The sequence below is a fragment of the Musca vetustissima genome, unplaced genomic scaffold (genome assembly GCF_032173495.1).
Source record: "Musca vetustissima isolate MV318-11 ecotype Yass unplaced genomic scaffold, APGP_CSIRO_Mvet_v1 utg36638, whole genome shotgun sequence".
Lineage (NCBI taxonomy): Eukaryota > Metazoa > Arthropoda > Insecta > Diptera > Muscidae > Musca > Musca vetustissima.
Genome location: NW_026879653.1, coordinates 57,119 through 201,297, shown reverse-complemented (window position 1 = coordinate 201,297; position 144,179 = coordinate 57,119). Strand labels below are relative to the sequence as shown.

At 32.8% G+C, this 144,179-nt stretch overlaps 11 protein-coding genes across 12 annotated transcripts in view; 6 read left to right on the top strand and 5 right to left on the bottom strand.

Moving 5' to 3' along the window:
* LOC133324696 (uncharacterized) overlaps positions 1–959 on the bottom strand; it is a 6,477-nt gene extending 5,518 nt beyond the window's left edge. The window contains exon 1 of the mRNA XM_061533537.1: positions 822–959. Coding sequence (XP_061389521.1) covers positions 822–910 — 89 coding nt within the window. The 5' untranslated portion in view covers positions 911–959. The remainder of the gene's footprint in view (positions 1–821) is intronic.
* A 45,699-nt stretch (positions 960–46,658) lies between these two features.
* LOC133324690 (uncharacterized) lies at positions 46,659–47,296 on the bottom strand. The gene is made up of 3 exons (XM_061533530.1): positions 47,211–47,296; positions 46,914–47,016; positions 46,659–46,829 (listed from the first exon to the last, which is right to left on the bottom strand). The coding sequence occupies exons 1-3, from the start codon at positions 47,282–47,284 to the stop codon at positions 46,659–46,661; spliced, it is 348 nt and encodes a 115-aa protein (XP_061389514.1). The 5' UTR covers positions 47,285–47,296.
* A 2,799-nt stretch (positions 47,297–50,095) lies between these two features.
* Positions 50,096–51,604, top strand: LOC133324689 (metallophosphoesterase 1 homolog). Its single transcript, XM_061533529.1, has 5 exons — positions 50,096–50,490; positions 50,555–50,721; positions 50,856–51,062; positions 51,237–51,373; positions 51,428–51,604. The coding sequence occupies exons 1-5, from the start codon at positions 50,096–50,098 to the stop codon at positions 51,602–51,604; spliced, it is 1,083 nt and encodes a 360-aa protein (XP_061389513.1).
* Positions 51,605–53,767: 2,163 nt separating this feature from the next.
* Positions 53,768–63,761, bottom strand: LOC133324693 (sodium-coupled monocarboxylate transporter 2). Its single transcript, XM_061533534.1, has 9 exons — positions 63,648–63,761; positions 63,424–63,576; positions 63,187–63,346; positions 56,948–57,013; positions 56,820–56,871; positions 56,636–56,703; positions 56,410–56,564; positions 56,078–56,336; positions 53,768–54,463 (listed from the first exon to the last, which is right to left on the bottom strand). The coding sequence occupies exons 1-9, from the start codon at positions 63,758–63,760 to the stop codon at positions 53,768–53,770; spliced, it is 1,722 nt and encodes a 573-aa protein (XP_061389518.1). The 5' UTR covers position 63,761.
* A 13,525-nt stretch (positions 63,762–77,286) lies between these two features.
* Positions 77,287–77,664, top strand: LOC133324700 (enhancer of split m4 protein-like). Its single transcript, XM_061533541.1, has one exon. It carries the CDS (start codon positions 77,302–77,304, stop codon positions 77,659–77,661), a length of 360 nt encoding a protein of 119 aa, XP_061389525.1. The 5' UTR covers positions 77,287–77,301; the 3' UTR covers positions 77,662–77,664.
* A 3,783-nt stretch (positions 77,665–81,447) lies between these two features.
* LOC133324699 (enhancer of split m4 protein-like) lies at positions 81,448–81,940 on the top strand. Its single transcript, XM_061533540.1, has one exon. The coding sequence runs from the start codon at positions 81,518–81,520 to the stop codon at positions 81,917–81,919; it is 402 nt and encodes a 133-aa protein (XP_061389524.1). The 5' UTR covers positions 81,448–81,517; the 3' UTR covers positions 81,920–81,940.
* An 8,413-nt stretch (positions 81,941–90,353) lies between these two features.
* Positions 90,354–90,792, top strand: LOC133324701 (enhancer of split m4 protein-like). The gene has a single exon (XM_061533542.1). The coding sequence runs from the start codon at positions 90,394–90,396 to the stop codon at positions 90,790–90,792; it is 399 nt and encodes a 132-aa protein (XP_061389526.1). The 5' UTR covers positions 90,354–90,393.
* A 2,487-nt stretch (positions 90,793–93,279) lies between these two features.
* Positions 93,280–131,782, top strand: LOC133324697 (enhancer of split m4 protein-like). 2 transcript variants are annotated; one of them, XM_061533539.1, is made up of 2 exons: positions 93,280–93,601; positions 131,674–131,782. In XM_061533539.1, exons 1-2 carry the CDS (start codon positions 93,315–93,317, stop codon positions 131,780–131,782), a joined length of 396 nt encoding a protein of 131 aa, XP_061389523.1. In that variant the 5' UTR covers positions 93,280–93,314. The 2 variants fall into 2 exon arrangements, with proteins under 2 accessions (XP_061389523.1, XP_061389522.1); XM_061533538.1 differs by lacking the exon at positions 131,674–131,782 and having other exon boundaries at positions 93,280–93,714.
* A 1,798-nt stretch (positions 131,783–133,580) lies between these two features.
* LOC133324687 (enhancer of split m4 protein-like) lies at positions 133,581–133,979 on the bottom strand. Its single transcript, XM_061533528.1, has one exon. The coding sequence runs from the start codon at positions 133,977–133,979 to the stop codon at positions 133,581–133,583; it is 399 nt and encodes a 132-aa protein (XP_061389512.1).
* A 3,166-nt stretch (positions 133,980–137,145) lies between these two features.
* Positions 137,146–137,532, top strand: LOC133324686 (enhancer of split m4 protein-like). Its single transcript, XM_061533527.1, has one exon. The coding sequence runs from the start codon at positions 137,146–137,148 to the stop codon at positions 137,530–137,532; it is 387 nt and encodes a 128-aa protein (XP_061389511.1).
* A 2,948-nt stretch (positions 137,533–140,480) lies between these two features.
* On the bottom strand, positions 140,481–140,858 carry LOC133324685 (enhancer of split m4 protein-like). Its single transcript, XM_061533526.1, has one exon. The coding sequence runs from the start codon at positions 140,856–140,858 to the stop codon at positions 140,481–140,483; it is 378 nt and encodes a 125-aa protein (XP_061389510.1).
* Between the last annotated feature and the right edge of the window lie 3,321 nt (positions 140,859–144,179).

Sequence of the window (144,179 nt, the reverse complement as noted above, 5' to 3'; positions counted from 1 at the left end):
TTTTATAACATTTCATACGCACCAACCTAATATTTTCATCCGATTTTAAGTGAATGATGTACCAAACTCCCCATGTTTGTCAAATTGGCATGAAATATTGCACAATGTGCCCCGTCCTAATACTTTCTTTACAGGATTTTATTTAACGATAGCAGATAAATTTTTAAGGGTTAAGTTGTCCTCACTTTTGGGAATATACAAATTTCGAACCGGAACATAAAACCGTTCAAATTTTTTATACAGTAAAAACTCGCTAATCCGGATAATTGATTGCAGACCCCAATGCGGATTACCGAGATTTCCGGATTATCGAGTTTTATTAATTGGTTTAAATTTATATTAATTTGGTGATAATTTAATTATTTTTATGTTTTTATTAAAAATGAAAATTAATCATTTCAAAAATATGAACATTGAATATAATAGGTACCATTTTCAATTAAATTTGCAACGATTTTTTTATTAAAATAAAAAGTAACGTATCTTTACAATCCGGATTTTTGAGTCAAATAGGGCTGTGAAATGCAGTCCGGATTACCGATTAATACGGATTGTCGAGGTCCGGATTATCAAGTTTATACTGTATTTCAGATTTTTATAGCTGTAAAATATATACAATATATTTTCTTCATTGGTTGTTTAACCTCAGTGTTGAAATCGGTTGCCGTAATCTATCAGCTGTATTTTAAATTAATATTTTATCCAGTGGACGCTAATGCATTCAAAATAATATAAAAATTAATTAAATTATAACTAATTTTCAAAGTTAATTTGTTATTTAATTAATTGCGTTTATATCCGATATATATAGCGATCCGTACTTATTTGGGTTCGGTTTCACAATTCCACTAAAGACCAGAACATGCCCGAACGGTACATCTGTTAACACTTTTCCTTTCCAAATGTTCATATCGCTGCGTCCGTTTAAATGCAACCGATTTTTGCCGCTGATAACCGACTACTGTTCAAATTATGTCTGATTATAATTTTGTTTGATTTTTGCTTTATGTACACGATTAGAGGAGTCGTTTTGTGGATGTTCGAATATCCTTGTTAATGTTTATGTCAAATCATTTGATGGTTATGCAAAAAATAAATAAATAATAAAAAAGGAACAACAACAACTATTAAATGTTCACCACTTAATTTGTGAGACTATGGGGTAAGAACTTGCGATAGTTATACAGTGGGCTTTTTTACAATTATAATTTTATATGTCGGAAACTAAATGAATTGGAGATCCAAATAATGTTATTGTGGAATTTTATAAAGAATATAGAATTGGTCATTTGATTTCTCTGAAATTCAATTTTCTAAAATATCCCTTAGGGGAGAACTCATGAAAAAATATTAACAATTATTATCAATTGGGATTTCCAGCGAATTTCCACATTTGATATGCAGAACAAAAATAAACATATCCCGTACATATTTTTTACCCTCTACCATAAAGTGAAGTTTATATTGAATTTGTATATCCGTTTGCGGAATCCCCACAATACAATTGATCAAAGTACCATTCTATGTCGATTAAGCCATGTCTAGTTTTCCAACCTCTTGGTGCGTACTTTGATATTTCATTTTCTTCGAGCATACAAAAACTTACTAGCAAACAATTTTGAGTAGTATAGTATCCATGTAAGGGGTATAAAATATTCGACACGTTGAACTTAACTCCATTTTTAATTGTTTAAGAAGCAAATCATGTACATAATTTATTTCCAATCGTATAAACCGTCTAACAAGGAAAACTTTTTCCTGCATGGGCCCACAGTTCCACCAAACAATTTCCCATTTCTTTTTATGCGAATTCAATCCTTTCTTATAGTTTTCCTTGAGTTTGATATCCATAAATGTCGTAATTCTGTTGTTTCATGGGCAAACGACAAAATAACTTCAAAAAACTTGTTGTTATTTTCTGTTGACTAACCAACCAACCAACCAGCCAACCAAACAACAAACCAATCAGCCAAACAAGCAACCAAACAGCCAACCCCATCCAGACATGGCTCACAAGTCATTTCAATTTCACAAGACTGTTGCGTGTTTTCTGTGGCCCTACCAGTGTCAAGAAACCTAAACACAAAACTTGGCTTGGAAAAAGGCCACCAACATGAAACAAAAAAGAAACTATTTGTATTTTCTATAAAAATAATATAATTGAATACTGCTCATGATATATACGAGGGCAAGAGATGAGATTTACAAATGTTGAACAATATTCATTAGTTTTGAATAATAGAATTTAGAGAATTTAAATATAGAATTTGCAGATACATTTTCGTCCTTTTCCAGTAAAATTGTGTAGCTTATTTTCTTTGAAGTCTTCCATTTTTCAGTCACACTGCATTTCCAAAACTTCTCATAAATCCCTCGACATATACAATTTTTTTCAGCCGGGAAATCCCTTCCAACACCATAAAAATGAACAGGTGGAATAGCACGTGCATGGAACAAACTTCGATTGCATGTCCTGTCTTAACTTTTGCCTTCCACAAAAAAAATATTTTCTTTTTTTAAGATTTCAAATTCCAACTCACATTCGTCCTCTATTGTTGTTTATTTTTTTATTTTTGTTCATGCCAAATGGAGGACACTTATATCTTTAGTCAGTTGGTGTCTGGAGAAATTTTCTTAAGACTAAATATTTCAATGAAGATGTTGCCTAAAAATTTTTTATTAGGGTGGCCTTGTTCACTAATAAGTTCATCTGTTGTAATGAACCCATCATCCGAAAGACAAAACTCCATCACCTTCTCATCTTAGTTAATGTTCCAACTTCGCTAGGTTAGTTTTTTAATCCCCCTAGCATTACTATCAAAAATGTGCCTCTCGAACAAATTCTGTACCAATTTCATTTTTGGACAATTTGGAGTGGGCACATTGTAATATTTTTCTAAACCTAAATCAAGATCGAAGTGTTCATTTCACTGAGCTTAGAAGACAAAACCTCAATATGAATTCTTTTAACTTTCTAGCCTTTCTAGAACGCACAAGAGGCTTCCACTCATTCTGGTACCCAACAGTTAAAATTTTGATGAACTATAAACTTCTAATACCATACGAATGTGGGGACACACGGATCATTGCTTGTGGTACCACTTATATTGGTTCACTTTTAAGGCAAAACTTATCCATCTCATAGGGCATAGGGCATATTTCTACCAAACCTACATTATTTCGGATTATGATATTGCTTGTATTACCACAACTAGAGCGGAAATGTCGCGCTGAGGGCTATGGAATTTTTCATAAAGTTCCGATTATTTTATAGTTTTCGGTGGTGATCGGATGATATTTTGGACTGGTTACTGGTCGATTAATTATATAATTGTCCAAGACGTTCACATCTGAATTGACAAAATTATCATCATATTGCGTAAATGTTCACTCCGGAAAGACATGATCCTGAAGAGTTGTGAGTTCATGAATCAGAAGCTATTGGCCCTTAATCTGTTAACTAATTCTATTAATTAAAAGGTCGATTTTTTAAATTATCTGAGAAATTTGCAGAACAAAAATTCTGATATAAAAAAAACACACACACACACATTTGATGTTACTGTTAGATGATTGCTTTTGGTTGATCTAAAACTCTTAACCCTACGGCCAATAACCGGGTACTTTTTTACCTTTTTTTGAATAAAAATGCTGTAAAATTTTTAATAATGGATGGCGTTGTTCTAATAAAGATATTTGTGATATGGAGTATCTTATAATGTTGTCTTTGAAATAATTGTTTGGTTATAACTGAGTGGTAAGTTGCTCAAAAGCGAAAAATCAGCAGGACTAACAAAAATCAGCAGAAGGACAAACAATAGATGTATTCATTAACATAGGAAGATTTATAATTAGAGAGAAAGAAGCGTGTAAAATGTCATCTAACAAATAAACTACAATAGCCGCAAAGATATAGAGATTTTTCTTTACGAACTTTAGAGTTACAGTCGAATTCGAATAAGCGAACGCCGGTTTATCGAAAAAAAAATCGGTTAATTGAAAGTAAAAATGTTAAACTAATGTTTCGGATGAATTTTCAAACACTTTGCTTCGCTTAAAAGAAAACCCGGTTAATTGAAAATCTGTATAAGAGAAAGACTTTTTTGTTGAAAAAAAAAACACAAATATATGGGCAATATTGCCAATTTTTTAATATTCCATTTTCAAAAAAACAGCTTTTTTGTTATTGTGGCACATCAATGATTTTTGGTACACATATAGAGAAAAATGTTCTGACTCCGAAATCGTTCGCGATCACATTTTTGGTTGATGCGCGCAAAAGTTATCGAGGTTTTAATTCTGGGCATAAGAAAAAAATCTTAAAATTACGTCGTTTATTATATTGACCAAAAACGTTGATATATATCTTCCTCCGTAAAATAAGAATATGAATATATTATAATAATCACGATAAAGTAGCACATATTCGCGAAATATGAGAAAAATAAAAAAATATATAGCAGATTACATCAATATTTTCAATTTATTAATGACATACACACACCTAAAAATTAATTTAAAAATATCTACATAATCTAAACACCATGATGAATCAAATGATATCAAAATCATACAAGTCCGTGTAGCGGTTTCTAAATCACAGCGACAACAAAACAAGATATTGAGGAAAAATATTTGTTTTTGGTTCGAAAAAAAATGTCATCATATTTATTTTTTTAATTGTATACATACAATAAATTTCAGAAAAATATGTTGGAGTTATTCTTCTATTTTACCCGAATTTCGCAGAAAAATTGACATATATAATAATAATCACTTTTTGTGTATAAGTATACGCCTTGCGGATTATATAAAGACCCTTCCGATAAATCTTAGAATTCTATAAATAGGAATAAATCTTAAAATAAAATAATATTATGAAATATACATTTTAAATTGCGTGTAAATCGCGTAATTCTCAAAATCATTTGATGCGCATGCGGTTTCCAGGAAGCACTGAAGTTTATCTTCCAATCCATATATATTTTGCGAAATTTCATTTGACGGCTAAGATGTGCCACACGTTTCATTGAAGTACCCAAAAAATCGTAAAACGCGAATAATTTCCGAAAACTCCATATGCCATTAACGCGCATCCGATTTCGGTGTGCACCCTAAAAAAATACATCGATCTATACCGATTTCAATGTGGTCCATTAAAAACCATGGATGTGCCAGCTCACACTATTTTTGAGATAAATTGCGTCTAAATCGCGTAATTCTCAAAATCATTTGATGCGCATGCGGTTTCCAGGAAGTACTGAAGTTTATCTTCCAATCCATATATATTTTGCGAAATTTCATTTGACGGCTAAGATGTGCCACACGTTCCATTGAAGTACCCAAAAAATCGTAAAACTCGAATAATTTCCATGCCATTTCAATGTGATACATTAAGAACCATGGATGTGCCAGCAAAATCTATGTTTGAGATAAATTGTGTACATCTCTCTTTCGGCTGAAGTTTTTAAACTTCTTTTTTCAAAAAAGATCAAAATCCGTATGAGGTCATTTATTGAAGCGGAAATGATACACAGAAAACGCAAATAAATCCGCGATATTTTCAAAAACATTTTTTGCCAAATTTCGTGTTTTTGGAAGGTCAGTTCTCGCCGTTCTAGTAGATGGATTTTCACGAAAAAGATTTTATATCATCCGAAACGTAAAAAACCTTATTGATCGCGGGTACCCATATCATTCAGTTGACAGATCTAAAAATTTGGCCCGAAAAATAGGTTTTTTAGAAATTTGATCGCACAAAATTCGCACCTTCGGATGAGTATTACTCTGAAGCTGTGCATACTACATACACAAAATACATATCAAATTACGAAGATTCATGACTACAATAATCTTATAATCGATTTTTATAAATTCATGTTGGCGTATTAAAGCTAGAAGTAAAATTAAAAAAACACTCAAAATCGAGCTTCAAAATGTCAGCATCGTTTAAAGGTAGATGCAGTTAAAATTTTGAAAAATGATACAAAGGGGGTGTAGTCCCCATTTTGTTGGCTTCTAGTTTTAGTTTGACACGAAGGCCGTGCAATGAGTGGTTTAGTCACAAATCGATAGAGAACATAAAAAACTGGTTTGCCTCAACCTGTTTTTACACATTTTTTTACATTAAAGTAGACACAGCTTCCACCAAAATAAAGTTTGGAGGTCAATATCATGAACAGTTTGCAACGACAGATCAATTAACCCAAAACTATTCACTTTTTTCATATACTTAAGTAGTTCCCGAGTTATAAAGGGGTGAACCTCCGCTTCAGATATGTTAAAAAATTGGCAATATTGCCCATATATGAAACGAGCACCGTTTAAGAGAAAAAATATAATTTTTGTAAGGGCGACGAAATTCATTAACATTTTTATGTGAAGCCCTAAAATTATATTGCACATTTTCCACCCACCCAAGCTAATTTCTACGAAAAAATAATTTTGTATTCAATTCATTTTGTAATATGATTTATAAATTTAACGATTTTTCAGATATTAATTGAAAATAATCCTGCTTAAGAGAAAACATTTTTCTGAAATTAGCCGTTTTCGCTTAACCGAATTCGACTGTACCAGCAAACAGTTCATCACCCAATAACTCAAATGACCCTTGTCGAATGTGTTTCTCTTCCGATTAGACTTAGTTCGGAGTGAGACCACACACTAAAGAATACAAATTTGGGACTAGCACAAGGGTTGATTTTTTAAAATATTTGTTTTCAGGGACTAACTTAAGGGTGGATTAAAAAGATAGTTTCCAATAACTGCCCCATTTTTTTCCCAAAAACTACAAAAACTTAAAATTGTATTCATCTTCCGCAAATATGAACTCAATCGTGGATTTATTAAAATGACACCAAGTACAATTTATTTTAAGAATATTTTCCCAAGGCTATATGTAAGGACTAAAAAAAGAAGTAAAAAAAGTGTCAGTCAGTGTTGCCGACAGATATATACCCCCAGCCTACGGTTTGCGGAGTTCTTCGGAATTACACACAGAATTTTTATTGCCTTTATATAAGAAATATGTTTTTATCAAAGCGGTTTCAGATATAATGTTGATAAAAATTTGTGAGGGAGATACCGGAAGGAGTGGACTTCTGGGTCCCATCTTCGGAATTGATATAGGATTGGTAAAGATAATAGGTTGTGCAAGGTTTGGTTAAAATATGAAATTCCATTCGCCTGATATTACATTTCTAAATATTGAGAATTTTGACCATTCGTGTGGGAGGTACCAGAAAGAGTGAACCAATGGATCCCATCTTTGGACTTAATTTAGAATTCGTAAAGATAATAGCTTGCGCAAGGTTTGGTTGAAATATGACCTTCCATTCACCTGACATTGGATTTATTAATATTGAAAATTTTTACCATTTTTGGGGAGAGAGAGAGAGAGAGGGGACCAATGGGTACCATATTCGGACTTATTCTAGGCTTCATAAAGATTGTGCAAGGTTTGGTTCAAATATTACAAATTTTGACCATTTGTGGGGGAGCTACTAGAAGGAGTGGTCCAATGGGTCCCATCTTCCTACTTAATCTAGGCTTGGTAAAGATAATAGGTTGTACAGAGTTTCATTAAAATCGGATAGTCCGTTTGCATGTTATTATAAAATTAAATGTTAGCACAATTTTGACCATTTTGTGGTGTAGGGTTTTAAATAATAATCTTAAAGGAATAAAAGTTAAAGCAAAATATATTTTTTGAATGTGTAAAGATTAAAGATCACAAACGTGGATTTAATAGCTTCAAGGACCAAGACAAGTGCCGATTGTTTGAGTTAATATTTTTAAAATAACTAACTCAATTGTGTATTTTTCAATGACTAGAATAATAATATTTTTTCTGTCAAAATATACGAAATACAAAGCCACTGCACTTTGGGTAGCAAAAGCGATTAGCATCAAATGACCATCAAAATTCCTTAAATTGGATGAGAGCTTTATATGACCTGCATTGAAGAGGAATAACTAGTAATACCTATTTAGATCCCAAATACCGAAAAAGTGAAATTTTTTGGGCATATTGAATGACTTGTATCAAGTTTACTTTATATCGGTCCAGGTTTATGAATGGTACACAAAATGGTATAGTTTGTCTAGAAAACTTCAAATGACCAGCATCAATTTTCGAATGTATACAAATCATATGTGTAAACTATTATCCGAAGGCCGGAGCTAACTCATAATTGCTCATAAAACATTTTAAATACAAACATTTAGTTAAATAGGAAACATGAAAAAATATTTAGTCTATGACCGTAATTACCACACAATGAAAATAGTAAAGGGGTTAATAAGTTAAGGGTTTTCTAAAAAGGTTTAAGGGGACCCCCATTCTCGGTTTCAAATTTAATTTAATTCGAAACTACACTAATTCAAGAATGTCCCTATGAAATTTCAAGTGAAAATCTGAAGAACTCATGAAGATATAGCCGACTTATTGTGTCAGGCAGAGTGATTCTCAAACTTTAAACACATTTTTCTCGAAGCAGTGTTTTTACGAATGGAGGGCACAATAACACAAAAATTAATAATCCAATCGGTTCCAAATTTTGACACGATTCTCTGGGAGTGTCGTATAAACTACGACAAAGCCAATCGTAGAAGAATTTCCTTATTTTTTAACTTAGTTTTGGTCAAAAATATACGAATTTTCAAAAATCCTAATTCATACGAGAGCCAGACATGTACTTTTTCTTACACCTCTCGAATTTCCGGATTCGGATGTTCCAGTGAGGAGTTAACATGCCAGCCATCAAAAATAAGGATTTTTCTTTAATCACCAAAAATTACAACAACAAAATTTTGCAAATTATTTTTCTTCTCGTTTATATCTTCAATTATATTTGTGCAAAGTTACAAACCTTAACAAACATTGGTATTCATTTACCAGCCCATTGAAAATGTTTAATATTTAAAATCGAGAATGGAGGAGGTCCCTTTAACAGGCGTACAGGATTATTCATACCATAATATATAAATCAATATATTATGGTATCATACCAACTACAATATAAATCAATTGAATATTCCTAATATTACAATATTTTGAAGGACTCCCCTAATATAAGCTTGCATGCTACACGTTTTCAAAATAAAGAAACAATGAACAACTAGTAGCCTGCCTTAAAATGACAAATCAAGAATGTTTGTTTTGATGTCCCCAAATAATAGCGACAATGTCTTTATAAAAGAACAATCATAAAATCGGTTATTTCGTGTAAGAATGCCAATTTGTACAAAGTGACATTTAAAGGTATATTTTATAGGTCTATATAAATATAACAATGAAACGGATATATCGCTCATTTGCTGCAGGCCGGCATAAATAAAAAATCGATTTTACAGAACATGCGTTTTAAGTTTTCAATTTATTCACACATTACAAGAACAGAGGAACTTCTACAGCTTCTCAATAAGTGTGTGAAGGAGATTTCATGGGGTTTCTGAATTTCTACTAATAGGAAATTTAGCTAACTTTCCAAGTATAAGAACACATATTGAATAAAATAGCAAAGGACCCCCTATTACTACACTTTTTATACCCTCAGCCTTATGGCTAATGAGGGTATATACACTTTGATACTGTGAAATTGTGCCTCGTCGAAATATTGGGTTTAGACCCTCATGTTTCTTTGGACCAAATCCATTTCAGAAAATTTGCAGTCGATTTACACAGTACGTGCGTCCATCTGTATGGCTGGTGCGGATGATAACGCTCGAAGGGAGTAATGGATTTCCTCTAAACTTTGCACATCTTAATATTTCTTCCAAACTTAGTTTAAGTTCGAAGATGGGGAATATCGGAATAACAAAGCTTTCCACAACATATTATCTTTACCAAGTCTAGATCACAACCTATTATATTTAGCAAGCCTAGATCAAGTCCCAAGATGAGATCCATTGGACCTCTCCTTCTGGTACCTCCCACACAAATGGTGTAAATTTTCATATTTATGAATTCAATATTAGGCGAATGGAATGTCCGATTTGAATCAAGCTTTTCACGGCCTATTATCTTTACCAAGTCTAGATCAAGTCCGAAGATGGGACCCAGTGGTCCACTCCTTCTGGTACATCCTACAAAAAGGGTCAATTTATATATTGATCAACATTAAATCCGAAACATATTTAATTAAACATATACCTTATATAAAACGAATAATGAAATCTGTTTATAACTCCGAAGACCTCATTCACAAACCCTAGGGTGAGGGTATCTGTCGGCATCACCGACTGACACTTTTTACTTGTTATATATTGCGAAAGGTCCCATTGCCTACAGTAAGAAATGCACTCCAAATACGGGGAATAAAACAAATATTGAAGTCAGGGCTATTCAGTTGTGATATATAATCTAACCAACAACATTTCTGGTTATTTGCCATTCTTCTTTTATTAAGCTTCTACCATAATTATCTCACACCAGTTTTAATTAAGTATGAACGCATCGTACCAAGTACTTGTTCTTTTAACCCTACGGTCAATAACCAAAAAAGTATACGTAGATCAATAACCGTGGTACATTTGTACCCATCCAAATATAGCTCTATAACTCATTAAAACATTGGACTATCGTGAGGTTTTTTGTTTGAAATTAGTCTACACGGATCTGATCTAGATGTAGGAACTCAAAATTATATATACATTAAAATATTATATATTTAAATCCAAGCTTAAATGATAATCTATCTAAAACAATCATAGTAAATTCGTTATAGCTTTCGAATTCGTTAAGCTTTTTTAGTTATTGGGATCTTATTTAGGTGTTCATCAACCCCTCTGCAAATTTCTGTGGCCCTAGACAACATGGGGCCATCAGGGCGACTCGTGGAAGTCAGAAACTACCTTGGTTTTCCTTTAGTATACATGGACTAAAACAATTATTATTGCCAATTATTCCCATTTTATGAGTTTAGAGATTGCGATTGGCGCATTTTTAACTTTATTTAATACTTTAAAACGTTATTTAATGATAGTTAATATATGTACGCCAATTTAGAATTGTAATAATTCAGACTAAATCGATTACAGAAAATGTTTCAGGCCCAATATGAAGAATAATTGAAAAATTACGGACATTAATCATTGTTTTTGTGCCTGTATACCAAGGGAAAACCAGGGTAGTTTCTGAATTCCTCGAGTCGTCCTGATGGCCCCATGTTGTCTAGGGCCACAAAAATTTCCAGAGGGGTTGATGAACACCTAAATAAGATCCCAATAAAAAATAACTAAAAAAACTTAACCCATTCGAAAGCTATGACGAATTTACTATGATTGGTTGAGATAGATTATCATTTAAGCATGGATTTAAGTACATATATATTATTTTAATGTATATATAATTTTGAGTTCCTACATCTAGATTAGATCCGTATAGACTAATTTCAAACAGAAAACCTCGCGATAGTCCAATTTTTTAATGAGTTTCAGAGCTATCTTTGGATGGGTACAAATGTACCACGGTTATTGATCTACGTAGGTAATAACTTTAAAAAATTGTAAAAATTATATATATGGAAAATATTTATAATTTTTTTCTTCGATTATGTGTGAAAATACCTCAAGAATGATTCCTCAAAATTTGATCCAAATATCTCTATTATTGAAAATTTTACAGCATTTTTATTCAAAAAAAGGTACAAATGTACCCGGTTATTGACCGTAGGGTTAATAATACCCTGCCAATTTTTTCGATGATTGCATTTCCCTGCCAATTGATTAATTTCAATCAATATAGAAATGACTGTACAAATTTTTTGCACAATCGTTAATAATGGAAATACAACTTCGAAAAAAACATTAACCTGAGTATTAAGTATTCGTGTACATACATAAATGTCATAAATTTACATTTTTTTCTACATGACCTGACATAAATACTTATGTATTGTGTAAACTTGGAAAACACACTATTAAAGTATTTTTTTTCAGTACAGTGAATGGTTTGTTGGAATTTTAGACTAGTTAATAACTAATTGAAAATAGTGGCTGTGAATATATACCAAGATCCATATTATATACAGGAAAGGGGAAAGAATATAAGCCTTGGTTGGTAGGAACTCCGAAGGATTTACCATTTTAAATAACAATATTATCACCATTTCATGTAGTCAGAACGTTCAGTTCCTGCTTCATATTTAAATAAAATTCTCACAAAATCAAAAATAAATCCTTCCTGTCAAGAACTTCAAAAGCTGTAGAAATAAACAAGGAGTTGCCCAATGTGAGTAGATATCTCCAGAAATGCCTAATCTCAAACATTCCAATTTGTTCACTCCCTAAATAAGGGATAGAAGGTCCTGTAGTTGGGGACGGATATATGTGAAAAGTTGAATATTTATTGTTGTATTAAATATAAGCTCCCATCATTTTTCAAAAAAAAAAAAAAAAAAGAGTTGATTTTTTTGTTCTTTTTTCGGGAATCCAAAGACTTTTAGGCACAGTTCATTCTTCAATTGATAAGAATTTGTATATAACGAAGAGGCATTGGCAAACTTTTTACTTATTCATTTGAATACCAACGTTAGTTCCATGCCCACATTGCAACTTAATATCACTTACAATTTTATATTGAATTATGAGGGTTATAATTGTTAATTTATGTGCAATAAATTACTAAAAAAAATAGGCTTCTGTTATTCATCCTTCCGCGTCAACAATTTGCGAAAATGAATGCTTTGGAATAATAAGTTGGCGGCTGTTTATTTATTTTTCTGCATTTTTATAATTTCCGTACGTCATTCAAATGTTGTTAAGTTTTTGCTTCTAAATGAAGACGAAATGGGACATACATCCACCCATTTCCAGTGCCATTTTTTCTTTGCCACTCAGTCATATCTATAATTTGCAATTAGTTTTTCTTGTTTTTTTTTTTTTTTTTTGAGATTGTTATGGTTTGAACCGATTTCGTCAACGACGCCACCACCATTATTAAACTACCACTAATGGCAATTATCAGTTACAAGCACGAACTAGTTTCCAAATGAACCAACAACAACAATCAAAATATGAAGATACAAAAACTTAATAATAAACGTTCTCAAAAATTACCCATAAAACAAACTATTGCGAAATTGTAATATTTTTTCAGTCATTCAGCACAACACGCTTCGGGTAGGTTTTTTTATTTCATGAAGGCTTTTTTTCATTTTTGCTTTCTGAGAAAAGATATCATCCATATTTATTAGATTATAATAACTAAATAAATTCCGTTTTAAACACTTCACAAAAAATATAAGTTCTGATAAAATTAGGTATTAAGTTCTTTGTGAAGGGTATAAGACGAAATGCCGTTTTTATTTGTTGGTAATTAAAAATATGGGTTAGAAAGGTTATTTTTTTTATAATATTCTACCATGTGTTTGATATTTTGATGTATATATTTGACAGGTTTAGACTTGTCTCCATGAGTTCAATCATTGACGATTGCTGGTAAGATGCCACTGGTTTCCCTTACCAACTTTGAACTTTTTATTCTAATCATTACCTAAAACTAAATATATACTATTTTATATACAAGTCGTTGTTTTAATTATCAATAACTATAACATCAACAATGCACTTATACATATTAGGTTTTTTCCAATCCTGAAATTTTATCTCCTTAATCTTAGCAAAAAGCTTTCCTTCCATCGGTGTCTTCAGTTTCAGTTCAGAAGGGGATCAAGTGATAACGATTTAATTTTTGACGGAAAACTCACTTGAAATCTATATATGAACCTATTTCCACCAATTTCTTCCTTGTGCTAAAAAAATGAGGTGTACCAATTTCATCCAATTCGAATCAAATTATACCCTATACCACAGGATGGCGAGGGGTATACAATTACGAAAATCGAACATACGTAACTCAAGAAACAATGAAAATAACGGTTGTTTAGTTGGCCTCGTATACCGATTATTTAGATAACATGTACTCTAAGAACCCGAGGGTGTTCATCAGTTTCCTAACGGGCGCGCCCTCTGGTGTCGGATAGGGGGATGTTTGATGATCATATTTTCTTATTACAAAAAGTTAAAACTGGAGGTAATGAGATAGTCTGATTGCCGACCTTTAGGACTATGGTATCGCGGACCAAAACTTACTATGGGGGTGTTTCCCTAAAACAAAAAACAACAATAGAAGTTACAAAAGCAAATAACTTTACGTTTTCTGTGCAAAAATTAATTTTGAATTGTCACATAATGTTTTTTTTACATTTTTAATTATACCCTACACAACTATGTTGGTAGGGTATTGTAGCTTTGTGCAGCCCCAAGTGTTTGTAACGCCGCGAAATATTGGTCCTAGACCCACCTTTAAGTATACCCATGGTCATATCTCGACTAGCTGAGTCGATGTAGACATGTCTATCCGCCCGTCCGTCTGTCCATTATAATTTGTAAACATGATACAGGCCACAGTTATGCATGTAGGATGGTTCTGGCCTCTTGACCTTTAAATGGACACCAATTACATTGACGTATGTATCTACCTGGATTTGTGAATTATACGTAAACATTTAGAGGTGGCTATGTGTTATAATATTGTTTAGTATTACTATTACCTCACCAGAGGGGGTAAATGTCGCGCTGATCGCATTGAAATTGTACTTGAAGTTCTGGTTGTGGTCAAGTCTGCGCCAATAATATTCGGTGATGTTGAGATGATATTTGGGGGTCTAATGAACTGAAAACTTTATTTTTGTAACATTATTATATGCGGAACATCACATATTTTACACGGTGAAGGGGATCTCACAAAATACTTAGGACTGCTGTTTGTATGATGATCGGTCAATATTCCGAGAGTCAAATCAATTAAAACCTAAAGTGACAAAATGTTTATTTGGAAAATATGCCAGGGTTAGAAAATGGAGCTGTTGACTTATATAATGGGCAAGAGGGTGCAAATTTTGCGAAATATTGCTCAGGCTCAGAATATAAAACCGCAGAAAGTTAGAATTTTCCAAAAAAATTATTTTTTTTTAATGTTTTATTCAGAGGCTAAAGTATGCCGACTAATGCATTTCACTATGCAAAAATCCTTAAAATGGATAATTATTTAGCAACGTGCATAAGATTTTTATGCGCATCCGATTTCAGTAATCTCCTATGAAAGTACACAAAAGTATATCTACTTTAAAAGGATTTTTTTAGAACCAAAGATGTGCCGCCACAATCAATTTTGGATAAAATACGCATATTATTCGTGTATCGATGTATTTTTGACCTATTTTCATACAGATTTGTGAATATGATGTAATGTATGTAAAATCATATACGCGAATTTGCCAAAATAAGTTTTTGCAGCTTTTTCCTACATTCGAGGTATGTACTTATATCCGATGTTTTATTGGTAAGAAACTAAAATTACGCACCAAATTTTCGTATTTGTAATCCAATTGCAAAGAAGCTACGGTGAGCACATGAAATATACACTAAACGAAGCAAAATCACGAGTTCTACAATTCCATAATCAATTTAACTCCTTATCTGGTTGTACGTCCTGATTATAAGAAAAATTCCGTTTTGGGTGGATACAGTGATTATATCAAAAAATTATACATTAGAACCATATTGTCCATGGGGTATTCTTCAACTAAGTCACTGAACTCATGTGCGTGCGTTGTGTAGTTTATCCTCAAAAAACAGTACAAAAAACTTGCTGGCTTCAACACATTTTCACCCATGTTTTACATTACCACCATCACAGCTTCCACGCAACATTATATTATTTATTTCCGATATTTTAAGATTTTAACAAGAACACTTTATTTAATAGAAATGCATTCAAATTATATACAATATGTTTAAATTTAAAACATTCTTAAATATTCCCATATGTACATTCAATCTGAATGTAGGGTCAACCGGTCCACTTCTTCTAGTACAAGTATTTATAAATAAATTACAAATATAAAAATTAAGCTCTGGTCGCTCGGCCTTATCTAAGAGGTTTTTTATTTACATATCGCAGATCAAATATTCATGTATATTAAACATATGTATGCATACAAGTACATGTGGAAAACGTTTCAAAAGTACGCATATATAAACATTTTCCCACTATTTGAACGTGCTATTAAACCTTTTGATATTGCGGTCCTTGGCGTCTGTCAAATAATGCTTAGTACCCGAACAATAGTATATCTATAGTAAAACAAGGTTAATTTTGGAAATCATTATCTACACAAAAAAAGCTATTATGTGCGTCGACAACGCGTCTACAGAAAATACCCATCCTCCTGTGTTGGAGTAATAAAATGCGAATTTTCTTTCCATCAATTCGTTTTGTCTTATGTTTAGTGATAATGGAGAATATGTGGTGAATGAGTTGATAATGGAGAATATCTAGTGAGTTGATAAGAAACATAAAATACTAAGGTGATAATATGGTTGTTAACCGAATGTACGTTCGTGCAGTAACACCATACGTGTGCCACCTCACAATTTATGTTCAACGCCTTATCCATTTCCATAAATAAAATGCCAACTAGAATTAAATTAATTCTGCTGATACGAAATTTCCTTGTCGTCGAAATATTTACATTCATTCTATGATTTTTTATTAATAGTTTTAGTTTAACATATATATATATATATATTAACCCAACTAAATGAAATCGATCTTTGACTTCACCTGCCTCCACCTGAATACAATTCAAAATAAAGTGTTTGAAATCAATGCCTTATCTCAGCTTATTTGACCACGATTGAAGTTTTTATGATTTTGTTGTCGATAAACAAAAAAAAAAAAAAAATACAGAAGCCAGTTACCTTTATGGCACAGAATAAAAAAACAACAACAATAAAAATGACCGAGAAAGTGTTGACGTGGTTTTGTTAGTGTGTGACCATTAAGATATCTGGCCATATTTATTTTTGTCCCCTTTGTGAAAACTGATAAGTGATTCTTTATAAATTTAAGTATTATTCTTTGCAACTAGGCACAGTGGTAAGAACGTGCAGAACTTTTTATACTCTCTACCATGCTGTGGAAATTCAAATACCTACAAGTACAAAAGTGTCAGTCGGTGTTACCGACTATATATATATATGTCAGCTGATCTATCAAAAGAAAATAGTTTTTGATGGGAACTTTAAACGAAATAATAGTAGTTTACATTGTACCGGATTTCGTTAACCCAGTGGGTTTCAATTGCCAATTCCCTTGTATACATGTCGAATGAATTCCCATAGAGTAGGTTAACCCAATAAAAAGTTCAAATGTAAATGCCGTTTAACTGATAATTATAAATATTAGATATTACAAAATATCGTACCACTATTTGTACGGCACAATGTAATGTCCCATGGGCTTTGAGAATCGAGTATTATGGCAGTTCATAAATTTCCCTTACTCGAGAAGAATTGTTATATTGTTTTAATTTTTTTCTTCAACATACAATAATTTTTTTCCAGTGTACTCCGTTTACCAATCATAATAGTGTCAAAATCACTTTAAAGCAAGATTATGATTTCCGATAACAAACACCAAAAGAACTCAAGGCGAAGATAGTACAAAAAAAAGGTATATCTTACTTAAAAACGGTGGAGAATTTTGATTTATTAACAATCTTATCGTTTCAATTGAAATGTATTGGGATTTTCGGAAATCAGTTTCGAATGAAAATAAAATACAGACACATGGATCCACAGAAGAGCTACAAACATGCACATACATTAGTTAACACAGTTATTATATCTATTGTCATATCAGAGAAGATGAAAAAAAAACGGAAATAGCATTGTATTTTTGTATAAATGAAACTTTTATATCAGATTAACTGGTTCTAGAAAAAATTGGACTATGAGTGGATTTTCAAAATAGAACCTGATATGATTATCGTGGCATGCCATTTAATTTCCATTCATTAGTTTATTTATTATTTATAAACGTTAAATTAGAAATTTTCCTAACACGATAAAAACGCGCTCTTGGTTGTGATTTAGTGGACCCGATTCCACTTGACCTATGTTTTCATTACTAAAATATTTTTATTCATGGGAAACCACAATATTACAGGCAAGAAATTAATATACCAATTTATGGTGATATAATGGAATCTATATATATAAAAGAGCTTAGTGTTAAGTGAGTGAGTGAGTGAGTGACTGACAGATCATCGCCCAGACGAAACGGCTAAAGCTAGAAGCTTGAAATTTTGTGTGTGGGTTGGTGTTGGTGTGTAGGCGTGAGATAAGGCTGGGTTTTTGGAAATTCGAACTAGAAGGGTACGAAAAGTACTAAAATATACCAAATATGGTACCCTTTGTATTAGGCGAACGGGAAGAGCTAGAATTCTGAAATTTGGAATGTGGGTCACTGATGTAAAGTTAGGAAGATGTACAAAAGGGTTTTTGGAAATTCGACTTATAAGTGTACTAAAAGTACTAAATTTAGTTCTAATTTTATATATATTGAACATATATAGCTAAAATCTTGAAATTTTATTTGGAATAGAGGTTGGGAAGTGGTGTTGATGTATGGAAATGATTTAAGATTTTCGTACTTATGTTTTTTAAAAAGTACTAAATGGTACTAAATTTGGTACTATTTGCTTTTAGTTGAGTGTATATAGATAGAATCCTGAAAATATCAATTAGGACTACTATTGGAGTACACGAATGAGGTAGCTTTAAAAAATTGTACTTATGTGTACGAAAAGTACCAAATGGTACTAAATTTGGTGCAAATTGGATTTACGTGAACATAGACTCTTCAAATTGACTGTTGGAGTGTAGGATTGAGGTGTTTAAGAAATGGGTAATTATTGGTACAAAAAGTACTAAATGGTACTAAATTTAGTACTATTTGCATTTGGCTTGAACGAAAAGATGTGAAAACATGAAATTTGGAATTAATATTTATGTTAATGATTGAGCTATGCCGAGAGACATATTTGGAAATTCGTATTTATGTGTACGAAAAGTACTAAACGGTACTAGATTTGGTACAATTTGGATTTGGGTGAACGGGGAGAGCTGGACACCTTAAATTTGAAACAATGGTTGCTGTTAAAATATATAATTGAGATATGGAAGCATAGTACTTATGTGTACTTAATGGTACTATATTTGGTACAACTTGATTATTTATGAACGGATAGAGCTGGACTCCAGAATTTTTGTATTAAAGTTACTGTTGGAGTGTAGGATTGAGGTAGTTTAGGAAAGTACTTATTATCTATATATAAAAGAGCTTAGTGTTAAGTGAGTGACTGACAGATCATCGCCCAGACGAAACGGCTGAAGCTAGAAGCTTGAAATTTTGTGTGTGGGTTGTTGTTGGTGTGTAGGCGTGAGATAAGGCTGGGTTTTTGGAAATTCGAACTAGAAGGGTACGAAAAGTACTAAAATGTACCAAATATGGTACCCTTTGTATTAGGCGAACGGGAAGAGCTAGAATTCTGAAATTTGGAGTGTGGGTCACTGATGGAAAGTTAGAAAGCTGTACAAAAGGGTTTTTGGAAATTCGACCTAGAAGTGTACTAAAAGTACTAAATTTAGTACTAGTGGTATATACATTGAACATATATAGCTAGAATCATGCAATTTTATGTGGAATTCAGGTTGGGAAGTGGTGTTGATGTATAGAAATGGTTTAAGAAATTCGTATTCGAATTTTTATACATATAAAAAGTACAAAATGGTACTAAATTTGGTACTATGTGCATTTAGTTGAGTGTAAAATGATGGAATCATGAAAATATGAATTAGGACTACTATTGGAGTACAGGAATGAGGTAGCTTTAAAAAATCGTACTTTTGTGTACGAAAAGTACTAAATTTGGTGCATGTTGGATTTAGGTGAACAGATAGAGCTGTAGTCTTCAAATTGTGAATTAAAATGACACTTGGAGTGTCGGATTGAGATAGTTTCGGAAATTCGTACTTATTAGAAAAGTACTATATGGTACTAACTTTAATACAATTTGGATTTTGCTTGAATGGATAGAGCTGAAAACCTCAAATTTGAAATTAAGGTTACTGTTGAAGATTGAGCTATAGAGACATATTTGGAAGTTCGTATTTATGTGTACCAAAAGTACTAAACGACACTAGATTTGGTACAATTTGGATTCGGGTGAACGGAGAGATCTGGAAACCTTAAATTTGGAATAATGGTTGCTGTTGGAATATAGAATTGAGATATGGAAGCATTGTAGTTATGTGTACTAAATGGTACTATATTTAGTACAACTTGATTAAGTGTGAACGGATAGAGCTGGACTCCAGAATTTTGGAATTAAAATTACTGTTGGAAGATTGAGGTAGTTTAGAAAATTCTTAATTATAGAAACAAAAAGTACTAAATGGTACCTGGTGGTTTACAAATTGTTTTTGTGTGAACGGATAGGGCTGAGAATTGCAATTTTGAATTTAAATTACAGTTGGAGAGCAAGATTGAGATATGCCGGTAGTATTGAAAATTCGTAAATATGTGTACTAATAGATCTAAATTTGGCACAATTTAGATTTGGGTGAACGGATAGAGATGAAAATTTTGAATAAAAATTACTGTTATGGTACAGGATTTAGACAGTGTTGGAAATTAAAACTCATAAATACGAAAAGTACTAAATGGTACTAAATATGGTACAAATTTGGATCTATTTGAACGGATAGGGCTGGGATCCTGAAATTTATGATTAAAATTACTGTTGCAGTGTGGAATTGAGGATGTTGTAGAAACTTGTACTTATGTCTAAGGAAAGTAGTAAATGGTACCAAATTTGGTACAATTTGGATGTTGGTGAACGGATAGAGCTGGAATCTTTAAATGTGATCTTAAGGGTATTATAGGAGTGCATGGCTGAGATAGTTATGGAAATTCGTACTTATGGGTACAAAAAGCACAAAATTTGGTACAATTTGGACTTTGGTGAACGGGTAGAACTTGAATCCCGAAAGTTGCAACATAGGTTGGGAGTGTAGGAAAAGTACAGAATGGTACCAAATCTGGTACAATTTTGTGAACAGACAGAACTAAAATTCTTAAATTTGGACTTATTGATTACTATTTGAAAGCAGGTTTGGAATATTGACGTAGGTTTAAAATATGGGTACGAAAAGTACAGAATGGTACACTTTGGACTTTGGTGGAATTAAGATTACTGTTAGAGTATAGGATTAATATAGTTTTAGAAATTTTTACATATGGGTATGAAAAGTACTAAATGGTACTAATTTGGAACAATTTGGATTTGATTGATCCTTAGATTTGGGATTTAGATTACTTTGAAGTGTGGTATTAAGCTATGGAGACAACTTTGGAAACTCGAATTTATGTGTACGAATAGTAAATAGAAATAAATATAAAATGCATTACATTTTGATTGGGCTAACGGAGAGAGCTGTAAATTTAGAATTTAGAATATGGTTCACAGACGGAGAGTAGAAAGAAGTTTTGGTACTAATTTGTACTAAATTTAGTGGTGGTGATGTTATGTGTCCGAAAAGTGATAAATGGAACTTGACGTAGAACCTGTACGTATTTGCTAAAATATATAATAGGAGTTCTGATCTATTTTTAATATGTGTAATGGAAATAGGAAAGAGATTTCGAAAAATAGTGATTATGTGTATGAAGAGTACTGAATAGTAATAGCATGATTAGATGTAGGAATAGAAGTGGAACTATATAGAACTATAGTACCACAAATTATACCGTATTCACGATTTCCATATAAAATGTTATTATTATTTTTGTATTCCCTTTCCGCATACGAAGTAGCGGGCACTTTGCTAGTTAAGTATAAAGAGATTACTTGTCAATTCATTGAGGGTTTCAAGATTGAAAATTGGTCAGCAGTAACTGTCAGGATCGGAAATTACGTAAAAATACAATTGCCAGTATTAGAATTATAATAGAAATAGTAATAGAAAACCCAGTGAGCCGAACAGTATAGTCGGACGGGGCCGACCATACGATAACCTACACAACTACTACGAAACACTTACTTTTTGCGGATTTTTATTCCGAGTTTGGGCAATATTTCGTGATAGTTGCACCCTCTTGCCCGATTAGAGATCAACAGCACCTCTTATTTACATTGACATACATTCCGAATATTACTAATGTTCAGTACAGCCATTCTAATTACTTGTCCATATTCCATTCACCGTGGGCTGTGTTGAGATGTTCGGCTTCTAATTGTGGCATATAGATCGACAAAAAAAAACACACACACACAAATTAAGTTTTCGGTCCACTTCATCCCAATATTTTTATCTGATCGTCACCAAAGGAACAGTTCAAAGCGATCAGAGCCATATTTCCGCCCTCTAGTGTGGTAACGGGTTACTAACTAATATATGAATACGTATGAACCTGTAAATATGTAAGTGTAACCCCCACATTCGAGTACATACGACAATATTATTGATTTAAAGGTCAACCAATCCTCTTGGATATACTATCAACTTCTCGAGTATATATCCTTCAGGGGTAAATATATACGCTATAGAATACAAAATTTGTAATTTTTCACGGGAAAGTCAGGGTCCATTTGACACGCTGAATATTGATCGATCTTTATCAAAAGAGGCCGATCGCCTTCTCCATGTAAAAATTCGCGATGTTTGGGCCAGAAAACACGGCAAAAATTAAGTTTCCGCTAAATATTAACCGATCTTTACCGAAATATTAATCGATCTTTACATTCTACATGCAAAATTTCGTGAAGATTGGCCCATAACTATGGCCTGTATCCTGTTTACAAATTAAAATGGACGGAGGGACACACATGTCTAGATCTACTCAGCTAGTCGAGATATGACTAGGGTACGTTTGTAATTCGTATTACATTATTTCGTATTGTACAAAAGTTCGGTCCAGATAAGCTTAACGGCATTTTTATTTGTTATTACTAAAATTTTTAAATTGTTAAACACAACGATGCATGAACATCGTTTTGGAGTAACGAGGATCTCGATTAAAAAATGGCTATTCCACTGAAACCAAAGCCCTATCCCAATGGAAACGTCCAAAGGAGTCAAATAACGAGTTTTTATGAGTATATCGAACAGTACTATATATTGATGCAATGTCTAAAAGTGGATCTTTATTATTTGAAGATCTCTTTGGACTTTCACTAAACGCAAAATTTAGTGGCATTATTACTACAGGACTGTGCCAAAAGCGAATCTTTATTCATACTTTGTTTATGTTTTAGATATGTCATAATACAAATATTTCAGTTGGGAAATGTGGGCAGTCCTTTTAACCAATGAGCATCCGTGATGGTATCACGGACTAATTTTGTACAACCTATTATCTTATCTTTCCACTCCTTCTTGTACCTCGCCCACAAAGGGTAAAAATTGTCAATATATAAAAATCCAATATTTGGCAATTGGAATGTCGGATTTGAACACAATTTCGTACAACCCATTATCTTTACCAATTCCAGATTAAGTTTGAAGATATGATCCATTGGTCCACAACTTCTGGTGCCTCCCCCACAAATGATCGAAACTTTCAATATTTATAAATACAATATCAGACGATGGGAATGTCTGATTTGAACCAAACTTTGCACAACCTATTATCTTTGACAAGGATAGATCAATTTTGAAGATGGGACCCATTGGTTCACTCTTTCTGGTACTTCCCCCCACGAAGGGTCAACATTTTCAATATTTTTAAATCCAATATCAGGAGAATGGAATGTCTGATTTGAACCAAAATTTTGCACAACCTGTTATCTTTACCAAATCTAGATCAAGTCCGAAGTTGGCATCCATTGGTCCACTCCTTCTGGCACCTCCCAGGCAAATGGTCAACATTTTCGGGCATTCTATACGCCTTTATAAATATTCAATATTAGGCGAATGAAATGGCCGATTTGAAATAAATGTTGGCAATCTATTATCTTTACCAAACTGGGACCCGTCTGCCCTCTCCTCTGCTACATCCTACAAAAAGGGTCAATTTTATATATTTGATCGACATAAAATCCCAAACATTTTTAATAAACATATAACTTATACAAAAACAATAATAAAAACAGTTTATAACAGACCTCCTCCGCAAACCATAGGGTGACTGTCGGTAACACCGACTGGCACTTTTTTACTTCTTTTAAATTAATATGTCCACCGATTGATGGTGGAGGCTATAAATATATAGAGCTACTAGATGAAGGTTCTCGATTAATCGACAGAACTGAAACATATTACTGAAAAAACCGCTTATAACCTGGCTCATATATGAGACCCGAACTAGAGGTTGAAGTAGCTCTGTACGCACTCGAGCTGCATACAGTCCTCTTCTCTATATCGCCTTCTGGCAACCTTCAAATATTTTGTAAAGTCCGGTTAGTTCATTCAGGATTTCCCGTCTTTACAGAAGATTCCAATGCAGCGCTTCTGTCAGGATATTAGATGGATTCTCATCGGGGTTACGGTTGTGCGGCTATTGTCGCAATTTGCGACTTTTTGATGTCCTGTAAATCAGTTTGCAACTTTTTAAGCGTTGTGCGACTTTTCGACCCTGTTTTTGTTAAGATGTATTTTCTTTCTTTTTTTTGTGTGAATTCAGTTTTGAGTTCCAAGGGTATCTGACATATTCTTGCAACAGTTTTATTGACAATTTTTCTTTTCCTTTTTTTCAAGGGAACGACTTTTTGTGCAACCTTTTTAAAACTCCCAGCGGTAACACTGATTCTCATGGCAGTCTCCTTCAACTTTGGGTTGGCTCCGCTTCGCTTTCTCTCTAAATCAGACGACGGAAAGCTATTTCTTTATTTCTCCTAGCTCCGAATCATCTTTGTCGCTTCAGAGGAAGTTGTGAAATGGTTAGACTTATTCTTTTGAGAATCGGTTTGCTGTTTCGCCTTTGTGCTTCAGATGTCTGATTTATATCCTTGCCGTGAGCTTAGAAATGTCTTTGCACTATAACGGTCATAGTGGTCTAACTCTCGTGCTTTGACTTGGAGTTCCCTTCTGTCTCGAAAGTTGGGTCGATATTGCTCTTCCCCTGTAATTTTTTTTTTTTTAACTTGCATCTGTTTTTGCTTGTTGACTGCGTGCTTGTAGCGATACTTCTCACTATAGATGCCTTGAGACCCAAATCTGTAGGAAATGTTTGTCCACGATCGCAGGATAAGGTCGAGGGGGCATGACTCGTATTTAGATCAACGACATCCACCAGTACTGAGTTATTTATGCTCTGCATTGTGTAGTAAAAATATGTTACTTGATTCAACCAATATAAAATTTTTCGCATAGCTGCAATGTTTACATAAGCGAAAAATGCAGGTATCGTTAATAACATAACTTAAATACAAAATTGGCTCTAACGACGGACAGGCGAACGTTCTTACATAAATTCCTATTTCTTCAAAGAAGGATGTGTCTTTTGAAGAAAAAGAAACTGAATTGTACTCATTGTGGTTTTATAATAAACAAATTCTAACTATTGAAAAATCTATTTTCTATATACGGATCTTGAAATAAGTATTGAACATTCAAAAATATTCTTTTGTCAAAATTTTTAAGTTTTAACGAATGAAATGATTTAGCAAAATATATAACATTGCTAAATTTTGATAAGTGTTGCCTTGAAACGATAATTTAAACAATATCACGAAAAGTCCTTGTTTTAAGGCAGAAAATTCATATGGCACGTGGCAATATAAAAATTATCGAAATGCAACCAGTAGATTCAAAGGACTTTAAATTAACGACAGTAGAATTTCAAATCGATTATTCTAGAATTTTAAAATTGCACAATTTTCTTATAGCGTTGCCAGATTGTCTTGTGGTTGTACTTTGAAATCGAGTCCATGTGAAGAATTCCATTTAACAAAAAAAAAAAAATGCACTGTTAAATCAATTGACAGATGTTTTATGCCTTTGCTACCTCGATCGCATATTTGACGTCATAAACTTCCAAATGTGTTCACATTCACAGACGTTGTTTTTTGCTGTTACTTTAAGCTCGTAAATAACTTAAGCCAAACGAACAAACTTATTGTAATGCAATTTTTTATGTTTGTATTCACTTGGCTCAAGTAATCTGCTGCTTATTATCGCCGAAACATAATCCTCGTCACGATTAAACGCACACACACACTTTATGACACTACAACAATACTGTTATATACATCGTTGATGGAACGCCACCTCACAACGCGTCCCCCTTTTTTAAACCACAAACTCATTGTGTGGGGGATGGTTGGGCGGATCGATCGACTTTGGTATTGGTATAACAACACACTTCACACAATAATGACTCCGTGGCACTTTTACTCTATATGGACTTGAAATCGACGACTTCGTTTCTAATCGAATAGTTTAAAATACGTCTAACGAATGCGAGCAGTTCTTCGAGGTGAACTAACACCCACGATCGGTGAACGACAACTGTCTCCCATGATATGGTCGTAACTCTGGTCGATTGACAATATTCCATTCCATGACATCCAGACACCTGTCGCGTTTCGAAGTGTTTTCGTAACTAACTGCTTTCGTTTTCGGTGAAGTTTAAACTGCTTCAAGACCAATATCAGTAGTAGGGCGGCACATGGATGCCGGTGTGTGCGTGTGTGTGTGTAAAATGTTCTCACTCGCTCATACATACATGTGTTCTGCCACAGTATCGCTTCGCACAACAATCAACAATTTTCCTACATGTTCGTATGTATGATTGTCGCTCGCATATATTTACCTGCATATCAATCAATATATGAGTGCGTGTGTATGTGTGCGGCTAAGGAAACCTCGATATAGTTCAGTTAGCTATTGAGCTGTTACTTGGCGGCGTTAGGTGTTCTATATTGAAAAAATATCAGAAAAAATAAAAACAACAACAACGAAATATCAACAATAGACATACAAAACAAATAAATGACAACGAATTCAAACAAAGTGCGAGCAGTTAAAGAAGATCGTATACAAAATAAAAACAACAACCACAAAAAAGTGACAAAACGATTGACATAGTAACATACATATACACATACACATCAATACCCTTAAGTTATGTCAAGGGAATATCATTCCCAGTGTCGCAAAATGGATCATAGATGTAGTCGAGGCAATATTGGTTATACCCTACACCACGATGAATGATGTCCCACCATATCTCAAATTGCAGTCTATATAGTATGATAGTACAGATCAAATATTTTACCAGATGGAGGTAAATATATATATATATACTAGCAAAGTGCCCGCTACTTCGTATGCGGAAAGGGAATACAAAAATAATAATAACATTTTATATGGAAATCGTGAATACGGTATAATTTGTGGTACTATAGTTCTATATAGTTCCACTTCTATTCCTACATCTAATCATGCTATTACTATTCAGTACTCTTCATACACATAATCACTATTTTTCGAAATCTCTTTCCTATTTCCATTACACATATTAAAAATAGATCAGAACTCCTATTATATATTTTAGCAAATACGTACAGGTTCTACGTCAAGTTCCATTTATCACTTTTCGGACACATAACATCACCACCACTAAATTTAGTACAAATTAGTACCAAAACTTCTTTCTACTCTCCGTCTGTGAACCATATTCTAAATTCTAAATTTACAGCTCTCTCCGTTAGCCCAATCAAAATGTAATGCATTTTATATTTATTTCTATTTACTATTCGTACACATAAATTCGAGTTTCCAAAGTTGTCTCCATAGCTTAATACCACACTTCAAAGTAATCTAAATCCCAAATCTAAGGATCAATCAAATCCAAATTGTTCCAAATTAGTACCATTTAGTACTTTTCATACCCATATGTAAAAATTTCTAAAACTATATTAATCCTATACTCTAACAGTAATCTTAATTCCACCAAAGTCCAAAGTGTACCATTCTGTACTTTTCGTACCCATATTTTAAACCTACGTCAATATTCCAAACCTGCTTTCAAATAGTAATCAATAAGTCCAAATTTAAGAATTTTAGTTCTGTCTGTTCACAAAATTGTACCAGATTTGGTACCATTCTGTACTTTTCCTACACTCCCAACCTATGTTGCAACTTTCGGGATTCAAGTTCTACCCGTTCACCAAAGTCCAAATTGTACCAAATTTTGTGCTTTTTGTACCCATAAGTACGAATTTCCATAACTATCTCAGCCATGCACTCCTATAATACCCTTAAGATCACATTTAAAGATTCCAGCTCTATCCGTTCACCAACATCCAAATTGTACCAAATTTGGTACCATTTACTACTTTCCTTAGACATAAGTACAAGTTTCTACAACATCCTCAATTCCACACTGCAACAGTAATTTTAATCATAAATTTCAGGATCCCAGCCCTATCCGTTCAAATAGATCCAAATTTGTACCATATTTAGTACCATTTAGTACTTTTCGTATTTATGAGTTTTAATTTCCAACACTGTCTAAATCCTGTACCATAACAGTAATTTTTATTCAAAATTTTCATCTCTATCCGTTCACCCAAATCTAAATTGTGCCAAATTTAGATCTATTAGTACACATATTTACGAATTTTCAATACTACCGGCATATCTCAATCTTGCTCTCCAACTGTAATTTAAATTCAAAATTGCAATTCTCAGCCCTATCCGTTCACACAAAAACAATTTGTAAACCACCAGGTACCATTTAGTACTTTTTGTTTCTATAATTAAGAATTTTCTAAACTACCTCAATCTTCCAACAGTAATTTTAATTCCAAAATTCTGGAGTCCAGCTCTATCCGTTCACACTTAATCAAGTTGTACTAAATATAGTACCATTTAGTACACATAACTACAATGCTTCCATATCTCAATTCTATATTCCAACAGCAACCATTATTCCAAATTTAAGGTTTCCAGATCTCTCCGTTCACCCGAATCCAAATTGTACCAAATCTAGTGTCGTTTAGTACTTTTGGTACACATAAATACGAACTTCCAAATATGTCTCTATAGCTCAATCTTCAACAGTAACCTTAATTTCAAATTTGAGGTTTTCAGCTCTATCCATTCAAGCAAAATCCAAATTGTATTAAAGTTAGTACCATATAGTACTTTTCTAATAAGTACGAATTTCCGAAACTATCTCAATCCGACACTCCAAGTGTCATTTTAATTCACAATTTGAAGACTACAGCTCTATCTGTTCACCTAAATCCAACATGCACCAAATTTAGTACTTTTCGTACACAAAAGTACGATTTTTTAAAGCTACCTCATTCCTGTACTCCAATAGTAGTCCTAATTCATATTTTCATGATTCCATCATTTTACACTCAACTAAATGCACATAGTACCAAATTTAGTACCATTTTGTACTTTTTATATGTATAAAAATTCGAATACGAATTTCTTAAACCATTTCTATACATCAACACCACTTCCCAACCTGAATTCCACATAAAATTGCATGATTCTAGCTATATATGTTCAATGTATATACCACTAGTACTAAATTTAGTACTTTTAGTACACTTCTAGGTCGAATTTCCAAAAACCCTTTTGTACAGCTTTCTAACTTTCCATCAGTGACCCACACTCCAAATTTCAGAATTCTAGCTCTTCCCGTTCGCCTAATACAAAGGGTACCATATTTGGTACATTTTAGTACTTTTCGTACCCTTCTAGTTCGAATTTCCAAAAACCCAGCCTTATCTCACGCCTACACACCAACAACAACCCACACACAAAATTTCAAGCTTCTAGCTTCAGCCGTTTCGTCTGGGCGATGATCTGTCAGTCACTCACTCCCTCACTCACTTAACACTAAGCTCTTTTATATATAGATAATAAGTACTTTCCTAAACTACCTCAATCCTACACTCCAACAGTAACTTTAATACAAAAATTCTGGAGTCCAGCTCTATCCGTTCATAAATAATCAAGTTGTACCAAATATAGTACCATTAAGTACACATAAGTACTATGCTTCCATATCTCAATTATATATTTTAACAGCAACCATTGTTTCAAATTTAAGGTGTCCAGCTCTCCCCGTTCACCCAAATCCAAATTGTACCAAATCTAGTACCGTTTAGTACTTTTCGTACACATAAATACGAATTTCCAAATATGTCTCTCGGCATAGCTCAATCATTAACATAAATATTAATTCCAAATTTCATGTTTTCACATCTTTTCGTTCAAGCCAAATGCAAATAGTACTAAATTTAGTACCATTTAGTACTTTTTGTACCAATAATTACCCATTTCTTAAACACCTCAATCCTACACTCCAACAGTCAATTTGAAGAGTCTATGTTCACGTAAATCCAATTTGCACCAAATTTAGTACCATTTGGTACTTTTCGTACACATAAGTACAATTTTTTAAAGCTACCTCATTCGTGTACTCCAATAGTAGTCCTAATTGATATTTTCAGGATTCTATCTATATACACTCAACTAAAAGCAAATAGTACCAAATTTAGTACCATTTAGTACTTTTTAAAAAACATAAGTACGAAAATCTTAAATCATTTCCATACATCAACACCACTTCCCAACCTCTATTCCAAATAAAATTTCAAGATTTTAGCTATATATGTTCAATATATATAAAATTAGAACTAAATTTAGTACTTTTAGTACACTTATAAGTCGAATTTCCAAAAACCCTTTTGTACATCTTCCTAACTTTACATCAGTGACCCACATTCCAAATTTCAGAATTCTAGCTCTTCCCGTTCGCCTAATACAAAGGGTACCATATTTGGTATATTTTAGTACTTTTCGTACCCTTCTAGTTCGAATTTCCAAAAACCCAGCCTTATCTCACGCCTACACACCAACACCAACCCACACACAAAATTTCAAGCTTCTAGCTTTAGCCGTTTCGTCTGGGCGATGATCTGTCAGTCACTCACTCACTCACTCACTTAACACTAAGCTCTTTTATATATATAGATATATACACTAAGCCTCAGGTTGGCGGAGGACTTCGGAGTTACACACAGGTGTTATTATTCGTTTTGTATAAGATATATGGGAAATTACAAAAATCTTTTAAATTCCTTGAAGCTGAGGTTTGCAAGGTTATAACTCGCGAAATATGAACATATTGCATATAATTTAAATTCAATTCTATAAAATGAAGTGTTCTTATCAAAATCTTGAAATTTTGGTAATAAATAATAAGTTGCGTGGAAGCTGTGGAGGTGGTAATGTAAAAAAATGGGTAAAAATGTGTTGAAGCCAACGAGTTTTTTTGTGTTCGTTCCCGATTTGTGGCTAAACTACACAATGCACGCACATGTGATCAGTGACTAAGTTGCAGAATACCCCATGGACAATATGGTTCTAATGTATGATTTTTCGATATAATCACTGCATCCACCCAAAATGGATGCTGACATTTTGAAGCCGGATTTTCGGTGTTTTTTGAATTTTTCTTATAATTAGGATGCGCATCCAGATAATAGAATAAACTAATTATAGGATCGTAGAACTTGTGATTCTGCTTCGTTTAGTGTATATCTCATGAATGTGCTCACTGTAGCTTCTTTGCAATTGGGTTCCAAAGACGAAAATTTGGTGCGTAAATTTTTATAAAAAACATATTTTTTGAGTCTTAAATTAAGAAAGTCCATTCAAATTCCGTGGAACCCCGCGTGATTTTAGTTTTTTTACGTGGCGGATCTAATGAGCCCATCCATGTTGAATTCCGTCCAATAAAACGGCGGATATAGGTACCTTGAATGTGGGAAAAACTGCAAAAACTTATTTTGACAAATTCGCGTAAATAATCGCGGTTTTCTTCGAATTAATTTTACATTCATTTATGCTTGTATTGTCAAATTCGCGAATCTGTGTGGAAATAGGTCAAAAATACATCGATACGCGAATAATATGCATATTTTATCCAAAATTGATTGTGGAGGCACATCCGCGGTTCTTAACCGATCCTTTTAAAATAGGTGTCCTTTTGCGTATTTTCATAGGAGATTACTAAAATCGGATGCGCATAAAAATCGTATGCACGTTGCGTGATTTTTAGCCATTTTTAGGGTTTTTGCATAGTAAAGTGCATCGAGTGGCACACTTTGACCGCTAAATTAAACATCGAAAAATTAATAATTATTGAAAGACATTGATTCGGTTTATACGAAAATCGCATGCGCATCAACTGATTTCAACTAATTCGCGAATTGCAAGCTTTTCAATATTGATAATTTTTATGTATTGTAAGTGCAATATATTTAGCCATTAATGACGTCGAAACTCTTATCAGATGAATCTGCCGATATTTAACAATCATCTAAAAGAATTTGCAAAAGAAAGCGTCGTATATTTTAGAAGATTAAGGCAAAACCGTGTCCTCTTAAACATACTAAAAAATCGAAAATTCCAAAAAACATTTGTTTTAATTCAAAAATTAATTTATTTTATTTTCCGATATCTTCATGTTTCTATTTGTTTTTCGCGACTATTAAACCGTATTTCAGTGTGATTTGACTAGTATGCAAAGATAACAATGGTGTTTAAGCATTTGTGAAGAAATTCGCGAATTACAACGAATAGGAATTCATTTAATTTATATTTGAAATACAAGATTTAAAACCGCTATAACTTTTGTGCGCAGCATCCGAATTTGTGAACGCGAACATATTTCGAATCAGCATATTTTTCTTAACCTATGTACCAAAAATCAGGAATGTGCTCGCAAAAAAATTTTTCAAATTTTTTTTAATGGAATTTTAAAAGAATTTTGTAATTTCCCATATGTTTTATATCAAAGAGATTTCGGATTTAATGTTGATCAAATCGGCTATTCAATTCTCTCTGCTACCTTCCGACCTTTTTTGGGGAAAGTAGCAGAGAACGGGCAGACGGGTCTCACCTTCGTACTTGATATAAGCTTGTTAAAGGTAATATGTTGTGCAAAGGTTCAAATCGGACACCCCATTAGTCTGATATTGGATTTATAAATATTGAAAACATTCGTGGAGGAGGTATCAGAAGGAGTGGACCAATTGGTCCCATCTTGTACTAACAATTTTTTGGGGGTGGTACCAGAAGGAGTGGACAGATATTCCCTATCTACGAACTTAAACTAAGTTTGGTAGAAATATTACGACATACACAATTTTTAAATCGATTACTCCCTTCGAGAGTTATCGTGCGCATTAGGCGACCAGACGGATATTTGTAAATCGACTCCAATTTGTCTGAAACAGGTTTCCAAAGAAACATGGGGTCTAAAATTAATATTTCGATGAGGCACATTTTTGCCGTATCAAAGTGTATATACCCTCATTAGCCATAAGGCTAATACTTATTCGAAAGTTCAAAAGTCGAACGTTACCGATTATATAATACCTTTCACCACCTAACAAATGTTCTTCTCGTATCCTACTAGCGAAGTAGTATGCGGAAAGGGAATACAAAACACATAATTAATATTTTATACGGAAATAGTGAATTCGAATTCGAATTCCACCTCTATTCCTACATCGAAGATCAAGTTTATTACCATTTAGTACTCTTCTTACATATAAGCAGAAATTTCCGAAATCTCTTTCGTATTTCCATTATGCAGATTCAAAAATTATCAAAATTCAAAGTATATAGTTTAGTATATATCTACAGGTTCCACATTTTGTTCCATTCAGCACTTTTCGAACCCATATGTACGAATTTCCAAAACTACCTCTATTCTACACTTAATTTTTTAGGTAAGCCTGTTTAATCCCTTTTTTGTTGTTTTTTTTTTAAAAAATTTATAAAAACAGCAAGATTTTTATTTTTAAAGTGTGTTATGGTCACATTGATTACTTTCGGGAAAGGCAGAGAATACTATAGTTTCGGATTTCGCCACAAATCCTTAGAGGAGGTGATGCAAATGTGGTATAGGTTGGTAATGTGGTATAGTTAGTTTTTTTGTGAACTGAAAATTTTAGAATAACTGAAACATGTTCTATAGTTTGCTGTTCTCAAAAATATAAGATAGCAATGATATGTTTAATTTATTTAAATCACGTTGAAAATCAGTACCAAAAATTAAATTTTTCATGAAATTGACTTTTTTCCGGCTAAAGTTTAAAAATGTTTTTTTGTTTTATGGGTGTAATTTAATCTTTATTACAAAAGCATTAAAATAATTAGTATGAACTAAAAATCAAATAATATGCGCTATTGCACCACATAATCACCAATTTAGGAAAATAACTGGACATTTCTTCAGTAAACACAAGTGCAGGTAATGTGGTATACCTTGAGTCTGCATGAAAAAAGCCAGCACTAGACAAAATCTCATTAATATTTGAAACATTTTTACTCTACGAGAGTCTATCATGAATCACAAGGATGAGTTTTAACACCTTCTTCATACAAAAATTAAATATTGCCATGTGTAGACATTATTATATAATAAAAATTAAAGTTCCACTCAACGTATCCGTTAAAAATCTTAACAGACATAAATCTCGAGCTAATTCGCATTCATTAAAAACAATAAATTATATTAGATATCAATTGGAAGTGAAAATTATACTGTACCACATTAACTTCATGTGGTATACCACATTACCTGCACTTTTTTTAAAATCACTTTTAATGGAATTTCAAATATTTTCTCAAATATCTCTTAAATTGTTAGAATAATATTATTTTCAAATTGATACATGGAAAGACAACACATGTACCATGTTAAGTGTAACATTTCAATTTAATCGGATAAAAAATAAAAATTTGGCAATATAAAAACAAATGGGTATACCACATTTGCATCACTTCCTATATCAGTTCTCTTAGTTTTTTGCATGGGATATTGTCCCAGGGTGTCATATATCACTCTACTTACAAAAAAAAACCCTTATGTCCAAATTTGTTATGTCCACAACGTCAAGCCTAAGTACTTCTAGAGAACGCTCTGTTTGAGAATTCTCTAAAAGTGTCAGAAAATGTTGTGGCCGAACATGTAACCAAACATAATTTAATTACAAAATTCTGGAGTCTAGCTCTAATCCGTTCACACATAATCAAGTTGTACCAAATATAGTACAATTTAGTACACATACGAACTTTACTTCCATATCTCAATTCTAGATTATCAGCTTTCTCGATGTTTTTGATAATCTTTCTTATATGCGATTTTTTCTTATATGAGGTGTGCTTATATCCGATATCTACTGCAGTACTTTTCGTATCCATAAGAACGAATTTCCTAAACAACCTCAATCCCACACTCCAACGGTCCTTTTAATTCCCAATTACAAGACTGCAGCTCTACCTGTTCACTTAAATCCCACTTGTACCAATTTTAGTACTTTTCGTACATATAAGTAAGATTTTTAAAATTACCTCAATCCTATCCTCCAATAGTAATCCTAATTTCAATTTTCAGGATTCCATCTCTATACGCTAAACATAATGCAAATAGTATCATTTAGTACTTTTTGTACGAATAGTATGAATTTCTAAATCCATTTCCATACATCAACTCACTTCCAACATCACTATGCCACGGGAAATATCAAATCAGTTACATGTTGGTTATACACCTACTCGTTGGTCAATACCTATGAACTTATAAACACAACACCTCGCATATATACGATACCAATAATGCGCATCACACAGAAAACAAATATACGAAGATATTTTCTTCGCAGAATTCCATCATTAAGCTCGACAGGAAAGAGAGCAGATATTTCAATATCCCAGCATTTTATTTATTACTAAATCCTCTTTAATTCTACTCCACAACCTAGTGACTTTTCAAAAATAAGTCCTTTTATGTATTTTAATAAAGCGTATTTTAATGTATGTATTTTAATAAACTTGACAGCATATTTGTCAGATTTACCAAAATTGTTGGGAAATGTATGTACACTAAAAAGTCGTTCATTATCGATTAATTGCTAATATTTTAAATATTTATTGAAAAAAAAAATAAATAAATACTGTATTTGTTATCATTGTTGGGGCTTCAGTGTATGTGTTGCATATTTTCTGCTCATTTTTTACTGAAAATATTAAAACATGAAGTAATTTTATTTTTCAAAGTAATAAAACTTCTCAAACAATCAACCAGACATTAGGGGTATTCACGTTCAATTGTTTGTAACTAAAATGCGGATTTTTATTAAAGACATACAAACACTAGATGATTCAATTACATTTAATAATTCTTATAACAAATTATCAAAAAATTAATATCTAATACCTCATTTGTATGAAGTGAATATCCCCAATAAATATGAATATGAAAATGTTCCCGCTTGATGGTGCAATAAAGTTGGTAGTAGGTGTGAAGGTGATACCAACAATAACCAATTTTGTTTTCAATTTCTTATCAGAAAATTTCAGTTTTGTGTTCAATTTTAGTTTCGTTTGTTTGTTTGCTGACACGTCAAAAGTAATAAAGAAGTAGTGGAAGACGAATACGAATCTATTATAGTGTCATTAACAGCAATGACACCGATCGCCAATAGAACATCAGCCGAACGATAGATGTCAAAGACACACGATGACAAATAGTCACCTCTTCAGGTAGGTAAATGATTGTGTGTCTTGATGCGGATCGTCCTCATAGGCGTTTACACACATCCATCATCAAATCAAACCAAAACTCAATTGTGATGTTAGAATGAATGTTTGTCGGTGTACCGACATTTGAATGACATTTTAACTTTATCTATAAAATAGTAAAAACAATAATATAACTAAAATACAAACATTTACACGTACATTCATAAATTGTACGGTTGTGTGTTCAGTTGTGTTATTTTAGGTTTCTAAGAAAGTGTTTTCAAATCAATTGAATGTTTAACAAATTACTTTAGATTTTTTCCGAATCAGTTTTTCTTCTCTTTCGGATTATTTCTTTCATCGCACATCAAAAAACATTCAATTCGTGTTTGACAAATGCACCAACATAACAAATTGCTGGATATTAAAATATACAAACAATATGTTGTTGTAATTTGTATGTCGTTAACAGTATGGTTACCAAGCTGTCTGGCGAAGACGATAGTCCTCGATGTAATTTTATATGGCTCGAAACCGCAAAGGACGGTTGATATACTTTCTTACATAAAAATACATCTGGTTCAGTGAATTAGTGAATATTATGGCATTTAAAAAAAAAAAAGTAGAAAGGGCATTAACTTCAGTCCTGTCGAAGATTGTATGCCGTCCACCATGAGGTGGATATTCAAAATACGTATAATCGATTGGAACTTTTAGTAGAAAAATAATAGGTTGTGTAAAATTTGGTTCAAATCGGTCATTCCATTGCCTAATATTGGATTTATAAATACTGAAAATGTTGGCCCTTTGTGGGGGAGGTACCAGAAGGAGTGGACCACTGGGTCCCATCATTAAAATTGATCTGTTTTTGGTTCACATAATAGGTTGTGCAAAGTTTGGTTCAAATTGGGCATTCCATTCGCATGATATTGCATTCATAAATATTGAAAATTTTGACTCTCTGTTCGAACTTAACTTGAGATGTTCAAAATTTGGATGAAATCGGTTATTTCCTTCGAGAGCTATCATGCGCACCAGCCAGATGGACAAGAACGAACTGACGGACGGACATGTGTAAATCGACTCCAAATTTTTTGAAACGGGTTTTCATAAAATTTTGACAAAAACGGTGGCCAAAACTAAAGCAACTGAATAATTGACCTGTAACTTTTTTGAAAATGAAGTTATAGTGAAAGGTAATTTATTAAAAAAAGCAAAAAATATAAACACAAAATTTATTTTGCAATTAAAAATATTATGTTGAAAACTGAATTGGCCCATTTTTTGCCTGGTCAAACTAAAACACTTAGTTTTTTTCTTATAAATAAGCAAATTTTATCGACAACATAACCATTATTTTTCATTACGGCAGCACAGCTACGGGCATTGAATCAATAAAATGCGTTATTTGATCCTTGGGTATACTATTCCTTGCATCCTGAGGTTATGTCTGTTTGTTTGTAAAACTCTTTTGATTTTGTTATCTATTATACTCCAACGATATTTCTATAGGTTAAATATCTAATGATAGTGTTGGCCATTGTAAAATCCAGATTTTTGACACCCGCAACAAATCTTTGACATGTTTTGGTGTATATTTGGTTTCCTTCAGCGAAGGGAACCATAACGCTTCCCAACACATTTGTATAGTGAATCCGATCCATTACTTTATAAAACATCCCAATACCATTGTTGACCCTTCTTCATGATTACCACTGTGGCATAAGCCTTATGAACTTTCTCACTGTATTCTTTTTCATGTCGAAGTCTTTAATTTTTAACTTTAATTCATCCGAGAGCGTAATATTTCTCCACTGTGTCGGATTTCAATTGGCATTCCGATTCTTTTCAGAAATTAAAGAAATTTCTTGATAGTTCCCGGGCATATCGTCCACGCTCTGCTCTTGAGCTAATATCCAACGATAACCAACCGTCTCACAAATTCCGTTGGACTCTTAAATCGGAACTGATATTCCTTTACACCCTTCATACATGATGAATTGTCACTACTGATATAGAAATCAAAACACAGTAATTATAACGGTAAAAATAACTAAAATTTTAGAGCTCATCTGTTTGTACTGTAAAGTTGCTATAGTTTTGTCCAAGCAAAAATTGAGACAATTCCCTTATCCATACATTATTAGTTATTTTATAATGAATTTTGCATTAATGCTTTTGTTTCTTTTTTAAGCGAATAAAGTATCCGATTTAAAACTGAAAAAACAACACTAAATCTTTATTATTGGAAAAAGTTTTGCGGAATTTATTAATCTTGAAATTTTAGTTGCTTTAGTTTTAGCGACCGGTGTATGTCCTCGATAATCTCACGCTTTGAATAACACTGGGCTATTACAAGATTTCTGTGGTCAACTGTGATAACATCTTCGAGGGTTTACACCTTGCTTGTATGATACGAAATGCCATCTTGCTGAAAGTAAATCAGTGTTGCTGTTTGAAAAATGTCTTCCACCCAAAATGTTCCTCAAAAAGTGTCAAAAATCAAGTTATGTCCAAAAATTGAATAAATATACCCGACGTTACATATTAAAAGTGAAAGATTTTTCAAATGCTGAAAAATGTAATCTTTTGTGCCATGCATATTTTGGAAAAGTGATAAAAAAATAGTTATTTTATATTTTTGTTTTAAGAATTTGTACTAAGTTTTATGTCCTCGACATTACGGCTAATTAAAGGTACATACACTTTACTACGCAAAATGCCACACATCGAAATCCATTTCAGACAATTGAGAGTATATTTACAAATATCCGCCCGTCTGCCTAGTTGGCTGTTGCGCACGATAATTCTCCAACCAATCTCATCCAAGATTTGCTCATCATAATGTTTCTTTCAAATATAAATAAAATTCGGAGATGGAGAATATCGGACCAGTCAGCATTACGTCCCCAAAAAATGGTTAACATTTTATTGGAAATTATTTATGTACTATCATACGAACTGACTGCCCAATTTGAACAACCTTTGTACAATCTAATATTTCAACTAATCCTTTATAAGACGGCATTTACACTAGAACTTTTCGCCGAGTTAACCTACATTATGAGGATTTAGTTGACATATATACAATGGAATTGTATTAATTTAAATCCACTGGGTTAACGAAATCCGGTACAATGTAAACGTACTATAATATTAAGAGAACGGAATATCCAATTTCATCCAAACTTTGCACATGGTAATAGTTTCGTTCCAGAACCTAAAAGAATCTACTAATTTTACAAGTTTTGCAACTTTTTATTCGAAAACAGTCACTGAAACCAAAAATCCGCCAAGTCATAAATTTTACAGGTTTATGCCCACTTTCAGCAACACTGAGATCAATACCATCCAACCCCGACCATCGGAGGCTTTCCACATTTTCTATACCCCCAGTCTTAAAACTTCGATAAACATGAGAGACAATGGTTTCACAAAAGATCCACTCTGGTACAACTGTAGAAGAAAAGTGAAATATCCAAAAGAGGAAAACCAAAACTTGGACATTGTAATATTCGTACAAAAAATAGATTTAATGGAAATATTGATCTATTCTTTCTGCTATTCCCCCACAAATGTTCACAATTTTAAATATTATAACAACTCAATATGTTTTTAACGTTATAACGAAATAAGTAAATATGTCACTCTGCAGAACTGACAATGATCCTCTGTTAAAATCAATTTATTGAATAAAAGAACTTGTATGTATGTTTTGTAGCACCTATGGTGTATTAATTTTATTAACTGAAAATTCTTATAAATAAAAAAATATTAAAATAGTTAAGGGCATCATTTACCAGCCCAATGCAAATCTTGAAAATTTAAAATCGAGAATGGGGGAGGTCCCCTTAAGTCAAAGTTTCGGATGAACTTTAACACATTGACGGACGTGAATGCCATAGCATCCATTTTTATGCTGAAGCTTAATGGTGGGAATGCATTTGCGTCAGTGAACGTGTTAACATAAGGTAGTATTCCGTAATTTCTCTTTCTAGTTAAAATAATACCAAGAAAGTAATGTTTTATAAAAATGCTATTTTAGTTTGACTGCCGGTTATGCCCAAAACTCCAAAAATGTAATCCTTGTTATTTGAATTTCCAATGAAAGTTATCACCGAAACTTCATCAGAAAGTAATGCCAACAACGAACGATATACAAAAATTATTTTCTAATTACTATTTTTTTCATACAACAAAAACACACCTTAATAGTTCTGAAACAATATCAATTATGGATTTCAAAGCTTGTTGAGTGTTGACAAGTTATTGCTGAATCTAGACGTGCCACATAACACCATCCTCTTCTATAAGCCATTGCTGGTTGGTTGGATGGTCGGTCGGTTGATAACGTTGGAGCTCTGTTCGTTTATACCATCTGTTTTTCGCTTTTAACCATGAATGTGGCTGCTGATAACGCTATTGAAAACTTGTAGCATTTTTTATATTTTTTTTATTTCTAATGTTTACTCTTCATCGAAATGAACATAGAAAACATTTTTAAAAGATAGTTCCAACCTATTGCCAATGCCGGTGATGTCAATTCCATTTTTATTTTGTGTGTTCCTTTTATTTTACCGAACCGACCTTTCAATAACATTTGTCGCCACTCAGATGACAACATACAAAGTGGATCAATGATAAGTCAAATTGAGGCAAATGCATTCGTATGTATGTATGTGATTGTACTGAATGTTTTTACCGGAAAATAGGTACATATTTCCCTGCCCATGGCATTTTCCAAGATTTGTCTACTTTACCAGGGATGGTCCGTGTGACGAATTTTTAGGTTTCCGACTGTAAAAAAGGTGTAAACGTCGAAAACGTCATATACCTGTATAAAATGTAATTAATGTAGTAAACGTCATCTATTTGAATATTATTACCATATACCATTATTTTCAAGAATATATATAATTTTTACATATATCTGACTATTCCGTACTAAAACTGATAAAAAATTCTCAACTTTTTGGAGAAGAAAATTTTTAAATTTGGTATGAATTTGAGTAAATCATACGTAATTTCCAAATTGTTTAATGGAAAAATTTATTTCGTAAAAAACCTGATGGTTTTGGAAGGGTTTTTGACGTATGTATTATACGTCGGAAATGTATGTCATTTACGTCACTGTTTCTGACGGGCCATCTCTGTACCTTACTCTCTATATATGCGGCATTCGGGACATTTTTTTGCTGCATGGAACACGTGTATCCGAAGTATGATGCCATAGTTCATCAACGTACAAAACCAATATTATTTGTCCGAAAGAATTCGATATTCATTCGAATGAAGCATTTTTTCTTGTTCTTTTCTATTGATAAATATTTACACATAAATTCGATTCTATTTGTACAAGTTTATTAAAAATATATGGGCAATATTGCCAATTTTTTAATATTCCATTTTCAAAAAATCAGCTTTTTTGTTTTTGTGGCACATCAATGATTTTTGGTACACATATAGGGAAAAATGTTCTGACTCCGAAACCGTTCGCGATCAAATTTTTGGTTGATGCGCGCAAAAGTTATCGAGGTTTTAATTTTGGGCATAAGAAAAAAATCTTAAAATTACGCCGTTTATTATATAGACCAAAAACTTTGATATATATCTTCCTCCGTAAAATAAGAATATGAATATATTATAAAAATCGCGAAAAAGTTGCACATCTTCGCGAAATATGAGAAAAATAATGAAAATATAGGAGATTACGTAAATATTTTCATTATATTAATGACATACACACACCTAAAAATTAATTTAAAAATATCTACATAATCTAAACACCATGGTGAATCAAATGATATTAAAATCACACAAGTCCGTGTAGCTGTTTGTAAATCACAGCGACAACAAAACAAGATATTGAGGAAAATTATTTGTTTTTGGTTCGAAAAAATAATGTCATCACATTTATTTTTTTAATTGTATACAAGAAATTTCAGAAAAAAATGTTGGGGTTATTCTGCTATTTTACCCGAATTTCGCTGAAAAATTGACATATATAATAATAATCACTTTTTGTGTATAAGTATACGCTTTGCGGATTATATCAAGACCCTTCCGATAAATCTTAGGGTTCTATAAATAGGAATAAATCTTAAAATAAAATAATATTATGAAATATACATTTTAAATTGCGTCTAAGTCGCGTAATTCTCAAAATCATTTGATGCGCATGCGGTTTCCAGGAAGTACTGAAGTTTATCTTCCAATCCATATATATTTTGCGAAATTTCATTTGACGGCTAAGATGTGCCGCACGTTACATTGAAGTACCCAAAAAACCGTAAAACGCGAATAATTTCCGAAAACTCCATATGTCATTAACGCGCATCCGATTTCAGTGTGCACCCTATAAAAATACATCGATCTATACCGATTTCAATGTGGTCCATTAAGAACCATGGATGTGCCATCACAATCTATTTTTGAGATAAATTGCGTACATCTCTCTTTCGGCTGAAGTTTTTAAAGTTCTCTTTTCGAAAAAGATCAAAATCCGTATGAGGTCATTTATTGAAGCGGAAATGATACACAGAAAACGCAAATAAATCCGCTATATTTTCAAAAACATTTTTTGCCAAATTTCGTGTTTTTGGAAGGTCAGTTCCCGCCGTTCTAGTAGATGGATTTTCACGAAAAAGATTTTATATCATCCGAAACGTAAAAAACCTTATTGATCGCGGGTACCCATATCATTCAGTTGACAGATCTAAAAATTTGGCCCGAAAAATAGTTTTTTTAGAAATTTGATCGCACAAAATTCGCACCTTCGGATGAGTATTACTCTGAAGCTGTGCATACTACATACACAAAATACATATCAAATTACGCAGATTCGCGACTACAATAATCGTATAATCGATTTTTAGAAATTCCTGTTCGCGTATTAATGCTAGAACTAAAATTCAAAAAACACTCAAAATCGAGCTTCAAAATGTCAGCATCATTTAAAGGTAGATGCAGTTAAAATTTTGAAAAATGATACATAAGGGGCGTAGTCCCCATTTTGTTGGCTTCTAGTTTTATTTTGACACGAAGGCCGTGCAATGAGTGGCTTAGTCACAAATCGATAGAGAATATAAAAAAACTGGTTCGCCTCAACCTGTTTTTACACATTTTTTTACATTAAAGTAGACACAGCTTCCACTAAAATAAAGTTTGGAGGTCAATATCATGAGCAGTTTGCAACGACAGATCAATTAACCCAAAACTATTCACTTTTTTTCATATACTTAAGTAGTTCCCGAGTTATAAAGGTGTGAACCTCCACTTCAGCTATGTTAAAAAATTGGCAATATTGCCCATATGTATGTAGACATATCTGTGTGTGTTCATACCAATGGAATTTATTTTTCACAAAAATACAATTCTACAGTACTGTAGATCCAAGCCCAAATTGCGTACTACTTTAAATTATATAAAATAAGTAAGAAAAGTCGGATGGAGCCGATTATATGATACCATGCACCACAAAGGCGGCTTTAAAAATCATTTCTTAGCAATGCACAATAAATATGTTTTTTTTATTTTGTTTGAAATTTATCTCCACTGAAACAAAATTTGGTACACGCACAATTTCCCTGAAATTAGATGAAAATATATAGGAGATTTATAACTAAATCTGAAACGACTTGAACAAAACATAAGACAACGTCATTCTAAGCCCACTTTGATATGCTAAGACAAATTACGTGTCAGGAAATTAGAAAAACTATATATAGAAACCAGAACAGATTTTTTTTGGAAGGCCCGCTGCATGAAAATTTTCATTGTAGATTTTTTTTTTATATGAAGAAATAATGTCGGTGGAATATATTTTAAAATCCATAATATTCCGCCAAATTCGTAAGGGTATGTCCAATTCGTTTAGATTTGTTTTTATGCCCAAAGAGCTGTTACCTTTAAAGGTTCTTCTCGTGGCAAAAGCGCAAAAACTTCGATCATTAAGCTCGAGTCAAAAGAGAAAAAACTAACATAAAGCTCATTTAAATGATCATCGCCCTTACATGTAAAACTCAAAATAAAAATTATTTTAGCTGAGCACGGCTAGGGTTCAAAACTAAGTCCCCAGAGCAACATAAATGTTGTCCGACCACTTAAAGCTCCGAACCATTAAAACACTACCGACGGTTGCACAAAAAAAAATTGTAAGTGTGTGGATTATCTATCGCTACAACAAAATTTCCCTACTTTTTAACTCATTTTTAAAAGTTTTAGGGTAAATATAATATATTACATATAATATTATTTTTATTACAAATATTTTTTTTTTTCATTTGGTAATCTTTTTTATTTTCAAAATTTGGTCGCCTTATGTAAGGGTACCCCCATTTTCGTTATTTTAAATTGGGGTCTTAGAGGGTCCCAAATTGCTCCACTAAATTTTATAAATATAGGTCCATTATTTTGGTAGTCCCCATATAAAGGTACACCCAATTTTCGTTATTTTGGGGTTTTTGAGTGAGGTTATTCTTATTGGGTACCAAATATCTCCACTTAAAAAAAATTGAGGGTTTAAAGAGCAATTTTCAACCGAATTCGCTTTAATTTTGTATTTTTTACCGTATATGATAAGAAACCTCCCTCCCAAAAATGATCATTATTCGCCCCTTTTAGTTGTAACCCACCATAGTATGGGGTATATTAATTTTGTTTTTCCGTTTTAACTCATCGAAATAAACATTTCTGACACCATAAAGTATATATGGAAAATTAAATTTTTTTTAATTCCATAAAAAATTAATTAATCCACACACCTACAATTGCTTCCTTGGTATACATAAGTTTTGCAGTAAAATTTGCAAATTTTCGTCTTTGAAATCCAATTGCAAAGAAACTACGGTAAGCTTATTCATGAGATATACACTAAACGAAATAAAATCACGAGTTCTACAATCCTATAATTAATTTAGCCCATTATCTGGTTGCGCATCCTGATTATAAGAAAAATTCAAAAAACACCGAAAATCCGGCATCAAAATGTCAGCATCCGTTTTGGGTGGATGCAGTGATTATATCAAAAAATCATACTTTAGAATCATATTGTCCATGGGGTATTCTGTAACTTAGTCACTGATCACATGTGCGTGCGTTGTGTAGTTTAGCCACAAATCAGGAAGGAACACAAAAAAACTCGTTGGCTTCAACACATTTTCACCCATTTTTTACATTACCACCATCACAGCTTGCACCTAACTTATTATTTTTTACCAATATTTTAAGATTTTGGCAAGAAAACTTCATTTTATTGAAATGAATTTAAATTATATGCATTATGTTCATATTTCCCGAGTTAAAAGCTTGCAAACCTCAGTTTCAAGGAATTTAAAAGATTTTTGTAATTTCCCATATATTCTTGATCAACGTTAAATTCTATGACGATTTAGCCATGTCCGCCTGTCTGTTGTAATCACTCTAGCCTCTAAACGGATTGAGATAGATCCCCAAAATTTTGTATAGAGTAAGCAGGCAGCAGGGTCATGTTCGATGATGGGCTATATCGGTCACGTTTAGGCATAGATCTCATATAAAAGTACCCCTAATTTCCGGTATTTTCGTGTTTTTGAACGCGTGTTTCAACTGAATTCGCCGAAATTTGGTACATTGGGTACCAAATATATCCACTAAAAATTATAAATATAGGTCAACTTTTTCTGGTAGCCCCCATATAACGGTACCCCCAATTTTCAGTATTTTGTGGGTGCAATTTAGTACTTTGAGTTCTTATGGGGTAGCAAATTTTTTCCACAATAAATTATAAATTTAGGTTAATTTTTTCGGGTAGCCCCCATATAAAGGTACCCCTCCCATTTTCGACCTTCCTAAAAATTATTAATATTCGCGCCCTTTTTAGGGATTTATATTAAAATAGTTATCTGATTTGTTCAGAGTTTTAGGTTTATCCCGAAAGTATGGAATTCTAAGACGATTTAGCCATTTGCTGTAATCATTCTACCTTACACCATCTTTGTAATCGACACGCATTTAGGCCAAGCCACATATAATAATATTTTTAACATTTAGCATGAAATACAATTGTTGGTATAGTTATACTTTTTGGTATGTTGGTAAAAACTTCGTGATTAATTAATTACCATTTTCATAACACACACGACATACAATGGTAATAAAATAAAGAAAAACATTAAATATGATGGCTTATAAATGTTATTGTTTTATTAGTTTATACATTTTATTGTAAATTAGATAAGTATAAAATAAAATATAGTTTATATTCCAACAGTATCGTATATATTTTCAGCCGCATTACAATTCTGCGTTTTTCTTTGATGCGAACGCAATAAATCCATTTTATAGTTCGATAGAGCTTTCTCTAAAATTTGCTCCACAGGTGAGAATGTGGAACGTGAACGCAAACGAGCCTTTGTCATCTCGAGAGACTATTGAAAAGAAAAAATATAAAATTAATTAGAGCGATTAATAGTTGGATATTTTTATATTAATTTTAATTTCAAATCTCATACCTTAATCAAATTGGCATTTCTCACCATAGCCTCTTCTTCTTGATTTTGTGATTTCCTTTCTAACGATGTGGCATTCTTTTCAAATTTCGCTTCTTCGCGTTTTCTAAATGAACAAAAGTATAGCATAGTTTTAGGGATGAATTATAACATACGAGACACCCTGTATAAATTAGGATAGAAATAATAGCATTCGAAACTTATGTTGTAATGTCACCACACACAGCCGAAAACAATTATAATAATGCAATATTCAATATAATAATATTTTAAGCATAAACAATTTAATATATTACTTACACCGCATCAAGTTTTGAGTCAACCTCAGCTTCCAAAGCCATAAATTTATCATTAATCTCTTTAATTATGTCCATTTTCTACAAATACGAGCACCTCCTCCTTTTTAGTTCCCATATACAAATTTGTTTTATTTCTTTTATTTGGAAATTTGGTTGCCATGGTAACTTGTTATCAATAATTACAAATGGTATTAACGCACTTGATAACACATCATTTGATGCACTAAAAAGTGATAACACTACGGCTAAGGACGACAAAATTGCTCGGAATTTCGAAGTAGAATTTTAGATTTTTCGATTGTTGCCTCTGAAGAAAAAGTCGACATTTCGGTGACTCGGACTAAAAATTTGACTTTTCGATCTTTCGATTTTATCAAACCTGCTCAAAATTGATTTTCGACTTTTACCGACTAATGCAATTTAATTTTGTAATCAATTACGTTCCAAAATCACATTGGCATACTATAGAAAAATCAGGATTCAATTTTGCGTCATTTACCATACAAAAATAAATGACGATTCCAGCTAAAACACCATCCTATGCTATACAATCGTGTTTTTGTGCTATAAAGTACTAAAAGTTAATTCGATTAAAGTAGTTCGATGCATATAGATTAATTAATTAATTCATGTTATTAAAGCAATTTTAAAAGCAACATATATCATGAAAATCCTCTACTTTTACTTGTTTCCTACATTGTATGGAGCTCAATTTGTCACTTTCAGATGATTTTCATTTAAGAGAATTCTTGAGACAGTGTAAATGAACTTAGTTTATTTAATTTTTTTATTTTATTAAATGCGCTACAAACCCCAATTTTTAAATCGTTTAACGTCAGCAACGCCGTCATACATTAACATTTCAGTATGGCTCGGTTCTCTGACTGCAATTCTCTTTTTGTCTCCATCCCACCTCATTCGTAAACAATTCGGTTATCGGTCATTTTGTGTTCTCCCATCCGTTACCAGGCGGAACGTTTTTCATTTTTTTCTATATATTATTATTATTATTAATTAAAATTAATATTAGTTTAATTCAAATCAAATATACATAAAATACAAAGGATTTAACTGATCACAGGAACCACATTTATTTTAAATCATTTGGGAGGTAATTGTCTTTTCGTATATTTTGATTGAATGAATCTGGTCTGGTGTGAATCATCCACGACGTCAACCCCTCCGTACGGTCTCTGCTACCCAATGGATCATGTCAGTGAATGTTGCTGAATGCACAGGACGTGAGATAGAGGCTCCAGACACGGATGATTTCTTCTCATCAAATGGTTCCAGGCACGGATGATTTCTTTCTCATCAAATGGTTCCAGGCAAACAACGACGCCGGCATTGTAATCCCAAACATAAGGAAGGAATTCCCTGAAGACACCAAAAGCCAACATTGGGAGGCAGTAACAGCACATTCTGGAATTGGAATATACGTTCATTCTTTGCATGTAATCGAGGTATGGATTCCAAATGGTTTAACGTATGCCCGTCCGTCGATTTCATCCGAACTTTGCACAATATATATTTCAAACTTTGGTCAAGATAAACCTGTCAGGAAAGCTCAAAAGTCGGACGGAGCGGACTATATGCTAACCTTTATCACTTTAGATACATACAGAGGTGATCAAACGTACAATATCCATTCGATAGAACATACATATAATCTTTAGAGGATCATTGACTTGGAATCGAACTAAATTAAATATGTTATCAACATCTAACAATTTAAATTAACTTTTAAACATGTCATTCTGAAATCTATGCAAACTTTCATGCAGCAAAGCGCCAAGTCCGAGACTGCATCTGAATTGAACAAACTATGGGTATTAGGGGCGCAAATTTATTAAATCGAACGAACATATGTAGGAGCTACAGCTAAACTATATATGGAACCTATATCCTACATCCGAATAGATATCTACAAAACTCACATTAATATGCCATGCTAAATTCCGTCTCAATCCGACAAACCTTCGGAGTTGTGTGCATCATTTGCATAAAATCGGACGAAAATAGCATGGGCCTATCTTGTTTCCTTTTACCTGATACAAACATATCCACAAAACCATAATACCCTGTATAAAAATATCGGTTCTAGTTCTAAGAAGATATAGAATAAACATTTGGTCTAGTTTGAAATAATACTAATAAAAGAATTTAGAAACCTATATTCAGTGAACTCTCGATAATGTGAAATAATTAATGTCGGGGTAGTTTACATTTTCGAATTTGCTCACATTTTCGATTCTCGTTTCCACGACAGAGGGTTCTACAATCCGAAACGAAACGAGTCTTGCTCGGCCAACGTCTGTCACCTCAGCCCATTGTGTAAAAGCAATAGGGCTGCTACAACAACCACTTTAATGTCTGTTTGAGTGTTCACATTATCGAGAGTTCAGTGTATAAGAAAGTGCATCTTATAGCAAGAAATTATGATATAAATTAATTTTTAAATATCGAAGCTTAATTGTACCCATACAAATTCTATCACTGAGATAAGTGCACACGTACTACAAAATTCCATTTTTTTTGTATTTTTTAAAGTTATGTTCTTATTGTTGTAAACGATTTGTCGCTATCGACTTGGAACCTTTATTTAATATCCCTTATATTTTTAGAGGTAAATTGTGGAGACATTCTAAATCTATTGTGGAGGCATTCTAAATCTAAATGGAAATGTTAATTTTGGTCTGTTCCGGTACTGCAAGAATCTACTAGTTTTTACTATTTTGTTCGATATCATAGTTATCGTAGTAAAAAGTACTAGATTCTCACATTAACAGACCATTTGAGATAATTCTATATAAGACATTCGAAAAGGAATAAATAATTCTAACTTTTTTTATGATTTCCCTTTTTATTAGAAAATAAATTGTTAAAATGAATTGGCGCCGCTGTATTTTCATTGTTTTGTCTTCAGTAATTTATTGTGAATTTGTGGGTGATTTTATAAAATTAAATTCATGTTCATGGCCGACATTAGATTCACAAGAGCTTCATGCTATGATAATTGCCGATACCCATTTATTGGGACCATTCCGAGGGCACTGGCTGGATAAATTATATCGTGAATGGCATATGCGTCGGGCATTTCAAGCAGCATTAATGCTACACAAGCCAGATTTCGTATTCGTTCTTGGAGATCTTTTCGATGAAGGTGATATGGTAGATCATAACGATTTTAACGCATATGTTTCGCGATTTATTAGCCATTTCCAAGCCAACGTTCCTGTAATAAGTGCCGTTGGAAATCATGATATTGGATTTCATTATAAGTATAATTTCTGTGCAGACATTGTTGATAGTGTTGGAAATGCTACAAATAATTGTATATTTCAGATTACATCCATATTTTGTAAACCGTTTTGAAAAAAATTTCAACAACACGGGCGTGAAAATGTACACATTTGGCGGTAATCATTTTGTGTTTATCAATTCAATGGCCATGGAAAATGATGGTTGTGAATTTTGTAAAGCTGCTATAGATGATCTACACCATGTGGCAGGTAAACTAAAACAAACACAATATCGTATGGTAATGATTAAGAATGGTCTATGCTAAATGTATTCTAGAATTGAATAACATTATATCCATTTTGTTAATCATACATTTATTTATTATTACATTCCGCTTTTGCAGACAAACTAAATTGCCTTAAAAATCTAAATACGTGTAACGATTTGAGAACAATAGAAGAACATGTTAATTATAGTCGACCCATAATATTACAACATTTCCCAACGTATCGGAAATCGGATCAGTCATGCAGAGAACATGATTCACCCAATATTGAAGAATATCGTGAAAAATGGGAAGTTCTTTCGAAGAATGCAACATATTGGCTTGGTATGTATTGATGACTTCATTGTTTGAGACCTCCTCTATTAAAACATTCGTTGGTGTCAAATAGCTCTGATACAGAGAAGCCAAACTATAATGTTAATTCATGTCAACCCCCTTTTGAGTTCAGTCGATGTTCTGAATGTACACTATTCATTAATACATTGTCCTTTCTAAAAGGTAAACTTCTACGCCCACGTTTAGCATTTGCTGGACATTCACATCATTACTGTTACTCCATTAATAGATGGGGTATCGAAGAGTATACTGTGGCTTCATTTAGTTGGCGAAATAAAGTTAATCCCAGTTTTCTTATGGTAAATAAAATATTTAATTTTTATTGCATCTCTTAATTTTCTATTTTATTATAGGCTTCCATAGATCCAACAAAACATTCTGTCCACAAATGTCCAATGTTGGAGCAACAAACCGTTTACACCTTATACACATTTGCAGCTAGTCTGTGCACAATATTTATTGTAGTAGATATTTTGAAGTGGTTATATTGTATAGTTAGTAAATCAAAACGTGATATAAAAATTCAATAAATTGTTTTAAAAGACTTAATTAACAAAATTGTAATTTAATAACAACTGTAGCTGTTCGAAAATTGTGGACGCGTCCAGTTTGCGAATCCACGATATTATGATTGGAATAACTATCTCGGTGGCATCAAAACAGAAACTGCAACAAATTTATATTGTCACAGACCCACATGTAAAGAATTCTCAAAGCGTTATTGTAATATTTCTGAATATTTTATGGACATATACACACGGCGTAGCTTACCACAGCCCTATCTGTTGTTTAGAAATCAAAACCGTTTTAAGTCACTCCATTAATCCTGGATCTCAGGGCAGCTGGGTGGTTCATAAAATGGTATGGCTGCAAATGCTGTGAAATTATCAGCTGAGGCAATAATGAATTCCCTAAATTTTCTTCTGGCCGATCATTACAAATGTTTGGCAGTTTCCTAAAGCAGTAATTGATGATATCTTTGATTTTTGGTCAATTGGTTTTCCTATGGTTGAGGGGTGGTTGTTGATAAGACGATTTTATCAAAATGAGTAACACTGTTGTTATTCATGTCACTCTACCCTCTCTCTCTCTCTGGTGCGAGACTTCTAATACACCGATGGATTTGATCTGTCAAAGATGTAACTCCCTATTCTCATTTGAGTGTTTGCTATCAAGTGATTCTCGCTAATGACCTTCATGAAAACTGGGAATCAATGGGAGAAATTCTGCACACATGATCTGTAATACACCATCTCTCCGTATCAATAAATCGGCATACGACCTACAAATTTGTGGATATAGTCAAAATAAATGTTATTTTTGATGATACAAAATAATAGAGAACTTTTAAAAATCGTATTCTTTATTTCATATTTTAAAATGAATGCTGCATTAGTTTTTCTTGTACATATATATTTAAATCTATATGTTATGTTCATTTTCTTTATATAAACATAAAAATACCAGTAATTTTATCACAGACATTTTTTCGTGAATAAAAATTTGTCTTCTGCGTTATTATTTTTTAATTATACATATTTACATTGCGAAAATTGATATAATATTATTTTATATGACATGTATATTTGTATAACTATATTTAAATATTTATAATTAATTAGATTAAGTCTGATGCCTGATGAATAAGTAGTGATTTCCATAGATAATATTTAAGTAAATAAATTTAAATAAGTGCATGTAAAAAGTTGCTGAAATATCCGAAAGAAAGGTCAAATTGACCTTAGAACGAAATTTATTCTGAATTAAAAAAAATAATATTTTATGGCCTTTTTGGGGATAAGAAATAATATATATTTATATAGTTCATAATTAAAGATTAGTTGTTTGAAATGCAAAAATGATCGAAAATTTAATTGTTTCATAATAAAGTTTTTTTTTTTTTTTTTGAAATAATTTTGCATGTTTTACAACAATTACATTTAAATAGGAAAATTCTAAAATGTATATAAAACTAGTTAACAAAGGGAATTTGAATAATTGCTCTATACAGTAGACTATTAAAATTTAAAAAATAATTGCACTTATAAAATATTGCAATAATATAAATACTACTAATACAATTAAAGCTATACATAATTACAAAACTAACTTAACTAATTTAATACACAAAATATATATTTTGTGTTTTATTTGGAACCATATGCCATACTTATACATCGATATCTACTTATGTTTTTTTTAAGTTATTCCTTAGGGGCACAATTAACTCGTGGTTACAAATTCTCAGATGACTCTTCCAGCGAGATTTAATAAAACTTCTACAAAAATTGTCAATGTTATATATGCATTATTTTATATTACGTATTCACTAATTTTGGCAAGTTATTGATTGTCTTATATATCCATATATATTTATATTGATAAGTTCATTTAATATTTTGCATTACGCTCTGTATTATCTTCACCAGGCTCCATTTCATGTCCCACATTTGTACTAGCTGTGGAATTACCTAAAAGGTGAGTTAATGTTTGGGCGGTGTTCTCCCTGGTTAAATCGCTATCTGAATCCATGGGTGGGAAACATTCTTTTGGCAAGAATCTATAAAAATAAGAGAAACACATTAGATGATACATCCAAACAAATTTAGTAGCAGAAAATGCGACGCATTATGAGATTCATTCATTTGCCATGATGTTTGGTTACGAAACTCAATTAAATTCCAAACAAATACTTACTTGTGAATAACAGGCGATAAAACATCAGCATCCAACTTTTTCACCACTGTCGGTCCTGTTAAAAATGACACTATAGTACCAACAAGAACCGTTGATGCTATACCAATTGGATTTATCCAATGGAATGATAATCTATACAATGGAAATACATCCGATTCATCAATATATGTATCATCGGGTAGAGTCATATTAGCCGGACAATCCGTTACGGATATTGGAAGTTTTTGCGATACTAAATCACCTTTGGCAAACGATATTTGTGAACCGAACGATATCCAACCAGACATAATGGCACCGGCAATAGCTCCAGCCAAAGCTCCTTTATGATTACTCCAAGGTACCAGCATACCCAAGGTGAAGAGACCGCATGTTGTGCCTGCCGCAATAGCAGTTACCGATGTGGCTACACTTAAAATGCCGCTTAACTTTTCCAACACAAATACCAATGAGACGGCTATGAGACCCAAGATCACAATGCATGTTTTCACAACTACGGCAGATGATTTTTCCGATAGCTTAAAACGGAAACAGCCTTTGACAATGTCCTCTAAAACAACTAAAGCTGTTGAATTTAAGACAACAGACAAGGAACTTAGAGCAGCACCGAAGACACCAGCAATGAATAGACCAGGAATGCCAGGTAAGTTACCAACTGTTTGCATTACATAAACCGGCAATAGTTGATCGTCATTCTAAGAAAAAAGAAACGTTTAATTATGAAGGATAACATGAAAAGATATAAAATAAAACTATAAACTATATAAAAGCGAATAATACAATTTAAGAACAAGGTTATGATGAATTCTCTGTTGAATAAGCGTTAATGTTTTGTATTGGCTTTCCAACCGTCTTAGGTCCATTCGCATCCTTGTATTGATTGCAGTGTGTTATGCTAGACTATGCATTATTCGGACGAGTTACAAAACATTTAAAAAATGGAGTCGATCGACATATTAAACCGACTCAGAAATAAATTCAAAATTAATTTTAATAGATAAATTCTGTTATTGATAGTCTAGTCTTAATACTACTAATACCGGGAATGTTTAAAATCAATCGGGTTTTTCACTTCACACATACACTTCCCCTCAAAAGTTACCTCCAGTTCTGCTCCGAAATAAATTCAAAATACAATATAAATTGTATTCTTCTTTAACATTGTTTCTGCCATTTTTAGTGATATCGTTAATTCTAACGATAATTGCATTCATTTGCATTTATAAATGCCCAAAATATATTATATGTATGAAAGTCTCTGTAATATCATTAATTTGTTGATTGATTTAATAAGAACATTTGGTAATACTATCTTGTACGATCTTATTTCAAATCTGCAGTTTGTGTCAAACGAGAGATTCATGCGAAAAAAAGCAACACAAACCTTCAAGTATATTCACATATATGATTTAAATTAATGAAATTCAAAAATACAACCTAATCGTTTTCACATACCTTTAATCATGATCTAAATGCCGATCAGGTGATATTATTGCAAACAGTTGCAAATTTTGGTACATTGTGAGAGAGTAGTATTTTTTGTACCATGATTTCGATCATGATTTAAAAGAAACCCTGCCGCACGATTATTTACATTTGTATGATAAATCGTGGTAAATTCAGCCTGATTAAGAAAATAAACCCTAATTCAGCCTTTAATCATGATTACATGTTATATGTATCTTTTAGTATCTATTTAAAATTGGTTTTTAATGGCTTTTCATCTTAATTTTGTGATTTTAAACAAATTATACACAATCTATCATCATGTGCATTTTTTATTTCAAAAATAATATTCTTTTATATAGAAAAAACATAAATACACCCGACTCTCACTATGAAAATGTAGTGCAAAGAATTCACTTCAAAAAGGTGTAAAGCTCAACGTGTGTTCGATACACTTCTACCGTTGAAGTGAATGCCAGAACATGCCCGAATACTTCATTTTTAAGTTTTTATATTAAGAATATATCAATCATTTCATTCTGTGTAACTCATTGAAATTAATAATATATTTTAAACAGTGTAAAATCCACAAAATTCATTGCAGCGAATTTTGATTTGAATAAGTCCTTAAATCATAAAATAAAAGACCATCTCGGAATATTGGTTTAGGTTTATAGATATTTATAGGGTTCGCCAGAACTACTTGGACTATAAGATTTTAGTTTATACCAAAGTTAATGCCTGTATCCAGTTTTGTATTTAATATATTTCATTTCGTTTTAAGACAATTCCAGCTGTCTCTCAATTATATCACACACTATTATACATTATAGTTCAATCACGTTATATATCACTATACATACCGCAATTAAACCAGCAGTCAATGGATCACAATTTCTATAGAAATTATACACCAACAATCCAGCAAAGCAGCAAATAGATATAAACAGTATAATACCAATTGTAAATATGGCAACAGACCATTGAGCTTTCTTCAGTGTCGGCAGTGACATATAACGTTGTACCATTGTTTGATTTACGGAATTAAATGAAGTCCAATAGAAAAATCCACCAATTAAAACAGCCCACAAAGATTGACGTTCATATGGGGACGGGTTAATGCTGTTAATGCACAAACAAACTTCAAAAAATGAAACATATCATTCACACTGAATTAGAATTGGTATTAACTTACTTTGCAAATATAATACGGCCACCATCGGCAGCAGTTTTGAAAATATCTGTAAAACCATCGGCATAAATTGTTCCCAATATCACAACAACAACCACTGATAGAAACATTACAATAATTTGCCAGGCATCTGTGTGTACAACTGCCTTGATACCACCCTAGAATTTATAATACAATAGTATATGTTAATATAATAATCTTTGAATTGTTAACCATATTAAAAACTCACAATTAGGGTATAGAAAACGCAAATGACACAAATAACACCGCTAACAATGTGGATATTTATGCCAGTCACTGTAAAGGAAAAACAAAATGAATGGTTAATAAATGTCATGCAAATGCAGTAACTTTTTAAATCAATAAAATTCATTTTGTTATTGTATAAAAGGTATGGTTTTAAAAATATTTACCTTGGCCAAATGCTATTGCGGGTACATACAAAATAATTGGCAAAAAGAAAATCTGAAATGTAAGATAGTAGTGTTATTTATTGATATGTATATTATTAAATTATTCAACTGAATGGCTAATTACTTACTTCATCCATTACAAACATTATGGAAGCAATACTCCGAATAGTTGAATTGAAACGCATTTCTAAATACTGCAAAGAGAAAAATTTCAATTATTATAACGAATATGCTAAATAAAAAACTATTATACTAAGGACTTAATTTAATAAATAACTTATTTTTTAGGGAATTAAAATTTTCAGACGTAATTTATATGTATAATCTTAGAATCGGAAATAACTGTCGTCTAATATCGACTAATACTACTCTGTATGAGCAACTAGCGAATATCGAAAGGATGTCCTAAAGTACCCAAAATTTGGAATTTTGCTATTATATGCCACTTAATTTTGTTAAATTTGAAATCTGAGGCATTTTCGGCAATGGCGTTTTCGATATGAAGCTCTCATTGTACATCACTAGCTTTGATCCATAGGAATCAAATATAAAAATAAACAAGCTTATTTAAATGCCGTTTTTTTGTATTTTTACAGGTGTTTTTGTAATATTTGTAAGTATTTCGTGTATAAAACTTTTCAAATTTTAAGGCAGTATTATAAAAAAGTCGTTAACTACAATCTATATCTTTATAAAAATAATAAAAAATATAATTTTAAAGAAACGATTTGATCGAAACCCGCGTCGCAGTGGCCGAAAAATTGCTCGTGAGCTGAACATATCGCAATATTCTATTCGGCAAATATTGAAAAATGAGCTCAGGGCAAAGCCACTGAAATCACAGAAACTTCCACCGCAACAGAAAGAAAGTAGACTCAAAAGAGCTAAAAAATTGTTTCGCTTGGCCGAAAGTGCTGAACTGCCGAATTTGGTTTTCTCCGATGAAAAAACATTCGTTGTCCAGCAGTTTGTAAAGAAACAAAATTATCGTTTACTTGGCAAAGAGGTCAGCTGAATATGTGCTCCTTCGGTTGGACACCAGAACTCAAGCTCCAAACTTACATTTTTAGGCGAAAATTACTATTTTGAAGCTTTTTAAACATTTTTTATTAAGCAACATTTTTCGTTATAACTAATAGTACTCCTAAAATGTGAGCTTCTTTTAAAAATTCCGAAACATCTGTGGGGTAAACAGTGGGTTATATTGTTATTATATGTATCTTTATTATTGTTAATATTATATATCTAAATCATTACACTATATATATTTTATAAAATTTAGGCATTACTTATTAAATACTAATCACATTCAAAATCCGAGTTTTGATCTGAATTAGTTGGTAGCATTGGATCCTCCAGTAGTTTAAGAACATCTTTAGATAGTGGGACTTCTTTAGATGTACTACGAGACAAGTTTGATTTTTGAATCAGAAGAAAATAGCAAACTATTGAAAAGATCCCTCATTTTTCTGGTATACAGTTCCCTGTAGTTCCGAAAGTCATTATTTCTTAATTCCATGGCTTCTTCAGACAACGTTCCTATGGCCACAGCTGCACATTTAATTATATCAGCTCCATGCACTAATATTTTGTGTATGCTTGAAGGCATATAGAACCAAGGATATAATTCCACGAAAAGAATAAATGTTTCCTCAGTAAGTTCTTTAAATGACCCTGCGTTAATAGCATATCCACAGGCCATGGTTGAAAGGATGATACTAAAATGTTTACAAGCCAGGCTAAAAAAATGCCTAGCAGTATTGCCATCGTTTGTTGTTCCGGATACGGATTTAGGTGTGTCAACAATAATGTGCATTTCTTCCTTCAAATCATTAATGATGATACGTGCCTTCCTTTCTTCGAAAAGTAGCCTAAACCAGTCGGTATGAAATGTGCAATATACATTCTAAACATCGAATCCTTGCATGTAAGGTACACAGGCCGTATTCGTATAAGTTGATGTTTGGTGTTAATGACGAAATTTTGTTGTAATTATTCATTACTTTTGGTGTTGCACCGCAAATTCCACCTCCACGCACAAAATTTCCGTTTGCTTATAGCGAAAAAAAATGATATTTTTTCAGGGTTCATAAAGTAAACCCCCTACCTGCGGCATTTGAGATAACTCTTACAATCGATTTCGTTGTAATTTCAATTTTTTATTTAGAAGGACATTTGGAGTTTGCATGAGTTTAAAATCACTGTTTGGAGCAGCTTACTTACATACCCTCATTTTCATACTCACACTCATTTCTCTGGAACCTTAGGACGGACATTTTGAACTTGTTGTTTTTTCTTATATGCTATGCTGTCATCTATTCCGAGTCATATTTGATCAATTATATCAACAAAATTCAAAAATTTTTAATTTAATTTGAACAAAACCTTAAAAAAGCTTCCTACACCAAATTGGCATTTTTTTCAAAAAATTGCCATAAATCCGAGAGTCGCAGGAAGTCGCATGTACAAATTTAGTATGATGTTCTAGACAGACACACGAAAAAAATAAAACAAAAATCGACGCTGAACTCGTCTGCACTCCATACGAAACCCCTAGTTTAATTGAAGGAATTTAAAAAACGGACCTGACATATATTAAGCCCGAAACACCTAAATTAAAATAACTTATGGGTTATATAACTATTCCATTTAATTAAATACCAATACTATATATCAAAAAAGGACATAATTCTATATTAATATATTCACAGAATGCACACGACCATCGCAAATTTATAGCTAAAAATACCATTTTTAACTTTGGAAAAAATATCTATTTTAAATGTACCGTTATTCCGTTCTAACTTATTAATACGGATTAAGCACACTCAACACTTTGCTTTAAAACTGCATTAATGTTTTAAAGTTTCCTTCAAGTTCATTTTTTATTTTGTGCGCGCTAGATCGGTATTTTTTCCACTGTGTGATGGTGGGGACCGCCGTAACAGCCGATGGTCGCTCTCCGCTCGTATTAATCGTCCGTGGCATCAGAATAAAAACCGAATATTATCGCGAACATATTCTGCAGGGTGAATTAAAGCCTTGGACACGCAAACATTTTGGCCGCAGACCTTGGACATTCCAACAGGACTCAGCACCATCGCACTCAGAACGTGCCACCCATGAATGGTTACAAAATGAGGTTGCTCGCTTCATTTCCAGCGCAAAATGGCCACCAAAATCTCCGGATACTTATCCGTTGGACTATTGTGTCTGCAGTATTTTGGAAAGCAAGGTTGGCACTAAAAAAATACCAAAGTGTCGATCACCTCAAGCAAGCGCTTCGCCGTGTAATTACCAGGCTATGTCTATGGGTGCCGAATGTGCCCCATCAAATGCCGAAGCTATTCCGGATAGAGCACTTTCGGTGAAGACAAAAATGTAAAAATATTAAACTAATACTATTTTTTATTTTGGTACTAGTTGTTGTAATTAAGTATCATAGGAAAATAATCAGGCATAAAATGTTTATATCTTTGGCCTAATTACTGAGATATAGAGCTCTAAACAAAAAGTTCCGAATCTACTCGACAATTTCAAATGACATCTGGAATATAAAACACATGGACGTATGTATAATGTCAACTCCGTCTGACTATATCTGAATTTATAACATAATGAACAAATAAAATGTGATTTCCCGACCGTATATCTCAACTAATTAAATTATTTCCATAATAAAATTTGCAATTCGCAGTATACCTGATAAAAAAATGTGTTTTTTTATATTTCCAACGTATATCCATCATTAAATTTGATTGATTGATTAATTATAATGTTTACGACATTGTTTGGTCATATCGAACAAACAAATTCATGCAAAACTTAATTATACTACAGTGTGATAAGTGGGAGTCGTATTTTTATTCAGTTTGTTGTAATACGACGATAAGATATTATTTCATGATACACAGCTGATTTTGATTTTTGATAACAAGTGATATTATCAGCTGCGGATCATAGTACTAAATCTCACATGTCTATTAGTTTGTCTATGACAACAATTTTTTGCAGTAAAATAGAGACGTTGTATAGCAATGTATGGTTATATTAGTTCGCCCTAACCAGCCATATTATTTTACAACTCCAACAAATAATATTTAATAAAATTTTGTATTTTTTATCATGAGGGGTAATAACAGTTTTAATTATAAAAAATATACTTTTGTTATCTATTAACACCATTGACTTTCTTTTTTCTAAACTATATAATATTTAATTATTTGTGCACGTTTTTTGTTTCCCTCGTTTTTGTTATTGTTGTTGAAATGAAGAAATTTTATCAGAAAACAACAAAATGATTAATTAGTGTCAAAATTCAATGAATTCACATATTTTTTCAATTGATAAGTTTTCTCTAAACTAAAAGAATGATAAAAACAACAAGTCTGCAAAACGCTTGAATGTAAATTAATTGTGTCAACAATTTAATGTTTATAAACAAATTTATGCAAAAAATAGAGAAACAATTATTCTAAACGCGCATACTGCCTCAAGTGGTTAGAAAAAAAATAAATAAAATGTCTAGATAGGGTATCGTGAATTTCATGGAACAAAGTCCATTTCTAGATTGTTTATGTGTTAAACACCAATATCTCTATAACCACTCATTGTTGGCAAATTTAATGTATTTGATGAATTCATTCAGGGGGGTCAAACTTCAAACTTTCACAAACACGTTTAATTTGTTTTAGAGATTAACACAAATATAAGGATGGATATAACATTTGAGGGTTTTTAGGTGTGTCTTAAATATACATATATAATAAATGAGTTTTATTGAGTGTTTTCAGTTAATATTAACAAATCTGCATTTAGCTTTGTGTCATCGACAATCGATTGCGATTGTTTATTGGAAATGCCTTTGGTGCTGAGAAAAATCTTTCCATAGTAGAGTGGATTATTCAGACAGAGCAGTAGAATCAATCAGACATGGTTTTTATACCCTTCACCACACTGTGGTACGGGATATTATGTCTTTGTGCATATGTTTTGAGAATATGCATAGAATCACTTTCTGAGTCGATTTACGCATGTCCGTCCGTCTGTCCATGTTAAATTGTAAACAAAGTACAGGTCGCATTTATAATCCGAATTGGATGAAATTTGGCATAGGTCACTTATTTGCCCCAAGGACGAACCCTATTGAAATTGAGAAAAATCGGTTCAGATTTAGATATAGCTCCCATATATAGTTTCGTCCGATTTAAGGTAAATGGCGCACCAAAGTCTCTGTATATCATTCAATTTGCACGAAATTTGGCACAGAGTACGGAATTAGGTCCAGAGGGATGTGTGCCAAGTTTCGAGAAAATCAGTTCTGATTTAGATATAGCTCCCATATATAGTTTCGTCCGATTTAAGGTAAATGGCGCACCAAAGTCCCTATATATAATTCGATTTGCACGAAATTTGGCATAGACTACTGAATTAGGTCTAGAATGATGTGTGTTAGGTTTCCTGAAAATCGGTTTAGATTTAGATATAGCTCACATATATATATATATATATATTTGTCCGATTTAATGAAAATGGTGTACCAAAGTCCCTATATATGTTTCAATTTGCACGAAATTTGGCATAGGATACTGAATTAGGTCTAGACTGATGTGTGTCAAGTTTCCTGAAAATCGCTCCCATATATATTTTCGTCCGATTTTATGAAAATGGTGCAACAAAGTCAATATATATATTTCGATTTGCTCGGCATAGCGTAATAAATTAGGTCTAGAATGATGTGTGTTAAGTTTCGTTAAAATCGGTTAAGATTTAGATATAGCTTCTATATATATGTTCTTCCGATTTTATATAAATTGTGCACTGAAGACCCAAAGTTTGTCCGATTGCCACGCTATTTTGTACAATGAACTGTAGTTAATCGTTAGCTAAAATGCAAAAAGGCGTTACTAACAAAAGCATAATTGTGTAGGAGAAGCAAAAAAACTGTTTTGAATGAAAACTATAAACATGTCAATATATATAAATATATACATAAATATATATATATATATATGTTAATGGTCCTTCAACGTCTGTTGGGATTCATCTGTTGAATATATCCAAAGTGGTGAAGGGTGTCATATAGTCGGCCCCGTCCGACTTTACTGCTTTCCTTACTGGTTTTTTTATTTTTTTTTTTAAATAAATGGCTAGCCTAACTTCAAAAAAAAATTGAATTCTAATCCCAAAATCTATACTAAATAAATAATTAGCAATTATTTTGTATTTGAACGCCACTACAATATGCATTGTCATACAATTTGGTATTGTTAAAAAATTCAAATATCAATAAAAATATTTTGGCATAACGATTTACTAAGATAAGATATTAAACAAAAACAATACGACCAACACAAATCAAACATACCTCATAGGAGGACCCAACACGAAGGGCAGCAAATACCGGCAAATACACTTTAGACACAGCAATGGCCATAAATACAATTGATACAATGATTAGCCAATACTGGGTACCAAAATTATAGATTTCCGATACGGTGCCGAGTATGGTAACACCTGAGACATAACTAAATGATTCAAAATCAGAGAAGAAAACAAAATTAAATTAGCGTTAGATTGAATGGAATCACAGTTCTTAACTCACCTACCGACCAAACTCATGGCTACCGGAAATATTTTTAATTTTCGTGATCCCAGAAGGTATTCATTCATTTTTGAGGAACCAAAATCTGTTGTTCTCTTTGCTTTGGTTGCTTCCACATCAGCGTGTGGTATCTTTTTGCCAGCTTTCTCTCTTCTGTAAAGGATAACATTTTTTAATTGATTTTATGAAGATTTACAATTAATAAATGTCAAACAGAGACCAACCTGAAGTAGCCATAGTAAACACCAGTTCCGGTAGATAAAACAATCATCAGCACGAATACAACATAATCGGCCCAATGGAAATGGAACTGACCATATTCTTGAAAGTCCTTCATCTGAAATAAAAAAATTGAAAAATGTTAGATATATAAGTTTTAATGATATTGTACAAAAAGAAAGAAAAATACTTAGAATTTGAATTATTTATTCAAAATGTATGCTATTTGGATCTTATGTCCCAGTTATGAATATACAGTCCAACTTCTTTATAAGTGCTTTCCTACAAAACGAGGAAATTCTCAACAACGTGGTACATGAAAAATACGCCTTAGAGGAGTTTGATTGTGGTTCTTGTGATTTGTTGCGAAGGCAACATTTACGAATTTGAACTGATAAAAAAATTAATCTCTATATGCCGTAATCTTTATAAGAGGCCCTGCAATAAACCCGTTTTATAACATAACATGGTTATTATATGTATATCTGCAATTTAAAACAAAGCAACAATTAGTTGGTTTGCCAGATAGTTTTATATATAGTGCTACAATTAATTTATACTTTTATAAAATAATTGGTATTTGTAAGTACGTACAGCCTATATCACCTCCAAATAATTAATTTAGTATGGGCTTAGTGTCATGTTTTTATCATTGGGATTGGACATGTGTCCTATTATGCGAACCTATTAAGTATACATTTATCCGCCTACGGGGAGCAAAGCTGAATGCTAACGGCAATTTATCAGATACAAATATTTGCTGAAGATCGATTTGCTTCCAAAACTGATGAGAGATTCTTGGTACCATCTACCATTGGAACGGAAGGTAATGAATCCATCAGTTTTTTTACTGCCAAAATCCAGAACAACGATTTTGACAATGCAACTGCTGATGGACAAATCCCAATAACCTCGCAAAATGTTTGCGATAGCAGCGTCGAATTCTGTGGCGGCTGCAACTCTGGGGACCAATGCGCTTTATGCGATTTTTAAATTGCACGATTCAAAATGATGATTATTGCCATCATAAGGGTTCAATGCCAACAAATTCTCCTCATTGAAATTCTGCAATCTTTTATTAAAAATTTTTACATTTTATTTGAAGGGCTTTCCGATGAACTTTAATTATTGCTTTCGCAACTATTTTGTAAATCTGTCCTGTTTCTTACTTTGAAAACCGTTCTATTGTAAATAATAAATGATGAATTGCAAAAATAAATATAATCTAGCAATAATTTATAATTTTCTTTTAATTCATGACCTATCTTAACATTTACCTACTCTAACACTACTATTGACCATGGACAATAATATCAATTCAAATCCATTGACATTTTATTACTTAATTAATGTAATGTTAGATTATATTACATTAATTAAATAAGAAAACAGAAAAAAACACTACAACAGGTTCAGGTTGTACCTCTTACATTGGACATTAATTAAAAAAAAACGTTAAATTTGTTCCAAAGTGAATTCCCGAACAAATACAAAGTCCAATATAAAAGGGAATAAGAAAACATACCCGAATCGAACAAAGTCCATCTTAGTGTAGTTCTTTAATTAAAACAAGTGTAGAAGTCAATACCATACGACGATGCGCCGAACGAACTATAACAAAAACAACAGCTAGAATAAATGTATCAATTGCCACTTTACATGCAACGCAAACAATGAGTGACTGAGTGAGTGAATCAATTACAAGAAACAAAAAAATCGTTCGATTGCATTTATTTATGTGTACGAACAAGTGAGTATCAAGTTTGATTGAAATATTGGGCCTAGGATCGATGACAAGAGAACAAAATTATTATTTGGAAGATAGTTTCTTAAACATTACTTTGTTGATAATATTCAACAAACATAGTTTATTTCTCATTTAAATTGGCCGGTACTAATCTCTCAATTATTGTTATAATTATCAATGCCATTCATCAACCAAATAATTTTCCATTCGAAGGCCTTGAACTCCAATTTGTCACTTTATGTTTTATTTTATTTGAATCGCGTGTTTAAGAAAGCCTAGCAATTTAAATGTTTCTGCGATTTTCAAGACACTATCACGATTATGTGGATTTCACATTATCAATGACATTCATGGAGGCTCACTTTCTCGCTGTAAAATAAAAAAATAAAAAAAAAACGTAGAATGATATTGCCGCTTATCACTGAGTTCAATAACAGCATCAGATCATATTTTATGGATTATTGCCTCATCTTTATCGACAGCAGCAATTTACGAATAAATAATACACTGCACCTTTGACAAGTTGATATGAAATGTTGAATAATAAGAATAAGAAAGATGAATTTTGAATTTGTCAATAATATCAATTAATTGAAATATTAATAAAAACAACCACATATTAAATGTAGTTTATTTTGTTGGCAATGATTTTCAAATTTAAAAAGTGAATTCAGTTAGAAACCGATCAATGTAAGACGGGGTCGAGTGCTGCCCCTAACACGTTATGTGTTTTTCTTATGGTGTTTATTACACAAACTTAAATCGTTTTCCATAAATAAAAAAAATCTATACCTAACAACTAAACAAACATATACAAAATCTTTCATTCATTGCTTAAGTATCAAAAACCGTAAATACTTTCATAATCAAGTCATTGGCACATTTATGCACCAAGGTTTTTTGAACACAATGTAAATTACTCTTTGGCATTTATATATATATATAATATACTGGATTTTTTCCAGGCCTTTGTGGGACCACTCCATTAACCAAAACTCCTGAGAATTAAGCCAATCCCTTACTATTTTCACAGAATATTTGGGGTCATTGTCATGCTGGAAGATGACATTTTAAGGCCTATCTGGCCAAGGGCTATGGGCAAATTCTCCTGTAAAAGAGTGCCTACACCATCCGGAGTTATACAGACCCAAACCATAAGAGAACATCTTCCATGTTTATGGTTTGAGTAACATGATGTGGGTTTGTTGGTTGGATGGTTTGGCCCAATACCAAACTTTTCCACCTGAGGTCTGACTGGTATGTGTTTATTTTGATCAGACCAAATTATCTTCAAAGTTAAAAAACTAAAGTCATTTGTATGTATCACAAAATTTACATAGAACAAAAATACAATATGTATTTTGCAACAAATAATTGGCGATTTTAAATGTGGAATCGCGATTTTTTGGCCTTGCCAATACCTATTTTTTATTTCACTAGATTTTGGTCTATTCACCAAGTTAGCCATTGGCCTTGAATTAAAGCGATCGAAATTTCCTTTCCTACTATTCCTAGTACGTTTGGTATTGCAACATTTCTGAGATCCCTTTGCCTAGTCTAGTCGTAAGCGAATATTTTTCCGACCGATTCGTGTCTTATATACAGCATATTTGTTTCCCCCAACAACTTTTTATTACTGAATATCAAACTGGCTAATCTTTTGATGTCCATAAGTTTGTTGTTCGTTTGGCCAGAAGTAATAAACTAAGAATCTGCACTTTCTAGGTAGTAAATATGTTACTATAACAAGTAAAAAAGCCTATGCCCCCAGCCTATGGTTTGCGGAAGTCTTCGGAATTAGACACAGATTTTATTATTAGCTTTATATAAGAAATATTTTTTTATCAAAGAGGTTTTGGATTTAATGTTGATAAAATTTTATAAAATATTGACCATTTGTGAAGGAGGTACCGTAAGCCGTGGACTACTGGGTCCCATCTTGGGACTTAATCTAGACTTAGTAAAGATAATGGGTTGTGCAAAGTTTGGTTCATATCGGATATTGATATTAGATTTACAAATATTGAAACTTGATCTAGGGTTGGTAAAGATAATACCAAGGTTTGGTTCAAATCGGACATTCCATTCGGCTGATGTTGGATTTAGTAATATTGAAAATGTTGACCATTTGTGGGGAGGTACAGAAGGAGTGGACCAATGGGTCCCATCTTCGGACTTAATCTAGACTTCGTAAGGATAATGGTTTGTGCAAAGTTTGGTTCACATCGGACCTTCCATTCGCCTGATATTGGATTTACAAATATTGAAAATTTTGACCATTTGTGGGGGAGGTACTAGAAGGAGTTGACCAATGGGTCCCATCTTCCTACTTAATCTAGGCTTGGTAGAGATAATAGGTTTTACAAAGTTTCTATCGAATAGTCCGTTTGCATATTTTTATAAAAGTAATATTTAGCACAATTTGATCATTTTGTGGGAGAGTTACTGGGAAGAGTGGACCAATGGGTCCCATCTTCAAACTTTATCTATGATTGGTAAAGATAATAGGCTGTACAAAGTTTCGTTAAAATCGGATAGTCCGTTTGCATGTTATTATAAAATTAATTTTTAACATAATTTTGACCATTTTGTGTGGGAGGTACCAGAAGGAGTGGATCGATATTCCCCATTTTCGAACTTAAGATGTGCAAAGTTTGAATGAAATCGGTTGCTGCCTTCGAGAGTTATCGTGCGCACAATCCAGCCAGCCAGACGGACGGACATGGCTAAATCGACTCCAAATTTTTTGAAACGGATTTGGTCCAACGAAACATGACGTATAAAACCAATATTTCGATGAGGCACATTTTCACCTTATCATTAGCCTAAAGGCTGAGGGTATAAAAACACATGTAGAGTAAGTACAACAATCAGAGTTTATGGGAGATATAACAACAACTAATGTCCGCTCTGATAACTTTGAAGAAGATATGTACTCATGTACTCTAAATTGATTTCTTGTTGCATTAAATAGTCTATAGAACATCGTTGACTAACAGAGGGTTAATTTAAAATAATGTACTGAAGTAAATTGAAACTTTAGCATGGCTTAGGAACTTATTACTAGGCATATGTTAATCAGAAAAATTTAAAACCATATCCAAATTTGTATTGCATTGCAAGCACACGTTTTATTTATTTATTAGTACCCTTAAAAATAAACAAATTTTTCAAAAATTAATCCATGAAATTGCGAGTTAAGTTATTTTGCACAAACAACACGGTTATATTTAATCACATTCTTTCCATGGTGTTTTTTTCTTTATCAAACAAAACTCTCAGCAATAATGTGCTGAGGTAAAACAACTTAAATTTCAGAAAAAAATAAAGTGTAATATTACCAGTTTAACGAAATCAAACGATTGATTGAAAATTTTATTTTATTGCACTTATAATCAGGCGCTGTTACCACCAGTATTAAAACTTGAGAATGTTATTGTTGTTCTTGTACGAAACAAATAAAACTCTAGCGTTCTGCTATCAATATGAATTATTTATGTATATGAAAAATTGCGAATGAAGCATATCATTCAGCATTTTTCAACATATAAATTTGTTAAAGAAAGAAAATTGAAAAGAAAAAAATAAATTCTTTAAAAAGGTTTTATAATGTAAAAAATACTTTTAACCAAATTAGCTGTAATTTGGTATTTTAAGTTCGTATTGTGTAGCACATATTCTTAACAAAAATTTTGCTCCACTATTTAGGATATCCCCATATAGTTCCCTCTAATGTTGTTGTTTTTTTGAGATTTTATCCGCGATTTTCAATCAAATTAAATTTAATTTAGTATTTTGAATTATCATTGGGTGTGAAATCTTCGTACCAAAAACTATCAATATTGTCTTCATCCAGCTTGAGGATTTTGAGCACGTTTTTCAACAAATTTTGCTATAATACATATATAATTAAGGTATACTATAGTTTTAAGACTATAATAAATAAAAATATTATTTCATGCCATTCTTATTGTAAAATCTATCAAGAAATGAAATATTTAGTTGTTTCTTATAACTGGTCGCAATTTTCAAAGCAAATTAGATGGTTATAGACGAAGTTCGTTATATCCAAGGTAAGGCAATACCAAGGATTAGCAGAAAAAATATATTAAGTTCCAAATTGTTATACCCTTTTTGCCAATACTTTAGCTGTTTCTCCTTTTCTTTGATGAACGGAAGGAGTGGACTACTGGGTCCCATCTTTGGACTTAATTTAGACTTAGTAAAGATAATGGGTTGTGCAAAGTTTGGTTCATATCGGACATTCCATTCGCCTGATATTGGATTTACAAATATTGCAAATTTTGACAATTTGTGAGGGAGGTACTAGAAGGAGTTGACCAATGGGTCCCATCTTCCTACTTGATCTAGGCTTGGTAAAGATAATAGGTTTTACAAAGTTTCTATCGAATAGTCCGTTTGCATATTTTTATAAAAGTAATATTTAGCACAATTGTGGCCATTTTGTGGGGGAGGTACTGGAAAGAGTGAGCCAATTGGTCCAATCTTCAAACTTGATCTAGGCTTGGTAAAGGTATTTTTTGTGAAGGTTGCCATCGTTAGCTATAAATTAATTTTTGAGCAGGTTTGTCATCGCTATGTATTTTGTACATTTATAGCAAGTTCTTTATAAACGAATTAAAATAAATGAAAACTGATAGATGGGACCGAAAAAATATTTTGTTATAAAAAATGTTCGCTATATGAGTGAAGATTTGTATGAAAAATGTGTCTTCAAACTTCGGGACCAAGAAATGTGTTCACTGTAAAGAAAGTTCGTAATAACAGGTGTTCGTTATATGCGTACTCGACTGTATTTACAAAACCTATATAATATTTAAAAACTGGACCGAATTGAGTCAAACTTTGACATCATAATATTTTTACTTTACTTAAATCACGTGTGAAGATGGGACCAATCGGCTCACACAAAGTGTAAAAATTTACATAAATCTTAAGTGAAGCTTATGAAGTATCTGAGTTAATCCAAGCATTGCGTTATACAAATATCAAACATACATACAACCGAAGATGTGATCTATCGATCCATTCCTTATAGTACATCTCAAAAAATAGTCAACATTTTGGTAGAAACAACCTTTGAACACCTTAATATTTATTCTAAATGGGCTAATAGAGGTTTTAAAGGTCCATCCTGTTTGGTAGAAAATTGTCACAATTTAGAAAAATTATTACATTTCCACACTTTCATATCAGTCGGCACACTGTTATAGCGTGCCAAGTAATTGATATTTATTGTTACAAAACCGCACTTTTATGAATTGTATTGAGTTGTTAACTAGTCTGGTTTTACAACAGTTAATATCGATTGCAGTAATTTTATAGTTTGTTTGTGAGAGAAGAGAACTTCTTACCTCTCTTGTTAACAATTTCTGATTCCCCACAGGTTTTATTGTTCAATTTACAAATCAAAATTCAGTTAATTCAATTAAATCAATTTTATAAATTTTATTTTCAAAATTTTAATTAATTTTTACATTCGTAATTACCTTTAGTCTCTGCCCTCAGAATTTGTTTTCCTTGTTTGGGATTATGTTTTATGTTGTTGTTGTTTTTTTTTTTATTCTTTAAACGTTCACTAATTGGTGATTATTTTTAAAACGTAAACAAAATGTTTTACGACAAAAGGGGATCTCTTGTTGTGGTTATTGTTGTTGTTCGTCTAAACGAAAATGTTGGGGAGAATGCTGATAAAAGAGAAAGAAATGCACGCAATTACATTTTATGCCGCACCGCGAATAGCATTGACAGTGAGATTGCACAAAACACTCAAATAAAACACAACCAAACCGAACGAATGAAATTTGGACCCTTCACCAACGTTAGCCGTACGCTGTAGTAGCGTCGCACAGAAAATAGCCCCGAACACAGAAAAAATTGATTTATTTTTAATTTTCCAAATTCTTTGACTTTTTGTTATGAATATAAGTCAATATTCAATTTCTTTTGTTTCTGTTTTCACTCAATATTCTTTATTATTATTTTTTGTTATTTTTGGATTCGATTTGTACACTTTTAGAAATAAAAGAGAGAATTGACTATGTTTACATTCTCGAATCATTCCAATCATTATTATGAAATGTAAACAATATCACGACGACTTTCACGGTGACCATTCGCTCGTTTCCCCGATTTATGTTGTTACGAAAGTTTAGAGAGACAACATAATGACAATAAAACTCTGTTGTAATGCTTTACATAAACACACACACGCACACACTAATGTACACTCCGATGAATGTTGTATATACAAAAATAAATCATACAAATTGTGTTGGCAATAAATAGCGAACAACGTCAAAACGTGATTATGGAATAACTGAATCAACGGAAAATGGACCACAAAACAAAATGAAATAAAACAAAAACAACGATTTGTATTATTAAATTGCACTCCGCAAATCGCGCGCACACACAACACACCTCAACAAATTGCTGGCTGCTACTAAATCAACAGCCGGTTATCACAGACAATACGTCGAACAAGTCGCTAACAAGCAATTTGCGGTAATCTAGCTTTCTTTTGTTATTCCACAAGACGCGTTTCGTACACGTAACAATGTTGTTAACCGCTAATACCAAAGGAAACGCATTCGTTTATAATGACCGTAACGTAAAATTTGAATCAGTTGAACTTCCGTCAACAAACTAACCCAACCTTACCGTTAAAAGATACAATACCAACTGATCAGAGGAGAGTTAAAACACAGGGATCTACACGTCGAGTTGTGACTATAAATAAGACCGTATTTACACGTTAGCGTTGATGCCTGCAATTGTACTCTCAACATGGTACATGTTAGAATTATAGCAAATCACTTGTAAATGACTACGAGCGGCATTTGTCTCTATTTGGGACTTATTTCGATTATATTTATTACACTATGTTCGAAATACCGGAATGGCATACAGTATATCGCAGACAAAAGAATCCACTTGGGTTTTTATAACCTCCACAATAAAATGGAGGTTACATTAATTTTGTTTTTCCTTTTGTAACTCATCGAAATAATAATAATCAGCACAAAATTTTATGACCAAAGACCTAAGCATTTACGTCTGACCGTCTGTCTGTTGTACGAGTAATCATTCTAGCCTCTAAACGAATCGAGATATATCTCCAAAATTTTGCATAGAGTCGTAATTTGTCTGCATCGCCAAATCAAGTTCGAAGACGTGCTATACGGTCCACGTTTAGGCTGTAAGGGAACCCCAATGTGTTTTTATTGGGTACCAATTTTCTACGAAAAAATTTTAAATATAGGTCCATTATATCGGGTAGCCCCCATATAACGGTACCCTTCAATTTGCTGCAATTTGCCACTTTGAACTTTATTGGGTAGCAAATCCCTCCTCTAAAAATTATAAATATAGATCCGTTTTTTTTTGTAGCCCCCCATAAAAAATACCCCCAATTTTCTGTATGTTGGGGTTCTTGAGCGCATTTTTTTGCTGTAATTTGATTTTTTGTAGGGGTAGTACCCATATAACCCCCTTTTTTGGTCATTACTGTTTCATTGTTAAAATGGCGATAGAGTCCTCAATTGTTATGATAGAGCTTTAAAATTCTGTACATCTAGAGTTTGGCAATCTACTTCCATGAGCGGTTCGATCTTTTTCGGTCTGCTCCGCAATAGAAACTAGGTCGTTCCTTTAGTTCCATGGTTCCTTTTCGTTCACTGGTTCACGATAGTTCGTTCGATCCATGGCACAATAAATAGGTAGTCCATTTAGCACGGCTGATGTTTCGATGAACTGTCAAAGTGGTTAATTTCTACTTGAATTCGATGTGCAGTGTTACCAACCATGTGAAATATTATAAGGAAAAAATTGACAGATGGTCGAGACAAAAACAAAGTTTTTTGTTTTGATACATCATCTTATTATTGCGTCATGGTTCGGTCAATGCAGTCGTTCATGTTTCTTCTAGGTGAACGGAATAGTTCCGATCGTTCCTGGTTCGGAATAGTTCCCTTGAACTACTTCGTTCCGGAAATATACAAATCTATGCCCATCCATTTCTAGGATATTTGGAATTGTAAATAGGTTATTTTACTGTCCTAACACCATTTTCCAAACGAATTGGATGTAATTTAGCATTCCAGGTTCTTTTTAATCCCAATATTTCATATAGTTTTTTTCAGAACTAAAACAAGTTCCAAGATGGAGAATATCAGTCCAACCCTTCAAGTAACTCCCCTAAAATGTAAATTTTTCTGAAAAATACATTTTTAATATTCTGCGAAACGATTATCGATTTTGATCCAATTTTTAGATAACCTATTATTTTTACTAAAACTATATCATGCTCGAAGGTGGATATTATTGATTCGCTTCTTCTAGTACCTGCCCCACAAAGTGTCAGTATTTTGAAAATCTTATAATTTGTAAAGAGTACCTAATACCACATAGTAATACCTTCGTCCAAAATTTATTTAATTGATTGATTAGTCAAAAATACTATTTTTACCATATCTGGATAAAATATCGGTGTACAGCTTCTGGTACTTCCCCAAAATGTAACCCTAGATAAATATATAGATATATAATATATTCGAAATTGCAAGAATTTGAAAACGGTTAAAGATATTCAAAAACTTTTATTTTTTCGAATTTCTAAAATTGCAATTCTGGCATATGTTCGAAAATAGAATGGAGGTTACACTAATTGTGTTTTTCCTTTTGTAACTCATCGAAATAATCATTTCCAACCAAAGTATATATATTCTTGATCAGCACAAAATTCTATGACCAAAGACCTAAGCATTTACGTCTGGCCGTCTGTCTGTTGTACGAGTAATCATTCTAGCCTCTAAACGAATCGAGATATATCGCCAAATTTTTCATAGAGTCGTAATTTGTATTTTTTCGAATTTCTAAAATTGCAATTCTGGCATATGTTCGAAAATCTTATTTTTTGAAAATGATAAGAAATATTGAATACTTTTAAACGGCACAATTGTGTCCTCCTCTGGCACAATTCAGCACAACTTTATTTTTTCCCAAATTCGAAAATTGCAATTCTGCCATACGTTCGAAAATATCGACTATTTCGAAAACGGTACATGATATCGAAAAAATTTAACGGCACAATTGAGCACAAATTAAGCTTTATTCAACACAACTTTCATTTTTTTCGAAATTCGATTATTGCAATTCTGTGATTTTTTTTCGAAAAAAATGTTTTTTCGAATATCTTCCTTAGTTTTTCGAGTTTCGGAAAAAATACGGCACAATTTGGCGCAAACCTAGCACAATTCAGCACAACATTCATTTTTTCGAAATTCGAAAATTGCAATTCCAACGTACACCACATCACACATTGTCATAGCATGTTAAGGCATGTACTAATTTCATCGTGTAAATTTCTTCTAAGAAAGAACACAGCAACATTTGAAGAGCAACATGATGTGTGTTGCAGAGAAACATACAACTGTCGCAATATACATAATTAATTTGTTTACAATCAACAACGGTTATTTACATTTGGGATTCTGTTAAAATTGAACTAAAAAATAAATTACATTATAAAGCAAAAATGTGTCTTCTCTTAATATTGCAGATATTCAAAAACTAATTTTTAAAGTCAGTTGCACAAGACATTATAAAAAAATAAAAAATCTCTGTGGTGATTTCAAAATATGACGGACATGACTAATGATCATAGAATCAATCGATTTTTATCTCATTAATTCTAACAGGTCTAAAAAATAATTCCTCACGAAGGAAAAATAAACCTGAACACCTTGTATACCCACATCCTATCATTATTTAAAACACACCATCCAATCTAACAAAATTAAAAATGCATAAATAATTTCTTTTAAATTTTTTAAAAAATTATATTTTTGCTTAAAAATTCAGGTATTTTCAGGTATCACAGCTTTTAAAGCTTTCTTAAATATTAAATTTTACATTTTACAATGGAAGACACAAATTGGTGATTTCTTCTTTTGTTCATCTTAAACGATCTTGTAGGCAGCTTATTTAACAATCAATTGGAGCAGCAGAAGTCCAAAAGAAGGTACCCTGTTCGGTGCGTACAAAGTGAACAGGAACATAAGCTTCCTCCTGCTCCTCTGACAAGAAACGTTCATTGATGTCATTTTCAAAAGATTCCAATGAGGAAGGATTCGATTCAAGACTGGCATTCCGGCTATTCTCTAAAGACTCCAGAGATTCCATTGACTCGATGCTGACCAAAACAAAGAATTTTGTAAACTCAAATAATGGAAAACTAATTAATTGATGCCAAACATATTTAGTATTCCGTGAAAAATAGATAGGCATTTAAAATAGAATTGCAAAATGAAGGTAGATGAAAATCACTTCTAACGGCGAAATAGATATAAGTGATAAAAGGTGGCAGTACTTCTCGCGGGACGTTTAGATTCCGTCGTTTTAAACCAATGTCTGTGTAAAAAATAAAGACCTATCTTTGAAATATGACAGAGGCTACAGACGAAATGGACATCAGAAGTCCAAAAGTGAACAAGGACAAAAGTTTCATCCTCTTTTTACATGAAACGTTCATTGAGATCATGTTCAATGGTTTCCATTGAGGCAGAATCCTATTCAAGACTTCAGATACCGCATTTTGATTGTACTACTAAATATATTAAAGTTGATGATTAATATTGCAATAAATTTTGAGAGTACAGACGACTTAATTAAATACTCATTTAATTTTCCTTCACGAAATAGCAGGGGTTTATAATTTTTTCCGCAAAGAGCTTCTAGTTTATTTCCTCAAATATATCATACTATTATCAAGGTATATATCTATTGGAATGTAAGACTAGAAAATATCTATTATCTAGTCGGGTCTTAAAATGAATTCTATAGGAGTTATATCCTTCATCACGAACTAGTTTAGTCTATTTAAGACTAAAAGATTACAAATGAAGGTGGATGTAGAATCATTATTGTAATATAATTTATGTAATCAATATGCAACAGGTTTGAGCTAATCATAATTAATATAGAAGATTATCTACGGACTATATTTATCGGATCAATAGGATTTCACATGGAACCATTACATAATTGTGTTAGGTGAAATATCAAGAATCTTTTGTTTATATCCTCCATTCGTTCACAAATATTTGCAATTACGATCTGAGTCGTTTTGCCAAAAAACTCGGTGAAGTTAAACGGCACTAAATGTTCACTTACGAGTACATAGCAGGATCGTGTCATTGCCCAAATTGGTGCTACGAACGTGTTGGCCTATTTTCCATATCCTTATGCTAGGCCCATGCTAAGCACGCATTATAACATCACACCAATTCAATCACGAATCAATATTAAATAAAAACTCCTCTCACCCTGCCATAAACATGAACGGTTAATATAAACCATAGAATTTATTTCAATTCATTGTGATGGTAGATTTCCCACAACCCTGAAAGGCAATCACCTCATCAACATAGAAAAACAATATCAAGAAGAAGCATTGGCATGCATTTGTACACGCGTGGGAAACATTTCGAAACCAAGTGAAATTTATTTATTTCTATTGGAATGTGTCTGTCCTGAATATCCTTTTACATTTGGAGTAAACAACAACAAAATTTTAAGTCTACAATTTCAGAGAACAGATGTATTTTGTTATTATCCATTTGAAAAATATAACATTTTCACAAGCTTTCCCACGCTCAGAAGGAAAACAGAAAATCCTTTGGACAGACAATTTTACACAGACTATTGTCTGCAAGTGTTGGTATTTTTAGAAATACCTGCTGCCTGTAGCAATCCTCTGGCTGGGTATAAATACCAGACACTCTCAAGGATTCAACATCATACTCTTTTGAGCATTCAAACATTACACATCCTTCCACAAAACATTCAAAATGTGCGTAGAAATTTCCCAAAATCAGCAATACAACAAAATGGATATCACCGTCACCTCCAACAAGAAATCGTACAGCGTGAAGAAGCTGTTGAAACAAATCTTCAAACAACAAAAATCCACAAAAGTTGCTGCTGACTCCATGGAATCTCTTGAATCATTGGAAAATAGCCGCAACGCCAGTCTAGAATCGGATTGTGCCTCCATGGAATCTTTTGAAAATGACATCAATGAACAACTCTCAGCAAAATTATGCAGCGAAGAGGAAGAATTCGATTACACATCCGCCTCCTCAGTACCAGTTCACTTCATTCGCACCGAACAGGGTACCTTCTTTTGGACTACCAACAGTGCCTTTGAGCAGTTATCCTGCATGCAAGATCGTTGGGCCCAAGCCTAAGAAGCAAGTCTGTTTACATCAGAACTTATCAATCTATGTCTTCCATTCGAAAAACCTTGTAAAATATTCTAAATATTTTACAATGCACTTAAAAAAACTTTACCTTAAATGTGATATTTTAAATAGAAATTAAGAAAATCAATCTTTTAAATATAAAAATATTATAATTAAAAATTTATTGTTTTTGATTTTATTACATTCTGGGTTTCATCATATGAAAGTTTAAAACAATTATTTCCAGGCATTTCAATCAATAGACTGTGTTAATGAATATTTCAAGAATATGTAATCTCGAAAAATCTAAGAGATTGCTTGTGTCTATATCGTATATCCGTAGTTTATGAATATTTGAATGTCGTGGTTTGAAAAATACAAAGAAATAAATCAATGTGTTCCCATATTTCTCGAAATACAATTCAAACCATTAAATTGCCATATCTGGACCAGCTGAGTCGATTATGATAATATATATATATATATATATATGTCCGTCCTTTTTATTGTAACTCGCAATCAAACTACAGGCTGAATTTTTTACGCAATATTTGAGGCATTAAATGAACTAACAACTTACATTTTTGTGTATAGGCCACAATTTTTAACACGAACAACATAAAATTGTAGAAAGTCATAGTTTAGTGGTTGTTGTTGTTGTGTGCAATCCTATTGGGATAATATTGTGATATTTCCACATATTTCAAACAACCTGAGTAGATCAGCAAAATCTTAACTGTGTGATATAGACTTATACTAGTCAATATACCCTCTATCCATGATATTTTTCTTTCGACTTATACGGCATTTACATTAGAACTTTTTACCGGGTTAACCTGTTTTATGAGGATTTATTTGACATATATTCAAAGTAATTGACAATTTAAACCCACTGGGTTAACCAAACCCGGTACAATGTAAACGTACTTTTATATTTTTTTATAAAACCTATTTTGTTCTACTCAAACAACTGATTGATATTACAGATGTCTTATTGATATTTCCTCACTTATAATGTCCGGGGCACATGAAGGAAGTCAAATTTATGATCCGAATTTGATGAAATTTGACATATCTCATTTATTTGACCCACGAACGAACCGATTGAAAAATCACTTTATATTCATATATAGCTCCCATATATAGTTTTGTGTGATTTTAAGAAAATGGTGCACAAAGACGTACTAAATTTATTAGAATGGCAAATTTCGTTGAAATTTATTCGGATTTATATATATATATATATATAATTTCGATCGATTTGAAGTTAAGGATCCACCAAACTCCACCCGATTGACACATAATGTGTTACAATGTACTGAAATTAATATAGCCTAAGGTGTGTCAAGTTTTATTGAAAAAGGTTCAGATTAATTACATATTTTTGTCCGATTTTAGGTAAATAGTGAAATTTTGCATATAAAATTGAGCCTAGATTGGCTCTTTGTACAAATTGGGGCAGATACACAATTTTCGACCTACTTCATGTTAATTGTGCACCATTTTTAAATCTGCCCGAATGAAATGAAAATTAGCACAGGCTGCAGAATGGCATGTGTATCGATTGCTTTAAGTAGGTTTACATATAGATACAGATCACAAATTTAAGTTTGTCCAATCTGTATATAATATATCAAAACTGGTGATGGGACTTTACTTCTATCCTTACTGGCTTGTTTTAGTATATGAATGTTGGTCATGTTGGATAAAGCGCACCAAAGCATAGTTAACCATAATTAGTGTGTAACATTTCTCATTTCTAATCACGTAACTGATATCACGAGCAAATCGGGACTCTACAGTTAGTTTCCTAATATCCGAAAATTAGACGCTCATAATTTTTAGGCCATTTATAATTTAAAACCAGTGAGCCGAGCTGTATAGTCGGACGGGGCCGACCATATGATACCCTACACAACTTCCACGAAAATCTAACCCAACTAAAGGTCAACAAATATTACTAATATTCAGTAGACGACGGCTGTACTTGTCCAAATTCTCTTTACCGTAGGTTATGTTGTGATGTTGGGCTTTCAATTGTGACCTATATATCGACTAAAAAAAACACAAAAAGATAAGTTTTTGGTCCATTTCATCCCAAAATTATTATCTGATCATCACCGAAAATTAAAGGCATTGTCCTTGACCATAATTGGAACCTCATGGAAAATTTCAAAGCGATCAGCGCTATATTTCCGCCCTATAGTGTTGTAATGGGTTACTAAATAATGTCTGAATACGTAAGCACCTGTATATATTTAAGTGTAACTCCCACATCTGAGTACATACGACCATGTAATTGGTATCAATTTAAATGTCAACCACTCCTCTTGAACATACTATCAACTTCTCGGGTCTAGGTCCTTCAGGGGGCAGATATATACACAATAGTATACAAATTTTGTAATTTTTCACACAAAAGTGAGGGTCTATTTGACCGGCTAAATATTGACCGATCTTTATCAAAATAGGCATGCTTATTCTTTGCCCCGATCCCCTTCTCCATGCAAAAATTCACGGTGTTTGGGTCATAATTGCGGCCTCTGGAGCGACCAGAAAAACCGATATAAATAAAGTTTTTGGTCCATTTCAACCCGTAAATATTAACAATAGGGGTCTTCATTGGCCAAAACCCATTCTACATGCAAAATTTCAGAAAGATTGGTTCATAACTGTGGCCTGTATCGAGTTTACAAATTATAATGGACAGACGGACGGACGGACACACATGTCTAGATCGACTCAGCTAGTCGAGATATGACGATCGGTATACTTAAAGGTGGGTCTAGGACCAATATTTCGCGGCGTTACAAACTTTTGGGCCTACACAAAGCTATAATACCCTGACAACATAGTTGTGTAGGGTATAAAAATAATATTAGGTACTTCGACTGACAAGAACCTACTTCTATCCAAAGGAAATAACCTTTAAAAATTTATAATTCGTAGTAATGGTATGAAAAACATAATATTTACTGTTTTTTTGTGACACAGTTTCTATGTTCAAAGTAAAAATAAAATGTGCACTCCTCAAAGTCATACATTTTATGTTAAAGAATGCATTTGAAATTTGCAATAATCATTTGAAACAGTCCAGAAGAAATACGTTACTTACAAATACGCTATCAATGTTTGTCTAGGCATTCATTATAACAAGTGAAATTAATAGTCACTTCAGCGTTACTTCTCCTTTAAAGCCATTTTTACAGAAAGATCGTGTCATTAATTTTTGTGTTAAGAACGTGTTGGCCCGCTTTACGTATCCTCATGTTAGGCTCATGCTTAGCACGCATTATATCCTCACAGCAATTCTATTATTAAACTATATAAAATAAATCCCACTCCCACTAAAATCATCATCAACGGTTAAAAGACGAAATATTTATACCAATTCAATGTGACAGCAGGTTTGCCACAACCCAAGAAAACCATCACCTTATCCACATAGAAAACCAATATCCAGTAATCATTGGCAAGCCTCTGTACTGGCGTGGGAAACATTTCGAACCAATTGAATTCTATTTCATTGTGAAGGAATTTGTCTGTCCCCAAACATCCTTTTGAAACGAGAAAAAACAACACAATTTTAAATCTACAATTCCACAGAACAGATGCCTTTTGTTTTTATCAATTTGAAAATGTTAGAATTTCTCAAGCATTCCCACGCTCAGAAGGAAAACAGAAAATCCTTTGGACAGACAATTTTACACAGACTATTGTCTGCAAGTGTTGGTATTTTTACAAATACCTGCTGCCTGTAGAATTCTTCTGGCTGAGTATAAATACCAGACACTCTCAAGGATTCAACATCATACTCTTTTGAGCATTCAAACATTACACATCCTTCCACAAAACATTCAAAATGTGCGTAGAAATTTCCCAAACTCAACAATACAACAAAATGGATATCACCGTCACCTCGAACAAGAAAACCAGCTACAGCGTGAAGAAGCTGTTGAAACAAATCTTCAAACAACAAAAATCCACAAAAGTTGCTACTGACTCCATGGAATCTCTTGAATCATTGGAAAATAGCCGCAACGCCAGTCTAGAATCGGATTGTGCCTCCATGGAATCTTTTGAAAATGACATCAATGAACAACTCTCAGCAAAATTATGCAGCGAAGAGGAAGAATTCGATTACAAATCCGCCTCCTCAGTACCAGTTCACTTCATTCGCACCGAACAAGGTACCTTCTTTTGGACTACCAACAGTGTCTTTGATCAGTTATCCTGCATGCAAGATCGTTGGGCCCAAGCTTGAGAAACAAGTCTGTTTACCACGAGAACTTATCAATCTATGTCTTCCATTGGAAAAAATCTGCAAAATATTCTAAATATTTTACAATGCACTTAAAAAAACTTTAACTAAAATGTGATATTATAATAGAAATTAAAAAATTAATCTTAAAAAATGAAAAATATAAAATATTTAAATCAAAAAATTGTTGTTGTTTTTTATTATTACATTCATTCAGACTGGGTTTAAAATGGGAGTAGTTGCTAAGAACAGATTTTTAAGCATTGCTAGGTCTAGAATTGGCATTAAGCATTGCTAGGTCTAAATTTGGCAAATTAAAAGGGTAAAGAATGTAGCATATAAAAATAAATAAGAGAAAATTTTAATATTGACAAATCCAAAATTACAGTCGGAAAATACGGCTATAACCTTATAATATAAAAACCTATCCTGTCGGTGTTTTTTTACCAGATTTTTTTTTAATTACAGCCACTTCGTACGAAAGTGCAAAATGTGGACCGGTATATACGAATATTTCGAGGCTATACAAACGTGTTGACAAAATTAAGAAACCCTTTACATCTTCGTGGAAGCAATGAAGATCAGTATTGCTCAGCCCTTTACGTTTTCGTGACAACAAACCACACGAATTCTCTCTCAATTTATATCTGTCGTTTGTACAGCTACGTTGAACCTGCATAAAGTTTTTAAAATTGGGTGCTATACAGAAACAGTGACTTATATATACCGATACCAAAAATAACCTGCCCTGATGGTGCGTACAGAGTGTACCGCAATATAAGTTTCCTCCTGTTCCTCTGACAAAAAGTTAATTGATGCTATTTCAAAAGATTCCAATGGAGCGGAATCTGATTCAAGACTGGCTTTGTTATTTTCCAAGGATTTAAGAGATACCTTTCATTTGGTGATGTCTTTATTACTGTCTTGTTGTTTAAGATTTGTTTCAACAGTTGTAGTTGGTCGATGTTTTCTTATTGGAGTTGACAGTGATATCGATTTTGATATATAGTTGATTTTGTGTAATTTATATAGCCATTTTTTAATGTTGTGTTAGGAAATCATGTGAACTACTGAAAAGTTCAAGTGTTGTTGTACTTCCACAACTCATACTCTTCTATAATCTCAGTTCTGTGTCATCCTAGACGAGGAAAAACGACATGCAGGTATTTGGAATAGGCTCGCGTCTGAAATATGTGGATTGTCCTTTGTATTTTCTTTTCAAATCTTGGGAATGTTTAGTAAATTATATTTTATGTGCGTATATTTATGGATACAGGGGACATGTAGGATACCTTTTCCATTCTTATTGTTTCTTTAGTTTCAAATCCTTTGCGCGTGCATGTTTCACAGTCAAAGACACAAAATTCGACGGTGTAAAGAAGTGACAAATAGGCACGCATAATGTTTTTTTTTTTTTTTTTGGATTTGGTAATCGCATAAAGGCAAAGTTGGACGATTACCCGAAGTAATCATAGTCCAATGCTATTTATTGGTTATTCATTTTTGTTTTGTTTTGATTACATTATTCGTCTTAAATATCTAACTTTATTTTCTGAATGAAGGAGTATAGTTGTTTGAATTCTTGGTTGGTTGCCTTTTTTAGAAAACTATATAAGTTTTGATATTTCGTAAAGATGGAAAAATCTCTCCTTACGTTTCGATATTTGGTGCAGTTGAATATGGCATGATTTTCGGTTTCCTCGATTTGGCAGGTATCACACAAATTGGTGGGCGAAATTTTCATTTTGTATAAGTATGTTTTACCATACGTATGGCCAGAAAACAGTCTGTTAAACATTTTAATTTCATCGGCAGTGAAATTGGCTCCAGCATACCAGTGTTTCTTTGGTGGTGAGGGGAAAAAAGAGAAAAGTAAGTTCCTTTATGTTGAGAGGTTTCTTTATAATTATGGACCCATTCTTCCCACAGGTGGTCGTAGATTGAAGAATAAGCATCTTTAACAGAGAGTTTTGCTGTGATGGTGCATCCGGCATTAAGTGCATGTTTGGCGTAATAGTCGGCAATTTCGTTTGCAGGGATTCCAATGTGAGACGGTACCCAGACTAGTGTAAGTTGAATTATAGTTGAATCGTTTACTTTGCGTATGATTTCGTTCGCCAGATAGTTATTCACACTGTTCGTTTTCAGTGTAATACAAGCATTCTTGCTGTCTGTTAAAATAGCAACCCTCTGTATTTTATCTTGTATAATTATATCAACAGCTTTGTTAATGGCGTGCAGTTCGCCCATTAATGAAGAGGTCTTGGAGGAAATGTTGAATAGAAAGTTTTCTCCCGAAGATATGTGACATGCAGCACAACCTGTACCAGTATTTGTAATTGATGCATCGGTAGCCCATATGGAGTATCCACTGTTTTTAAATTGATTGATTTTTTGCTGTATAATGGCCCGAAAGCATTCATTTGGTATTTGACTTTTAGATGCTTGGAAGATGTCAATTAAAAATGTGAATTTTGTTGACGGTTTTTCGGATTTGTTAATTACCAAATTATCAAAAATGGGTTGGAATTTATTGTAGATAAGCCCAAGACTTGTTTTTGCAGTGGATAGAGACACGATATTGGAATATATGATGGGTTGTGCTATTTTAAACTTGATGAGTTCTTTTGCAGCCAGGTATTGTGAACGCTGTTGTGGAGGCAGGACTAAGGCAAGCGCGTATAAGATTTGAATTGGAGTAGATGGTGTGAGCCCAAGATTTTTTCTTAAAATTTGGTTTTGGAAGCTGGTGACTTTTTTATTGATATACGTCGGCATATGTGCCATCGACGATATTGAATATTCAATTTTTGAGAACAACAACGATTTTGACAAATTCGTAGCAACCTTGGGATGAATACCAAATCTTGAAGAGTTAATAATTTTTAATGCATTAAGCGTGTTATTCGATGATTTTATAATTTCTTCATAGTGATCTTTTGTTGTTAGGCTGTTTTTTATGTATCTTCTTAGAAATTTTACACTTTTAACAGCATTTATTTTTCTTCCTTGAATAAGAATGAGAGGTTCTTTTCTTGCTCCTTTTGCTACGTACATTACAGATGTTTTTTCTTGGTTGCATTTCAAGTTGAGATTAGAAAGTAGTCTATAAAATTGATTAACTTTAGTTTGAAGATTATTGTTAGCCTTTTCAAAAGTTTTATGAACGGAAAGAATAATGAAATCATCTGCGAATTGAAAAACGTAGGTGTTTGGATCAGATATACCGTGCAGACCAAGAGTGTATAAGTTAAACAGTGTTGGGCTTAAACAGCTGCCTTGGGGTAAACCATTATAAATGTCTAAGAAATCTTTACCCATGATGAGAGTTCTGACCTTGAGAAAATTAGTGGTCCAATTTATCAAATCAGTTGGAATATTCAGCTCAGTTAATATTTTATGCAGTATTTCAATTTTAACACAGTCATATGCCTGAGATACGTCCAGAGACATTAAAATTGTTTTCTCACCTCTTTCCTTGTGATAATTAATTGTAAACAGGATATTATTGATGCACATGGATGCGGACATATTTTTCCTATACGCATAGGAGTTTTGTGGAAGGAATGAGTTGCTTTCAATAAAGTTTTGCAAGCGTTCTTTTACCATGAGATTGATGATTTTTATAAAAACGGAAAGCAATGCTATAGTGCGGTAGTTAGAAAAAATTTCGAGATCTTTTCCTTTTTTGGGAATGGGCACAATTTTAATTTTCCTCCATTCATCTTGAATATCACAGTTTCTCCAACTTATATTAAACGCTTTAAGAAGATTTGATTTTGACGATTTTGAAAGATTACTTATCATTTCATATGTCACGCCGTCAATACCTGCAGCTGATGGTTTTTTCTTCTTTTCCAATACCTTTGCAAATTCTTCTTCTGTAAAAACCTGAACTGTAACTGGCGGTGTTGGAGTGAAATCAATTGGACGGTTGTCTGGAACTTGGTTACTGAGATGGGCTAGGAAGTTTTTGTTGTTGTCTTCTGACCACCTTGTTTGGGTTCCTCCTGAGAGAGACGATTTACATCCATTGACGAATCTGAAGAGATTTTTTGTGTTCGGCGTTTGACTTAAGTCTTCGATTTTAGATTTGATGGAGTGTTTTTTTGCATACTTGATTGCGTTTTTAAAATTTTTCCTAGCTTCAATAAGGGTTTTTGCATTTATGTTATTGTTGAGAGCGTCGAACCGTTTTTGAGCGACAAGTTGCAGCCTGTATGTTTTTTCAACAGTGGAATCCCACCAGGGCTTTGGTGTTCTTTCATCCGAAATTACATATGTTGCGTTTCTTATCTCTGAGCTGAGAGATCCTTGTATTTGTTGAATGTTGTCATTGAGGTTTAAATTGTTTATATTATTTAGAAGTTTTTTCTTGGCTAAAAATACTTGACCTTTCATGTTGGTCTGTTTAATATCCATAAGTATAGGGAAATGGTGGCTGCCTCCAATATTAGTCGTTAGTACAACCCACGAAATATTTAGTATTGAGTTTGTGAAAGATAGATCTAGGACTGAGCCTGAGATGTCGCTCAAATTCCGTTTAAAGGTAATGTTTCCATCATTTATACTTCTAAAAAGGGATGAATCGAATAAAGATTTAACAGTGTTTCCACGTAAAGAGTTAAATTTATCACCATAGGCGGAATGCCTTGCATTGAAGTCTCCGCAAATAAGTACATTTTGTTTGTTTTCTAGGAATGAAATAAGATTTTCTAATTCCGTTTTCATAGTGTTGCTTTTTATGGTATGTGGAAAATAGACTGAAACTATTATCAGGTTATTAGATAAATTTGTTGTTTGGCAAATCAAAATGTCTAACGTAGTGTTATATGCAATTCTTTTGAACTTTATTGGATTTTTGAATAAGATGGCAACACCTCCATAATTATCTCCTCTTTTTTTCGACTCAATTGTGTATCCTCGAATTGACGTTTTGTTCTGGCTTTCATCGATATTAAAAATTTCGCTTAAAATGCAGATATCTATTTTAAGCTTTTTCAAATTGAATTCTAATTCATTTTTATTTTTATTTAAACTTTGGATGTTTTGTTGTAAGATTTTCATAGAGTATTTAATTTAATTTTTTATTTATTTTATTTTTAGGTCTGAAGCTCTGAATTTTCGACTTGGTGCTGATTACTATTTGAATCCATTTCTGGGGAAACGTCAACTGTCTTTTTAAATTCTTTTAAAACATTGAAGCCCTCGGCGCAGTTTAAAGATGTCAAAATTTTGGACATTTCATTTGTAAAGCTTGACAATACTTTTTCAAAATCTGTGACCTTTGAGAATGTTGCTGCCTTGTAAATTGGTTGTGATGGTGTAATAACAACTGGACTAGCTGTTGGATGAATAAATTTAAAAGGTTGTGCTGCAACTTTACTGTATTTGGTTTTGGTCAGTCTTTTATTTATTTCTTCATTAAAGGTTGAGGCTTGTGGTTTGGTTTTTTTTGGTAAAGGAAAAGAGTTATGGTACTCATTTTCTGACAGAATTTGATAATAATTGTTGGATGTTTGGTACGTTTGTATCACTTCCTTTCTTGAAAGGTTGGAAAAAGCCATAATACTTCTGATTCTTCGTTCAGATTCCCATTTTGGGCATATTTTGGAGTCAATAGATGTATGCTCCTTACTATTACATAGGATGCATTTTTGCTCTTGACATTTAACTTTGCAAAAAATAGTGTTTAAGCAATCATTGCATTTTTGTTGCTTACATTCCATTGGACATTTTAGCTCATTATCACATAGAAGGCATTTCTTGGCTGACCGGCAGCGAATGGCAATGTGCCCTAGACGACCACAGTTAAGGCATTGTTTGACAGGGGGAACATACAGTTCTGGGATTACTTTTGTGCCGCACATAAATATTGATTTTGGGACACCATCATGGTTGATACCAATTTTGATTGTTTCCGTTGGGATCTGTTGATTCTGTTCATTTTTCCTATTAAATCTGTATATAGATATAACATCCATATCGTTGTTATTTTGGATGGACTCTTTTATTGTGCTTTCCGTAATGGACGTGGGAACATTTTTAATTATGTAAAATTTCTGAACATATCTATCTGGAATTTGAGCAGTAAGACCAATTTCATTAAGTCTTGCGTTTTGCGAGAATTCGTTAGCAGCCATGTAATTGTTGAAGGTTAACCGAAAGGTGTTATAGCCAACATTTTTGCATACATAATTATCAGGTGTGTTGATTTTCTGAAGAAGTGCATAAAGATGGAGCTCGCAATTTTTCCTTCTGGTACTAATTGGTTTTTCCGATTTGATCAGCACAAAGAACGGTCCGGGATGACGTTCAGTATAAAGAAAACTATTAACATATGAAGGATTAAAATTCAAGTCTTCATTTGCATTGTTGTTTTTTGCGGTTCGGTTTGTTTCGGTTTGTATGGGTAGACCGTTGTTGTTTTTGAGCGACTTATTTTGGTTTGTTATAACTTCTGCTTGTCTTTTAATATTATCTCCTGGCAAGGGAGGAGGCCTTGGTGGCGAAGGTGACTCGCCATCATCCATCTTGTAGGTGGATTAACGAAATTTATATACAAAATTATTTAAATTTCGAAAAAAGGAAAAAAATCGTATTTTCCAAACGTAACAAAATGGTTGAAAAAAGGCAACGTAGTTGTTGTAAATTCTGTTGTTTGTACCAAGTTCACGACCAGCGCTTAAAACAAGTCTAGCATCAACAGCTGTTGATTCGCGACTGACGCATAATGTTTTTGTGTTCTTTTTTTAGTGTTTTAAGGTAGCTATAATTTGTGGTAGGCCTATGCCTTGGTAATTGCTTGAAAATGGGAATAGTCTTGTACATCAACATCAACAATAATTGGTTGCATTGACGAGTTTGGTAGGAAATGTCTAGTTAGGCTACAAAACGTGCGTTAGGTGTAGAAGCACGTGTCGAACTCGAGCCTTTGTGTTTAATAATAACACGGATCATATCTAATCTCCTAACAATGTTAATCATAACTTTTGCTAAGCAAATATCAAGTGTGAACTGGAAAATCGAAGACTAAAATCTACGGATCTTAGTTTATACCCCCAGGTATAATATGCTGAATATGTTGTAAGGTATTGAAATAATTTCCCAGAAAAGAACCTCAGATATGAAATTTGGATCAGTCGAGTGATGCCGGCCATTTGAAATTCAAAATCACCGAGGTGACATCCAAAGTTAAAGATATTATTATTAGATAACTTCAAATTGATACAAATTTAAAATTTCATTTAGATATGAGCTAGCAACTGACTCCAAAAATCAAGGTTTGAAAGGCAACATCTATAGATGTTAAATCATTAAAGCAAATAGCCCATGATAGAAAATATAACCACCTGAAACACGTGCTTTGGAAAATACAACCATTAAATTTAATATGTTTGCTACATTTTTCGAAACCCATTGGAACTATATAAGATTCAAAGCCTCAGTACATAAAACAATTTCTGTGTAAAAACAATTTTGTTATGTGACTGGGGAATCCAATATTTTAAACCAAAATGTGAAGGACACACATGACAATAGAATGATGTAAACATTTATACAAATAATTGATATCATAAGAAACCCGAGAGTCTGATAAAAATGAAGAACTTAATTATGGATTCAAAGTAAACCTTAGCCCTTAGAAATTGAAGGTAGGAATCGTATTTAAATTATAAATTATTTTCTTCTCAATGTTTTAAATCTATTCCCCTTTTGTATCTTTTTAGATGAATACATGTGTAAAAGTAGTAAAAAAGTAAGAAACATTGAGAGTAATTTCAGTGTTACTTTTCCTTCAAAACCATTTTTACAGAAAGATCGTGTTATTAATAAGTGTTGGGTTTAGAACGTGTGGTCTCACTTTCCGCATCCTCTTGTTAGTCTCATGCTAAGCACGCATTCTATCCTCATATCAGTTCTATCATTAAACAGTATCCAATAAAAACTCCTCTCATCCTGTTAAAATCACCATCAACGGTTAAAGACCAAAATATTTATTTCAATTCAATGTGACAGCAGGTTTCCCACAACCCTCGAAGACAATCACCTTATACCCATAGAAAAAACAATATCTAAAATCGTTGGCATGCCTCTGTACCGGCGTGGGAAACATTTCGAAACCAATTGAATTTTATTTATTTCTACAGGAATTTGTCTGTCCCATAATATCCTTTTGTCTTTGGAGGAAACAAAAACAAAATCTTAAATCTACAATTCCATTGAACAGATGCCTTTTGCTGTTTTCAATTTGAAAATTTAAAATTTTCTCAGACATTCCCACGATCAGAAGGAAAACTGAAAATCTTTTGGACAGACAGACATAGACTATTACCCACAAGTGTTGGTATTTTTACAAATACCTGCTGCCTGAAGGATTTTCCTGGCAGAGTATAAATACCAACGACTCTCAAGGATTCAACATCATACTCTTTTGAGCATTCAAACATTACACATCCTTCCACAAAACATTCAAAATGTGCGTAGAAATTACACAAACTCAACAATACAACAAAATGGATATCACCGTCACCTCCAACAAGAAATCGTACAGCGTGAAGAAGCTGTTGAAACAAATCTTCAAACAACACAAAACCAAAAATGTTGCTGCTGACTTTATGGAATCTCTTGAATCATTGGAAAATAGCCGCAATTCCAGTCTAGAATCGGAATGTGCATCCATGGAATCATTTGAAAATGACATCAATGAACAACTCTCCGCCAAATTATGCAGCGAAGAGGAGGAATTCGACTACACATCCGCCACCTCAGTACCAGTTCACTTCATTCGCACTGAACAAGGTACTTTCTTTTGGACTACCAACAGTACCATTGAACAGCTTTCCTGCATGCAAGATCGTTGGGCCCAAGCCTAAGTCTGTCTACAACGAGAACATATCAATCCATGTCTTCCATTTGATAAACTTTGCAAAATATTCTAAATATTTTACAACACATTTAAAAAAGCTTTAACTATTATGTGATATTTTAATTAGAAATTAAAAAAAATTAATCTTAAAAAATGAGAAATATAAAATATTTAAATCAAAAACTTATTGTTGTTTTATATTATTACATTCATTTAGTATGGGTTTTATTGGTGGTAGGGTTTAGAGGGTGGTAGCCATCAGTCTGGAATTCAGTCAATTCAATTGACAAATGCAAAGGTAAAGAAGGTAGCATCTCAAAATATTTAAGAGAAAACTTTAACATTGACAAAACCAAAATTATGAACGTCATCCATTATGGTTGGAAAACAGGGCTATAACGTTCAAAATGTAAAAACTGGACCTTTATATAGACCTATCCTGTCGGTTATTTTAATGAAATGCTCAATTACAGCCACTTCGCTACGAATTTGCAAAATGTGGACCGGTATATCCAGTTTCAATACCAAACATTCCGGGAGTAGATGGAAATTTTCAAAGCAACCTCTCGAGACATATGGGGTCACAGACGAATATTTCTAGGCGATACATTCAGGTTGACAATATTAATATACCCTCATCTTGGAAGCAATGAAGATCAACAGATATTATTGTTGTTAAAAAAAATCCACTTGTCCACCTTTCAAAAATATATTCTTCAAACATACACCATTTTTCCTTTAGGAGGCAGTGAATTGAATAATCAACAATTGGGGCTCTAACAAATCGTTATAAAAATTTCTGAAACGAATGGAATTCTCAATAGTTTTTAACAAATGTCGGGGTTAACTTTTCATAAGTTTATTGAGATAAAACATATTATTTTTATTACATAACATATTTTTTTATATTAAAAAACAATACTTATAGTTTTTTTTAATACCACAGTTTTTAAGAGATTTTCTTAAATACTACATTTTACATTTTGCAATGGAATACACAAATTGGTGATTTCTTGTTCCTTAAAGCTGTTCTGTTTATCTTAAGGTTATTTGACAATCAACTTAAGAAGCAGAAGTCCAAAACAATTTGCCCTGTTCGGTGCGTACAAAGTGAACAGGAACATAAGCTTCCTGCTGCTCCTCTGACAAGAAACATTCATGGATGGCATTTTCAAAAGATTCCAATGAATGGAATGGAATCTGATTCCATACCGGCGTTTCACACACAGAAGCGTGTGTCGAAATCGAGACTTCGTATTTAATAATTACACAGATCATATCTAAGCTTTTAATTCTGCCATCAATAACCGGGTACAATTGTACTTTTTGGAAAAAAATGCTGTAAAATTTTCAATAACGGAGATATTTGGATCAAATTTTAAGTAAATCATTCTTGAGGTATTTCTAGCCATAATTGAAGATAAATTATTGATATATATATTTTATGTAAATAGTGTACCATAGCTCCTATATCCCTTTCTTATTGGCATGAAATTTGACACAGCGTACTGAATTAAGTCTAGAATGGTGTGCGTTAAGTTTGCTGAAAGTCGGTTCAGATTTATATATAGCTTCCATATATATTTTTTGTTAATGGCGTACCAAAGTCCCTATATATCATTCGTTACATATATATATATATATATATATACAGTGGTAGTCACGTAATTAAAAAATTTTCTGTGGTAAACATTTTTTGATCAGCCCTCGATTCGTTGGAAATATTTTTAAAAGCATTTTAATACAGAACACTTATATATACTACACTTAAGAGGTTATGTGTGAAAATAGAAAATTATTGTATGCAATTTTTTATAAATAACGGTTTTTATGAGAACACATCGAATTTGAAGTGGTAACATAAATAAAACATTGTGTGATTTTTTACTTTACTGCTTTTAATTTCAACATATAGAAATATCGTGTCATTAATTTGTCTTGTGCTAAGAATGTGTTGGCTCACTTTCCGTATCCTTATGTTAGGCTCATGCTAAGCACGATTTAGATCCCCACTCCAATTCTATCGTTAAACATTATCAAATAAAAATCCCTTTCAACTTGTTAAAATCATCATCAAAGGTTTAAATAAACCAAATAATTGACAGCAGGTTTCCCATCTTATCCGCATAGAAAAAACAATATCTATAACCATTGACAAGCCTCTGTACTGTCGTGGGAAACATTTCGAAACCAAGTGAATTTTATTTCATTCCAAAGGAATTTGTCTGTCCCAGAATATCCTTTCGTCTTTGAAGGAAACAACAACTAAACCTACAACTGCATTGAACAGATGTCTTTTACTGTTTTCTATTTGAAAATTTCTCAGACATTCCCACGATCAGAAGGAAAACTAAAAATCTTTTGGACAGACAGACACTTACTATTATCCACAAGTGTTGGTATTTTTACAAATACCTGCTGTCTGAAGGATTTTCCTGGCAGAGTATAAATACCAGAGACTCGCAAGGATTCAACATCATACTCTTTTGAGCATTCAAACATTACACATCCTTCCACAAAACATTCAAAATGTGCGTAGAAATTACCCAAACTCAACAATACAAGAAAATGGATATCACCGTCACCTCCAACAAGAAATCTTACAGCGTGAAGAAGCTGTTGAAACAAATCTTCAAACAACAAAAATCCACAAAAGTTGCTGCTGACTCTATGGAATCTCTTGAATCATTGGAAAATAGCCGCAATTCCAGTTTAGAATCGGATTGTGCCTCCATGGAATCTTTTGAAAATGACATCAATGAACAACTCTCAGCAAAATTATGCAACGAAGAGGAAGAATTCGACTACACATCCGCCTCCTCAGTACCAGTTCACTTCATTCGCACCGAACAAGGTACCTTCTTTTGGACTACCAACAGTGCCTTTGATCAGTTATCCTGCATGCAAGATCGCTGGGCCCAAGCCTAAGTCTCTCTAAAACGAGAACTCATCAATCCATGTCTTCCATTGGAAAAACATCGTAAAATATTCTAAATATTTTACAACTACAAAATACTTAAAAAGCTTTACTTAAAATGTGATATTTTAAATAGAAATTAAGAAAATCAAAAACACGAAATATAATAATATTTTAAACGAAAAATTTTATTGTTTTATTATTTAATGCCTGATCAAATGTTACATAAAAATTTAATTTTTTATATTATGGAGTCCCAACAACAGTTGTTTTGAGAAAGTTTTTTTTCGAAAATCACAATTAGAGAAAATATCATGTTGGTCTGTTTTGCAAAAGTTTTAAGTACTTCGCATGGAAAAAGTGTGACCTTTGGTCGGTTTCCGTACTGCAAGAATCCAATAGTTTCACTATTTTTTTCGATATCATAAAGGAAAATTTGTTATCGTAGTAAAAAATAGTAGATTCTTGCAGTACGAGAAAAGTGGTCTGTTCTCGTTTTATTCAAAAAAGTTTTCATTTTATAATGAATGTTTTTATGCAAATGGTACGAGAAATGCCATTCGTTTTCTATGGGGTGAGGATGATAAACCAGGGTGTAATGAAATTTGTACATCTAGTTTTCAACATCTTTAACTAATCGCTGTGAGAAAACCCCATTCAACACTTCATCTTTATTGCGATAGTTGTGCAGGACAACACAAGAACAATGCCACGATTACAACGTTTACATATTTTCCTGAAAAATTCTAATTTTTTACTTATTGTTTTTTATTTTACTTATACATAGTACCAGTGAATCATCTTTTCGAGATATCATTTGGGCTTATGTGAATGGTACACTATAATCTCAAATTCAAGAAATATAATTGTATTGATTTATCTAACATCGATTTAAAGGACTGGATGTCATTCGCAATGTTTTCCAATTCAATGCAAAATTCCATTACAAAATTGTGATCTGCAATATTCGAAAAATATGCCTAATATAACTCATGAATATGTCTATTTTGATAAATCTGAAACAATAACTATTAATCTCAATACAATTCCAAGATCCAGACGAAACATTGAAATCATTTTTAAAGGACCGAGTCAGTTATATAATGGAATTTTAAAAATATCTTCCGCTAAATACAAGGATTAAAAAAAAACGATTTGTGACAAGAAAACTATACCCATCAAATGCCAACACGATTATTTAAATTTAAAATGGGATAAATCGATCAAAGAAGGGTATTAATAAATAGGATAATAAAGAACTTTAATTTTATATCATTTAAAACTGATTAAATAAGTCGTATGTTAAATGTGTGAAGAAAAGCCTAATGGCTTCGTTGGTGGATGAATTAAATGAATATTGGATCCTCAATAGGTAAGTTTAAAGTGGACTCGAAAGTTTTATACGACTTATTCGATTTTCGAAAATTTTTCTTTCAGAACTGTAAAAAAAACTGAATAGTGGGCTTTCGATATTTTACATTTCTGAAAGAAATTCGAAGATTTATTTCTAAAAAAACTATCTATAACAAATTCAAGAATCATTCTTGAAAATTGAAATAAACACGCTTATTAAATGCTGGATCTTTTTGACATGAAAAAATAACTTAAAATATGACATTTTTCAAATAAATAAGCTTATATTTATTATTGGGGGCTATACTGAAAACTTACTTACATACGAGATAAGCCAGTAAAGAAGGACCAATACAGAACGGTGCCGACTATATGAACGGTGCTGGCTCTACACCACCTTGGGCATACACAGCTGTTCTTTAAAACAAATTGTAATCCATAATAAATAGTGGATCAATATGTGCTAAATTGAAAATTAATCGGTACATTAAATCAGAGAAAAAATTGAACATAGGACCTCTCGTGCACCGTTTTCATGACATCGGTCGATATTATATATTGGGGCTACATAAAAATCTATACTTATTGGGATATGTGAAAATCACGTCAAAATTGTATCACAATTGAAATCTAAAAGTGTTGTATGTATATTCTCAGAAGTGCCCTTAATCTAACTTGTATTCTGCAACACTGTGTGGGGTTAATAATTGAACTTAAACACGAATAATCCTTAAAAATATTTTTAATTTATTAATAACCATATTCCATTAATGCACTGCTGGATGGATCAAGAGTGTAGTTATGGTCGTGGCTACTTGTTGGTAATTTTATACAGGCTTCTCAAAATATGAAATACTGTAATTATTTATTGGTCTGGTGTGGCTACAACAGTACTTCAATAAATTTAAAACGATTCTATAAAGGGGTATTTTATTCCCTCGTTATTACGAATATCTTTGCTAGGAACGTGTTGGTCCTCATTCCATATCCTCATGTTAGGCTCATGCTAAGCACGCATTATATCTTCACACCAATTCTATACCCAAACATTATCAAATAAAAATCCTCTCAACTTGTTACAATCATCAACGGTTAATATAAACCCAACTATTTATCACTTTCCAATGTGACAGCATGTGACCCACAACCCTGGGAAGTCATCACCTTATCCGCATAAACAAACAATATCTATTGTCATTGGCATGCTCTGTACATGCGTGGGAAACATTTCGAAACCAAGTGAATTTTATTTCATTCTAAAGGAATTTGTCTGTCCCAGAATATCGTTATCGCCATAAGAAAGCAACAACAAATTCTATAATTTCATAGAGCAGATGTATTTAGTATTACCCATTTGAAAATTTCAGTTTTCCTCGAGCATTCCCACGCTCAGAAGGAAAACCTCTGGACTAACAATTTTACACAGACTATTGTCTACAAGTGTTGGTATTTTTCCAAATACCTGCTGCCTGTAGGATTTTCCTGGCAGAGTATAAATACCAGACACTCTCAATGATTCAACATCATACTCTTTTGAGCATTCAAACATTACACATCCTTCCACAAAACATTCAAAATGTGCGTAGAAATTACCCAAACTCAACAATACAACAAAATGGATATCACCGTCACCTCCAACAAGAAAACCACCAGCTACAGCGTGAAGAAGCTGTTGAAACAAATCTTCAAACACCACAAATCCACAAAAGTTACTGCTGACTCAATGGAATCTCTTGAATCATGGGAAAATAGCCGCAATTCCAGTCTAGAAACGGATTGTGCATCCGTGGAATCATTTGAAAATGACATCAATGAACAACTCTCTGCGAAACTATGCAGCGAAGAGGAAGAATTCGTCTACACATCCGCCACCTCAGTACCAGTTCACTTTAGTCGCACCGAACAAGGTACCTTCTTTTGGACTACCAACAGTGCCTTTGAGCAGTTATCCTGCATGCAAGATCGTTGGGCCCAAGCCTAAGAATAAAGTCTGTCTACAACGTGAACGCATCAAACTCACCATGTCTTCCATTGGAAAAATTTTGCAAAATATTCTAAATATTTTACAACACAAAAAAGCTTTAACTAAAATGTGATATATTAATTAGAAATTAAGAAAATTCATCTTAAAAAGGAAAAAATATATAATATTTAAATCAAAACCTTATTGTTTTTTTTTTTTTTGTTATTACATTTTTTAGTCTGTGTTTAAAATAGGAGTAATTGCTAAGAAAAGATTTCTAAGCAATGCAATGTCTAGCCCAACGGTCAATAATCAAAAAAGTATACGTAGATCAATAACCGGGTACATTTGTACCCATTCAAATATTGCGTTGTAATTCATTTAGAAATGGGACTATCATGCGGATTTTTTATAAAGTAGTCTATGGGGATCTGAGAATATATATCGTCATCATTAATTCTAAATTGACTTTTTGTTTGATTATTGTTCGTCTAATCAAACTACACGTTCACACAAAAATTTAGACATCTAACGTCAAAAACAGCGACCTAATTAAAGAAATTCAAACGGACGTAACTACAATAGCATGTTTTATCAATGCAAACGGACGTAACTACACTCCTGTGAAAAACTAAAGTTCGGAATATTGAAGATAGAAATTCTGAACTTATATTAATGTTACGTCTGGAATGTTAGATATTGAACCGATTTCAACAAAACTTAACACACGTCACTCTGGACTCAATTTGGTACGCTGTACAATTTTTAGTCTCAATCGGATAATTATTAGTCACTTTGTTGTACTACAATTTTGTTGCAGTTACGTCCTTTTATTTCTGAAAATATCAAGTCAAAAGGACGTAACTGACATATAATCTTCAAAAATCAAAACAAACAATTTCGAGAAATGCTCCATTTTTATAGATTGTTTAACGTTTTTTTGCTTCTCCTGTAAAATTAGTAAAAGTGTAGTTACGCCCGTTTGCATTTATGATGGCAATGTAGTGCATTTGTAAAATAAAACGATTCAATTCAATATGGGCACTTCCGCAGCCACTTACAGGACTTTCAGAGGCAAAATCAAATTTTAAATCTTAAGTAAATTGAAAACAATTACATTTTTTACAATTCTCCCTTAATAATTTTTTGTAGAAATTTAGGAGTACTATCAGTGGTAAAAAAATTGAGATCCTCTAGTATTTAATTTTTGAGATAAAAGCCACAAAAGAGCCGCCACTCACGCGACTTCATATATACATGACTTTAGATATCACTACTAATAATGCGAAAACTCTGTGAATTTTAAACTTTTAATATTCTTCACATGAATAAGAGATACCAAGCATTATTATTGGACTTTCAAAATTTAGCATATCCTTTTTTTTGCGAAAGATTTTTCTCGGTCACTCTCGCGACGTAACTCACGCGACATTGTTGATTTTGCAGTTTTTATTTCTGCAGTGTCTGCATTTTTAGTCATTAAAATAGTATTTATGCTAAGAAAAAGAAGAAAAAATTACAAATGTGGTCTTACTTTATATTTTTTGCCTTTCCATTACGTATTTAAGCACAGTTAAAGAAACAAATTCTTCGACTTTGGTTTACCTTTTTGCGGAAGTGCCCATATGTTTTCTATATTTGTCGAAATCCAATTGAAAATCATTATAACTTTATGTCCCAATCATGTAGCTTCCTTATGATATATCGGCTACTCCGGACGTTATAACCTGTGGAATATTGTAAATGAATATAATCAGATTATTGTCAAATTTTAAAACTGTATTAATATATATCTATATATATATATATATATATATATTAGTTGACCCGGCAAACGTTGTCTTGCCTTAGCAATATTGTTGATGGATGTATAATGTTCGGATTTTTAAATTTGTTTTTATATCCACATATATTTGCACATACACTGCTAATTCTCCTAGGATATTTGGTATTGAAAATGTTCCATATTGGAACACTTTTTAGGGTACCACCCATATAACGGTAACTCCAATATTAGGCGTTTTAACCCTACGGTCAATAACCGGGTACATTTATACCTTTTTTTGAATAAAAATGCTGTAAAATGTTTAATAATGGAGATATTTAGATCACATAATCGAAGAAAAAAATATAAATATTTTCCATATATATAATTTTTAAAAATTTTTAAAGTTATTACCTACGTATATCAATAACCGTGGTACATTTGTACCCATCCAAAGATAGCTCTGTAACTCATTAAAAAATTGGACTATCGTGATGTTTTTTGTTTTAAATTAGTCTATACGGATCTGATCTAGATGTAGAAACTCAAAAAGTATATATATTAAAATAATATATATTTAAATCCATGCTTAAATGATAATCTATCTAAAACAATCATAGTAAATTCGTTATAGCTTTCGAATGGGTTAAGCTTTGTTAGTTATTTTTTATTGGGATCTTATTTAGGTGTTCCTCAACCCCTCTGCAAATTTTCGTGGTCCTAGATAACATGGGAACATCAGGGCAACTCGTGGAAGTCTGAAACTACCCTGGTTTTCCCTTGGTATACAGGGGCAAAAACAATGATTATTGTCCGTAATTTTCCAATTATTCTTCATATTGGGCCTGAAACTTTTTCTATAATCGAATTAGTCTGATTTATTGCAATCCTAAATTGGCGTACATATATAAACTATCATTAAATAACGTTTTAAATTATTAAATAATGTTAAAAATGCTCCAATCACAATCTCTAAACTCATAAAATGTGAATAATTGGCAATAATAATTGTTTTAGTCCATGTATACCAAAGGAAAACCAAGGTAGTTTCTGATTTCCACGAGTCGACCTGATGGTCTCATGTCGTCTAGGGCTACAAAAATTTGCAGAGGGGTTGAGGAACACCTAAATAAGATCCCAATAAAAAATAACTAAAAAGCTTAACCCATTCGAAAGCTATAAGGGATATACTATGATTGTTTTAGATAGATTATCATTGAAGCATGGATTTAAGTATATATTATTTTAATGTATATATAATTTTGAGTTCCTACATCTAGATCAGATCCGTATAGACTAATTTCAAACAAAAAACCTCACGATAGTCCAATTTTTTAATGAGTTACAGAGCTATCTTTGGATGGGTACAAATGTACCACGGTTATTGATCTACGTATACTTTTTTGGTTATTGACCGTAGGGTTAAAGCTTTTTATCACTTTTTCAACAAAATTGCTTCTAACTTAATACTTATTGAGCTGAAAATTTCCCAACTTAAAACTATCAATATTGGCCCAAGTATCCGGGTATCCTCCATATTACTGTATCCATTAATATTCGGCATTTGGCTGTAATTTTATATTTTGAATGATCATTGAGTAGAGAATGTCCCTAACAATATTCGCCCAAGCTTCCGAATAGTCCGCATATAATGATACTCCACATTATTTCATGCTTTGGAGGTTTGAAATGAACCCACCTTGAACTATACTACATCATATGAATTTTTAGCAAAAATCACCCTAAACAATGGATGGGATATATATTAGGAATATTGAACATACGTGAAACTAGGCTCACAATATTTTACAATGATATCGTGGAAACAAGAGGAGGCCAGAAATACTAAATTGCCGACAACTTTTCAGGCAACTTTTCCAAAAATATCCACCATAGGGTGCTGACATGAATAAGGGCCGGATCATAATGTAGGGAATATACGAAAAGTAGGACCTATAATTTTTTTAACATGTGTTGTTAACCACAAAGCACAAGAAAAAGAAATTTCAGCAATTCTTACCGTGGTTTTTTCTATGATCTCAAAACCCACGAACGTAGACCAATTTTGATAATGCATGATAGGGCGGAAAATATGTCTAAAATCGTTCAATTTAGAGGACAAAGTTATATGAGAATATACCTTTCAGAAACAGAAACACACCTCACACCCCATAGATCATGTACATAAAGTTTGGTCAAAATTGGTGCAGTAGTTCTTGAGTTACACAAAAACGAATATATATATATATATATATATGGGCAATATTGCCAATTTTTTAACATAGCTGAAGCGGAGGTTTACCCCTTTATAACTCGGGAATTACTTAAGTATATGAAAAAAGTGAATAGTTTTGGGTTAATTGATCTGTCGTTGCAAATTATTCATGATATTGACCTCCAAACTTTATTTGTGTAAAAACAGGTTGAGGCGAAACAGTTTTTTATGTCCTCTATCGATTTGTGATTAAGTTACTCATTTCACGGTCTTCGTGTCAAAGTAAATCTAGAAGCCAATAAAATGGGGACTACGCCCCTTATGTATCATTTTTCAAAATTTTAACTGCATCTACCTTTAAATGATGCTGACATTTTGAAGCTCGATTTTGAGTGTTTTTATACCCTTCACCACACTGTGGTACAGGGTATTATGTCTTTGTGCATATGTTTGTAACAGGCAAAAGGAAACGAGATAGACACATGGTTCCTTTTGAGAATATGCATAGAATCACTTTCTAAGTCGATTTATGCATGTCCGTCCGTCCGTCCGTCTGTCCGTCTGTCTGTCTGTCTGTCTGTCTGTCCATGTTAAATTGTAAACAAAGTACAGGTCGCATTTATGATCCGAATTGAATGAAATTTGGCATAGGTCACTTATTCGGCCCAAGGACGAACCCTATTGAAATTGGGAAAAATCGGTTCAGATTTAGATATAGCTCCCATATATATATTTAACCGATTTAATGTAAACGGCCCCTATATATCTTGCGATTTGCACGAAATTTGGTACAGCTTAATCATTTAGGTCTAGAATGATGTCTGCCAAGTTTCGTGAAAATCGGTCCAGATTTAGATATAGCTCCCATATATAGTTTCGTCCGATTTCATGTATATGGTGCCCCAAAGTTCCTATATATCTTTTGATTTGCACGAAATTTGGTATAACGTACTGAATTAAGCCTAGAGTGATGTCTGCCAAGTTTGGAGAAAATCGGTCCAGATTTAGATATAGCTCCCATATATAGTTTCGTCCGATTTCATGTAAAAGGTGCCCCAAAGTCCCTATATATCTTTCGATTTGCGCGAAATTTGGCATAACGTACTGAATTGAGCTTAGAATGATGTCTAACAAGTTTGGAGAAAATCGGTCCAGATTTAGATTTAGCTCCCATATATAGTTTCGTACGATTTCATGTAAATGGTGCCCCAAAGTCCGTATATATCTTTTGATTTGCACGAAATTTGGCATAACGTACTGAATCAAGCCTAGAGTGATGTCTGCCAAGTTTGGAGAAAATCGGTCCAGATTTAGATATAGCTCCCATATATAGTTTCGTCCGATTTCATGTAAATGGTGCCTCAAAGTCCCTATATAACTTTCGATTTGCACGAAATTTGGCATAACGTACTGAATTAAGCCTAGAGTGATGTCTGCCAAGTTTGGAGAAAATCGGTCCAAATTTAGATATAGCTCCCATATATAGTTTCGTCCGATTTCATGTAAATGGTGCCTCAAAGTCCCTATATAACTTTCGATTTGCACGAAATTTGGCATAACGTACTGAATTGAGCCTGGAATGATGTCTACCAAGTTTCGAGAAAATCGGTCCAGATTTAGATATAGCTCCCATATATAGTTTCGTACGATTTCATGTAAATGGTGCCCCAAAGTCCCTATATATCTTTCGATTTGCACGAAATTTGGCATAACGTACTGAATTAAGCCTAGAGTGATGTCTGCCAAGTTTGGAGAAAATCGGTCCAGATTTAGATATAGCTCCCATATATAGTTTCGTCCGATTTCATGTAAATGGTGCCTCAAAGTCCCTATATAACTTTCGATTTGCACGAAATTTGGCATAACGCACTGAATTGAGCCTAGAATGACGTCTACCAAGTTTCGAGAAAATCGGCCCAGATTTAGATATAGCTCCCACATATAGTTTCGTACGATTTCATGTAAATGGTGCCCCAAAGTCCCTACATAACTTTCGATTTGCACGAAATTTGTCATAACGTACTGAATTGAGCCTAGAATGATGTCTGCCAAGTTTCGTGAAAATCGGTCCAGATTTAGATATAGCTCCCTTTTCTTATAGATTGATTTTAAGTAATTGACGTACTAAGGAACCAATAGAAACAAAACGTTCTGAAATTAGTATAACCTAACCTGTGACAAGTTTGTTTGAAATCGCTTAATATTTGGATAGAGCTTCCCTATATATTTTCGACCGATTTCAAGTAAATTGGGCATCAGACTCCTCATGTTAGTCAGATTGACATCAAATTGTGCACAACGCACAAAATTGAGCATACAATTACGTAGTTGCGTTTTCTAGAAGTACAGACATAGCCCAACGGACTTATTTATATTTGTTTGAAGTCGATTAACATACTTTATGGATAGATCTAGGTAGATTCACATTTAGATAAATATTACTTTTTTTCATCCAATTACATGTTAATAGTCCTGTTTAATATACCCATAGTGGTGAAGGGTATCATATAGTCGGCCCCGTCCGACTTTACTACTTTCCTTACTGGTTTTTTTTAATTTTACTTCTAGCATTAATACGCAAACAGGAATTTCTAAAAATCGATTATAAAATTATTGTAGTCGCGAGTCTGCGTAATTTAATATGTATTTTGTGTATGTAGTATGCACAGCTTCAGAGTAATACTCATCCGATGGTGAAAATTTTGTGCGATCAAATTTCTAAAAAACCTATTTTAAGGGCCAAATTTTTAGATCTGTTAACTGAATGATATGGATACCCGCGATCAATAAGGTTTTTTACGTTTCGGATTATATAAAATCTTCTTCGTGAAAATCCATCTACTAGAACGGCGGGAACTGGCTTTCCAAAAACCCGAAATTTGCAAAAAAAAGTTTTTGAAAATATCGCGGATTTGTTTGCGTTTTCTGTGGATCATTTCCGCTTCAATAAATGACCTCATACGGATTTTGATCTTTTTCGAAAAGAGAACTTTAAAAACTTCAGCCGAAAGAGAGATGTACCCAACTTATCTCAAAAATAGTGTGAGCTGGCACATCCATGGTTCTTAATGGACCACACTGAAATCGATATAGATCGATGTATTTTTTTAGGGTGCACACCGAAATCGGATGCGCGTTAATGGCATATGGAGTTTTCGGAAATTATTCGCGTTTTACGATTTTTTAGGTCATTCAATGCAACATGTGGCACATCTTAGCCGTCAAATGAAATTTCGCAAAATATATATGGATTGGAAGATAAACTTCAGTACTTCCTGGAAACCGCATGCGCATCAAATGATTTTGAGAATTACGTGATTTAGACGCAATTTAAAAGGTATATTTCATAATATTATTTTATTTTAAGATTTATTTCTATTTATAGAACCCCAAGATTTATCGGAAGGGTCATGATATAATCCGGAAGGAGTATACTTATACACAAAAAGTGACTTAATATTATATATGTAAATTTTTCGGCCAAATTCGGCTAAAATAGCAGAATAACCCCAACATTTTTTTCTGAAATTTCTTGTATAAAATTCAAAAAATAAATATGATGACATTATTTTTTCGAACCAAAAACAAATAATTTGTTTTTTTTTTTTTTTTTTTGAAACCGAATTGCCTTGTATAGACGCATGAAGCAAGTTCAAAAGAGAACGATAAGAATTGCCGCAAGTAAACTCGACTAATCTAAATCAAGACTTTTTCTCTGTTTTGTTGTCGCTGTGATTTCCAAACCGCTACACGGACTTGTTTGATTTTGATTCATCATGGTGTTTAGATTATGTAGATATTTTTAAATTAATTTTTAGGTGTGTGTGTATTTCATTAATATAATGTTAACCTCAATCCGGACGAAAATCTAAAATCATTTCTGAAGGACCCAGTCAGTTATATAATGGAATTTTAAAAATATAATCCGCTAAATACAAGGATTTAAAAACGATTTGTGAAAAGAAAACTATACCCATCAAATTCCAAGACGAATACGTTAATTTAAAATTGGATATATCGATCAAAGATACGATCCATTAAACCGATCAGAAGGATCATATTTACTTTATTATGGGAGAACTTTATTTGAGAACGTTTGTCTCTATAGAGTTTCCGTGGAAATGCATTTACTTTTAGACTGTTCTGGCTAGAAAATACCTGTGACACTTACACTTGAACCAAATTATCTGCTTCCTAGGATATACATCCCCCAATAACAATTTTTGTTTCGATGCTTTTCTTTGCATTCTCCATATAAAGTGTGTGGAATGTGTGTGACGTTAAGTGATATTCACCACAATTTTGGGATACAGTCGACTCCGCTTTACTGTAAGTCGCTTAACTGAAAAATATAAAATAATATCCGTATTAAAAATTTCCGTATTACTGAAAATCATGAGAGTGAAAAATAATGCCAGAATATTTTGCATTGAGGATTACACATATTCAAAGCCCACCCTAATAGATATTTTGCAGCAATTAATGATTTTTCAGACGCACAGAGGGTTAGAATAGCCTGTTTTCTTGGAATAATTAAAAAAAAAATGTTAAGTATCGTTAAATTTTTTTGCACACGGTCACAGTATATACAATTCTACATCACTTATCATTAAAATAAATGTCAAAAGTGGTCTGGTGTTTTTGTAGTGAAACTTCAAACTCAAACTTCATAGAAATGTTTGTGCCAAAAAAGGATGAAAATTGAAAACGTTTCCGTTGAAAATTTTATTTATTTTAAAAAGTATTGTAAAAGTTAAACATTTTCCAATGGAACTATGAAGTTCAGGTTATTTTGCGACTGGTGCTGTTGTTGTGTGTTGTGTTTTCTTGTTTTTCATGTTATTTTTTCAAATTATTTGTGCTCTTCTTTTCCGTATATTATTGTTGTTATTTTTGTTTCTTTTAATAATATTTTTCTTACAATAATATTTTGTTTTTGTTTATTTTAATAATATTCTTTGTTTTGACAATTAGTGATTGTGTTGTGCAGTTTCAGGTAATCGGGTAAAATGGATATTTGAAAGGGTTCTTTTATTAGCATTTTTTATAGATACCAGTTCGAACGTTTTTTTATAATCGTCGAAGCTTATGCTGAATTCAAGCGCTCAAACAATGAATGACAAGATGACATTTTTAGCTGTAGAAATCAAAAAACGCACCAGAACGCTAGAAAAAATCTGCCGAAATAACAACAAGTGAAAAAGCGTTAAGTTCGGCCGGGCCGAACTTTGGATACCCTCCACCATAGATATACTAACAGGTACTAGAAATGAAAATATAGGGAACATACCAAAAAGTGGACCTATACCAACATTTCTAAAAACGGATTATGTATACCTTAATACAAATTTCAGAAATTTATTTAAAATTTATTTATAATGGATAATTATACCCTCAGCATTATGGCTAATGAGGGTGTATACACTTTAACACGGTGAAAATGTGCCTGAATGTGGTTCCAGACCCCTTTTGTCTTTTGACCAAATCCGTTTTAGAAAATTTAGATCTCATCCAAACTCTTCACATCTTATTATTTCTCCAAACTTAGTTCAAATTCGAAGATGGGGAAAATCGGTCCACACCTTCTGGAACCTCCACACACAGACTAGATCTAAATGCGGCTATAGTGCCTTGTCGAACCTTACGTTCTAATTTTTTATCTCGCTATCCTCCGCTGGTGAAATAATTACAACAGAGTCTTAGAACCAAACTCAAAAATTTTGGTAGGGAGATTATACCAATACCAAATTGCAGCAAATTCGATTGTAAAACGCGCTCAAGAACCCCAAAATATCGAAAATAGGGGGTACCCTTATATGGGGGCTATCCGAAAAAAATGACCTATACTTATAATTTTTTGTGGAGAGATTTGCTACGCAATAAGAACTCAAAGTACCCAATTTCAGCGAATTTGGTCGAAATATGCGATCAAATCCCCCAAAATACCGCAAAATTAGGGGTACCTTTACATGGGGGCTATCCAAAAATATGGACCCATATTTATAATTTTTAGTGGAGAGATTTACTACCCAATAAGAACTCAATGTACTTTGGTTGAAAAACGCGCTCAAGAACCCCAAAATACTGAAAATTTGGGGGTACCCTTATAGGGGAGGTATGCCTAAACGTGGACCGATATAGCCCATCTTCGAACTTGACCTGCCTGCAGACAAAAGACGACTCTAGGCAAAATTTTGGCGTTCTATCTCAATTCGTTTAGACGCTACAGTGATTACAACAGACAGACGGACATGCTTAAATCGTCATGGAATTTTACGCTGATCAAGAATATATATATATATATATATACTTTATAGGGTCGGAAATGATTATTTCGATGCGTTACAAACGGAAAAACAAAACTAATATACCCTCCATACTATGGTGGATGTTAATTTAATAAAAAATTCACGTGTTGGTTATTGCTGTATCCAGTGGCCATGAAATTAATATTGAAAATTTTCAAATATATGCACATGCGACTTTTTGTTGAAACGTATCCTTGGTATAATATGCCTACCACTTTGCAACATTTTTTATTCACGGACCCGAAATTGTGTAAAATGCTCTTTTACATATTGAGCAGTTATCAGATGTTGCTGATGTTGCGGATGATGATGATGTGGATGATTAACTTTAAGATGTATAAAATTCAATGTTTAAGTTCTCATATTGTACTCCTTGCACTATATACCTACACTGATATTTGGGATTACTTAATAAAATTATACTCAAATATACTTAGAACACATTTTTTTTAACTTATTTTAATGGTATTAACTGAAAAATAAAGAAAAATTATCCTAACATAGCTTCCCTGATTTCATCCAAGAAAACATGCTACTATAACCCACTGTGCGACGTACAGAATGTGTGTCAAGTATATATAAATTTGAAGTCGAAGAACGTTAAGTACGTTCATCCAAAATTTTAAAACCATTGGAAAATTCGAAAAAAAACTCAGTTCCGCACTTCTATATTTTATATACAAGTAACAAATATATGTCAAAAGATGTTGCAGGATGTACCGTCCATAGGGGAAATGTCAAAATTAGGTCCCATATAATTAACAAAACTTTGAGGAGGTCGTCTACTTTTAACTACTCTAACTTGTTATTTAAATCCTTCAAGAATATAACCAAAATTTAAATAGAAACTAAGTTAAAATGTGAATCTATAATGAAAAAATCAATCTATCAGAAATAGTATATTATAGACCACATAATAAGTACGATTCGTTACAAGACGCGCATTTTAATAATACTCATAAAAAATACATGTCAACCAGTTCCAATTTCTATTTTCATAAAATTCGAAACCTACGAATTCAATATAAAATATGAATTATTGAAATTCCTAAAACTGAAAAAAATGTTCGCTTATATGTTCGGATATCAGAAATTATTTTCAGTTAACCGAACTCCAATTAAGTGAAAACATCTGATAACTGAAACAATCATACAGATTTTATTTCCGTTTCAGTAAAGCGGAGCCGACCGTAATTATTTGTTATTGTTTTTTCTTAGATGTTAAAGGGTTCAATAAGATTAGACAAATTCCCTTAAAACTTAAGAATTTAAAACTTATAATTCGGGTGTCAATACAAAAGATGGTGTTATCCAAACTCTTTATAGGCATTTATCATAGGGTATTAATAAATAGGATAATAAAGAACATTTTAAAATTATATAAAACTAGCGGGCCCGGCATTTTGGCATTTTAGGAGTGTACAGATCTTTGGAACTCCTTGGTATTTATCAGAGCACACATAAAGAGATATTACAGTACTGAATATTTACAATTTGATGTTTATGAACGATTCTTGTTGCTATTTTTTCATTCTAAAGTTTCTGTGGATATACATTTATTAGTATTTGAATTCGTGAAAAAATTTAAATTTAATAAATGTATATGCACATACACATAAGTTTGACTTTCGGAATAAATTACATTTTTCCCAATATATATATAAGGCTTCCTCATATTGGTAGTCCAATGTTAAGTTAGTTTTTTTACCCTTTACTATTTAAGATGGAGCTTTGAAATTTGCGCATATATTACTACTATTTGACATTTGGTTGTTTTATTTGAAGAATGAATCCTACTAAAAATATAAGTATTATAAAGACTTTGACCGAATTTTCCTTTAGAGTTTGTGAATGAAAAAACTTCTTCCCATTATGCACTGTAGGTAAACGTTTTAAAAAGACGCCACACATATTTCCTGCTTAATTTCCGGTATGTTAAAGTTCTTAACCCGTTTTACAAACTGAGTGTCTATAATTTTGAGCATTATTTTTTCCAAGCAAGAACTACCACATAAAGCTGTATATATCGGTAGTTGACATATTGAGGTATTTGTATTGTTTTAATTTTGCTGTTTTTTGATTGTTGCTCTCTTTCCTTATGAGATTGATGACAGAATTTCACAAACAAAATATAATTGTAAAATAGTTTTCTCTGTGATAAACATTTTTGGTATCGGATATATTTAAGGTGTTGTATTTATAAGTTCAAAAACATTGACCAACGATTAGGCATATAACCACCACCTGATTTGATATTTCCCGTGGCTTAGCAACATTATAGATACTTTAAGAAACAACGTGGCCCTATGGAACTTTTATTATTTTCAAGAAAAATAATCTATGTCATGTATCTTAGAATCAGAACTCTATTCCGAATGTCTTCTGATTTTCATCCTTGCGTTTGTCCCAAACTTTACGTGCAATTTATGGACAACGTGTACATACAATGATCGCATGTACATTCAATTATATACATCTCAATTATTTTTTTATTCTCACATAAAATAGTTTCAATACAATTGAAAAAATAAAATATTTTGAAAATTTTACAACAATTAACAAATAAAGGTTTTGAGGATCCACCAACAATTATATCTCAAAATAACATCTATGGCGTGGTGCAATCAAAATAGCTCGATACAAAATTCGTGGAAATGCAAATATGCTTCATAATATTTTTCGGGATTTTCAATTTTTTCTCACCTTTTAAACCTTCCCTGAAGCTCCACGAACATTTCAAGACTAAGATAAAAAAAAATCGTTCAGCCGATTTCGAGTTCTAGCGAGACTAACAAACAGCAATTCATTTTTATATATATATAATTAGATTGTGGAGGATCCTTAAGACCATTTAGTATTTATTAAATAATTCGTCTGTTAAATATATTAAGGAAAGCCTACTGGCTTTCGTTGGTGGAATTATTATAAATAAAATGAATTTTGGATCCTTAAATGACACATATTATTTAATAATGTTCATAATTATTTTGTTTAATTTCCGAAAATTAAATTATATCATATCTAATACTCTCATTTTGAGATTAGGACGAGAAATTACCATATATTAAATGAAAAATTGCTGGAGAATGTATTGAACGTAAATGTGAGAAAATATTCGCGAAAAAATGCCGTGGTTTATTGGAATCGTCGCCAAATCGCTTTTAGTATGTGGTCACCCGCAATGGTAACTATAAAAAGACAAAGCGTGTGTTATATAATGATTTTTTCAAAACTGATAATAAAAAGCAAAATACTTTTTTGTGATAATCATTTTTGGGTTGGTATAGATTTTGGCCGATATCTTCGTGACCAATAGGTCTTTCGCAGTGATTCTTGCAGAAATAAGATCTAAATATGTCCACAAACATATCCCATCATACATAATTCATTTTACATCTTTAGTATGCTGGCTTTAGGCGTATATATTATAATTTTGTCAAATTTATATTGAGGCAAAATACTTATTACACTCACTGTATATAATTGAAGATTTAAAAGAGAAGAAAAATAGTTTACAAAAAAATTGTTGTTACTGTTTTGTTGTTGTTTTTTGTAATTAAAGAAAAGTCCTTATTTTTGATGGCGGGCATGATAACTCCTCACTGGAACATCGGAATCCGAAAATTTCAACGGTGTTAGAAAGAGTACATGTCTGGCTTTCGTATGAACTAGGATTATTGACTTCGCTCTAAAATTAACAAAATGGTGGACCTTTGAAAAAATATTTTTGGAAAATCGCCGATTTTTTACCAAAAACCAATTTAAAAAATAAGAAAGATCTTCACCGATTGGCTTTATCCTAGTTCATACGAGAGCTATACACTCACAAAGAAACGTTGCAAAATTTGGAACCGATTGGATTATTAGTTTTTGAGTTATCGTGCCCGCCATTCGCAAAAAAATGTTTAGAGAAAAACGCGTTTAAAGTTTGAGAAGCCCTTCAGCCGTCACTTGATGCTGACACAATAAATCGGCTATATCTTCAAGAGTTCTTGAGATTTTCACTTGAAACTTTGTAGAGACATTCTTTAGTCAGTGTAGATTAGAATTATATCAACAAAAATTTTGACCCCGAGAATGGGGGGGTCCCCTTAAATGATTCTTAAATGATTTTATTCCCTTGTAATTACGATGAACGTGTTGGTCCACATTCCATATCCTCATGTTAGGCTCATGTCAAACACGCATTATGTCATCCTCACATCAATTCTATTATACCCACACATTATCAACTACGAAATGCCATCAACTTTTTACAATATTCATCATCGGTTAACATAAACCCAAATATTTATTCCAATTCAATGTAACAGCATGTGACCCACAACCCTGTAATGGTCTTTACCTTATCCGCAAAGAAAACAATGTCAATAATCATTGGCATGCCTCTGTACATGCGTGGGAAACTTTTCGAAACCAAGTGAATTTTATTTCATTCCAAAGGAATTTGTCTGTCCCACAATATTACTATGCCACATGAAACAATAACAAAATCTTAAATCTACAATTTCATAGAGCAGATGCATTTTTTATTACCCATTTGAAAATTTCAGTTTCCCTCGAGCATTCCCACGCTCATAAGGAAAACTAAAAATCCTTTGGGCAGACAGTTTTACACAGTCTGGTTGGTATTTTTACAAATACCTGCTGCTTGTAGAATTTTTCTGGCTGGGTATAAATACCAGAGACTCTCAAGGATTTAACGTCATACTCTTTTGAGCATGAAAACATTACACATTCTTCCACAAAACATTCAAAATGTGCGTAGAAATTACCCAAACTCATCAATACAACAAAATGGATATCACCGTCACCTCCAACAAGAAAACCACTACTTACAGCGTGAGGAAGCTGTTAAAACAAATCTTCAAACACCACAAATCCACAAAAGTTGCTGCTGACTCTATGGAATCACTTGAATCATTGGAAAATAGCCGCAATGCCAGTCTAGAATCGGATTGTGCATCCATGGAATCCTTTGAAAATCACATCAATGAAGAACTCTCAACCAAGTTATGCAGTGAAGAGGAGGAATTCGACTACACCACCGCCACCTCAGTACCAGTTCACTTCATCCGCACCGAACAAGGTACCTTATTTTGGACTACCAACAGTGCCTTTGAGCAGTTATCCTGCATGCAAGATCGTTGGGCCCAAGCCTGAGAAAAAAGTCTGTCCACAACAAGAACTCATCAATCTATAGAGTCCATTGGAAAAACTATGTAAAATATTCTAAATATTTTTAAAAGGCTTTAACTAAAATGTGATATTTTAAATAGAAATTAAGAAAAATATAAAATATTTTTAACGAAAAACTTTTTATTGTTTTATTATTATTAACTATGAAATGTAATATTACATATATAATTCTGGACTTCAAAACGTTCAAATTAAGCGGTCTATGAAAATAATCGGTCTATAAAAAAAAATATTGAATATTTTTACCACAATTTCGAAATTTGTGGAATAATACCGAGGGATATCTCAAAAGCAGGACCTGTATCGAATATCCTAGACATACATTGCGAATATTTTTCAGTGGGGTTTTATGTCAAAACGTGCCCGATATATCCCATTTGCAATAACAACCATCCTCATAGTAGTAAATAAAATACAGGGTTGTATAAATATATGGTATGTTGAAATGACATAGCTCCATCTATTCCTATGAAGACCTACGGTCATATAGAATGTTTCGCAAAAGTCATGAATGAAAAATAGAAGAAGATAACAATCCATTCTGAGAGCGATGATATTTATGGACAACGTTTTTCACCAAAAAAGTAGAACACATGTATTTATATGAATGTTTCCGAAATACGTCGACGTATTAATTATCAAAGTTGAAAAAATTCAACTATGACAGAACGTATTTTTGTTTTTTCATTTGTTGAAAAAAGAAAGGAAACATGAATTTTCATCAAGAATGTGAAAAAATTGGACACATTTTATAATTTTTCTAGTTTATTTCTCGATTTTGTGTAGCTCGCTAGGAGATATGGACTCGACGTATTTGGGTAATACGGCCGTACAAAACTTTTCGCCATAGTGGGGAAGTTGAATATTTTTATACGCCTCCTTGGATTTTAGGTAACGTTGTTAAAAAAATATTTGTTATAAATAATAAAACATTTATATTGGTTCCTTAAGAAATGATTTTTTTAAATATCCAAGTAACTTGTGTTTTTTTAGTGTTCTTAAAGATTGCCTTTATGGGTGATTGTGGGGCATGTAGTCCCCAAATAGGGTTACGAGCCTGGTTGGAGTTGACTGGATCGTCCAGCATCAAGCTAAATTTAAAGTCTGACATTGACGAAAATGGATCGGTTTACTATCACAGAACACCATGGTACAATTATATAAGACGAATATTGGGTAGGCATAAAATTCAAAATTGTTCTTTATAAAATGTCCTCCTTTACTCAATCTGCCGGCTGGGAAAGTTTGTAAAAGCAAATCTTTCTTCATGGAATAACTCGGAACTCCCTGCATTTTCATATGTGTTACACATATAAATGGCAATGGATCAATTAGAGGAAAGATTTAGAAGGGGAAAAAATTAAATTTTATATATTTCCATTCATGTTTTTCAATTTTATTTTGAGGATTTTTGTATGTTTTGTTTACATTTTTGATTAAATGACATTGACACAAATGTCTATGTGATTGTTGTATCGGTTTTTTGTACAACAACACATGCTGTTTCCTTACGAGTATATTGTTATACCACGAAAAAAACACATTAAAGGTTATCAAAGCATACTACAAGTTTGTGATTATGGCACAGCGTCCTTTAAGATTAGATTATGGATTACTTTATCGTCCAATTAGCAAACTTGTACGAAATTTGAAGAGACTGGAACAATTACAAATTGTATGTCCAGTTTTCTTATATTTTGTTCAGCTTTTAAAGCCCAAAGTCCAGATTTTTGCCAAGCAGAATATGTCAAACCTATCCCCTGTAGTTTGGAATTAAATTTTATGTTTTCTTTACGTTGTTCTATTATTCCATTCACAGATTTTTTTTTTTTTTTGTTTTAAGGAGATCCTCATATAGTTAAATGTTAATTAACTAAATAAAAAACATGTGTTTTTTTTGATTTTTTTCTTTTTTGTATTTTTTTATTTTTGTATCATATTTTTTTCTTAGTTTAAAATATAAAATATCACAGTTTGTTTTAAAGCTTTCAAAAAAGTTTATAAAGGAAGACATTCGTTCTTGTTCCAAGACAGTTTATTTAGGCTTGGGCCCAACGATCTTGCATGCAGGATAACTGATCAAAGGCACTGTTGGTAGTCCAAAAGAAGGTACCTTGTTCGGTGCGAATGAAGTGAACTGGTACTGAGGTGGCGGTGGTGTAGTCGAATTCTTCTTCCTCTTCACTGCATAATTTTGCGGAGAGTTGTTCATTGATGTCATTTTCTAAAGATTCCATGGAGGCACAATCCGATTCTAGACTGACGTTGCGGCTATTTTCCAATGATTCAAGATATTCCATAGAGTCAGCAGCAACTTTTGTGGATTTGTTGTGTTTGAAGATTTGCTTCAACAGCTTCTTCACGCTGTAGCTGGTTTTCTTGTTGGGGGTGACGGTGATATCCATTTTGTTGTATTGTTGAGTTTGTTTTATTTCTACGCACATTTTGAATGTTTTGTGGAAGGATGTGTAATGTTCGAATGCTCAAAAGAGTATGATGTTTAATCCTTGAGAGTCTCCGGCTTTTATACTCTCTGCCAAAATCGTACATAGTAAGAAGAAGCAGGTCTTTCTAAAAATAACAGTCTTCGTAGACAATAGTCAGTGCTGTGTTGAGATGAGAGCGTGTCTGTCCTACAAGAAAAATCTTCTCTAGGCGTGGGAATGCTCCTGGAACAACAAAGCATGACTGATAACAAAGGACATATGTCTTGTGTAATTTTAGATTTAGAATTTTGTTGTTGTTTTGCTGGGTAGAAAGGATATGAGTGTGCGTGCGAAAATACCTTTCCCGAGCTAGACAAATTCCTATACAAACAATTGAATTCCACTTGGTTTTGAAATGTTCCCACGGAAATAGGGACATAAATTTGGTATTGTTGTTGTGTTCTAAATTTGTGCGTGCTGAGTTCGTGTCAGATATTTCAGCCCAATTAAATATTATATTTGTTTGACCCGTGCATCTTATATTAAGACTAGCTTGCGCTGTATTAATGGTAAAATACAAGTACAGTGACGAGCAGAAATGAGTACATGCTTGTACATTGGACACTTTTTACGTCCTAAAAATAAAAATATAAAAGCAAATTCCAAAATTTTTATTGTATTTTATAATGTATTTCGTACCTAACAAATCAACCTAAAGTTAAAGAATTTAACTCTTTAATTTCTAGAAAAAAAACAGAGAAAAGTAAATCAACTCCAATGTACTCACTTTTGAACAAATTTGCAGAATTTGAATATTTTTATTAATTATACCGTAGTTTTATATTTTTAATGTATCATTTATGCAATTTGACATATTTTCAACCAATTTTAGTAAAATTTCATTGGAATTATTCTTCCAATCACCTCAGATCCAATACCAAAGTTCGTCTAAATTATTAGGGGCTGATTGGTACTGTCCCACCTCCCTCTTTGCGATTGGCTCCAAATTATCGTTCGGATTGATGTCGAAGCTGTGTGCTGACCACTGTGTTAATTCAAAATTTTGCTCACGAAGTTATTCTCTCACGAATTTTGACGTATATCTTTGATCACCGTCCTGCACATAATAAATTCTTCTACAGAATAGGCGTACTTAGCTACCTAAACTGACTGATATGACTCTACAATGATCTAAATAGACTTCTTTTATTATTATATTGTCAATTTTTTTTAACATCGGTCCAGGACCCACAAGTTAAAGCCTACGCATACCATGGCAATTCCTCAACCGTGCTTCACATGGGGCTTTTGAATTAGTTTTCATCACCAATAATGCTTATCGTCGGATTGAAAACGGTTGAATTTGGATTCGTCGGACCCGATCACACGTTTCCAGTCGGCCACAGTTCAACTTTTGGTCTAGTTGAAAAGTCTTTACCCTTATTTTGCACTTTTTTCCTATAATACAGGTTTATAGTCTTTTTTTAATGCTGCTATATCCAATGTCGGGAAGGGCTCTTCACGCCGTTCAATGACTATCAGGTTTGACGAGTACTTACGAAGCATATTTTGGTGTTAAAACTTATCAAATTACATTTCCCTTATCATTAGACGTGGGTCCACACATCTTATAAGCGGTGTACGACCTCTAATTTGAGGTTTGGGAACAACGGAACACCGTTTTTGTACCCACATGACCAATAATTGACACAATTTAAGTCCCTTTGCAATTTCCAGGGTAGAACAGATTTTTCCGAATGTCCTCTTCAGTGGTTATTATATATATTTCTTCATGAATTATTATTATTAGTTATTTATTAGATTTTTGTTCAAAACTTTGTACAACTTTTTAGTAAACGGGACTTAAATGATGTAAAACTTATACATTTTCTTAAAAAACCAAAAAAAGATTAAAAAAACGTGATTTTAAATTCCTTTTATGCACATTATTAAAAAAATGCAGACGTGCAAAAGTGAGTACATTGGGGTTGATTTCGTTTTCTTTATTTTTTCTTAGTTATTTTTAAGAGAAAGATTTTTAAATTTGAGTTGTTTTGTTAAATACAAAATACCCAATAAAATGCAACTAACATTTTTGAAATAGCTTTTTTAGTGCTTCACATGGGGCTTTTGAATTAGTTTTCATCACCAATAATGCTTATCGTCGGATTGAAAACGGTTGAATTTGGATTCGTCGGACCCGATCACACGTTTCCAGTCGGCCAAAGTTCAACTTTTGGTCTAGTTGAAAAGTCTTTAACCTTATTTTGCAGTTTTTTCCTATAATACAGGTTTATAGTCTTTTTTTAATGCTGCTATATCCAATGTCGGGAAGGGCTCTTCACGCCGTTCAATGACTATCAGGTTTGACGAGTACTTACGAAGCATATTTTGGTGTTAAAACTTATCAAATTACATTTCCCTTATCATTAGACGTGGGTCCACACATCTTATAAGCGGTGTACGACCTCTAATTTGAGGTTTGGGAACAACGGAACACCGTTTTTGTACCCACATGACCAATAATTGACACAATTTAAGTCCCTTTGCAATTTCCAGGGTAGAACAGATTTTTCCGAATGTCCTCTTCAGTGGTTATTATATATATTTCTTCATAAATTATTATTATTAGTTATTTATTAGATTTTTGTTCAAAACTCTGTACAACTTTTTAGTAAACGGGACTTAAATGATGTAAAACTTATATATTTTCTTAAAAAAAAAAACTAATGAAAACCAAAAAAAGATTTAAAAAAACGTGATTTTAAATTCCTTTTATGCACATTATTAAAAAAATGCAGACGTGCAAAAGTGAGTACATTGGGGTTGATTTCGTTTTCTTTATTTTTTCTTAGTTATTTTTAAGGGAAAGATTTTTAAATTTGAGTTGTTTTGTTAAGTACAAAATACCCAATAAAATGCAACTAACATTTTTGAAATAGCTTTTTTAGTTTAATTTTTATGACGTAAAAAGTGTCCAAAATTCAAACATGTACTCGTTTCTGCTCGCCACTGTACGTGTTATGCTCATGCAGGACACGAGCTTGATAACAACGAACGGAGATACTTACAAAACGACTTCAGAATGTGATTATGAATTTCAAATCTGATATAGATTTGGTAAAAGGTGGATACTCATTTCTCTTCAAATCAAACGTAGATTTTTTCAAAGGAGTGGATATACAGACTCCTTTTTCGGAATGAATATAGATTTGGTATGAATACTGACCTGCGTATTTGACCATTTTGTGTGTGGATTGATAGTCATAATTTTCTTATTATATTTCGATGCCGAACATATTATGTTGTAACACACTGTGTATAGCCTATTAGCATTAATGAAAGAGGGTGCGAATTATATTCTTGAAATATATTTTTAAAAATTTTGAGAATGTATCCTTATAATCCGTTCTTATATCCTTAATAATACTTAGAATCTTTAATTAGTAGAAAAATGTTCAATATATATAGGGTAAGTGCACCAAGAGTCGGCACTTTAAAGATTTTCGCATTTTAAATGTTTCACCATCTCGAGAGCATTTTTTCACAATATTGTATTTAGGTTCATATGTTTCAAATTTTTTTTTCCTCTATGCAATAAATTTTTTTTAAGTAATTTGTATTAAAGTAGATTTAATTGATAATTAGATAAAATAGTGTCTGTGTGTCATTGATAATTAAATTGACAATTAGATAAAATAGTGTCTTTGTCCAATTGTCGGCATTTCATGTTCTTACAGTCGGCATGTCGCATTTTAGTTTAACCAAAATTATTTATTAAATTAATAAATTATAGATGGTTGATCGAGCTTGATGTCAAAGTTTTTTATTTATTTATTATTTTCCAATAGTTCGAAATTCATTGAATTTCATCTTCAGGGAAGTAGATCTACAATAAACAAACATTACAACATATATATATATATATATATATATCACAGCTTTTTAATACTAAAAACATATAACTCATAAGATGTGATCGCTTACTTTTATATAACTTTTAAATAACAAAAAATTAAAACTAGCGTAGTGTGACTACCACGGTCAAAAGTTATTATTGCACTGATTGAGAAAGAAGGCTGCGGAAAATTATATGTTGGAACAACAAAAAATAAACTGAAAACAGTATTCTATTGCAATTAGTTAACACCAGTTCTGTGATATACCTAATTTTTAACTGTGATTTATTTATTTATTATTTATTTTATTATTTATTTTTATTATATAAATGTTGGTGGAGTCCCGTTTTTTAATCTAAGTAAATAATAGAAAAATTACAAATAATTAAAATTAATAAAATCAGCTCTTGAAAATGTTGGAAAAAAGCCAACGAAACGTCGAGCGAAATATGGAATAAAAATCGTTTTATTTTCATAAAAAAATATCTGACCAGAAAAGCCAAACAAGAAACATAAAGATTCAATAAGAAAACACGAATGTCAGCACATAAATCTGATATTAAATTAAGAAACACAAATTTAATACAAAAAACGGCGTTAGCAGAACACTGTAAACACAACAATCACTTACCTAACATAGACGACGTGAAAGTGTTACAAGAAGAGAGCCATTACAACAAGAGACTAACAATAGAGATGCTCCACATCAATAGTTTACCAACAACAAAACGAATAAACAACAAAGCAGACACAGACAACACAGCTTACTGCTACAGACATCTAACGCGTAGGAGGGGATCGTGCAATTAACAAATAACAATCAGTGCAATAATAACTTTTGACCGTGGTAGTCACACTACGCTAGTTTTAAGCTAATTATTTAATGTTTGTTATTTAAAAGTAAGCGATCATATCCTTTGAGTTATATGTTTTTAGTATTAAAAAGCTGTGATATATATATTCTTAGATGTAATGATTGTTCATTGTAGATCTACTTCCCTGAAGATGAAATTCAATGAATTTCGAAATACTGAAAAATAATAAATAAATAAAAAACTTTGACCTCAAGCTCGATCAACCATCTATAATTTACTAAACATTCGAAAGGTCGAAAAATCATAAACATAATTTTAATAAATTAATTTTTCTGCTATTTTTCTTAATAAATTATTATAATCGGACGTTTCAATCAGTGTTGTATTAAAAAAAAATTATATAAAATAATTTTATTTATTAAAATATTACAATTATAGAACATGGTGTCGACTTCGGGAACCTTTTATGCAATTCTAGGCATGGCCAAATAATTCTTTTCAGAGGTTAAAAGAATTTAAGAATAAAAACATGTCTTCCATTATGTAAAACCACTCAAAATTAATTTTTTTTTATAAATTAATCGTTATTCAGAGCACTAATTTAACATTTATTTCCAATTTTGATCCAAAATGATCGAAAAGTTGCTTATTTTTTCACCCATATGCCGACTACAGGATAATTTTTAGCCATTTTTAGGGGTTTTTGCATAGTAAAGTGCATCGAGCTGTACACATTGGCCGCTTAATGAAACATCGAAAAATTTATAATTATTGGAAGAGATTTATTCGGTTTATACTAAAACCGTATGCGCTACAACTGATTTCAATGAAAACGCGAATTGCATGCTTTTCAATATTGATAATTGTTATGTATTGTAAGTGTTTGCGTTGATGCAATAAATGACAAGAAAATAAAAACACAATTGATTAGAATTTTTTCCAAACGTGGATTTGGATTGTTTTATTGAATTCTTCATGGAACAATATAAATTACCTTTTTTAAAAGGGTTTGATGATTTCTGGTCGTGAACCAAAGAACGAGTGTAATTAAAAGCTAATTACTTGTTAGATTTTGCTACTACCTTTTGTCTTAAGTACGAAATAGTCAAAGACGTTTATAAAGGTAGTGAACAAGATCTAACGATGGAATACAATTTAAATTAATAACCAGTAAGGAAAGTAGTAAAATCGGACTGGGCCGACTATATGAGATCCTTCACCACTTTGGGTGAAGGGTATCACCCAAAGGAACATTGACATGTAATTGAACGAAGTTAAATATGTGATCTTAATCTATATCTGAACCGACTAACATTAATCCATACACATGTCATTGTGCAATCTTTGTACTGTTTAAAATTTAATCTCAACCAGACACTCATTGATTATTTGGTGTACAATTAACATGAATAAGTCAAAAATATATATGGAAGCTATGCTATATCTATATCTGAGCCGATTTCAAGGAAACTTGCCAGTGATTAATTTATATTAATTTGAGTAGGGGAAAAGGGGCACCTTTGAACAGCGCTCATAAAATCTTGGTTTAATATTTTTCCGACCCGCAACCACATTTTTGTATATGGCAATCTTGTTCTCTATATGCGTAAACCACTTTGGCTTGCTTTTTCAGTTGTCGACAAATTGTGCATGGGTGACCATGTTTTCTCAGTGTCATTGTAAACTTTTATTCATTTGGTTGTAAGGGCGCAGGAAGAATTCTGTTATAGTTTTCTTTCGTCAAACTAATTTTTTGCATTCCAACAATCATTTCAAACATAACTAATGTAATTTCTTTAATATATATTTATTACAAAAAAAAGTTATTTTAAATTTCCGTAAAATGCCATGGGTGGGGCACCTTTGAACATGCCCATTAAACTCGAGTAAAAAAAGGAGTTTTTAACTTTTGGCTTCGATTTCTCAAAATTTCAATGGGCTAATAAGATTGCGAAATTAACTGTATTTTTCACCATATTAATTTGTATTTTTAAGTCATTTTATGTTTTAATAACTTTTGATCTAAATTTTTTAAATTTTGAACATTTTTTATATATTTTTTAATGAATTAATTAATTTTTGATATGTATGAATAAAATACATACGTATTTGAACATAAACACTGTAAAAAACCATGTCGTTCAAAAATGCCAATCCCTGTTCAAAGCTGCCTTAGTTCAGTACGCTGTGCCAAAATTCGGGCAAATTGAATGATTTTCAGGGACTTTGGTGCACCATATATCTAAAATCGGACAAATATATATATGGAGCTATATCTAAATCTGAACCGATTTTCTCCAATTTCAGTAGGGATCGTCCCTGGGCCAAATAAGTGACATGCACCAAATTCCATCCAAATCGGATAATAAATGCGACCATGCATAAATCGACTCAAAAGGAACCATGGGTCTATCTCGATTATTTTTGCCTGTTACAAACATATGCACAAAGACATAATACCTAGTGTGGTGAAGGGCATAATTAATTTATTTTATTTTCAGATATTCGTGACTATTAAGCCGTATTTCAATGTGATTTGACTAGTATGCAAAGAAAACAAATGTGTTTAACCATTTGTACAAATAGGAATTCATTTAATTTATATTTGAAATAGAAGATATAACTTTTGTCCACAGCATCCGAATTTGTGAACGCGAACAGATTTCGAATCAGCATATTTTCCTTAACCTATGTACCAAAAATCATAAATGTGCTCGCAAAAAAAATTTTCAAAATTTTTGTTATGGAATTCTAGAAGAATTTTGTAATTTTCCATATGTTCACGTTTTGGCATAACCCATATTTCGATAGTTTAAAGGTTTCGTATATCACGATATTGGAGGGTGGAAAAAGAGTCTTAAAAAAGTTGGTATATTCTTCCTTGTTTAATTGATGTGGTACAGGGTATTATGTCTCTGTGGATATTTTTTTGTTTTTTTGACCAGCGTACTGAATTGAGATAAGGTTCGTGGAAATCGGTTCATATTTAGGTATATCTAAATAGTGCACCATTAAGTGAGCCCCTCCCCAATCTCGGTTTCAAAAAATGGATTTCTTTGTTTAATTTGAATATAAAATTTCTCAGGAATGTCTCTTTAAAACTTTCAATAACTCTTCAAGATATCGATTTATTGTGTAAGCGAAATTAATGTATTTTTCTCGAAACAGTGTTTTTTTTTGATAATTGAACAACTATTAATTAAATCGGCTTTAAATTTTAGCACGTTATTTTGGACTTACATAGTCATCGTATGAACTATAAATCCTATCGCTGAAGATCTTTCCTATTTTCGAGATTGGTTTGCGGTCGAAAATAGGCGATTTTCCAAAGAAATTATTTCTGATTTTTTAATATTATATTTATACTTTTTCCAATCCAGTTGGAATTTTTGGTTTCCGTTGTTCCAGTGAAAAAGCCACCATTACAGAGTTGTATTTCCAATAAAAGAAAGCGAAAAGAGAGAGCTGGTTTGACATTTCTGCACTGAGAACTTTCTAAATGTTACTGGATACATTTCTTGAAGTAAGATTTATCAAGCACAATTCGATGTATTTCAACCAGCCGTTAATTTTAAATATTGACCAAAGTTAAAAAAACAGTGAGCGGAGCAGTATAGTCGGACGGGGCCGACCATATTATACCATACACAACTTCCACGAAAATCTAACTTTCTGTGGTTTTATATTCTGAGCTTGGGCTCAGACAAAAACAAAAATTACTAATACTCAGTGCAGCCCTTCTAATTACTTGTCCAGATTCCCTTCACTGTGGGTTGTGTTGTGATGTTCGGCTTTCAATTGTGGCCTATAGATCGAACGTACCCACCATTATGCGACGCGTTTCGCCGTTGGTTAAGCGGCTCATCAGGCATATTGGGCTATGTGGCTTTACAAATGTCGTACGTTGATATCTTGTATTTATTCCGCCCTGATGCGAAACTTGCATATGCCAATTAAATTCAAATTTGTCAAAGTTCGACATTTGTCTTCATTCTAGGAACAGTCCTTTTCAAAGCAGATTTTTGTTGTAGCGATGGATAATTAATCCACACACCTACAATTGCTTCCTGGTATACAGTTTTTGTGCAACCGTTTTGGATGTGTTGATGGCTCAGAACGTTAAGCGGTCTTGGCAACATTTGTGTTGCTCTGGGGACCTAGGTTCGAGCCCTAGCCGTGCTCAGCTGAAATTAATTTTTGTTATTTGAATTTTGCCTTGTAAGGGCAGTGATCATTTAAAAGTAATTTTAAGTGGTTATTTATACTCTTTCGAGTCGAGCTTGATGATCTAAGTTTTGCAATGAAAAGGAAAGCCAGAAGAAGAACCTACGTACCCACCATTATTCGACGCGTTTCGCCGTTGGTTAAGCGGCTAGGTCCTCAGAGCAACACAAATGTTGCCAAGACCGCTTAACGTTCTGAGCCATCAACACTTCCAAAACGGTTGCACAAAAACATGTGTATACCAGGAAGCAATTGTAGGTGTGTGGATTAATTATCCATCGCTACAACAAAAATCTGCTTTGAAAAGGACTGTTCCTAGAATGAAGACAAATGTCGAACTTTGACAAATTTGAATTTAATTCGCATATGCAAGTTTCGCATCAGGGCGGAATAAATACAAGTTGTCAACGTACGACATTTGTAAGAGCCACAAAGCCCAATATGCCTGATGAGCCGCTTAACCAACGGCGAAACGCGTCGCATAATGGTGGGTACGTAGGTTCTTCTCCTGGCTTTCCTTTTCATTGCAAAACTTAGATCATCAAGCTCGACTCGAAAGAGTATAAATAACCACTTAAAAAAATACATAATTAAAAAAGATAAACTTTAGATTAAAAATATTTTATATTTTATTTCATTGTTAAACAATTATTTCTTATTTAAATTAAAAAATATCACATCTTTCGTAAAGCTTTTTAAAGTATTGTTTTTGTAAAATGTTATATATAATATTAAGCATTTTCTAATGGAAGACATAGATTGATGAGTTCTTGTTGTAGTCAATTTCATTGCTTAAGCTTGAGCCCAACGATCTTGCATGCAGGATATTTGATCGAATGCGCTGGAGGTAGTCCAGAAGAAGGTACCCTGTTCGGTGCGAATAAAATGAACTGGCACAGAGGTTGTGGTGTTGAATTCTTCGTCATAATTTTGCATGGATGAGAGTTCTCCATTAATGTCATTTTCAAAGGATTCCATGGAGGCACAATCAGATTCTAGACTGGCGTTGCGGCTATTTTCCAATGATTCAAGAGATTCCATAGAGTCAGCAGAAACTTTTGTGGTTTTTGATTGTTTGAATATTTGTTTCAACAGCTTCTTCATGCTGTAAGATTTCTGGTTGGAGGTGACGGTGATATCCATTTTGTTATAATGTTGAGTTTGGGTTATTTCTACGCACATTTTGAATGTTTTGTGGAAGGATGTGCAGTGTTTGAATGCTCAAAAGAGTATGATGTTGGGTTGCTGAGAGTCTTTGGTATTTATACTCTGCCATGAAAATGATACAGGCAGCAGGTATTTATAAAAATACAAACACTCATAGACCTTAGGCTGTGTAAAAATGTCTGTCCAAAGGATTTTTAGTTTTCCTTATGAGCGTGGGAATGCTGGAGAAAAATTGAAATTTTTTAAAATGGGTAATACAAAAATGCATCTGCTCAATGAAATTTTAGATTTTGTTGTTATTTTTCATTTGGCATACGGATATTCTGGGACAGGCAAATTTCTTTAGAATAAAATAAAATTCACTTGGTTTCGAAATGTTTCCCACGCCAGTACAGAGGCATGCCAATGATCAGTTATATTATTTTTCTATGTGGATAAGGTGATGGTCTCTCAGTGCTGTGGGTCACATGCTGTCACATTCAATTGGAAAAACTATTTTGGCTCGTATTAACCGATGATGATGATGATGATTGTAACAAGTAGAGAGGATTTTTTATTTGATAATATTTGGGTATAGAATTGGTGTGAAGATATAATGCGTGCTAAGCATGAGCCTAACATGGGGATATGGAATGTGGACCAACACGTTCTTAGCAACAAAGGAGTAAAATACCTTTCCATAATTTAAAATATATTCAAGTATTGTTGTAGCCAAGCCCTACCAATGATTACTCTCCTAAAAAATTTCCTAAAAAAACACGACCATAGGACTACTCTTGCGACTATCCAGCAGTGCATTAATTGAATATGGTAATTAAATCACGTTATTCTAAATTTAAGTAAAAACGATGTTAATTTCGGCGTGACCTAACTTTTTATACCATCGACCCTGAGGATGACAATCAAAATATCTAAACTTAATGGGGGATCCTAATAGAAAACTCATGATATGATAGGAGCTTGAACATAGAGAAAAATACGTGAGAAAAATTGATAGTACGATTTGGCATCCAATGACAATACAAAATACCAAGTTATAGCCAAATTCGCTTGAAAAACGTGTCCAAAATTCCCAAAATACCGACTTTGGTCAATATTAATAATTTTTAGTGCGGAGATGTGATGATACCGTTATGAGAACCCAAAATACTAAATTGCAGCCAATATGAATGAAAAATGTGTAGTGGGGGGTACCATATTATAGGGACTATCTTTAAATGTGCTTCAATGTTAAAAATTTTTAGTAGGGAAATTCCCAATGAGAACCCAAAATACATAATTGCAACCAAGTTCGTTGGAAAATGTGTCAAAAATCTCTAGAATGTCAAATACTGAGGGTAACCGTTAAATGGGGGCTATACTAAAATAATTTTTAATAATTTTAGGTACGGATATGTGTTATTCAATGATAACCCAAAATGCCAATTTACAGCCAATTCGGTGAATAAACGTGTCCAAAATACCTAGAATGTCATATACTAGAAAAGACCCACTGCGCCAAATCCTGGAAAAGACCCACGAAAAACACATGAACTCATTCCACCTATTCGTCGAGGCGTTTAAAGTCATGTATGCGTTTGACATTCCTGCAAAATTAATACGGATATGCAGGATAACTTTAACTGGCACAAAGTCAGCAGTTAAAGTCAGAAAGGACTTATCGGAACCATTTAATACCGGCGAGGATTCAGACAAGGTGGCAGTTTGTCGTGTGATCTTTTTAACATCCTGCTGGAAAAGGTTATACGTGAGACAAATGTGAACAGTAAATGGTTTCAGTAAGCAGTTTAGAAACAAGTCCATCTCCCGCCAGAGCAAACTCACACTCTACATGACGCTGATACTACCCGTGCTGTTATATGGATCTGAAGTTCTTGTGGTTGAGATAAAATTTCTCCGAAATATCTATGGGCCGATTTGCGTTGACGGTGGATATCGGAGATCGGTATTGGCAGACGTATCGAGCTGCAGCGACAAGGTGGCAGTTTGTCGTGTGATCTTTTTAACATCCTGCTGGAAATAGTCATACGTGAGGCAAATGTGAACAGTAAGTGGTCTCAGTAAGCAGTTTAGAAACAAGTCCATCTCCCGCCAGAGCTGTTACATGGATCTGAAGCATGGGTACTTGCGCAAGCAGATGAGGCAGTACTTGTGTTTGAGAGAAAATTTCTCCGAAAGATCTATGTGCCGATTTGCGTTGACGGTGGATATCGCCGTCGAATGAACCATGAGTTGTACCATTTATTATCGGAGATCGGCATTGCCAGACGTATCGAGCTGCAGCGACTACGGTGGCTAGGCCTACTATCCATTTCCAAATTTGCCCGATATCTTTATAGGCTACCTGATGCTGCTGCTCAATGAATAGATTAAATGTTCCAAGTGAATTTATCTGTAATTTGGCAAGATATATGGGTGAGCATCAGATGGCTGTGTACCGGGCCCGGATATCTTTTCTATGAAAATTCTCAACAATTTGTGAAGTACAATTTGATTTTGATTTCCATAAGAGATCTCACATGCATTTCATTTAAATTACTGGCCTATTTAGCAGCAGTATGTATTGATTAGTAATTCAAAGTAGCAAATAAATCGAATTTGATTCCTGTAAAATTCTTGATAAAGATAATTGGCACAACCCCAAAATTCCCGGTAAATAAATATAATAATTTTTCTTTATAAAAATTGTATATTATTATTTTTTAATATAAAAATAGTTTTTCTTAGTTTAAAATATAAAATATCACAGTTTGTTTTAAAGCTTTTAAATGGATTGCTGATGGAAGACATTGATTGGTGAATTCTTGTTCTAAGTCAATTCTTAGGCTTGGGCCCAACGATCTTGCTGACAGGATAATTGTTCAAATACACTATTGGTAGTCCAAAAGAAGGTGCCTTGTTCGGTACGAATGAAGTGAACTGGTACTGAGGTGGCGGTAGTGTAGTCGAATTCTTCATCCTCCTCACTGCATAATTGGGATGACAGTTGTTCATTGATGTCATTTTCAAAAGATTCCATGGATGCACAATCCGATTCTAGACTGGCATTACGGCTATTTTCCAATGATTCAAGAGATTCCATAGAGTCAGCAGCAACTTTTGTGGATTTGTGTTGTTTGAAGATTTGTTTCAACAGCTTCTTCACGCTGTAAGATTTCTTGTTGGAGGAGACGGTGATATCCATTTTGTTGTATTGTTGAGTTTGGGTAATTTCTACGCACATTTTGAATGTTTTGTGGAAGGATGTGTAGTGTTCGAATGCTCAAAAGAGTATGATGTTTAATCCTTGAGAGTCTCCGCCTTTTATACTCTCTGCCAAAATCGTACATAGTAAGAAGAAGCAGGTCTTTGAAAAAAGACCAGCTCTCAATAGTCAGTGCTGGGTTGAGTCGAGCGTGTGTCTGTCCTAAGAGTTTTTCCTTAGCGTGGGAATACTCCTGGAAAATCTAAACGTTCACACTGGCTGATAACAAAGGCATCTGCTGTATGTAATTTTAGAATTAGGATTTTGTTGTTATTTTGTTTGAAAGAAAGGATATGAATGTTCGTGAGAAAATACCTTATTTCGTGAGCTCAAACAAATTCCTATACAAACAATTGACCTACACTTGGTTTTGAAATGTTTCCCACGACAACAGGGACATAATAAGATATTGTTGTCGTGTTCTAAATTTGTGCGTGCTGAGTTCGTGTCTGTTATTTGGGTTCAATTAAATATTATGTTTGCTTGAACCGTGTATCTGATGTTTATACTAACTTGCGCTGTATTGGTAATGATGAAAAACAAGCTCAAGACAGGCACGAGCTTGCTGATGACAATAGACTATGGTTCAGAATATGTAGGTGATTTCAAAACAGTTTCATTAATGTTATGCCAATATGTTGTTGTTGCTATATAATTTCATTTATCTTTAGAAAAGATTTTCCAAAAAGATGAGTATAAAATACTATTCGGTATTTCGAGAGCTGCCAGTAAACAACTTACAATGTTGCAGTTAAAGATCGCAAAACTAAAGTATTTTTGAGTCTTCGTGTAGGAACTTGTCGTACCCATTAAAATTCAAAAATTGATGTAATATTTTGACCTGCTGCATATGCGGGACAAGTCAGTTCTAACTAACTTGTCCTGCATATGAGACTCGGAAAACCCAAGATTTACTGTAGAGAAGCCTCAATGTATGACTTTTTGGTGCGTTTTTCGAAAATGAGGTTGGATTAACAGTTATGGCGATTGGATTTTGCTATCGGGGAATTTAACACTGTTTCTTAAATTTTTATCAAAATATTTTGAAGTATATTAAAAAAATTGTGGCTTACAAATGTCGTTATTTGATATGTTGTATTGTTGTCGAATATTGTTGCGAAATTGCATCTACGAATTAAATTCAACCATGTCAAGTTTCGGATATTTGGTCCCTTAAATATAATATGAGTAGATGATTAAGTTAAAAACACAATGTTTTATTTTAATATAGATCATTTGTACGCATGTTAAATTGGTATATGTTTATTAGAAAATATGTAGAATGGCGAAACTGTATTAAAATGTATATTTATTAAGGTCACAAAAATATATATAACTTCATTGCTCTTAATGTATTGCGTATATAATATTTTTATTTTTTAGGAATAGATTTTCGTCACATACTTCAATCGCATCGAGTGGATTAGGTGGTCGTGATTCGTACCAATTATAAAATTTAAAAAATCTTTACATAAAAAAATTATAATTCTTGACCCTTTTGGAATATTTCATTATCCACATAGTGAACTTTTTAGATAAATTGTCGAAAAGCGGATGAAACTATATATGTATAATTTCATCCGCTAAAACCGAATGAATATAGCACCTTTCACTTCTATAACAATAGACTTTTGGATGTATTCTTCTATTAACTCGTTCTGTATTCTGGGTATGTTGCATTTTTGGGTGTTCTCTCCAAACATTTTCTAAGTTAACGTCTAACGACAGTATTCAGTAGACTTTACTTCCCCAAAAGGCGATGTCTTCTCTTTCGCACAATAAAATTATCTCAATGGCCACTTTAACTTTACAATTTTGTTCTTCCAATATATCTTAAGTTTGTTTGTCCGTAACATGTTCTTAACGTTTTGAAACATCATTCATGCTCGATATAAAGTCCTGAGTCCTCATCATCACATATTTGTGATATTCCACCTGGGAAGGTGTGACAGAAGTAATTTTGGACTTTGTGGTTGCCCTTTCCGCACCCTCCTTTATTTGAAAATAAGATGCCGACATTACAAAAAGCTCGGGGCGGGTATAATTAAAATGAAACAACTCAATTCGAACACTTTTGCACATACAAGAAAAAATCAAAATATTAAGTGATTTTTTGGTATTTTATCCACAATTCTTCTTTACACTGTTAATGTGTTTTGACATATTCTCCACCAATTTTTCTTGGTCAAGGATTTGATTTCATTGAAAAACTCTGCTCCGATCACGATAAAGCTTGCAGCACATAGCACCAATATAACTGTACCCCAATTGTCGGTATTTTACCTGAGTACATATAGTGTGGTATTTAGTTTTCTCTTGGCCCATAAAACCCCACTATTTTAAGAAATATTGAATGTCTATCTCTTGGAGGTGGGTGTGATTGTTCTATTCTTGTCGTTGATTTTAATTTGTTGAATTAAAACATATTTGATGTTCTTCGCACACATAGATACGCATTTTTCTTATAGTTCCTTGTATAATGGGACTAGGCTATATAGCATTTGGTTTGCCGCTATATCAGGTCTAGCACGGTATTTAAATGCATTGGAACGTGTTGACGCACTTTCCATATCCACATATAAAAATATTCAACTTATTACAACCATCACCAACGGTTAAAACAAACCAAAATATTTATTTACGTGTGACAGCAGGTTTCCCATAACCCTGGGAGACTATCATCGCACCGCATTCAAAACAATAGCAATAATTATTGGCATGCCTCTGTACACGCGTGGGAAACATTTCTAGACCAAGTGAAATGCAATTGTTTCTAAAGGAATTTGTCAGTCCCAGAATATCCTCTTTCTACAAACAACAACAAAATCTTTAATCTACAATTCCACAAAACAGATACCTTTTTGTTGTTATCCATTAGAAATTTAAAAAATTTCTCAATCATTCCCACGCTCAAAAAGAAAACTGAACAGACAATTTTACACAGTCTATTGTCAATGAGTGCTGCTATTTTTACAAATACCTGCTGACTGTTTGTTTGATTTTCTTGGCAGAGAGTATAAAAGCCGGAGACTCTCAGAAATCCAACATTATTCTCCTTTGAGCATTCAAACACTACACATCCTTCCACAAAACATTAAAAATGTGCGTAGAAATTACACAAACTCAACAATACAACAAAATGGATATCACCGTCAACTCCAACAAGAAATCTTACAGCGTGAAGAAGCTGTTAAAACAAATCTTCAAACAACACAAATCCACAAAAGTTGCTGCTGTCTCTATGGAATCTCTTGAAACATTGGAAAATAGCCGCAATGCCAGTTTAGAATCGGATTGTGCATCCATGGAATCCTTTGAAAATGACATCAATGAACAACTGTCAGCCAAATTATGCAGTGAGGAGGAAGAAGAATTCGACTACACCACCGCCACCTCAGTACCAGTTCACTTCATTCGCACCGAGCAAGGTACCTTCTTTTGGACTACCAACAGTGCTTTTGAGCAATTGTCCTGCATGCAAGATCGTTGGGCCCAAGCCTAATTTATCTACATCAAGAATTTACCAATCCACGTCATCCATTGGATCATTTTGTTAAATATTATAAATATTTTACAAAAAATTACTTTTAAAAAGCTTTAAGAAAAGGTGATTCATTTTTATTATTTAAAATAAAAAGAAAACAATTACCCATAAAATGAAAATAAAAAACGTTATAAACAAAAAAAATTGGAATTTTAATTATTGAAATGCTATAAGATTTATTGATCCTATTTGTACTTCTAAAACAGTACAATAATCATTTAATTTAATCCAAGTTCGTAGTGAGAAAAATGTATTGGCAAATCGTCCGCCTTTTAAAATCATATATCGTTATGCGGAAGCAACGTATTATGTAGGTAGCAAAAACAAAGACCCAAACCGTTTTAACCAATACATTTATATTTCATTAATAGAAAACCTTGAAAATAATAAAAAAACTAATATTTTAAATTTAAAAAGGGGACAGTAATATTTTCAATTAATTAAAAATATTAATGTTTTCATTTATATATTTTGTCTGGACTCCTACGTCATAAGAAGAATTTTTAATTTTTATACAAAGCATGAACTCAATTGTCGACGACTGTCCTATGGATTATGAACACGGCGTTAGCATTATGTACAGTGGTGAGTGTCTTTGCTAACACGGCACAATAAAATTAAATGCAGAAAGCAAAATACAACTCTGTGGTGATGTTATATTTCTATAATTTTTCAACATTATCGAGCATGGCATGCTTTTGGATTATAAAACATAAAGAGTCATCATAATTTCAAAAAAATTGGCTGCAGTTTTACCGAAAAATACATTTTGTTTTATAAACTTACAGCACACAGTTCTTATGTAATATTTGTCATATTTAATACTTGATATCCTGATATTATATTCCTTTTTCTTTAACCTCAAGAACCCTAAAATACCGAAAATTGGGGGTACCCTTATATGGGGGCTATCCGAAAAAATTGACCTATATTCATAATTTTTTGTGAAGAGATTTGGTACCTATTAAGAACTCAAAATACTAAATTACAGCCAAATCGGTGGAAAAATACGATCAAACCCCGCAAAATAGTGAAAATTAGAAGTTACCGTTATATGGGGGTACCAGAAAAAATGGACATATATTTATTATTTTTTGTGGAGAAATTGAGTACCCAATAAGAACCTAATTTACCAAATTTCAGCGAAATCGGTTGAAAACGCGCTCAAGAACCCCATAAAACCGAAAATTGGGCGGTACCCTTATATGGGGACTATGCCTAAACGTGGACCGATGTATCCCATCTTCGAACTTGACCTGACTGCAGACAAAATACGAAAAAGCAAAATTTCAGCACCCTATCTCAATTCCTTCAGAAGATAGCGTGCTTACAACAGACGGGCAGGCGGACATGGCTAGATCGTCTTAGAATTTTACCCTGATCAAGAATTTATACTTTATAGGGTCGGAAATGAATATTTCGATGAGTTAGAAACGCAATGACAAAATTAATATACCATCCATACTATGATGGAGGGTATAAAAAATGGATTGTTGGCCCATTGTGAAGTAGTGTGTATTGGTTAGTAATCCTTTAAAATTCCTGATAAATATAATTGACGTAACCCCAAAATTCCCAGTAAATAAAAAAAACTAATTTTTTTTCTTTATAAAATTTGTATATTATTAGTTTTTTATAAAAAATGTAGTGTTTTTTTCTTAGTTTTAAATTTAAAATATCACAGTTTGTTTTAAAGCTTTTAAATGGGTTGCTGATGGAAGACATTGATTGGTGAATTCTTGTTCTTAGTCAATTCTTAGGCTTGGGCCCAACGATCTTGCTGGCAGGATAATTGTTCAAATGCATTATTGGTTGTCCAGAAGAAGGTGCCTTGTTCGGTGCGAATGAAGTGAACTGGTACTGAGCTGGTTGGAGGGTATTCGAGTTCTTCCTCTTCACAGCATAATTTGGCTGATAGTTTTTCATTGATGTCATTTTCGAAAGATTCCATGGATGCACAATCAGATTCTAGACTGGCATTACGGCTATTTTCCAATGATTCAAGAGATTCCATCGAGTCAGCAGCAATTTTTGTGGATTTTTGTTGTTTGAAGATTTGTTTCAACAGCTTCTTCACGCTGTAAGATTTCTTGTTGGAGGTGACGGTGATATCCATTTTGTTGTATTGTTGAGTTTGTTTCATTTCTACGCACATTTTGAATGTTTTGTGGAAGGATGTGTAGTGTTTGAATGCTCAAAAGAGTATGATGTTGAATCCTTGAGAGTCTCCGGCTTTTATACTCGGTGCCAAAATCGTACAAAGTAAGAAGAAGCAGGTGTTTGAAAAACTACCAGCTCTCGTAGACAATAGTCAGTGCTGGGTTGAGTTGAGCGTGTGTCTGTCCAACGATTTTTCCTCCTAGGCGTGGGAATGCTCGAAGAAAAACTAAACATTTATAGTCACGGATAACAAAGGCATCTGTTCTATGTAATTTTAGAATTAAGATTTTGTTGTTGTTTTGTTTGAAAGAAAGGATATGAATGTCCGTGAGAAAATACCTTATTTTGTGAGCTCAACAAATTCCTATACAAACAATTGATCTACACTTGGTTTAGAAATGATTCCCACGCCAACAGGGACATAAGAAGATATTGTTGTCGTGTTCTAAATTTGTGCGTGCTGAGTTCGCGTCACTTATTTCAGTTCAATTAAATATTATGTTTGCTTGGCCCGTGTATCTGATGTTTATACTAGCTTGCGCTGTATAATTAATGGTGCAAAACAAGTACGTGTTAAGCTGATGTTAGGCACGAGCTTGATGACAATAGACTATGGTTCCATTGACATTATGCCAACTGTTGAAAGGATTTCTTTAGGCTTGCTACATAATTTCATTCTTATTTAGAAAAAGCTTTCCAATAAGACTTGTTAATTTATATTACCTGGTACCAGGGACGTACGCAGGGGGCGGCCATGGTGGAATTTTCCTGTGTACGTTGATGCCTGGTACATCGAGAGCTGGAAGTAAACCACCGAAATGGTGCAGTTACACATTGCAAAACTAAAGCATGTCTTAGTGTAAAAAAGGTGGTCAATTTTGACCTATTGCATATGCGGGACAATTTAGTAGTTCTTCACATAACTAACTTGTTCTCATATGAGACTCTTAAATACAGATATTTCCAGCATAGCGTTGTGGAGGGTGTCACAAAAATCAGAAACAATTTCATGCAAACTCCACAGGAAATCGTGAAATCGAAAGAATAATTCGTGTCAAATTTAATCATAATTAGATAATAAATGTGACATTTACATGCATATATTGATTCAAAATACAATTCTAAAGCTAAATTTACGCGATTGAGAGTTTCTTCAAAATTCTTCAAACTCGTGTTACCTTAAAATTTATTGGACAATACTTTTAAAAATGTTATTGATGCCGTGTAAGCAAGCATCCTAATTACTTCTGGCAATTTCGGCAACTATAAATAATTTGACAGTCTGAATCATTGTTTTGATTCAAAACATATCACGTGTTTGTATAATCGATTTTTAAGATAGAACTTTAAAACTTTATGTGCATACATAGGCCCTAATTTTGATATAGCAGTCATATAACGCTATCCCCCGATTTTGTATATTTTGGGCAGGGGTTTTTAACTGATATGGCTGTAATTTGGTATTAAAGTTTTTCAATGGGTGCCAACTCCACTTCGACGCATCCGAACCATAGTATGCTAAGTCGACTTAGCATGTTTTAAAGTTCTTTACGTTTTTAGATACTACGGTCCTTAATTTAAATTCACTGAAATTTTGGTAATCATCGGTCAATCCAAACCAAAGTTATAAGCAAAAATGTACTTAGCATGGCACGTACTATTAAAGAAACTTCCATACTTTGAAAGCTTCTACTGAAAAACTCACTTTTCAGACTTTAAATTTCTTAAAGTTTTTAGATACTACGATCCTTAATTTAAATTCACTGAAATTTTGGTAATCATCGACCAATCCAAACCAAAGTTATAAGCAAAAATTTACTCAGCATGGCACGTAGTCATAAAATTCGGTATTTTGGGGATTTCAGACAGAACTTCAGTCGAACTGACTTTATTATATATTAATTATCAATATCGGTCAACGATCTGGTACGAATCTGAGTTTCGCCACCGCATATCTCACTAAATATTAAAATATTGCGTATAATATAAATATATATCTAAAAAATAAAATTTTCTAGTCAAAATCTATATAATAGCGGTAATAAATAATATGTGAAAGCTGTGCCGCTGGTAATGTCAACAAGTGAAAAAGGCGTTAAGTTTGGCCTGGCCGAACTTTGGATACCCTCCACCATAGGTATACCGATAGTTACTTAAAATTAAAATATAGGGAACATACTAAAAAGTATAACTATATCAACAATTCTATCAATGTACACCAAATTCAAATTTCAGCAATTTTTAATGGCGGTTCAATTTTCATTGAGGGAAAAAATGTTGTATCGCACAACCCTAAAACAGGTGATGTGCTTATTTGAATATGGACCAATTTTTTGCATCACAATACCTATCCACAATAACTAAAATTGGAGATACCCTTATATGGGAGATATGTCTAAAAATCCCAAAAATGACCTGCAATTCATGTAAAATATTGGGCAAATTTAGATCTATCTGATTTCGTTACAAAAAAAAAACTCTACTACATGTGTCCTATCACGGTATAGCTCGCAATATTTAAAAAAGCCCCAACATCGTGTTGAATTAAAATATATGTGTTGTTCTTTACACACATAGATAGCCATTTTTCTTATAATTCCTTTTCTTATCGTACTGTTGCTATATCAAGTCTAGCACGACATTTAAATGCATTGGAACATGTTAACCCACTTTCCATATCCTCGTACTAGGCTCATGCCTAGCACGTCTCATATAAAGATGCTCGAACTGTTACAATCATCATCAACGGTTAAAACAAACCAAACCATCACCGCATACAAAAATAATTTCAATAATTATTAACATGCCTTTGTACACGCGTGGGAAACACTTCTAGACCAAGTGAAATCTATTTATTTCTAAAGGAATTCGTCTGTCCCAGAATATCCTTTTTTCCACAAGAAAACAACAAAATCTTAAATCTACAATTCCATACAACAGATGCCCTTTGTTATTATCTATTAAAAATGTTTAAATTTTCCTCCAGCATTCCCACGCTCGAAGGAAAACTGAACAGACAATGAGTGCTGGTATTTTTACAAATACCTGCTGCCTGTTCGATTTTCTTGGCAGAGAGTATAAAAGCCGATCACTCTCAGCAAACCAACATCATACTCTATTGAGCATTCAAACATAACTCATCTTTCAACAAATCATTCAAAATGTGCGTAGAAATTGCCCAAACTCAACAATACAACAAAATGGATATCACCGTCACCTCCAACAAGAAATCTTACAGCGCGAAGAAGCTGTTGAAACAAATCTTCAAACAACAAAAATCCACAAAAGTTGCTGCTGACTCAATGGAATCTCTTGAAAATAGCCGCAATTCCAGTCTAGAATCGGATTGTGCACCCATGGAATCCTTTGAAAATGACATCAATGAAAAACTCTGCGCCAAATTATGCAGTGAAGAAGAATTCGATTACACCTCCACCACCTCAGTACCAGTTCACTACATTCGCACCGAACAAGGTACCTTCTTTTGGACTACCAACAGTGCTTTTGAGCAATTGTCCTGCATGCAAGATCGTTGGGCCCAAGGCTAATTTGTATACATCAAGAATATATCAATCCATGTCTTCCATTGGAATATTTTGTTAAATATTATAAATATTTTACAAAAATCAATCTTTAAAAAGCTTTAATAAAATGTGATTAATTTTTTATTATTTTTAAGAAAGAAAACTATTTAACATAAAATGAAAATATAAAACGTTATAAGCAAAAATATATTGTATTTTATTTATTGGTCGTTTTTGTACTTGCAAAAGAGGACAATAAATTAATGGGACCCCCCTCCCCATTCTCTGGGCCAAAATTTTTTTTGATTTAATTCGAATCTACACTAATTCAAGAATGTCCCTACAAAATTTCAAGTGAAAATCTCAAGAACTCTTGAACATATAGCCGATTTATTGTGTCAGCATCAAGTGAAGGCTAAAAGGCTTCTCAAAATTTAAACACGTTTTTCTCTTTTCTGAATGGCGGGCACGATAACTCAAAAACTAACCCAATCGATTCCAAATTTTTACACGTTTCTCTGTGAGTGTACGATAGCTATACACTCACAGAGAAACGTGTAAAAATGAACTAGTATAAAGCCAATCGGTGAAGATCTTCCTTATTTTTAACTTGGTTTTTGGTCAAAAATCGGCGATTTTCCAAAAATATTTTTTCAAAGGTCCGCCATTGATTTACCAGCCCATTGAAAATCTTGAAAAATTGAAATCGAGAATGAGTGGGATTCCATTAATAGGGGGACGGAAATGTAATATTTTCATGCATGAATTGTCTGAAAGCCTACGGCACAATTTTTTGAACGATGCATTTACTCAGTTGTCTTTGACTACCCTGTGGATTGTGAACGCAGCGTTATGGTATTTGTACAATGGTTCAATAAAATAGGTAAAACTAGTTGTAGAAAGCAAAATCCAACTCTGTAGTGGTGTTTTATTTCGAAATGTACGCACAACAGCCTCTATAATCTATAAATATAAGTTGCAACTTCTATAGTTACATCTTAATAACAATATACATTTAGATATTTGTTTATAGAAAGCATACGTTTTTAATATTTTTAAAAAATATGCCGGAAGAGGTGCTGTTTATCTCTAATCGGTCAAAAGAGTGCAAATATCACGAAATATTGCCCAGGCTCGAAATAAACATCCACAGAAAGATTGAGTTCCGTGGTAGTTGTGTAGGGTATCGTATGGTCGGTCCCGTCCGACTATATACCGCTCACTGGTTTATAAATATTTGAAGTTCCCTGCCTCTAAAACTTGTAAATATAAGAGGTAAAAACCATAATTAAATATTGAGAGCAACGTTCAGCGTTAGAAAATATATATTAAAAAGGGTTTCCAACATAAAATTCTCAAATGAGACTACCTTCGGTTATTATGCCATGATATTCAATGTGAAAAAGGAATATAATGTCAAGATATGCAGTATTACATGTGATAAATGTTACATAAAAATATATATAAAATTGTAGAATAAAGGGCTATACACAAAATGAATTGCCAGAAAATTTTACAACAATTTTTTTTCAGTGCTTTCCCCTTATATTTTCTCTCACATATATAAAAATGAGTTGCTGCTTGAGTATCGCTAATCTAAACATGACTTATATATTTTTCTTATATTAAAAATGAAATGTTCGTTTTAAAAGGTCCAAAGGTGAGGTTTAAAAGGTGAGAAAAAAATGGTGGATGGCCTAAAAAGTGAACCAAAATTGAACATTATCAATATTGCGCTACCTTTATATGGAAGTCTTATAAATATATTCGGAAAATTGAATTATGTCCGAATATTTGAATTTAAATTTATGTTTTCACAAATTCAATAATTCATAAACTTATATCCACCGAAACTTTAGAAGACAAAAATAGCAACATGGTTCGCTCATTAACACCAAATTGTACATATTTAGTACTGCAATTATACTTTATATGTGATCTGATAAATACCAACGTAATCCAAAAATCTTTACAATCCACATACCGAAAATTATACAGCAACAATATTGCTAAGCAAGACAACGTTTGCCGGGTTCGCTAGTTATTTATAAAAATGTTATTATTTTCATTTATATAGTTTTATTGCCATAAAACAAATATCCTTCCAAATGTATTATTCAATAGCACTGTAGCCAATATTGTTTGAAAATCTACCATTATGACACTAATAGTCCTTTGTTTTATAATACAATAGCATAGTTTTTATTTAATATTTATCATTTTAAATGTCTAATATTTAGACATTCAATTCCTTTTAATACCGTATTCCGCTTTAAATACCGTATTCAATAAAGTTGAAAAATAATGGAAATAAAACACCACCTCAGAGTTGTATTTTGCTTTCTACAACTGATATATTTATTTTATTGTGGCGTGTTAGCAAAGACTCTCACCACTGTACAAATATCCTAACCCAAGTTCATGCATTGAATAAAAATTAAAAAAAATTGTTCTTATGACGTAAACGTCCAGACAATTTATAAATGCAAATACATATTGATGTTTTTAATTCATTTAAAATATTTTTTATTATTTTCACGATTTTCTGTTAATGAAATATAAATATATCCTCTTATGGTTAAAACGGTTTGTGTCTTCCTTATTGCCTACCCAAAAATGTCATTAGTAAACACCAGAAAATACGTTGCTTCCGTGCAACGACATATGTATGGTTTTAAAGGGCTGAAGATTTGCCAAGACATTTCTCACGACGAACTTAGATTAAATTAAATTTTTGTTGTCCTGTTTTGGAAAGAAAAGGATCAATAAATCCTGTAGCATTTGCATAAATAAAATACCATGATTTTTTTGTTTATAACATTTATATTAATTTTTTTTTCTTAAAAATAATAAAAAAAATAATCACATTTTTCGTAAAGCTTTTTAAAGTTAATTTTTTGTAAAATATTTATAATATTTAACAAAATGTTCCAATGGAAGACGTGGATTGATAAATTCTTAATGTAGATAAATTAGGCTTGGGCCCAACGATCAAAAGCACTGTTGATAGTCCAAAAGAAGGTACCTTGTTCGGTGCGAATGAAGTGAACTGGTACTGAGGTGGCGGTGGTGTAGTCGTATTCTTCCTCTTCACTGCATAATTTGGCTGAGATTTGTTCATTGATGCCATTTTCAAAGGATTCCATGGAAGCACAATCCGATTCTAGACTGGCATTGTGGCTATTTTCCAATGATTCAAGAGATTCCATAGAGTCAGCAGCAAATTTTGTGGTTTTGTGTTGTTTGAAGATTTGTTTCAACAGCTTCTTCACGCTGTAAGATTTCTTGTTGGAAGTGACGGTGATATCCATTTTATTGTATTGTTGAGTTTGTTTTATTTCTACGCACATTTTGAATGTTTTGTGAAAGGATGTGTAATGTTTGAATGCTCAAAAGAGTATGATGTTGGATTTCTGAGAGTCCCCGGCTTTTATACTCTCTGTCAAGAAAATCAAACAGGCAGCAGGTATTTGTGAAAATACCAGCACTCATTAACAATAGACTGTGTAAATTGTCCGTCCAAAGTATTTTCAGTTTTCTTTCTGAGCGTGGGAATGCTTGAGAATTTTTTTTAATTTCTAATGGGTAATAACAAAATGGCATCTGTTGTATGGAATTGTACGGGTATGTTCTGGAACTCACGGTGTGTTCTTTTCACTTCACACATACACTTCACCTCAGAAGTTACCTCCTGTTCTGCATCTCACGTGAATTGAAATTTTCGAACTGCGACAAAAATAAACGTCGACATGGTACTTTGCAGAAGTAGTGTTGCCATACAATATAAACTGTATTCGTTTTTAACATTGTTTCTGTATTTTTTAGTAATTTCGTTAATTCTAACGATAATTTTATTATTATTTTTTAATATTTTATTATTCGCAACATAAAATATATGTAATAAAAACTCTGTAATATCATTAATGTTTTGATTGATTTAAAGGGAACATTTGGTAACCCTATCTTCTTCGGCCTTACTTCAAATCAGCTGTTTGTGTCAAGCAAGAAATTCAGTTGAAGAAAATTCAAGACAAACCTTAGTATATATTTAAAATTTGTTTTTAAAGGCGTTTCATGTTTATTTTGTGATTTTAAAAAATTTATACGCAATAAAAACCTATCAATCTATCATCATGTTCCTTTTTTATTTCAAAAAAGATGTTCGGGTATGTTCTGGAACTCACGGTGTGTTCTTTTCACATTACACATACACTTCACCTCAGAAGCTACCTCCTGTTCTGCTTCTCACGTGAATTGAAATTTTGAACTGCGACAAAAATAAACGTCGACATGGTACTTTGCAGAAATATTGTTGCCATACAATATAAACTGTATTCGTTTTTAGCATTGCTTCTGTAATTTTTTAGTAATTTCGTTAATTCTAACGACAATTTTATTATTATTTTTTAATATTTTATTATTCGCAACATAAAATATATGTATGAAACCTCTGTAATATCATTAAATTGTTGATTGATTTAGGGGGAACATTTGGTAACCCTATCTTTTTCGGCCTTACATCAAATCAGCTGTTTGTGTCAAGCAAGAAATTCAGTTGAAGAAAATTCAAGTATCTATTTAAAATTTGTTTTTAATGGTGTTTCATGTTTATTTTGTGATTTTAATCAAATTATACGCAATAATAACATATCAATCTATCATCATGTGCGTTTTTTATTCCAAAAAAGATGTTCTTTTATATGAAAAAACAGGTATACACCCGACTCTCACTATGGAAATGTAAGTGTAAAGAATACACCTCAAATGGGTGTAAAGTGTGTTACAGAACACCTCGGCGTGTGTTCGATACACTTCTGCCGTTGAAGTGAATGCCAGAACATGCCCGGTTATTTTATATGGAAAAACATGAATATACCCGACTCTCACTATGAAAATGTAAGTGTAAGGAATACACCTCAAATGGGTGTAAAGTGTGTTACAGAACACCTCGGCGTGTGTTCGATACACTTCTGCCGTTGAAGTGAATGCTAAAACATGCCCGGTAGATTTAAGATTTTGTTGTTGTTTTCTTGTGGAAAAAAGGATATTCTGGGACAGACAAATTCCTTTAGACATAAATGCATTCCACTTGGTCTAGAAATGTTTCCCACGCGTGTACAGAGGCATGTCAATAATAATTGATATTGCTTTCGTATGCGGTGATAGTCTCCCAGGGTTATTCGAAACCTGCTGTCACATTGAATTAAAATAAATATTTTGGTTAATTTTAACCCTTGTTGATGATTGTAATAAGTTGAGGAATATTTTATAAGACGTGCTATGCTTGAGCCTAGCATGAGGATATGGAGAGTGGGTCAACACGTTCCAATACATTCGAATGTTAGGCCTGATATAACGGCAAGTCCGATTTGGTAAAGAAACATTGTTTTTAATCCAATCCAAAATTATTATTAATACTTTATATTATATTGGGGCTATTTTAAATATTGCGAGTAGGATAGTGATCGGAAAAGCATAGCAGAGTTTTTTTATAATTCGGAACGATAGTGTAAAAAATTAACTTAACATTTAACTATTTCTATAAATTATTTTAAATATTGCATTACGAACTATATCGTAATTTCGACAGACCGACCGGCTTATCAACAATTATTTTGATCAAGAATATACACAGATACTTTAAGAGGTCTCCGTCAAATACTTCGAGGCGTTGCAAAATGAAAAAAATGTAATATACACTCCACCTTATGCTGGAGGAAATAAAAATATATTTCAGTACACGTCATAGCAAATTAGATACGTATATTTATAGTCATCATATTATCTCATTGAGTATTTTTATGCCACATGCAGATGGAAACAAGATAGACACACAGATTTGACCTGACTCATTGGTCTGATTTCACGTTCCACGTTTGCATTAAATAGTTTCAGATATTTATACCACTCTCAACGGAACTATGCCAGAAATTTCGCATATTCCTTTAAGTCATAGTTAATTCAGTCAAATCGAGTAAGAAAGTTAGTGTAAATTTAAGTTCGTCAATTTCTTTTAAATCGATATCCTGATATAAAAATTGTACAATATGTATATATTTAAAATCTTATATTTTTGTAGAAAATCTGTAAAAAATTTATATGAGGCCCGTCTATCTTTAGGAGTCCCGTAGATGTTCGTATTCCTAAAGAAGGTATGTGGAATGATTTGCATATATTAAAAATCTATCTAAGGTATATTTTTGATGTTTTTATTTGTTTTGTATGGTTTAAGCCTTATCTTTCATGTGGTCCACAGAAAGAAGTCGTATGTTTTTTTTACTACATGATCTTGGTGGTCAAGAGTGACCGCCTCAAGGAAACTTTTGCCGCAAAACAGAAATGGTTTCGTTGCTTGTGTATACGTACCACCTTATCGAAAGAAGACGTTTTCCTAATCACCCTCCAAATCCGACCACAAACAAGTAATACCACTGTGCAACAAGATTTTGGGGGGTGTTGAATTTTTGTTTTGAAAAATTTGCTACATCCCAAATTATTAAGTTATGTTCTGATGAATTTTTTTCTGTTTGCGCTATAATTCATAAGGAATTTTTTTAAATATATTTAAATCAAACGAAAAATTTTTTGGTAGAACATTTCGTCCTACTAACTCAATCCTTACAACAAAACGCTATTTTTTAATATCCAAATATTATAGAAAACTCTAGATC

Coding starts and splice junctions, on each gene's coding strand:
- LOC133324686 (XM_061533527.1), top strand. CDS start 137,146: ATGTGCGTAGAAATTGCCCAAACTCAACAATACAACAAAATGGATATC.
- LOC133324689 (XM_061533529.1), top strand. CDS start 50,096: ATGAATTGGCGCCGCTGTATTTTCATTGTTTTGTCTTCAGTAATTTAT. Junction 51,063..51,236: donor GAATGCAACATATTGGCTTG/GTATGTATTGAT, acceptor CCTTTCTAAAAG/GTAAACTTCTACGCCCACGT. Junction 51,374..51,427: donor TTAATCCCAGTTTTCTTATG/GTAAATAAAATA, acceptor ATTTTATTATAG/GCTTCCATAGATCCAACAAA.
- LOC133324699 (XM_061533540.1), top strand. CDS start 81,518: ATGTGCGTAGAAATTTCCCAAACTCAACAATACAACAAAATGGATATC.
- LOC133324697 (XM_061533538.1), top strand. CDS start 93,315: ATGTGCGTAGAAATTACCCAAACTCAACAATACAAGAAAATGGATATC.
- LOC133324700 (XM_061533541.1), top strand. CDS start 77,302: ATGGATATCACCGTCACCTCCAACAAGAAATCGTACAGCGTGAAGAAG.
- LOC133324693 (XM_061533534.1), bottom strand. CDS start 63,760: ATGAAGGACTTTCAAGAATATGGTCAGTTCCATTTCCATTGGGCCGAT. Junction 56,872..56,947: donor TAATGTTTGTAATGGATGAA/GTAAGTAATTAG, acceptor CTTACATTTCAG/ATTTTCTTTTTGCCAATTAT. Junction 54,464..56,077: donor TGACTGCTGGTTTAATTGCG/GTATGTATAGTG, acceptor CTTTTTTCTTAG/AATGACGATCAACTATTGCC.
- LOC133324687 (XM_061533528.1), bottom strand. CDS start 133,979: ATGTGCGTAGAAATGAAACAAACTCAACAATACAACAAAATGGATATC.
- LOC133324685 (XM_061533526.1), bottom strand. CDS start 140,858: ATGTGCGTAGAAATAAAACAAACTCAACAATACAATAAAATGGATATC.
- LOC133324701 (XM_061533542.1), top strand. CDS start 90,394: ATGTGCGTAGAAATTACACAAACTCAACAATACAACAAAATGGATATC.
- LOC133324690 (XM_061533530.1), bottom strand. CDS start 47,284: ATGGACATAATTAAAGAGATTAATGATAAATTTATGGCTTTGGAAGCT. Junction 47,017..47,210: donor GACTCAAAACTTGATGCGGT/GTAAGTAATATA, acceptor TTGTTCATTTAG/AAAACGCGAAGAAGCGAAAT. Junction 46,830..46,913: donor GAAATGCCAATTTGATTAAG/GTATGAGATTTG, acceptor TCTTTTCAATAG/TCTCTCGAGATGACAAAGGC.